We start from the raw sequence: 144,179 nt of genomic DNA, 5'->3' as shown, positions 1-144,179 counted from the left end.
TAGTGTCTGAAGTCTCATCTGAATCAAATTTTGTGTAGTGCCAGCTTTGGTTTCATTTCATTTGGAATCTGGCAGAAAAGATGTAACAGAGGGGAAAACAACAAAACCCCACATTCCCTCTTTATGTCCTTTCCCCCAGCCACGGTTGAGGCAGACTATGAATTAATTATGAGTCCATATGAAGCCAGTACCTTGGTGACTGAGGTTTTTATGTGTGTTTGATGTTTTATTACAATATTATACTCAGTGATTGTATTTCTCTTGTTTTTGCTTACATTCAGAGTTGCAAAGATCTATGTGCATGTGTTTCTCAGGGTTTTTTTTAAGCAGATGAGTTATCTGAATGTTGTTAATTTCAGTGTTAAATATGTTCATTTGGTACACATTCAAGAAGTTGCTCTGAAAACAATAACAAAAAAAAAAGATATTACCAAAAGGGAATGTTGAATAGCTTATTTAGGTCTAAGAATTGCTATTTCCCTGCAGGTCCAAATGAGCTATGGGAATTAATACTTCCTTTATCTCTGGAAATAAATACAGACCTGTGACATTAATTATGGATGTGTCTTTATGGAAAGTATGGATCAAAAGAGAGTATATACAAATAATTATACAGCAAATGTATTCAGCACTGTCCCAGAAACAGATGCAAATCACATTGTAGCTTCACAAAAGAGCAGTAAATAATTAGAAAGTTACTGTTAAGGAGCAACATGAATCACTGAATAAATGATCGCAGTGCTACTATGTTTGTTACAGTACAGTCAAATATCAGAGACCTGTGTCCAAGAACTCAGACGCAGATTACATCCTTAGGATACAAGTCTGTTGATTCAGAAGGGTTTCAACAATCTTGTAAGCAATTGTCTCATGACTCTTCAAAACATCTTCTAAAAGAGGCAACAATAACCTTAAAAGGTCTAAACAAGGAATACTGAGTTTACTTTGGAAATGAAGTCATGTCTCTGCAACACCAGACACGGCTTGGATTGTCCACGATGTCTCACATAATCAGTTCCTCCTATGCAGAGGATACTCCAGCTCTCTGCACAGGGGTTCACCTGATACAGCACAGCTACGTGGCCAAGGCTTAGATCTTCAAAGAACATTGTTGCCAAGCTGAAAGAAAGTTAGTATGCTAAAGCCACTCCAGATAATAAAAGTAAAACCAGAGTGTAGTTGTTGAGATAGTATGCGGCTCAAGGATACAGGAGGAAAAATACTGACATGAAAGGACATAAAGCTTTTAAGCTGTGTATATCCTGTTTTCATTGTGCATATTAAAAGACCTCAAACAAAAGTGACCTAGTGAGCTGGATTACAAATAACATCCTACCACAAGCAGTGTAGGACTTCAAGCCTTTACAAGTCTTTGGGTTTGATGTAAGCCAGAAGTGTAAAATTTGATAGCCTGACATACTAAGGAGGTAAGATGACATGATTTAGACAACCTTTTTGAGCTTAGCTTCATGAACTTAAGTGTCTCTCTAGGAAAGGATAGCTTTGATTTTTAAAGAGAAACACTAATAACATTAGGATGCCTGTATGCTAACAGCAGCATCTTGCCCAGGCTGGCAAGGACTTTGTAAGGAAAGGACCCAGAATATCTGTGTGAATAGCTGCCATGATAATACAGGTTTGTGTTTGACAGTGGTCTGAGAAAATTATGCTGTAGAATGCCATAACAGTCTGAAATCAAGAGGATCTTTTGAGCCCTGTTTAAAATATGCCCGTATATTTTTTTCCAAAAGAAGAAAGAGCATGCCAAAAGATTCAGCCCAAAAAGATAACAGCCTAGCCAATGCTTAGTCAGCCTCCATATGGTAGGATCAAATAGGGCAAAATATTTCATATTTTGGAAAAAAAATCCTTCCTTGTTGAAATATTTGATTACATCAAGAAGCTTTGAAATTGCAAATGAGGCACCTACAAATCACAAGTATCAAACCTTTGAGTTCAAAAAGTGACTTAGAAGTGAACTAGACAAAGTATGATATGAAGGCCTTTTCAGAAGTGCAGATATTGTTGAGATGGAACAGTAAGTAGCTCAGTGATAGAAGAGTAAAAATACTAACACAAAAATATAAAAAGCTTCAAGAGGAAAAAAAAGAAAGGCAGTGAATAAGACAGCAACTCAACAGCATAAAGGATTAGCCTATACCAAAGAGTAACAGAGGCTAAAACCTCCCCACTTGACAGGCAACTGTTTCATTGGCAGATGCTCCCTTCATTGGACCTGGTGAGAATATCAGTACTTAGCCTCCTAGCTAGTTAATCTTAGCTACCTGGTGTGCGGTCACCAATAAGCAATTGCTACAGAGCCTCTCTGTGACTGGCAAAAGATCCCAAAGCGGCCCAAAGTGGGTGGAAAAAGAGCTCTCAGCAGAGTGTGCTGGTGTCTTGGCTATATCTTATTTTTTCTCCAGCTAAGTTAACCCTGAATTACTTAAAAGAAGATGAGATAGCAAAGCCATATTTTCCACATCCTATTATTTTAACTGTCAGGAAATCACCTAAGAAGAAGGCAGCACCACACTATCACTACCTTCTCCTTGTACAGCAGTCATGGTTTGAAAATTCAGTGATTAATTCTTATCCGTCCTTTCAGAGAGTGCTGAAAAGAATTAGAGGACTACTCTCAGGATAAGATTCTGCTTTCTGAATTTCAAGGAGAATCATGTCTTTTGCCAAATCATGGTCTGACTTCAGCACCAAAACTCCACAGAGGAAAGAGAGATTAAATGTTGTACTTACTGTTTCCCATCAAGTCTAGGTGGCATTCAACCAAGCTTGGGATGTTTTTTAATTCACTTTCTGAAGTTCTAGTTCTCCAAACACAGTGTATAAAGATCCTTATCGGCCTTCATAATCCTCTCTGAGACCAATCACCTGCAGTTTAGGATCTGAGTGTGTGAAAGTACAGACACGTGCAAGCAGTTGCTGGATTGGAGCCTGGCCTAATACATATTTTCAGTGATAGAACAACTGTTTTGTTTTGTTAATTTCAAGGACAAGCCATCAACACTAGGGCAAACACATATATAATACACATTAAAATTCATACAGATAAAAACACACTGAGTCATTAAAAACCCTCTTGCTTCAAACAAAAAACCATGAAGGCAATAGTAAAAAAATCAAACAAACAAAAAAAACCCAACAAAAAACAAGCAACAAACCAACCCTCTTTATTCCATGGAAATCTTAAATATTTATTACAAATTGGTAGGATTAAATCACTTGGGGAATCAATAATTAATTAGAGGAAATGGTTCAGGTCTCTTATAAATATCAAAGGCTTTTAATGATTACTTTACAAATCCAGATCAGCACAAGCCATGAAGGCTTTAAACATTGTGGGAGGTGGAAACAAGCTAAGAAGTTGAGAACTATAAAATTTATAAAAAATGAATCAAATATGTTTTGATCTCATACTGCCTTGTTATGAAGGAGATTAAGACTGTAAGTATGATGTAGCATGGATATTCTGATGCTCACTGGAGTTAACAGCAAAGCTTTTCACAGCTTTAATGATCTAGAACCAGGCCTATAGAAAGGTCACAATATTGATAATACACAGTTCAGCATTAATAGCACTTCAGAGCAAGTGAGCTAGCAGTTACCATTGGAAAGTAAACTTTTCAGTCTTACTAAAAACACATTAAAGGTTTCTGAAGTACCGTTTTGTGTGAGCAAATGAGTAAAACTCTACAGAACTAAGTTAAAATGTAAAAATACTTCTTCCCGCTCTGCTCCAGGAGACTGAAAAAACCCCAACAATAAACACCTTACCATGTATTCTTAAAGAAAAGCATATGGTTTCAACCGGACTGTCAATGCTGACCATTTGTAATTATGAAAGAAAGGTGTAAGAAAGGCATTTAAATCAGACAATATTACTTAAACCCTATATCTGACAGTTGTTCTGCAAGGGCAGAATATCCATGAAGAGTCATTTTAACTGTATGCAAAAAGCAGGAAATGTTCCTCTTAATTCATTAGATTGCTGTATAAATGCTGTGAAATTTTCCATTACAGTTCTCGAAACTGTTGTTTTCGTAAAGAAAAACACAACAAAAAATATTAGAGTAGAAAAATGTTGTCCAAGTGTCAATGGTTTTATTAAAGGTAAGCACATGTAAGTCTCATTACTCTTCTGCTGGCAGCAGACAGGGAACAAATTGCAAATGACTAAAGTTCATTGTCAAGTATACTATTTCTTGTATAACATAGGTATGAAAAAAAAAAATCCTGTGAAGCTGTACGAGCAGGAATCTATAATATACATTGCTTTGCACCAAAACTAGAGGACTAAGAGATGCTGAAGAGCTAAGGGAAGACTGAGATGCTGAGAGAGAGTGAAGAATTCCTTGAAGGAGACACTTCATGACAAATCTAGCACCCTTCTACTTCATTCTACAAAAAATAGTGTCAGTAGAATAACCACAGCAAATGTCAGCATAGTTTGATTAAACAATCACTCTCCATTTTTGTGTTGGCCTTTCGTTTTTTGGTTTTTGGTTTTTGGTTGGTTTTTTTTTTTTTTTAATTAGGAGATCACCGGGTTTTATTCAATGGAATTTAATAGTTACATAATCCCAGTGTCTTTATGCTTACAGACTGTGCTTGAACATGCATTCATGTATTTCTATCATCTTAAACCACTGCATCTGAAATTTCCTCCTCTTTCCATTTACTACTCTGCAGTGTTTGTCAGTAACATGAACACAGTTAATTCCAACTCTTGGAACCCAAGCGTGACTACAGAGGGTCATGCTATTAGCCAAGCTAAACACAGAGCTGAACTGAAAAAGTACTTGACACCATTTATGTGGTTATCAATTAAAGACCTTTTAAAGCATGAATATTCTATCTTAACATGAAAGAACAGATTGCACTAAAATAGTTGCAGTATTTCTTGGGAAACAGATGTTATTAATATCTTTACGAATAGAAGTGTTTAAGTAGGGCTGGCAAGCTAGGACTGTTTAAAAGGTGAAGAAAGAAAAGGGAGTTCTGAAGAATATATGGGGGAGAAACAAATCTGCTGTGCATTCGCCTTCTTAAATAAATACCTTATCTACTTCACCATATCCATGCTATCTAACATCATAAGTCCTGCATCACTTTCAGCAGCCTTATAATTATTTAAAAAGGGATCTGCTCAGCTCATCTCTAAAACCTGCTAATCCCCCAGAAACTAATAGTTTATTCATTAATTAATCCATCCTCACTGGCAATATGATACTCAGTATTCACCTTCACCCCTCTTAAAACTCCATTTATTTATGTGCTTGTATCCTTTTGTATCAAGACTACTCATACTAAGCATATTCTTTTTTAAAAAAAGTATATACTCCTGGCTGAGGAGGAAAAAGCTACTTTTGGAATTCAAATGTTTTTATGTTTGTGTGTGTGTTGATCTAACTGGAATATATCCATATACCATTAACTATGATTTGTGTATGTTACACATTCTGCTCACAAGTATTACAATGCAAACAAACTATAGGACTAAGAGGATTTATTTCTAGAGTAGAAAGTACCCAAAACACAGATCCTTTTGCAAGCCTTACAACTGAGACTTCTGCAGCACCAGATTGCAGAACCTAGGCAGTGTTACAAACAACACACATTATTTCCTCTCCTAAATTTATGCACTATATTCCTTCTAAGATTAATGTGAATAACTTCAAAACTCCTCTCTTCTATCATGCACACTCATTCAATCGCTGGCACTTTTACATTTTAATCATCCCTTTTACTGGCCTTCGGTGAAGTTACACAGATTTTTCTCTAATCTTTGTAAATAACAGCCTAGCTGCTACTGTAAAAGCACACATCACTAAGTCAACTGCCAAAGGAATTTGCCAGGCAGGGCAAGAGAGTGTTTTCAAAAGGATTTCTCTAAGTTCCAATCCCAAAACAAAGATATTTAAATACAGCTATTGAGATAAATAGTATGCTACAATGACTTTAATTTGAAAGCTGTATCTGTCACTTTCTCCTTCCATTCTTCTTCCAGTTTAGGAAACAAAACCATGTTTCCATTATAACGTATTTGAAAAGGCCCCCTTTGTCTCTGGTTTTGTTCTCCCTCCTCTCTTTCCCAAAGCCCATCAGCCAAAGGGATTATCAACAGCTATCCCCAGAAGACACCAAAATCCTATGTTCCATCTCAAATAAAAAAAACCCTCAAGGATCTAACTTTCCTTGTGTTTTCAAGATACTTGCATTGTTTTCCAGACATCCAAGAGCACAAGCCACCAGACTTATGAAAAGGCAAGTACTCCTCAGATAAATCATATATGGTAGTAAGTTCAGTGTTAAGTATACCTTTGATCTGTGTATACTAAGCAAACCTGACACATCAGACATACTCAGTACACAATAAAGAATCTCTCAGAAACTATGTAGTATATCTATCCCATCTTATGAACACCTCCAACCAGTTCCACAGGCTGAGGGAACAGAAAGGGGCTAGTAACAAGTGAGGTACACTGATACAGTTCATGCAGTGAGGTGCAAAGATACAGAAGTCTGGGCATTTATTTTAATCTGAACAGTTGAGTGTATGTATTACTTTATTCAGTTGCCAAAACATACCTCATTACAAAAGTATGCAATTATGTGTCACTTCTTTGCTTGCAAGAGGAGAAGGCAAAAACATTTATCTCTCCAACATTCCATTACTCCTCAGTAGTTTGAATGTGCACCTAATATTTGGAATTTGTCGACATTCTGTCATGACATAAATAACAAGTTGTTAGTAAATAGGCATGTATAATGTAGGTGAATGCAATTAGCTGCAGTACTTGGCAGAGATTAATTCTGGATATTTATTAGGTGGAAGGAAGAAAGAAGAAGAAGGTAGAAGAAGAAGAAAGAAGAAGAAAGATCATTGACACCAATGAAGGAGAAAAAAGCAGACTAGAAAGTCCACTGCATCAATGCACTTAAGGGGCAGTATTTGCCAGTAGTGTTTCTGGTGGAGCTCACACAAATCTACTATTTCTTGACAGAAAAAGATCACTCTGTTATAGTTACTTCCTGGTTTACAGGAATATGTGGGTTGTGCCTACCTAGTATAACATGAACTAAACCCTATGCTGTATCTGTGTGTGTTTCACCAAAGAGGCTGCATTGTGTGGATTACCTCTTCACTAAACAGTTTTTGTTTTCTTCACTCTGACAGATTTACACTTCTGTTTTCTCTCAATCTGTATTTTACAACAGCTCAAATACAAGCATCTTACTTTTTTCTTTCCCCATAATTCACCAGTGCTAACACTTCCTTTTCCAGCACATCCTTTTGCTCACAGCAGATATCATACAATGAAAGTTAAAGTCAATCTTCTCAAAATCTGAAGTTGAGATTACATAACAGCATTCAGCTTATGACTGATTCATTTGCAGAGCAATGGTTGAAAGCAATATAAGCACAATGACTGCCTGTGAGACCTCAAGAAGCAGAAACTTGCAAGGCCTGAGAGTGTAACCTCATAAATGAGACATCAGAGTCTCACAGGAGAAGATCAGGCAAGACCAGAGAAGACTGGCCACTGAAGTGTCTTTATTGCTGTTGAACTGTTTTCTTTTGGCAAAATGAAAATGGTTTCTTATTTAACCATTGTCACAATGGTGGCAGCAGACGTTTGTGAAAAGTCGAGTAAAGTACAAAAGCACTTTTTTCTCTAGTTCAGTGCAGAGTATTAAGGGCAAAGGATAGTGAGAAAGAATAAGACTTTGATCACTACTTAGCAGCTCAGATGAAGCAATTACAATAGCAGGATTTATTTTAATTCAAAGACATAGAAGTGTAAATAAACAGTTACCTTCTGTTTTATTTTATAGTTACAGTCTATGATAATTTGTTCTAGTTTCTAATCTTTCAGAAAGAAACCAGCTCCCAAAAGAAACAGCAACATAAGCTTCATATTTTTATATTTTTCTTCCATTTTATGCAAAATAATGTTTTGACTTCCAAGAAACTTGTAGAACAAAGGAAGAACAAGAGTATAACAAAATATCAAAGTTCCCATAATTACTATGAAAAAGTATGCGGCCAACTACATGGGGAGAACAAAAAACCTCAAACCTCCTTTGCATAATTCTGCTCCTTCTTCCCAAGTTACAATAAAGTACTGTTATTATTAAGTATCAAGAACCCACAGAAGTCCTCAATCTCAGGGTGCGTTTAGAGAAAAAGCTCTTTAAAAACCTCAGGTTGTTCATCCTTTTCTTTTGCTAACTTTTAACTTTCTAACATATAAAAGGCACTTGTAGGCTAGAAGCTATAGTTGTAACAAACTAGTCCAAACTCTACAGACATAAAATAACACTTATTTGCATCAAATTCACAACACTGTTTTTCTTCCTCCCCTTGACTTGTTCTCCTACAGCTCCTTCACCTGTTAGTACTTGTCTTGTATATCTCAGTCACGCACATACTTTCATTTATTTCTTTCTTCATCTTATTTTAGACTTTTTCTTCTTTTAATTTTCAGGGTTTTTCTCCCTCTTTATTTAACTTACAGTGTGATAAACTCTAGCAGAGCAGCAAGGCTCAAATAGCATTCTAACAAAAGTAGCAGGAACAAAACCTAAATGGGTTATTAAACCCCTGAGTGCAAAGAGGTGATACACACTAGGTAGATGGGAGTGGATTGGGGTTGATAATCACAGAGGTCACCATTAGAATGAGCACCTGCAATGTAGTATGCAATAAGGATGAAGAGAGAAGGATGCTGTCATATTTTACAGACAGAAAGCTAAATGCATAAGGCAATCCATAGTACTAAGAGGAGATACCTGCAGCTTCTGCAATAGGTACAGAAGCTCTGCTGTTTTTCTCACATTTCATGTCTGACTAACCTGATGCATTTTCTCTGTATCTACCTGGCAGCCCAGGTTTCTATGCATACTTGAGGACTGTCTAAAGTAGAAGTTGCCAAAGGGTCAAATACTACATAATTTGAGTTATCCAGTGGAGTTTTTCCCCCAAGATGAGTCTTCCTCAACTATTTTGCCTCCAACTTCTGCGATTCATGCTTTGTTTTTCCCTGGCCCACACCTAGCACTATAGTTACCTTGGTTACACTTTGATTAACATGGTTACATGTTTTTTTCCAGTTGTTTTTTTTCCCCCCCCAGAAATCAATCTAAATCTTCATAACTTCTTACTCCTTACAGTTTGCGGGAGGTTACACTGAAACCCCACTTTTTTCTTATCAGCCTAAACAATACTGTAGGGTACATCAACACCACAGTCCCCGGATCCTGCCTCAGGGAGTGACTCTAAACAGCTGCAGCCTTTTACCTTACCTAGTTTTCTCTTTGTCTAATTTACAGCTCACACTGGAAGGAGAACTCTCCTCTTAAGACCTGGACCAAATCAACCATCCTCCCCAATGCCCCCAGGAATGGTGTAGCTGTTCTACTTTTGTAAGTAAAAATTCTGGGGGCAGCTGAAAGGGGAGAAACTGGGGAGCAGAAAAGCTCACCTAATGAGAACAGAAGTGTCAGCTTACAAGACATAATTTACCCAATTGCTCTCAAACTTCTGCAATTAAATTCCATTCAGCTACAAAAAAACCCCACCAAACTATACAACATAAGCAATGTTTATGCACTCCCCACCCCTGACAGAAAGATGCTGCCAGTTCTCATGCTTCATTAACAAGCTTATCTGCAAAATATTGCTAAGCTATATTGCCTCAGCAATCCTTGGCTCTGCATTTGCCAAGATGCTGTTAATAAATTAATCACTAGAGTGGAATTGGTACAGGAGTCATAAATTTGATCTGATTCCTCCTCATTTTCAATATTGATTTTTCCCTGGGAAACAAAAATAAAAACTAAAAAATTTGATATTTCTGGAGGTCTGGTGGAGTTTTTAGCGTTAGCAGCTCACGACACTGGGCAAGTTGGGTGGGGTTTTTTAGTGGGTTGACCATTAATATTAGGAGATTTTTCAGAGGTAACACTCAGTTATAGCGTATTTATGTCCCTTTGCAAGACCAATATCCAATAGGATGTGTAGTGTCCCTCCTTTAGGAGAAAGAGTTTCTTCTGACACTTGCTCTTAGCCATACTTCCAGGGCATGACTAAGCAAGCAACGATCAGCAGGCTCTCTCCGTGACAATACTCCTCCAGGAAGTAATTGAAAGGTAAATTGGAAATATAACTTGTGTTGCTACTGAGCTATAAATGCATGCAAAGAATCATTCTTACTTCAATGCTTTAGTAGCTGACAAATTTCTTTTATGAGCAAGCACTGGCAAGAAGGATTGAGCAAGGAATCTGACAAAAGACAGCTGCTTAATCTGCCAGAAAAATGAATCTAGTTTAATCCACGTTATTTGTTTTACAAGCAGCAAACTGTTACGCTGCAAAAGCCCAAGAGGCTAAACTGATCTCTCAGCAGTTGCCTACTACTAGATATAGAAAATCTTCATCCATGAAATCTAGATAATTTGTCAATTTAAATGTTTTCCATGCTGACCACTGTAATATTAAACTTTAAATATTTTTTTGGAAAAAATTATTTTTAAAATGTCCATGTTACAATATATGTTGCATTCCCTGCCCCTGCTGCCCCCCCCCCCCCCCTCGCAATTTGCTCTTTGAATTTGCCTGTGGGAGACAGTCTGTGTTGTTTGGTTGATGTGCTCAACTCACAGCATAGTTTGCATACAGGTGGTACAAAGGCCAATTAAAAGCACCTAATAAAAAAATAAGAAAAGCCCAAAATATTAAGCATGTCCACAGCAGCTGAGAGGTTAGTTTTTCAGGAAGCTTTCAGGACCCTGAAAAATAGGACATTTAAGGAAAGGCCACAGGCAGTTTTATACGACTGGGATTAGCAAATTAAATGAAGGAAGTTATCTTGTGATTTCTCGCTCTATTCCATAGCGCTGACCAGTTATGTATCAGATGATTTTTAGGGTGATACTAAGAAACGATTTCTTCATATATCATACAGTCTGCAGTAAACCCTAGGCTTCTGAGGCACAATTCTTTGAGAAAATGAAGGACATGTTGCCTTCCCCTTAATATTTGCTTCTCTTGTAACTTGCAGCTGGAGTGTGTAATTGTGAGAGCAAGGAGAGTCACACTGATGGCAAAGAGGACAGGTCTCTGTGAGGAAGACATTACTTCTGTGCCACTCCCAGATGGCTGCTGGTGCAGTGTGCTTACAGAGTCCCAGACCAAATTTCAAGCCCTGCTCCTCTGGGAGAAACCTGATTGCAGTACTACTGCCTGCCTGCTTTGCAGGGCTCAGAAAAAGAAGATAATGATTGACATTAGGAAGAATAAGCTGACCTACTAATGCACCTTACAGGGCTCTAAATTACCTGGAACCACAGAGGGGAAAAAAGGACTTGGATACTTTTGTGAACAACTCAATAACAGTCTCTGCTCAATACACAGCATCGATCAAAAGAGCAAACAGAATGTTAGGATGCAAACGGAGCGATGTTGAAAACAATATTGAAAGTGAACACCATCATATAAATCAATGAGAGAGCTTCCTCTGAACCACTGTTCTGCACTGATCACTTCATCAAAAAAGGATGTGGCAGGAGGTTTACAGACAGACAACAAAAATGAAGACAGGCTTGGGAAAACATCGATTATGTGGAGAATGAAATGATTGGGACAGCTCAGCTTTGAGAGGCACTGTTTAGGGTGCCATGAATAATACATTAACTAAACCGAAATTTGGGAGAGCTGGGACTTTTCTGCCTAGTTCCAGTAGAAAATATGAATTTGTCAAAACAGAAGTATTTTGCAGGGATGTCCAATTTTAAAAAAAAATATTTCAAAGGAATCACAGCCAAGTTTTCTACCTGTCAAGGACTTTTCTCCCATCAGAAATATGCATTATTTCCTCCAAGAAGGCTATCTGGGACCCCAAGCTTTCTGTGTCAGATCTGTCATGAGCCTCCTCAGAAACAGGACAACCAATTATTTAGGTTCAAAACTCCAGGGCAAAGCCACCTGAGGGATAACCAGGAATTTGAACCTCAAATTTCCAGTGCTCTGGGAGCTTTGGATACAATAGCACTGTGCTTGTAGAAAGGCAGGAAATCTTAAATCCTCCCAAGCTGAGTCTCTCAGGTTTGCAGAAGTATGGCTTAAGCACATACCATCCTTTGTTGTTCATTTAGCATACCTCTTTTAATAAAGGAAATTGGTAGGCACACAGAGACTGGAATCCAAGGTGAACCAAAGCACGTAGGCACTGCATCTTTCCCAGGAAGCCTTATAAAATAGCAGTGAATCTACACCAATAGTCCTCCAAAGCCCAAAGAGCAACTTAGTGGTAGACCTCTCAGTTTAGGTCTGCTCCTCTGACTTAGATGCTGGACTGGAAGTGCATGACATTTGTAGACTCCAAATAGTTCAGGCATTCCCAGTGAGAAAAGGCTTGGATGATCTCATTCACGTTTCCCATTAACACTATCCATAAGAACAGATAGTTGGAGAATATTGTTGGAGAACGGCTACAGATACCTTGATGATAGCTTTTTCTGCATTCATTTGCATTTACCTTCCTCAAAATGGTCAGTTGCTGAGTAGCAAGGTTGGATGTTTAATGTTATGCAGAGTGATAGCCACCATCTTGAACTGTCGTTTCTGAAATGCTGTTGAGCAATGACAAAGTCATGGTGCTAGTTTTTGGCAGAAGGCCTCCACTTTGCCCCTCCACATTCAAAGGTCTTCCTGCTGGTCATCTCCTGCCTGGAGGGACAATGTTGCCCCACAAGCTGGACATTGCCTCACCCTCTAGACACAATCACTGATAAAAAAGGAGGACAGCAACTGCACAGACTTGGGGGATATTAACGCATCTTCCTGATCTGTGAGGGCTGGGAGCAGGCCATCAAGGTGTCTGTCCTCTCAGACGTACGCTGCAGCTGTGTGAGTAAGCCTGTCATTCTCTCACCCTTCCCTGGGCCTTTGCTGTGGCCAGCAGACACTGCAACGTTGTCTGTAAGAAACCTGAAAATGGATGGGCAGGAACAGAATTCACACTTCACTGAGGGTGATGGTTATAGGGCCACTGCTGTGCAATCATCATCTATGTGGGGCAGGTGAAAGGACACAGCAGTATACCCATATGAGGTCCACTGTCCTGATGGCAAAGGTTTGTAGGAAAAAACTTCCTTTGAGAATGCTTGGGAACACACCTTTTCCCCAGAGCACTCTAATATGCACAATTAAAGCTTTCTGCCCCTAATCTGGGGAACTCTCTACTTTATCCTTAAATCCAAGAAATGTTTACAATTTCCCAGTTCTCTGACAACAGCCCGTGGAAAGTTGCCCTTGCAGGATTCGTGGGAACACAGGAATAGTGGCATCATAAAATTCCTAAGAACTGAGATAGAAAACTGCTCTGATTTCAGAAATGACAAGGGGGCAGGGGAGGACATGACTTCCACAAAATGAAATATTGAATTATAACTTTTTTTGATATGACAGAATTTTTAACACATATGTATAAATATAAATAAAAATACCAATTGTCTATCTTCAATGTAGTTACTTGTTATAGAAAAAGGGAACATCATTTACTGTACAGCAAAGTCAAGAAGTTGAAACTTGATATTAAAAAAGAATACATTTAGTAAGTCACAAAAATAGCTGTGGAACTCACTGTTTCAATTATATCAGGCAGGAGGAAAATATGTTTGGAAAGAAAATAAAAAAAACTCACTTCAAGCTGTAAGATTGCTACTAAACAAAGAAACTTTCCAATGCATGTACTGCTCATTATTCCCATGCTTCAGAAATGCCTGCAGTTTCCCTGAAGCACCCTCTCTTAGTCATTCATCGAAATGGGTTCTTGAGATAGCTGGATTGGTAATCTGCCTGAAGAAATCAGAGTTTATTATCCTGTAGAGTTTCAGTCAGCACAGATATCCCATGCATGCAGGGACTACAAATTGCAGGCAACTTGTGGATTCTAAGAAAAAGGAGGGACAGGTTATGAATTTACATTACAAGGACGTTACTAAACCAAGCCATGTAACATGGGAAATAGTAGTTTTAGCAACAGTAAAATAATGTACAGTAAAAAAAAAAAAATAAAAAAAATCCAAAAAACTTATTTTCATTACATTAGCTCTTCACTACTGTTTGCCTGGAGTTTACATGGGTATTAAGAGATCCGTTTTCTCTAGAGCAGCTCTGATAAGAGTCATATATCAAATTGTTGAGAGATTAATTATATGATTTTATAACCAAAAATCTATTTCCATTATGTATCCTAATAAAAAGTGGTTGCTAGTCTATTAGAGTAGATCTTACGAACTGTTGTTCCTTGCCTTTTAAGTAAAGTTTGTGTGTTCCATCCTAGGGATTTTAAAATAATGGCTTTTAAAACAGCTTTTTCCAGCAAACCAAATGTTGGATCAGTCACGCTGAAATAAGGGGAGGAGAGTCTGCTGTGAATCTCTGAGGTGTGTCACTTTAAAATAGTGCAGTGCACTCTAGGGCAAATAAAATAATACTAAATCAGGAGAGTTCAACTGTTGTGGCTATTTATTCTCCAGCAACCTCAGTTCAAGCCATGCTGATAGTTTTTCTAATGCCTTAAATCAAACAGCAGGTATCTGTGGCCTCAAGGTAAGAAATGCTAAACGTCTGCTGGTTTCCAGACTTGAAACATTGCAGCTGCCTTAACTGAAGGAAATGTTACCGTTAGTGTACCAGGAATCTCAGTGCTACTGTCATGTGGCATTTTCATTAAGGAATACATGATTGTCACTTCACAAAATATTGAACAACTCCCTCTCCCAAAAATCCAATTTGCAAATTTATCATATTTTTCCATTCCTTACACTGGCCACAGAAATACAGCCACAAACTATTCACTTTTATTCCTTAACAGCCTCAAGACTTCCCTTGACAGCTGGCAGTGACATGAGAAGTCATATCAGTGTCTACTTCAGCAGTTCATTCATCCAAGCTATACTGGCACTATTCCTGCTGACATGCGCTTTGGCCTATGAGAAAACCTACAGATGTAAACATAATGGAATAAACCATATAATCCCACAAAACAAATATTTATTTTCTGAATGTTAATGGTTTGGTACTTCAGAGCATAAGCTATTCAAGACTTCTGTCTTCCCTTCACCATCAGGTGCTTCTTACGCCAATACAACAACAGTTTCAGCTGGCACCGGCCAACTGAAAGAGCTTGAACGAGGCATGTTTTATCTAATTTGCAAGTGATTGTCACATTTCCACAATTTATTGTTCCTCCCACAATTCTGTACTATATTTGTCCAGTTTGCAAATTTCACTTCAAAAGTCTTGCTGTATTTTGCATCCTCATTCATCTCCAAGAGCAATATCAATTTAGCAGGCTGCAATGCATACTGCAACAAAAAAACTTGGAAGCCACTTTGCTGTGATCAGTCAAAATACACTGTCAAAAAAAATTTAGAATATGAATAATTGTGTTGAAGTCAATAGAATTACCATGGGTCATGTCAGAGTATGTTGTGCTTGGTGCATACTCCTGTAAGGCAGCATAATCTTCCAAGTCTGCTCTGCAGATTCTCCAGGGGGTGGTGGGGGAGAAGGAGTTGTGAAGGTGTAAGAAGCACATTCTATCCTTACAGTGGAAATTCTTTAATAAGCTTTCATCATGCATGAATGACAACAAGGATACCAACCTTTGAAAACATTGCTTTTGTCCAGAGGGAGCAAAACATGTTATAACGCCCCCAAAAGTGTCTTTTGTATATGTGTTCTCAAACCAAGGGTCTTGGATGTTCACCTCTGCTTCTCAAATGGTTCTGTAAATTTTAATATATAGTTCTGCCTAACTGCCTTTTTCTTAGGAAATGAAAAGAAGAAAGAAGCAGCAGGACTTCCCTTGTATTTTAAGCATAATAGTTGTACTCTCAGGCACCTGAAATAACACACACCACACTAGTATGTTTCTACCATCATTTTCACCTGTAAAAAAACTCAGAATTGAAAAGTAAAGACGTTTGAAGTTATCTAAAAGGTTCTGGAAAGGTTAAAGGAGACTCTCAATTTGGGAACACCTCTTTTCAAAGGCTTTCCCTGGGAAGATATGGTGAGGACTATCCAGATCAGGTGGTAACAGAAAATGCCTTCTGGAAAGCCTGTAGCGTAAGAGAGAAATAACGTTACATCATCACTATGTTTTAAGACAAAGAAATACCTATTCAGCGACTTTTAATATAGGTTGTTGTACCTCTCCCCTGAGCTGGCGGTTAGGAAGCATAACAAGCCTGTTGAGCCCCTTGCTCTTAATTCGAAGCCGCCGCAGAGCACTGCAGAGAGGCTTTGGCTCTGGAGAGCTGGAATCGAGCTCATGCCAATGAAGGTTGGCTCCTGGGCGTCGTTGGAGCCCATTCCTGTGAGTGCACTGACCCCTAGTGCCCGCACAGCGAGCTCCGTTAGCCACACGCTAATTTTAAAAAGATCTGTATACATATACACACACACACATACATATATACTTGAAGTATTGCTATACAAGGGAGATGTTATCAAAAATGTCTTCATTAGGAGGAAACTGTCAAAATCCTTCTTTTTTCCCAAGCAATCTCTACAATTCCCATGGAAGTTTTGTTCAGTATTTATTTTAAAACAACCAATTTTTTTCTCATTTGGGTGTTGACTTGAGATGGAATTTGTTACCTTAATTAATAAAACGGCTTATTTAAAATATAAGTGCTACTAAGATTCTGGGAGTTATTAATTTAAATTTAGCCATATAAATTGGTTCAGTAGGATCTCATGTTGGAAGCTTTGCAAACTTTTAGTAAAATACAGGTGGTACCACTGTTAATTAGTTTACTATCTAATATGATTCAAGTACACTAGATGTCTGATGTGCTTTCAGAAGCACCATCTGGAAAAGCATTAGCATATTTTAACATGTATAAGGTGAAAGCAACACATTATTTCTTTCCCCTGCAGCTTTCAATTCAGCAGCAGACTGTGTACACGCATACATAATACCACGGCAAGTTCAACTTTTGATCAGTAGCCCCCTGCCTCTGATCTTTGGCTCATTATCTTAGGACTTATTTGCAAGTACTGTTAGTTTAAACAAGTGTGGGAAATCTGTCATGCACTGAGTATGTGAAAACACAGAAATGCAGTCTTTAGGGCCTCACTGCATGAAATGTTGAATTCAAAATGTTGAATTTCCTTTGATTCCTCTTTGGGGCCCCAGTGACAGAGGCAGTGACAGGAAGAAGGGAACTAAGTAGTGTAATAGGGGATGCATCTGTGATCTGGAAAAGATGCACATATTTTTATTATTTTAGTGGATCTTAGTGCCTTTGAAGCTGTGAAAGGGAAATCTTAAATAAGGATTTGATCACACAGAGCACCAACCCCTTTCCGTTCCTCTGATTTCTGTCAAGAGTAGTCAGAACCTCACAGGAACTATTAATATCTTGTCGAGCCATGGATTTATTGTACAACGATGAGGTATTCCTTAGTATCTGTGACTTGCTGAGTTGAGCAGGTGATGACTAATGGAACAATATTTGTAACTTCTCTACAGGAAACTCCAGTGAAGAGGGAAGAGATAATGTCCTGAGGCTGTGCTTCCCCAGCAATCCAGGATCAGCCAAGTATTGCCGTCCTGGCCATGTTCTTCTCCTGCATTTCTTTGTCTTTCCCTTGAGCTGGGCCTGACACTTTAGCCTGGTCCTCTGCTGGGAGCATTGGCATGTTAAGGTGCTAGAAAATGTTTTTTCTTTTGGCTTTGGCTTGTGGGTTGGCTTTTCAGGGTGGGGAGGTGGATTAAATTGCACCAGGAGGTGCTAGTCCTTTATGACCCCAGCTGGAAAGGTCAGATTCTATAAAGCACCTCATAAGATGCTGTTTTCTTGAGATCACACTAAAAAGAAAAGGAGGGTGGTACAGCTAACCGTACAATATGTCAGATGCTGGGAGCCACAGCTTGTACAGGACCAAATGGGCCTCTGACCACAGCCCAGCACACCCTGCAGATCCCATTCATGGAAAAGTTGCCCCATTTTGGTCATTTGAGCTCTTACAGGATTTTTCCCAAAGCAGCCCACTCTATTCCTCATTTATACTCTCCAACAAAAAGGATGTTCACCTGAGAACTTCTTCTTGCTGCAACGTTACATAAAGGCTTGGCCAGGCAGAAGGCAGTATATAACTGGACACAGTATCCCTCTGAATTCAGATTTTAAATTGACTCAGGCAGACCACACATAAAATGTTGCTGCAAGTCATCCCATGCTACAATTTGAAACTCCAATATCTAATTAGAGGGGGGTTGAACATTTTCAATACTTGTAGTCCTTGATTTTGAAAAGTTGTTTCTTGTCTGATTTTTTACATTTTAGAACTCTCAGCTACACCAGATACTCTAGGTTCTTCTATTCATCTCTCAGTGAAGGAAAGAGATGCCTGAATGCATATGTGTTTATAATCACTACAACATTTTTAAGTTTAAATTATAAAAACTAAATTTCAAAACAGAATTAAAAATACACCATTACCACCCAAGGTTTATGTAAGAAATTATGAAGGAGGATAGAGAAACGTGTGACAATTTCTCATAGAATGATAAAACCCATTTCAGCTAGAAGGCACCATGGATGGTCTCTCATCTATCCTCATCTTCTAAACAGTCACAGTGAAGGCAATGCTCCCAGGAAGCAAAACACTTTTCTATTCAGTTACGGGTGCCACCATGGTAATTCCTGGATCCCAGTGTTACAGAAAGAAGTTTGAATGGCTGCCCTCCAAAACTGATTCTGTTCTAAGAACAGCCAAAGGTCAGGTAAATGCAAAAATGGAAAAACATCTGAGACAAAGACATATATTCATGTATATGTAACAAATTAGTAAGAGGTTTGTTCCTTCAGGAAGCAATATTAAAGTGTCCTTCTCATCAGCCTTCCTCTCAGCCTTTATCCAATCTTTCATACTGTAGTTTCAAATGTGTGTAAAGATATATTTCAGTTAATTCTGAGAGATTCATTATCCAGTTAATTTCGTTCATAACACAGTCCTGCTGCCCTGCTAAAATGGCAAAATCTCAAGATCAAACTCAGACTGAGGCCCCAAACATCTGGCAAACAGCTAAACCATCTAAGAACTGGGCTTTCTCACCAAAACAGCTACTTTCTAGAATGCATTACTATTGCTGTTTACGTTGAAAATCCTTTGAAACTGCTAAGTACAACTAACAGTATTTATTCATATCAGGAATTGTGCCTTAAAACATCTGTCAAATAAAATAGGGGAAGATTCTGCTTAGTGATTTTTTTCCTCTCTATGGACATCTATTACTATCAGTCTTGGGGTGTACAGCCATAGTCTATAACAATCATGTCAACAGCCAAATTTTTGTAACAGATTAAACTTAATGAATATATTGAAGACCTGAATACGTGACCACACAGAGCGTACTTTTGGATTTTTTAATTAGTTTTAAAATGGTAGAGTCTACTTCTTACATCTTATATTTCAAATTTGCAATTTTATCATCTTTGGCTCTTCCAACTGATAATTTCCTTGTTTCAATTTAGACTTTTCTTGTAAATTGAAGTACTCAGTTAATCTCTTTTTCTCTAAGCATGGTTCTCCTAGTCACTTCCATGTCTTCTTGATTCTTTTGACAAAAGATATACAAAATATTTTGTGCAAAATTTATTAGAGTAAAACTATATGGTCTTTCAAAAACATTTTATGTAGTAAACTTTCAACATGAGACACGAGTTAGAAGTTCTAATCCCTGCTTTCAAGACAGCTGTAAAATGCATTGATGGTCCTTAGGGTACCTTGTGACTGTTTTGTAGCCTTTATGACCTCAGCTGATCAGCATTCGGCTGGCGCAGATGCCTCACCAGCAGTCCAACAGAGACAGATGACAGTCATATAGTCTCTACTGTGCTTTGTCCAGTGCTACAAGTCAAAACCCACCTCTTGTAGCCACTCACTTTAAAGGCAGTGACATATTTTTCTTTCTTATCAGTACTGTTTTAAAAAATGAGAAATCAGGGGTTATTTAAACAGGCAAAATTTCGTGTCTGCAAACAAACTATTAATGGCTCTTTCAAACTACACAGCATAGCTCAAGAGTCTTGCTGGTTTTGGCTGAGGAAGTTTTAAAAGCACTTTTACATTTTCTCAGCGGGGAGAGATGTCACTGTTTCTAAAAAGACTGAACTGTAAAATTTTCTGTCAAACAATTACCTGAATGGTTGCTTTAAAGTTACAGAATGTTCTTGAACATGTATTTCTTCTCCTCCAAGTTGCTGCATTATAAGATATGGAAGTATATTTGCTTGTAGGAAAAAATATATCCATTGTTTCTCAATTTCAGATACAATTTAGCACAATTTCCTTTAACCTCTTGGTTTATATTCTTTTCTAGTTTTTGTTAGTGATTTGGACCCTGTCTAGTGGAACTTAAGCACCTGATGTCTAAGTACCTAAAGCCTCAGAACTCAGCTGAAGAAACACTTTGGGGAAACATCTCTATCCTGTTCTCTGAATGTATCTAATTATAAATAAAGACCTATCTTAAAAGATATATTCATGTATTTGTTACTGCTTTCCTTGTCTATGGTCTAAATATATCTAAAAGCTTGCCAGAAAGGGCTTATCAAAACTATTTTAATACCAACATTTTAAATGTAGAAAGAAGAAAAAAATGTGGTCCAATTCTGTTGAACAATTTAGGCTGGTAGCAGCAATCAGCCAAAAATGCATGGCTTCACATGTTTGTATGATTTGAAATAGAGATAATTTTTCCATTCCCATTCTTTATGAGCACATCATCGTACTTAAATCCGTCTTACATAAAAACATGAAATTTACATAAAATAAACAATAATAATCATTTTTATTACAAGAAGCAGGTCATATTTTTGCCCAGCAATTCTTAATGTCTGATGTACTGATTACTCTGGTGTCTTGTTATACTAAGAAGATAACTCTTACTCCTAAAGTGGAATTATATTGTTACTTACTCAGTAAAAAACTAACACAGATTTATTTCAGTCATGCCACTTGGTCAGGAATGAAAGAGAAACATAATAAAGGAGGTAAATATTTATTACTTTGTATTTATTTGAACTTAATTATGTTGGATAAAGCTCAACATTCAAAACAAAAAAAAATCTTTTTAAACTCTCTTTTCTAGGACACTTAAGGAGGGGTTACTTATTCTAAAATTAGTTGTAGAAAAGTTTGATGTATGACCACATTTTGTCATCTAGACACCTAAGACAGCCAGTGGAGAGCGTGAAGCAGCTCTGAGAAAGTGACTCATCTCACCTTTCTTTGCCATTATCTTATGATGCAGTAAATAGCCCATAAGAGTGACAGTCTCTCTCCATTTACAACAGAGAGCCTAGATGAGAAATTTAAACTATGTTCCTAAACTTAGGATGGTTACACTTAGACTCCATAAATCTTGATCATGAAGAAGAATTCTATGAAAGACCTAAGTTGTGTATCTCAGGAAAGTACACACAGAGTTAATAGACCATTTTGACCTTTGCCATCTATAACTGATGCAGGCAGTCACCGCAGGTGTGACACTATATATGTATAATTCCGGGGGAAAACAGCAACATATTTTTATGCTCTTTGTAATATGCTATCTTTTATTGTCACTACATTAAAAAAGCAGGGAGGAGGGACAAACTATTTAATAGTTTCTCCCTGTAACAGTAATTTTAAAAGTGGTAAACATTGTGCAAGAAGATGAAAAGTACTCACTTTTCTGCAGGTCTTGCTTGGCAGCTTCCAAGGATTTTAGCTGCTTTTCTTGAGGTGAAGACACAGTTCTTGTTGACTGGTGTTTGTGAGGGCACTGACTCCTGTAATAATCTCCTAAACACACCCCAAGAGGGGAAAAAAACCCCAATGATTAACGGCAGCACTGAAGTTTAGGAAAGAATGACTAATCTCGTATTTACCAGATCTATAGCATATTTCCTTTATTGCCCTTTCCTCTTCAATATCTGCAGCAGTCTTAGGCATCCCATCAGAAACATCTGTGGGAAATATTTTTAAATTATTACCAGAAAACTAAACAAAGACTTGCAACAATTCTTAATAATCAAATACTATAATTAGGTTCATATTGGTTCACCATTTGTCTTTTTTTTGACTGCAACCTCTGCTTCCGGACAGAAGGAGGATTCCTTAATATTGTAGTCTTATCCTGAAAGTAGCTTTCTTTGAAAAGCTGGACCTTTAGAACCTTAGCTCTGCTTCTTCTTTGAAACAAAACTCCAACAGTGACATACGTGGGAACGAAGGAGGTGGTGCCTTCTCCCTGCTTGTTGAACTGACAAAGGCAGTTGCAAGCCAGTATAGAATGTTACATTTCAATGGTTGCCAACCGTTCCTCCAGCTGGTGACATCAGGTGCTATGTGACCTGTCCAGCTTGAATACCTTTCTTTATCTCCACTGCTTCAGTGTAAAGTATGGAAAATTGGACTGTTTCAAAGTCTCCCACCCTAGCGTTTCTTTAGCATAAAATGGAACAAACCATTTGGCTGGGCATAAATAATACCCATATTCTTGCCATAGAAACTGTGCTATTGGAAAAACATCTTTGATACCACAAAGAGAAATCGTACTCTTTGCCTACTTTCTAATCAAAATCCTTGCGCCCAGTTGTTGCATGCTGGTCCAAGATTGGAGCGAGGTTCTGCTTGTATTCTCGGGAACAGAACTAAGATTCAAAATGGATTCAAGAGCCAAGGATCTTTACTTGCCAGACAACAAGTCTGCAAATGCAAAGGAGAAAGAGTAAGAGATAGAGAGAAAGGAAGGATGGAAGGACGGAAGGATGGCTGGACAGAAAGAAAGAAAGAAAAAAAAAAAAAAGAAAGAATGAATGAATACAATAGTTCACAGCAATAGCTACCACCCCAGAGCTGTGGCATCCTGATGGTCCAATTTGTTTCCAAGTCTGGTGGGGGAACGGTCTGTCCGATGTTGGTTGGTTTCATTCTTTTATAGGGTTGTCACAAGCTGTTCTGCTTAACCACACCTTCTACCTGGCGATGGTGTGCGTGCCCAATACTGTCAGGTGGTCCTCAGAGGTCTCCAGGCCCCTCGATCCCCCTGACCCTGGGTCTGGGCACCTGCACAGGGGTTTGGGTAAATTTCTCAGGATTAGCTCCCCCTGTTGCTCCGTGGTGCCAGTCAGTAGGTTTCCTGCCTTAACAACGTTGAGATAAACATTTGCTGTGGTGATGGTGTGAGTATCCTGCCATAGCAATGAGACAAACACCTGCCATGGCGATGGTGGTTCTCACCAATGCAGTCTCTTACACCTTTGTGTTTCTCATGGTACTGCTTTCTTTGGATTGAGACATTTGCCGCTTTCTGTTAGTAAAATGTTAGCTGTTAACTGCTTATACTGTTGATGTTCATAGCTTTTTCTCACTTCCCTGCAATCCACTGCCACAGCTAAAGCAGAAAGAAGAGTGTACACTTGTGCCCCAAATTAACACCTCTGTACCCATTCAGGTCCCAGGACACCTCTTATGAAAAAATAGCTAGGGGGGGAAATGAAATTTCAGTCCTGGAAAATGGTAAGATATACTGACATCCCCAGGACATGGGGTCAAATTTACAACACTGAGTAACATCAGTGACTTGGAGATGAACACGTCAGAGACCTGCAACCTCATAAGAGCAGGATGCCATCACTTAAAGAGTAATAAGGTTACAGATGAAGCCAAAGAGAAGGGAGGAAGGTAGAAGGAATAATTCAAGAAAGAGGACTACTGGTCCATTGCACACCAGAAGTGCATGTGACTGGTGGTTCCTTAGGGAAAAAAACCAAAACCAAAAAAAGCGTCACCACCACTGGACTGGATGGAGTAATCACCAGAGTACACTTATACTGTACACTATTAGTCTGCCAGTGTGAAAACTGACAGATGTGTACATGAAAAGCAGGTGCCATTTACTCCATGGGCACAAATGGTGCGAGGCTGGCTCAGCTGTGGTTACATACAAGCTGGGTAAGAAGTACAAAGAGATTGAAACAACTGGAAGTCTTCTAGTTTCTCTAGGAGTCTCTGAATATGTTTGTAACTCAAATATCAGTGGATGACTCAAATGGATTGCAAGGACTAATTGCAAAGGAAAACAACCCATGCCTGATCACTAGTACCTTGGCACTGGAATAAAGTGATTTCTATAGGAATGACTTCGCCTAAGTATACCCTGAAACTGCTCACTGGGATCAAGATGGGGAGTACTGGCAAGAGCTGTGAACTGAAAGGAGAATTCAGGAAAGCAGATGATGACCATAAATAATGAACTGTCTATGGGCAGGAGCAGCCATAGGAAGAAACTGTTAACACTGCCAAGATCTGTCCAAACAGGATCTCTTTATAGTGTTCTGGCTAGTGCATAAATGAGGCACAGGAGAAGGTACCATCAGGAAGAACTCATTTTGCATGAAGAGGAAAGAATGGTAGAGACAACCTGTGATGAACTGATCACAGCCCCCATTCCCTGTCTCCCTGCACCACTGAGGGGGAGGAGATAAGAGGAAAATCAGGAGTGAAGTTGAACCCAGCAAGAAGGGAGGGATGGGGAAAGGTGTTTTAAATGGTTAGGGTTTATTTCCCATCACCCTACCTGGATTTGGCTTGTTATCATTTAAGTTAATTTCCCCGAGTCAGGTCTGTTTTGCCAGTGACATTAATGGGTGAGTGATCTCTCCCTGTCTGTCTCTTGACCCACCAGCCTTTTGTTGCCTTTCTCTCCCCTGCACAGCTGAAGAGGGAAGTGATAAGAGTGTAAATAAGATAAGATAAGGGAAGTGATAAGATAAGAAGTGATAAAAGTGAAAATAGCTTTGGTGGGCACCTGGTGTCCAACCAGGGTGAAGCCACCACCGATTCAAAGCCTGTAGAATGAGGCAGAGAGGCTTGGTAAAAACATGATGCTGCTGTCCTGGACCCTGGGGACAGGATATCCACACCCCAAGCTTGAGCGTGTGGCACCTCCAAAGCAGAGCAGGCAGCCTGAGGAAAGCCTGCCAGGCCAGGGGAATGGCATTGCCAATGGATAACTTTATTGACAATGTGGATGAGGGGATCGAGTGCACCCCCAGTAAGTTTGCAGATGACACTAAGTTGGTGGGAAGAGCTGATCTGCTCGAGGGTAAGAAGGCTCTGCAGAGGGGTTCGGACAGGCTGGACTGATGGGCTGAGGCCGAGTGTATGAGGTTCGACAAGGAGAAGTGCCAGGTCCCACACGCTGGTCACACCAACCCCACGCAATGCTACAGGCTTGGGGCAGACTGGCTGGAAAGCTGACTGATGGACAAGGACCTGGGGGTGCTGGCTGGCAGCTGGGTGAACGTGAGCCAGCAGTGTGCCCAGGTGGCCAAGAAGGCCAACAGCATCCCGGCTTGTATCAGACAGAGTGTGGCCAGCAGGACCAGGGAAGTGATTGTCCCCCCTGTACAGGGCACTGGTGAGGCCACACCTCGAATACTGTGTTCAGGTTTTGGGCCTCTCACTACCAGAAAGACATAGATGTGCTGGAGCGTGTCCAAAGACTGGCCATTAAGCTGGTGGAGGGTCTAGAGCGTAAGTCTGATGAGGAGTGGCTGAGGGAACTGGGGTTGTTTCGCCTGGAGGCTGAGGGGGACCTTCTCACTCTCTACAACTACCTGAAAGGAAGTTGTAGTGAGGTGGGAGAAGGTCTTTTCTTCCAGGTAACAAGGGACAGGACAAGAGGGAATGACTTGTGCCAGGGGACGTTTAGATTGGGTATCAGGAAAAATTTCTTCACTGAAAGGATGGTTAAGCATTGGAGCAGGCTCCCCAGGGAGGTGGTGGAATCACCATCTCTGCAGGTGTTTAAAAACCGCGTAGATGCAGTGCCGAGGGATGCAGTTTAGCAGTGGACTTGGCAGTCCTGGGTTAATGGTTGGACCTGATAATCTCAAAGGGCTTTTCCAACCCAAACGAGTCTATGGTTCCATGATTACGGCTAAGGGCCGCCGACGCGGCCGGGTCACCACGCACTGGCCTCAGCCCGGGGTGAGGCGGCCCTGCCACGGCGGGAGCCACCCCTCTGGAAAGCTGAGCTGCCCCCGGCGCGGCCGGGCTGGGCGTTGGAGCGCGGCAGCACCCCCGCCTCGCTGGCGGCTGATGACGAGATTCTTCGGCCGCGGCGCACCGCCTCCCTGCCGCCCCCCCCGGCGCACGGGTGCGCCGCAGGCCTCCCGCCAGGCGGGCGGCGATGACTCCATTTCCCGTCGCGCCCCGCGGTGGCCGGGCGGCGCAGGCGCAGTTCCGGCGGGGCGCGGGGCGCTGAGCCGGCGGCGGGAGCGCGGCCGGGGCCATGAGCCGCCGAGGCGCGGTGCAGCGCAAGGTGCCGTGTCTGTTCGTGACCGAAGTGAAGGAGGAGCCGTCGGCCAAGCGGGAACGCCAGGTTGCAGGGCAGCAGGGAGCCGCCGGGAGACAGACGGGGCCGTGGGGCCGGGCTCAGGCCTAGGCCCGGGATGATGGCGGGGCCCGGGGTAGAGCTGCCGCACAGTGGGACGGAGGGGAGCGAGGGGGACAGGCAGCAGCACCGAACGTATCGTACCTGCCCGGCCCGGCATGGCGGCGGGGCGGGGGACACCCCAGTGGCGAGAGGTTTCGCCTCAGGCCTTGAGTGAAATGCGCAGTAGAGATTTCCCTAGGACTGTCCTCGCCCCGTCTTAAATGCAGGAAAGAAAGGTAGTCTGGGTGCCGTTCCGGTTCTGTCCCGCTCTTTTCCTGCCATCTGCATCCAGGGGTTCACTCAGGTGTTTACTTTTCCTAAGCGTTGGGAAGAGGCCAAGAGGTCATGGCGAGGAGTGAGGCTGATCCAACATGACCGCACTGGGAACTTGTGTAAAACCATCCAGCTGTCCCCCTCTGTGAGCCTTGTGGGGAAAAAAGAAGCTTCTCTTTTTTTCTTCTACTTTTTTCTTTCTGTGATCAAAGAAGTGTTAGGCCTATGACAGAAGAATTCATTTGCAGCTGTAAGACCTGGACTACGTAGTAAGGTGAAAGAGAGCTCAATCAAAGTTATTTCTTCTGAAGATATAAAAGGCAGTGTTATGACAGATTGAGGTGGCATTTTCCTGTCTAGCTCTAGACCTCTAGCTAGATGAATTTCTGTTGCCATTGTAATACAGGAAGGCACAACTCCAAATATTGCAGTGTTGGACTGGAATGCATCTAGTTTATATGCTCTTTTTAAAGGAGAAGGCAAAGTAATTCCTAAACACTAATTAAGAATGGAAGAGAGGGAGGGAATTAGCAAGCAGGTTGCCTTAGTTCTTTTGTTGTAGAGCATTTTCCAAACTGTCATGTATTGAAGAAACAAGGGTGTATTTGGATTGGATTAGAAATCAGCACTATAATGTGTAGTACTTGACAAGAATCCATATGAGAACAAGGCAGTAACATTGCCACGATGAGGGTTTAAAATACCTGTCTTCTTTTCAGCCATTTAAAGTTTTGGCAACTGAAACTCTAACTGGAAAGGCGTTAGAGGCAGATATATACAATGCAATTCCTACTGAAAAGGTGGACGGAACCTGCTGTTATGTAACTACCTATAAAGGTAATAAGGAAGATCCATATGCAGATTTCTCATGCTGCCTAGAAGCCTTGTTTTACTTAGTTTTCACTTTTATTGTATGATCTATTGGATTAAAGCCGTTGTGAATTGAACGGTTACTAAACATCTCTACCACAAAGTGATAGTAACTGTAAACATAGGAGGTGTTTGTAAAGTAGTTAATAGAGTTTACTCTCTGAAATACCTGAAGTATGGTTTAAGTGAACATGCCAGTCAAGGAACTATTCCAGTTTTTAAGATTTTTTTTATTAGTAAATTTTCCTTCTACATTAGAATTTGTATGATAAAAGGTGTCTAATCTCCTGGGGAAGAATTAAAAGAAGTGTGGAGGTTGGGAGGAAGTGGGAAGATTGTGGTTCATTGGATTGCTGGGCTTCTTGCCTTTACCTGAAATTGGAAGGAATCTCTGTATTACACTAGGCGTGAATCTAGATACGGATTTTTAGATTCCTATCTAGTAATTAATGTATGAATTTTATATAGTGTCTTTGGATCTAAAATTTCTCCCGTGGCAAATGGGAACCCATCTCTTGCCTTTTGTGTTGTTGATTTCAGTACTCTGCAGGGTGTGTTTATCTCAGTAAACTTTTTATCCTTCTGGAAACTCTAGGGCAACCATATCTATGGGCGAGGCTGGATCGAAAACCCAACAAACAAGCTGAAAAAAGATTTAAACGATTCTTGTATTCATTGGAAGATTGCAAAGGTTAGTGAAATTTCTTTCCTTTTTTTTTTGGCAACATGTTATCCAGTTGGAAAAACGGCTCTAGTCTAACAGAGGAAATGTCAGTGATCCTGCTCCAGTTTTTTAATGTCACTCTTAATTTTACTGCAAGAGATTTTTTGAACTTAAATTGATGTGGGAAGGGGATACTAAAAGGATTACAGTTGGTAAGACAGGGGTTGGCATGGCATTTCTGGAGGGTGGCAGTACTAATGAGAACATTTACACTGCGCCTGGGAGCACAGGGGGTTCAGGAGTATATTTGAAATGCTTGTACACCAACACATGCAGTATGAGAAGCAAACTGGAACTGGAAGCGTTGGTCAGTTCCCAGAGCTATGATCTCATTGGTGTTAGTGACATTTGGGGAAATGAGTCCAGTGACTGGATGGAAGGCTACAGGCTGTTCAGGAGGGATAGGTGGGGCAGCAAGGTGGAGGTGTCACGCTCTACATAAGGGAGAGGTTTGATTGTACAGCCCTTACAGTTAGCGATGATGTGGTTGAGGATTAGGCAGATGGAAAACAAAGGAGGTGTTGTAGTGGGTGTCTACTACTGATTACCCAGCCAGGATGTAAGCACTGATGAGTTAGTGTATAGGCAATTAGGATAAATTTCTGCATCAGCAGCCATTGTCTTCATGGGAGATTTGAACTTCCCAGGCATCAACTGGGAATATAATATTGCTGTGATGAGCAGGTCTTGAAAATTCAAGTTTGTAGGAGGTAATTTTGTCACAGGTACTCAGTAAGCCAACTAGGAAAGATGCCTTTCTACACTTCCTATTTGTGAATAGAGAAGGGCTTCTGGGGAATGTGATGATAGGTAGCCACATTGGCCACAGAGATTGTGAAATGGTTGAGTTTTAGATTTTTGGTGTAGTAGAAACAAGGACAGCAGAGCTGCTACCCTGGACTTAAGAGAGTGAACTTTAAGCTATTTAGGGAGCTATTTAGCAGAGTACCCTGGGGATCTGCTTTTGAGGGCTTAGGAGTCCATAAGTGCTGGTCAGTCTTTAAGCACCGCCTTTTAGAAGCACAGGAGCAAGCGGTTCCACTGTGTTGTTAAGTCAGGCAAGCAGGGCAGAAGACCAGCTTGGCTGAACTCCTTGTGGAGCTCTAGGAAAAAAGAATTTATTTGTTCTCTGGAAGCGAGGTCAGGCTTTACAGGAAGATTAAAGCGGCATGGTTCATATATGCAGGGAGAAAACATGAAAGGCCAAAGCTCAATTAGACTTGAAAGTGGCCAGTGTTGTTTCAAATCACAAGGGCTTTTTAAAGTCTGTTAATAGCAGGAAGCAGTCTAAAGAAAACATTGGACTGGTACTTGTTGAAGATGATCATTTAATGAAGATGAAGAAAAAGTGGAGGCATGTTTTGCCTCAGTCTTTAATAATGCTGATAGACCTTGGGCTGCCCAGTCCCATGAATTGGAGGCCCATGGGTGTGGGAACAGGGACTTTCCATTTGTGGACATAGAAATTGTAAAGGACCAGCTGTACCAGCTGAATGTTCACACGTCCATGGGGCCTGATGGGATTCATCCTGGAGTACTTAAAGAGCTAGCGGATGTTATGACAGGACCCCTCTCAATCATCTGCCAAAGGTTTTGGGATTTGGGAGTTCCCTGCAGTGTGGAAGCTAGCCACTGTTACTTCAATCTACAAAAAGGGCATGAAGGTAGACCCAGGGAACTACAGATCTGCTAGTCTTACCACAGTTCCTGGAAAAATTATGGAGAAGATGATACTGTTTACTATTCAATAGTGTTTGAAGAATAGTGCAGCCATCAGGCACAGTCATTGTGGGTTCACAAAGGGAAAATCCTGTTTAACTAGTTTAGTATCCTTCTACGATAAGGTCACTGGCTGGGTGGATGTAGATTTTCTGGACTTGAGTAAGGCTTTTGATACTGTCCTTCACAGCATACTTCTGCACAAGTGTTCCCGCTGTGAGATGAGCATGTTCACAGTGCACTGGATGAAGAGCTGGCCGAAGGGCAGAGTTCAGAGGATTATAGTGAATGGTGCTACATCTGGCGGGTGGCCGGTCACCAGCAGTGTTCCTCAGGGTTCAATTCTAGGGCCAGTTCTGTTCAACAATCTGGATGCAGAGGAGTTGAATGCATCATCAGCAAGCACTAAACTGGGAGGTGCTGTTGACTGTCTTGAGGGACAAGATGCCTTGCAGAGGGATCTAGATAGATTGGAGCATTGGGCTATGATTGATGGGATGAAATTTAACAAGTCCCAGTGTTGGATTCTGCACCTGGGCAGAGTAATGCCAGGTGCTAATACAAGTTGGGAGAGGAGAGGCTGGAGAGCAGCCCTGCAGAAAGGGTTCTGGGGGTGCTGGTTGACAGCACACTCAGCATGAGCCACCAGCGTGCCCTGGCAGCCCACAGCGCAAACCGCATCGTGGGGTGCATCAACCACAGCGTGACCAGCCGGCCAAAAGGGGTGATTGTCCCACTGTGCCCAGCACTGGTGTGACCTCACCTGCAGTACCGTGTGCACTTCTGGGGGCACAGTTTCAGAGGAACGTGAAAGTCCTTGAATGTGTTCAGAGGAGGGCAACAAAGCTGGGGAAAGGGCTGGAGCAGCTAATAAGGACTTCGGGCTTGTCTAGCTTGGGGGAAAAGGAGGCAGAGGGGTGACCTCACTGCTCTCTGCAGCTTCCTGAGGAGGGGAGGTGGAGAGGGATTGCTGATCTGTTCGCCCTGGTATCCAGTGATAGGACTTGCGGAAATTATTCAAGTCTATGCCACGGAGGTTCAGACTGGATATTAGGAAGTATTTCTTTACAGAAGGGGTAGTGAAAGGATGGAACAGGCTTCCTAGAGAGATGTTTGATGCCCCAAGCCTGTCAGTGTTTAAGAGACATTTGGACAATGCCCTTAACAACAGGCTTTAACTTGGTCAGCTCTGAACTAGTCAGGCAGTTAGACTAGGTGATCATTGCAGGTCACTACCAGTTGAAATAGTCTAGTCTATTCTACTTCTCTTGCTCTATTTAAATATAATGTTGGCTATTTAGGTAGCTATTTTTTTAAATCTTAGTTTTTGAACTTTTAAACTACTTAAAGGCTACCGTGCTTCTTTAAACCTTCGTAATTGTAGACTGCCTGACTGTGCCAGATATTGGTGCTTGTACAAACTAGGACTGCTGTCTGTAAACCAAGGTTTAGATTAGTGGCGTTTTAATACTTGCATTGAAAGATGATCAAAATTGGCTAACAGTTTACTAAAACTTAAATGTCATGTTTATATGTCTAGAATTTGTTTGGAATGTTGAAGAGGATTTCAAGCCTGTTCCAGATACTTGGATTCCAGCAAAGGACATAGAGTTCTCTAATGGCAGTCCTTTGCCCGATGAAAATGGACATATGCCAGGTACCTATGATGCAGCACAGGTAAAATGGGTGTGTGTGTGTGAAGTCCATTTTTCAAGTGAATTAGATTTAGTTCCAGAGATGAAAGTAGTAGTTAACATATTCAGAAAACAATTGGGATGTTATTCATTCACTATACAGAAAGGCTTTGTTTTCTGACACATTAAAAATAATTAGTTTACTGTACAGACTCACAGGGCTTCAGTGGAAGGCACAGTTGCCACGTTACATTCCTCTGCCATTTCTCTGAGATATGACACAGTTTTTTCATGTTACTCGTCTTTGTAATTGACTGTGGGGTTTTTTTCTTAATGCATGTACAGTTCTAGTACACATTTGATAATTTCAGATGTTTACTTCAGCAAAATGCTATGTTTTCCCATAGGTTGGGTACCTGTGGAGAAGAATAGTAAGCAGTATTGCTGGCACTCATCTGTTGTAAATTATGATGCTGAAATAGCGCTGGTATTGAAACACCATGCTGACCCAGGCCTTCTGGAAATCAGTCCGGTGCCATTATCAGAAATTTCAGAACAAACATTGGAGCTTATTGGCACTAATATTAATGCAAATCCATATGGTAAGTTTGTATGGTATGTTTTTAAATACTGTTTTATTTAGTGATATTTTTTACTGAAAATTACGCATTTTATTTGTATAAGTTTTTAAAAAAGTTCTAAGGTAGCAATGTAACCTTTTTAGAACAGACAGCAAGGGCTAGCTCAAGGAAAACTCACACAAAAATACCTCAGAAAATTGAGTTGTCATGAGAGTATTTATGTCTATTAAACCTCTTTCCACTTGTGTATTCTTTAGGACTTACTATAAAACCACTTTGCTTTAGTATTTCAAAAAAATATTCTGACCGGAAAAGTTTTCTTAAATATTACTATTAAAATGCTTTTTTAATTGTTGGTGCCTTTTCTGATTTTCTTTGATTGCTCTTCTAATACTGTTTAGTCCATTAAAGGGGAATTTTATTTTTTTTTTTTAGTCCCTAGAGTTAGTAATGAGTTGCAATTTTTAAATTACGAAATACTAATATTTTTTAAGGAAATGTAATTTAAGCTAAATTTTGGTTGTGAGTTCTCTCTTTAAAAGCCTTATAACAGAACCCAATTAGGTACGAGCACAAGAGAGTTCTAATTTCTGAGGTTTGCTGTTAGGATAACTTGCAAGGATGGATAGGAAAAATACTATGTGGTCTAAGCATTTTCTCAGAATGTAAAGGAACTGCAACAGAAAATTTTAATAGATGTATTCTTAGATGAAGATTTATGTTGAACGGTCAGTGAAGAGGTAATGCATTTGTTAACAGCCTGGTTTAAGTATTCATCTGTATTCATAAGAAAATATGCCAGATTTTCATGAACTAAGATGTTTGTGCCATTGATTGTGATCTGAAGCATGAAGAATGTAGCTAGTAGCTTTATGGTCACTGAAGAGACAAAGGACCACACAAGGACCTTGTCACCACAAGGACAAAGCAGGGAGCTGTACAAATCTCTTATCATACATGAGGTGGAGACAGCTACATTTGATACTTAAAAGTATATTTAACTGTTCTCTTAAAAGGGAGGACAATGTTACAGTATCTAAGTTACCTTTACAGAGGGCTTTTAGGATAGGTGTAGTAACAGAAGTGAGGAAAATCTTTATCACATGGAACTAGCAGGAAGATTTTTGTTTCTTTTAATATAGGATTAGGAAGCAAGAAGCAACCTATACATCTTCTTGTACCCCATGGAGCATTTGAAATAAAGAACCCACCTACTTTGAAACAAAATGACATACTGTCTTGGTTTGAAGGCTGCAGCGAGGGTAAAGTTGAAGGAATTGTGTGGCACTGCCATGATGGGTGTTTAATCAAGGTAAATATGTAGATGGACCTGTGGAGAGCACTATAATAATTTATAATATGTGAAGTCTTGTGAGGTATTCACTTTTTGTCTTGTTTGTCAAATTCCTTAGTAGTAAATGTTCTAGCAAATCAGGTGACAGTAGAATTCGTCAAGCCAGTGAGTTGCATCAATGACAACATATTAAAACTTTTTCATTATCTGCATTATGCTAATAACAGAATAATTGAGAACATAATATTTTCTTGCTTCTCTGTATAGGAATCATTCAACATTTTAAAGCCTAATTCTTGTATTTAGAAAAGTAATTTCCTGTAATGTTGACTTACAAAACAAGTATTTTTAGTAAGAATGATTTTTCATGAATTAGCAAGTTCATGTTACTTCTGAAGCTGTGGAGGACACCGTGGTTCTGGTTTGCCTTTTGTGCTTTGTTGTAACTCATATTATTCAGATAACCAATTACTTGTTGTAAGTGCCCTAATGCAGAGGATCCTAGAATTAAAGCACATCCCCCTACGTCCCTCAGGCTGGGAACCGTTGGGCTACTATCTCAAAATCTCTAAACTGATCTTACTTCTTTTTATTTTAGCTCCATCGTCATCATCTTGGTTTACGCTGGCCGCTTGCAGAGACATACCTGAATTCTCAGCCTGTTGTAATTTCTTTTAATACAACTAAGTATGACTCTGACTTTGAACCTAAGAGTTTGTTTCACCATTTCTCAAACTTGGATGGTCAAAGATTTGACAGACTGAAAGATATCAAGTTTGATGCTTGAAATGATTTTTCTCTTTTAATTGTTGTATGTGCTGCATTCCTCTTGTGTCTACCACAGAACTCTTTACAACTAATCTTCTATCTTGGGCAACAGCCTAGGTACTGTACAACTTTACATTTTTCCAATGACTTACTTTACATAACAAGAGATCTGACTTCCAGAGTAGAGATCTAGCTTTCCACATGTTTCAGTTATGAAAAATCCGTAACTTTTGAACTCATTTCTGGAAACTGTTATAATTAAGTGTAAGAAGTATGTTGTCTAACACTGGCTGGTCCTTAGCTGATGAATGCAATCAACTGTTAAAAGTTCCACAGGTTGCCCTCTATAGTTAATACAACACTGTAATATATATGATTCAGATTTAAGATCTAGTTGGTAACAGTAAAGGACATACTGAAGGTGGGACCAGATTAGTCCTGAACTTTTATGATTTTTAAGTTGTAACAATTTCTTTTTGGGGAAAACTTCACTGTATTGTTTGACTGATAAGCTATGGCATTATGCTATTACTTGAAAACCCAATTAAGCTATATCCTGCAGGTACTTCCCCTATTTTGGGACAAAAAGAGTAAATAATAGAAAAGTATACTAGTTCTATTTTGGAGATCCTTCGTAATTAGAGAGAGACATGACTTGGGTTAATAATACCCATTTTCAGACTGCAGCTCAATTAGGAAACTTCATTGGGGCATATTAAGTAAGATGCCATATAAATAATAAAGGTGAGAGTGCATGATTGTTTTGAGTTGGCTTTATTTTATGTGGACTACAAAAGTATACATCCAGCAATACAAAATATACAAAATGAAAAATCACTTATCTACAAAAACACCATTAGTTTGGCTGAAACGCTGTAACTTTATTTTCAATTATTTATTCTTGGATTTTCTAAACGTGAGGTAAGAATAAACAGGCATGTAAGAACAGACATCCAGCATACTGACCCTGAGTCCACAGTTAAGAAGTATGATGGCACAAGGCAGCAAGAACAAATTACATACTCTTATTGATCTGGAACTTAGCACGTTCTAAGAGTTTCTCAGCTTTTACGGTAAGGCCAAGGCTTTAACTCCACCTGACACCTGCGTATTGCCAAAATTACTGTTCTGAATCAAAATGTAATATTGCAAATAAGTTGGGAGAGGTAAAACTCGTATTTTGACTGATGTATATGAATACTGACCATAATCTGTTGACTAATCCAGTGCTGCATTCTTAGGTATGTGCCCAACTATTGTAACTTTAATAGACTTTTGTTTGTCTGTTTTTATCTTGGAACAATATATCAGTACTATGAAACTGCCCTGGAATTTTATTTTCTGTGTCAATAATGAGGATACTAAACACTGGTCTAATCAACAGAAACTTTGCCTGGACTGTCCACTTGAATGCCAAACTCTTCAGAAAGCTGCTTTAATCTCTCTTCTAAGATAATATTTTTTTTTACTTCTTCATTGTAGTTATATTTCAGATCCTCTATTTCTTCAAAAAAGGAAGGGTCACAGTTTTCTAGTTCTCTTCTCAGCTTTTTTGTTTCTTCCTATTAAAAAGAATGAAGGAGTACCATCTTTATCCATAATTTAGGAAATACACGTCAACGGCTTTTTTTGCCTTTTTCCTAAGAGAATAAGCTGTACCTACAAACAGCACATTTACTAACAACAAAATTGGCGTCATAAACATCATGTGTAGAAATTGACTTTGTCATTAAATGTTAGTTTAAATATTAAACAGCCTTTTAGCTAGCCATAATTTTGCTCATTATCTTGCCAAGAATGATCCTTGAAACTCACCTTTAATTGTTGTTTTTCCAGCTCTGAGGCTTTCAGCTGTGTCTGGAGGTCAGCTACTTCTGTCCTTAACTTGCCAATTTTATCCTTCTCTACAATTTCGTTATGTCCTGCAAAAATAATGATAACTTATTAAAAAATTGAAGGTAATGAAAATCAATTACATGAATAAACTGTTTCAGCTTTCAGGAGATGCAGAATTACTGTAACAGGGTTAAGTATTGGGATGAACAACCATCAAAAATTCAAGTCATCTGGGCTTTTCTTTAGTTTTTGTACAAATTAGGTGGTGGTGTCTAGTTCCTGTGACAGAATGCAATACTTCACTAGCCAGTCTGTTAGCACACTTCTGAGAAATACACGTACAGTTTCTCGGAATTAAATACAGGCAAACTGGAAATAATGTAGTATTAAGGATCTTGTTAGTTTTATTCATAATTTCAAGAGGGTTAATTCCCCCCGCCCAAGTCATATGGCAGTGTGCTGCTCTGCTTTTCCTATGGGACAGATGCCTGTTAGGTCTTAAATCATTCACAGAGCTGGTATCTGGAAATAGATGCTCATTCTCTGGCAGCTTGGAACCCAAGGCAACAGGGGTAGGCAAGAGGTTCTCAAGGAATGACTGACATCTTACAAACAGTCTTTTGAGGTTTATAATGCAAATGGTGGCATGAACTACATTATCCTCTCAGAATGGGAAAACTGTTACAAAGATTACACTGTCTTGTTCAAGGTAATTATGGAGATTTTTAGTAACACTTCTCTATGAAAAGCTTGTGTAAGTACTCAAAAATCCAAGACCTGAGTCTGCTCCAGTTTACTCTACTCTGGTATTAATACAGTTCAAATAACTAGATTTATTATTGTTTTGCACATACATGTTAAATAAAAATAGGGCCAAAATACAGGAAGGTCTTTATTTTAGGTATTGAAAATGATTACCGGCTGCAGGACTTTCACTTGTATATGTGTGTAGGAGGTGCTTATAATCTTCCACCTGGTGAGCTAGTTCTGCTTTCTCTTTCTCTAACTGACTAGTAGTTAGTCTGTAAAAATAAAAGTTTTAGAACAATTTTTAGAAAATATTAAAAAAATACTAGAAAATAAAATTTCCTGATCATTCTTGTTTCATGTATACTGGCTAAGGTTATTTATTTAGCTGTTTAAAAGTACGTTACCTTAAAAGTTGAAGCTCCCTGACGAAGCTTTGCTCTGTCCTTTCACCTTCAGGAAGGTGTTTGAGAAGCTCAATCTTGAAAGAAAAATCAAGAAAGTTTTACTATTGAAAACAGTATCCATGGATAATGCAGTTATGATGGAGTTCTCTCTGATACTGGATTAAAAAGATGAATGAAAATAATATTAAGGATGTAACCAAGTACTAGGTTATCACAGAAAAAAAAAACCCGAAGTGTTCCATCTACTGACAGTTTCCACAGAGCTAATTATCCACAGCCTTTTAAAAGTTAGCATAGATCATTGCTACATATTTTATGAAGGGTGAAGAAAAAACGTATTCAAAAGATTTAGAAAGAAAGTTAAGACACATAGCTACATTAGCATAATTTATACATCTGCTTAAGGACATGATATGCGTAAGTCCTTCAGAGTGCTTTAAAAAAGTACTACTGATGTGTTTATTTGCATATCTAGCCGTCCAGGTTCCTTTTTAAACATAATACAAAAAGCCTGTGATTTTGCAATGAAAACCCAAGTGAGTGTATGTTGACAAGAAAATGACCTGCAGTTGTAAGTTAGAATAGGTCCCTGACCAGAGAGGGAGTTAGCTTCTAGAAGTGCCCTTCAGTAGAAGATGCAGGAGCAAAAAATCAGTTTTTTAAATATGAGGCTATATACAGTTTTTTAATGCAGTGACAATTCATGAATTCTCGTAAGGCTACTCTTGGTGATAGGCTTTATTACTATCTAAAATGCTAGGGATTTGGGGTTTTTTCCACAATCAATCTGTGTTTCTTTGAAACATAGTTAACCTTGACAACGTTTTTTCATCACTATTTGAGACATTAAAGAAACTGGGAACTGTGTCACTCCAGAGTAATATCACATAATGAAAGAATTTTATCTGTGTGTTAATTTTTCTCCTAGTATACATTTTACGTTAATAATGCTGACTTTAGAAAGGGGAAAACAGAAAAAAATAACAAAATAGTCATCTATAGGACTCAATTCCAAGTTTATTTATTGAACATATTTGCTTGCTTACATAATACATATGACTTGCTGTGTTGAAAGTTGTGTATTTGATACCTCACACTGAGAAAAGCTGGTACAAGATGCCTGGGGAAGAAAAGCATGCACTTACTAATAAATGAGAAGATGTAAGATAAGCTAGGTGGATAGTCCCAGGGCTACACCTCTGGAGTACTTAAAGGCCAAAATTTGATACATCTTTTCAGAGGTACCCGAGTTTAAAATTCATCAGCTCCTCCATGTGTGAAATAATTTTGTAAGACTTACTAGGGACTGCATGTAAGAGGACATACTGGAAACAGGCATGAAGATGTCCTTTAGGATGGCAAAGTCAATTGCCCCAAAAGATGTGGAAAGAAGATAGAAGTCCCAGTAGCAAACTCACTCTGGAACAAGCTGGAAAGACTTTAAGACCATTTGAAGCATCTGTACCTACAGGCTTTCATGTGATCAATGAAACTATAATTAAAAAACCCTACAGAAAATACAGTAGAAAAAAATTAATTTTCCCCTAAGACTGCAAGTCAAGAATATATATTGATAATAAGTGGCAAACCTCATTAACTGGCCAAAATATGTAAATGTACAGTTATGGTGACTCAGACTGAAAAAAACAACTGTAAAAGCATGTCTTCGAGAAAAAAATGGACTTTCCCAACACAGACATTAGAAATAATATTAAGCAATATATTCTCAGAGTCATCTGGCTATATTTTACTTACCTGTTCTTTTACATCTTCCAAGTTTTTATCAGCATCGTGTTCATGTTCTGTTGCTTCCTGAAGCAGCTGTTTAAGGTCAGGAATGCTTTGGGGTTTTTTACCAATCTCCATTTCCATTTCCTTCACCTTAGTTTCATGCATCCTGGTAGTATTTTTATTCAGAAAAAGACAAGAGCAAAAGCTAATACTTTTGCAGAAAGAGAGACTAAAATATCTTTAGGAGATTAAATGCTATAAAATACACCCTAAAATATGTTTGGGGCATTGGCCTTGAAATAATCACTGGTCTTATTTATAAGTGAACTGAAAGAAGCATAATGAAAAATACATTTTTAATCTTGGAATAAAGGCTTATCCAAATGTTAAAGTTTTGTGGATCTTTGTGCCTACACTTTGTTGAAGGGGGACTGGATTCTTTTTATGTAGTTAGACTAGTAGTTAATCTGTAAAAATAAAAGTTTTAGAACAATTTTTAGGAAATATTAAAAAAAAGTCTGAGGTTTTATTTAAAAATCTAGAAACGGTGATTCCCACACTTCATTTTATATATTGGGAAAGATAATTATGCTGGTCTCCAAGTTTTTCTCCCTTCTTCTACAGATAACAGAATCAACTGGCTGACTGCAACTAACCTTCAGAACACACATGAAGGATCTTTAGCTACACCTACATGTCCTAAGGAGTACAGAAATCCCAGTGGGTCTTCTAACACAACCTTTGCACATTTACATAGTTAAACGTAGATTCAAATGCATCCAAGCTGGAAAATGCAAGTTGCTGGCTTCCAGTCTTTTGTTTCAGATTGTCATCCATGTGGTAAGATACTAAAATACTTTCTGTGTTCAGGAAAAATGCCAACATTCTACAGAGCACAAATCCAATACATTTAAGCAGCAAGGCACACAAAATACTTCCTTTACCAGAATTACCCAGAAGTCTACAGCAGATCTGAAGAAGGGAGATAAGTAACTAGCTACTGTATAGAAGTGGCTAACAAGCCCAGTACTTAGGGACACTAGATCTCTGCTGGATTCATTTCAGAGACCTGTATACTGATTCTACATACTAATACAGAATAAGAAAATACAATATGGATAATATAAAACTATCTTCAAAAGAGGAAAGAAAAATTACAAAAAAGAAAGTAAAATTTGATTGCTAATATTTAAAGAGGAATTAACACTTGTGTTTATCTTCCTTACTTTGCTCACAATTCCTACCTTGTTACAACGGATTTCCAGCTTTTGCTATCAGCTCTGCCAAACTGGCTCTCAGCCAAATTTAACCTCTTAATGGTTTCCTCCAGCTGTATAGTTAACTTCTCATTTAATATCTCCAAGTTATTCTTCGCTATTCGTAGCTTCTCTCCACTGTCAGCTTCCTATTGTTCAATAAAAACACAGGTTTATGGAATACTTAACCTCATGTGCAGCACAGGATTATCCATCATGACGGTGACGGGTCAGCACTGATTTAGAGGAAAATGGTGCATCCAAGATCACTAGCACTACAACTTCCAAGTTCTTTCTTGGGCTGATTCTTGGAGGTCTCTTCTCCACATAAAACTAAAAATTCTATCACAGCAGTATCAGTACTTAGAAAAGTGTCCATTCCACATCAACCATTCAGAAATAAAAACAAACAAGCCAGTAACTAATGGAAATAAAGGGATGCATTACAATAATCATACCTTTTTCAGTTCTTTACGCAGCCTCTCGTTTTCAGTAATGACTTTTTCCATTCCTTTGGCTTTAGATTCATAATGCATACTCAGCTCGCCCCTCAAATGAAGCTTCATTTTTTCCATTTCAGACTAAATATCAAACAGTTTGTTAAAACACATGTACATTGCTTAGTTGAAAATTTCAGATTTCCATTTTTAAAGCACAGCCTAGTTACAGCTACCCAGCACAATGAACATAATGTTTCATCACATATTTAAGGATATCCTTAAGGACAGAATACCTTTACATAAATCATGCATTATGTTATACCAAAATGAAGTTTTGCTTTTCTGTTCTACAGGTTTTGTATTTGGTATTTTTAAAACACTGTTGTGCCAATCAATGTTTCCAACAGGCTTGCTGCTCCATTTCCCTACTAACTTGCATATAAACTGCTATCTAAATATAGGTACTGGAGACAAATCAGTACCTTTAGCCTCTCATTTTCCTGTTCAAGATCAAGTAATTTCTCATTAGAAACCACAGCAGGAGCTTTTTTCAAATCTTCATTTTCTCTTTGGACTCTCTCTACAACCTTTTTCATCAAACCAATTGTTTTTTCCAATTCTGGAACTGTCTTTCCACTTCTACCAGCCTATACAGAGGGAAGAAAAAAAAGCAGAAAGTAGTACACAGTTCATCTTGACACTCTGAGATACTCCAAGTCTTACTTTAATGCTCATTTTCCCACTGCAATTTATATTTATAAAAAAAGAAAGCTGCAGTTAGTCTCAAAATCTGCTCTACTTTACGAACTAAACAGAAACATTAAGGAAATAAATCAAACTACAACAACTTCTAAAGCAATTTGGTTAGCCAACAGACTGTAGAATTGCTTGAATGGTAATACTGTCTGAGTGGGAAAAAAAAATAGCTGGGAGCTTGAGGGAGGAAAAGAAGGCCCATTTTTAGCAATCATATTTCTACTGGATTGAAGTGACAGTAGAACTGCATCTTAAAGCATGATTAAATCTTCTCCCTTTCCCAAGGCATATATTCTCCTTGCAGATTGATAAATAAATAAATATGGGAAAAAACCCTCATCATTTCTCCATTTTTCTTCTTTCACCATGTTTGTGGTGAGGTAGAGAAGCTGTTAAAGGGTCTTTAAAAGCATTATTTTCTCATATATTTGTAGCGATGGTTTTCCTCATCAATAATAATTTAAAGATGCTGTTTCTAGCTCTGGGCCCATGAAGTACCTCCTTTTCTTTCCACAGAGGTAAGAGGCACAGTACAGTGGAAAATGGGGAAGATTTTACTCCCTGGAGCCCTACATAAACCTATATAGCAACCAAGTTTTGGAAGTTAAAACTGACTTAATTCCTTCTTCTCTAAAGTAACTGGAGGGATTAGGACATTCGTGTTGGTACACAGCAGAGTTAAAGAAAAACCTCTGTCAGATCTTGGTACCTGAGAAGGGAGGGAGATTCTGAATTTGCTGTCGCCTCAGAACACTTGCATGAAACAGTTTTATAAACTGAATTTCCTTATCCAAAACTACCACTACATAATAGATAGGTAGAAACACAAGCAGTCCATGCAAGGTACAAGTAAAAGAGTGGGAAATAGACAATCTTTTCCAGGCACCCAGCCACAGAACTCATTCTCCTTGTATGCTGAAACAGCTATGAAGGCACTGAGGAGATTTTATTAGATCAGCTTCCTTTAAAAGGTCACACAAATAGTTTGACAGGTTAGTGTCAAGGGAGATAGTGGGCACTGCTGAAGCCTTTTTTCCCCTGTAACTTCAGATATATTGTTCTATTAAAATAGCTGACAGCAGCTAGGGTAAAATTTAACTGTGATATCTTGCACAGTACAACAAAAAACTTCACTAACAGAAACTTACACTACCACCTGCATCAAATCAATATTCTATCTTTTAAATCATAAAGCTGTAATTGTATAGTGCATTTATGTAAATACATGAATATAATTGTCAACAGTAGGGCTGTAACTCCTATTGTTTTGTACAAATATGTTTCTGAAGATAATTTTAATCCAAATGACAAAAAAAGACCATGACAGCACACATCTTAATAATGTAGCTCTAGTCTTTCTAGTGGTCCTATTAATTGAATCTCACTAATTTATTATAGCACTTTGGCAACACAATAAACAAGTAAGAACAATTCCTGTTTGCCTTTGGTTGACTAAAAATAATTTAGCTTTACTAAAACATTGCTTTTTATTGGTATTGTGTTTTCATGTAGTTATGATGAAAACTGCTGTTAACAATACTCACCCCTCTTACACTGCCCAGCTTTTGTTCAACAGCTTCTTTCTCTTTTTTGAGAAGTTCACACATTTCTTTTAGGTCACCTACTTGGTCCTATAAAAACAAAGTAATTAGCAACTTATTTAAATTTGAAATTGAGGTGAACAGTAACAAAATTACAGTTGGTTTACTTTGAAAAATGTAAACAGAAAGCAATTTTCCATCATTTCTACCAGCCATTCAACCTTCTCATCTTCCATAAAACCATGAAAAACTGACAGTATGTACAGAAAAGATCTCCCATTTCTTTTTAAGCAATCCCCTAACCTGTGTCAGGGTAAAGAAGACTAAAGGTAAAAAGGTGTTACCTTTAGTCTTGGCAAATCTTTATTGGCCTGCTCTAGCTGGAATCTTAGCTCAATGTTTTCAGATGACAGTCTTAAGTTTTCCTTGAAAACTTCTTGTTCTCTTCGATATTGATCATCTGATCCTATTCCTGATGTCTTAAGAAAATGGAGGGGGAAAAAATTATTATTAAGTCGAAATGCACTGATCATTGTACCAGTGATAAACTGATAAAGAGCAACAGAGAATTAGTATTTTTCACAGATATAAAACAGATGACAGTTATATCAACAGTTTTGATCTAATCTGTTCTGATTTTAATTCCTTCTCCTACATTTTCTAAACTTGCTTAAACTGTAGGGGAAGTTTAAAAATCGGTATAAATCAGTAAAAATTCTGTCAAACCAAAATTAACTTTCAAACTACTGGGTAGAAATAAATTCTAAAGTCTAAAAGACAAAAAAGCTGCTGAGTGTAGTAAGCTGTGACATTCTACCTGGGAACACCATCTAATTGTAATAAAGACATTAGAATATATCCTTAAATAGTACATATAGCATAAGGAATTTCACTTAAGGCAAACAGATCACAGAGCAAGTCAGAAAGAGTAGTATATAACTCTAATTCTTAAGTCTGTCTGTTAGTTCCTACAATCTTAAGTCTCCATCCGTGGAGGCTATTAATTTCTGCTACATAAAGACTGCTTTGCATGCCTTATATAGCCAGTTTGAATCATAAGTATATGGTAAATTACTGTGCCTGACTAGTAAACAGTAAAACCTTTTGATAATATAATAAGCAGCAGTTTTGACTTAGATAATTATGGAATTAACTGTATGATCCATTAATTAATCACTAATAATGATAGGAATAAAGTATTTGCTTCAATAAAGTGTATTTTTTTCCTACTGTAAGTAATAACACATCATAAGTCTCTTAACTAATGCATGTATCAATGGGATTATTTGTAAACTTTTTGGATCAAAACTTTAGAGTCAATAGCAGCTTACTTCTGAGCTGACATGTATGCCTATCATGAAAGTATAAGGTTTGCTTTATGGACCACTTGGGAACTACTTCAATATCCCTCCAGACCACGCATAGGAAAGCACTACATTATCAAAATCAAACTATTCTATTTCTACATCGTGTATACAGAAGAAACGTTAAAGGACTGCTACAGTATCAAACCTCAGGCATTTCACAAAATTCTGGGGTTGTTTCAACCCCCTCTGTACAACTTCGGTAAGTTTCATATTTATCTTCTGCAGTGGGTTGATTCATTTCATTATTCACATTTATTTTTTCTGTTTCATAGCCATTAGCTTGATTAGAAGGTTGCCCTGAATCAGACTGATTGCAGCTCATTCTGTCAGTGTCATGCTCTTCTACACCTTCTTCTTCATCAACATTTGATTGCTTGAGTATTTCTTGCTTCCTCTCCTCTTCTTCAAACTCCTCATTAAGTTTTCCATTTTCAGTTTGGGTTGTATTTTCTTCTTTTTCACTGCAGTTCTCTTCATCAGCTTCAGCTATACTTTTGTTCTTCAGTCCTTCCCTAGAAATATCTGTATCTTTGCATTTCTCACTATCTTCAGGATGCTGCTCAGGAGACACTTCTGTGCTTGCATCCGCAGTAGCATCATGGCCTTCTTTATGCATGATGGATGTTTGCACGTCTGCTTCCTCATCTATGCCACTGCCATCAGTAATGCTATGATTAGTCTGATGTTTGATTTCATCCCTATTTGAAATAAATTTCTTTTGAAGGGAATTCAAAAATTTTTGTTTACCGATACTGATAGGAACAGACTTGGTCAGTTCAGTTTGGTCACATGTACTCTGATTCAAGTTGAAGACAGAATCAAGCATGAAAGAAAAGCAGAAGACAGTAAAACAGAACAGGAAATAAAGAAACCTGGAATGTACTGTTAAATGTATTTCTTGAATGATCAAGATAACCTAATAATGCAATATAATGAACCTTGTAAAAATCAAAACACAACAAAACCACCTAATGTAACTGAAACGCAGCTCAGTATTTTCCCAAACACTCTGTATCTCAAATTTTGAATCAATAGGGAATACAGAAGTAGTCTCTCAGCTGCAGACTTACATATTTAAAAATACATATCCCTTATTTCTCCACATATGCTTGGATGATGAATATTTCAGCTTCTACCTGTAGAACACAGAAACTACGTTTTGGATTTGTTGTGTTTTTTAAAAAACAGTAAAAACTGAGCATTTCATATATTTTTATAGAAAACTAAAATTTGAAATAAAACCACTAAATGACACAGAATACCAAATGGCTAATAAATATTTTTGTTCAGTAGGTAGAATTCCTCTAGGTAATAAGGTCACATTATTAACTTACCAATGGTCTAGAATATGTGTGTCTCGAACATTGTTTCTGCAATGCATGAAGCTTTTCCTGGAGGTACTGATTTTTGAAATGTAATTCTTCTACAGCATAATCTCGTGGCATTGCTTGCTGTGTTCTACATCAAAAATTTAATCGAGCCAAAACAAACAAATGGCTATTAATGCAGAAAAACATCCCTTAAGGTAAAAAAATCCATGAACACCTGGATTACTAGACTGGGTTTTCTAGGATTACTGGGCTAGTTATTCTAAATCAGTGTTAGCCATATACACTTCCAACTAATCCCTGTGAACTGAAAGCACTTACTTTGGCAAAAGGAATGTTCTTTTGAGACATGTACAGCTTCTATTTTCAGGTACACTACGCACTGTGTTAGTGGATACACTGATTAAGAATACAATCTCTAACTGCAACTTCGCAGTTCCAGTAACTTTCACCAACTCTAACCTGTAATTATAATTTTACATAATAGAAGCCAGATGTTTTTCGTATTATTTAGCTTTTTAGAACCATGAACCAATGCTGAACATTCTCTGAACATACACAATTGCTCCCAAGTAACTAAGTTTTCTCATCAGAGACTCGAAGGTTTTTTGAAATTCCCCTGTTTTTTTCCTTATTGAACCAATTGGTCTGACAGACACTATCTACCTCTTTCCACAATTTTTTTCTCATTTAGATATTTTATTTTTTACAGATTCTTTCAAAATGCCTCTCACCTCATGTAAGCAACTTCATTTTCTAATTCTAGATTCCGTTTTCTTAGTTCTTCCAGTTCCTTTTCAGTCTCTGAGGCTCTTACACCAACAACACGGTCAACAGTGACACCAGTAGTTTTCAGTTTCTTCTGTAGAACAATTTTCTCTTTTTCAGTCCTGCAACATTCAGTAAATTTACATTTAAAGCTTTATTGGCTAACTTGCTTTCTTTAGGAGAAAATATTTCTTGCTGTAAAGAATCTACATTTGCAATTTATTTGCTCACTGAACCACACCCCCTTTTCTGCTTCATAAGGTTACCTTATAGACAGTACAGCTTTACCTAAAAGAACTCAAACCCCAAACCTGGGGGGGGGGGGGGGGGGGGGGGCGGGGCGGGGCAGAACAATATCAGTATTATGCATGTTATGCATGTCATAAACCACTTGCTGGTCTTGCCTGTGTTTTATGTGAAATTCATGCAAGACTTGCTAAGAATAAATGCCATTTTGAAGCAGTTTCAAACCACAATTTAACAACAGCTACAATCACTGTAATAGTTCCCTCTCTTTCTGCATCAGTAAAACCCTGCCATTACTGTACTGAAGCCAACATAACACTTGCAGAGGTTTTGCACGTTTTTTTTTTAAAAAGGCTTCCATCTCACAATCCTAGTACCATCAGTACTGCAGTAGCACTATGTATAACAGTAGCACAGTGTCCAATCCTAGCAATCTGATTAAAATAAAGTGGTGAGAAACAGCCTGTCTTCAGAAAACTTTTTTGTTTCATGGGAATAACAGAACGCTGTATCCAACTATTATAATAAAGGACTTAAAATTATTTTTATTCAGAGGCAGTTTCTTGTAATAAAGGTTGTTGGCTTCTATAAGGGAAATGACACTAGAGGAGTAGCCTGTTGCTTGAAAATTAACTAATCCTGTTAAATGTCAATAGCAATGTAAAATTCTAGGTATCAGTCTTATAAACATAACAAACTTATAACTATTATGTGGCAAACATATTTGGATTTCCCTTATGTCATTATTTTGTAGCTAAATCTATTAAAACCAACTCACTTGGTATAAATTTCCTTCAGTGTGTTCAACTGTTTGGCTAAAGCATCTGCTTCTTTTTCCTTTTCCCTTAGTTTGTTCCGCAATCCTTCCATTCTGATTTGCCATTTTTTACCTTCTTCCCATCTAATTATTTCCTCTTTGGAGGTCTGTGAAACAGATAAAAGAAATTATGTGTTTATTTTGAATTTTTTTCTTAAGCAAAATAAGAAAACACATTAGAAAACCAAGAATGACATATTCTTCATTTATCAATTTAAAACATGAAGCCATAGCTGGCATATATTATTTACCATAAGGTAAACAGCTGGCCCAGCTGGATAGGTTAAGTACGCTGTACTGACTGGTGTATAAAACTGATGCAGTTTAATGCTATTACCAAATTCTTCCTTAGCATTTAATATCCATTTTACAAAAAAGGAGGGAAACATTTTATGAAAATAGAGGTGCTAGTACATTGTATCCTTTTACTGTGAATTACACATTAGTAAAGAACAGAGATTAAAGAAAAAAAAGTTATTTTCTATGCCAATTTAAAGCAGATCTTTCTTCTGCAGCTCACCAGGTGTTTATTAGCCCCTGCTGCACAGATGCACAATTGGTCATTTTAGTTTATTTTTTCCTATGATAAAGAGAAGTTACAATTCAGTAACTGTATATTATACAGCAGTTAAAACCATACCTATATGACCACAAATGGTTACTGAAAAATCACAGTCAATAATTCCTGTAAGCAATTTTGTTGTTTTTTTTTTTTTTAAAAAAGAACTTTTTCCTTCTCCAGTTAGCCCATGTACTTTCTTTTCTGTCTTCATTCTAAACAGTTACTGCAATTAAGGGACAGACACAAAGCAAGATCTTGGAAAAAACAAGTCAAGTTTGAGAAAAAGGTCTAGACACTATGCAACAGGCATTTAAAAAGTCTCAAATTAACTGGAAGTATAAATGCAGTCCTAGAATAATATTTAGAATCACAAATAACTTGAATGACATTTTACAAGCATGATATAATATTCCAGTATACCTTATGATTACCGTGACAAACCACTGATTAGTTACTGAAGTAGTAAAGTAACAAGCAAAAACCCAAATGAAACAACTGGTGAAATGAACACACTTCCAATTACTCAGAATGTCTTGCATGTGAAGAACAATCATTTGCACAGACATCATGCTTTTTATAATTCACACTTCTGCTCCCAAGTACTTCGTGGTTTTATCATTGCATTGATTTTGCAAATGCACATTTGACAGTCCTTATGTAATCAATTTCACTGCTACCTATAACATCTTAGTTTTCTAAGATTTGTAATGAACCTTTAACTCTACAAAAGGGGCAGGAAAACATTACTGTACCAGTACTAAGCAACACAAGCAGTAACAAAGAGCATGGGAAATATCAAGAAGTTACAGTCATGAAAGTGCTTTTCTTCTGATCAAGTTTGGTTGGTTGGTGGGGTGTTTTTTTCAGAAGCAATAGGGAGCATTAAACTGCCTAGACCTAGACTGATGATGTCTTTCAAAGCTATGATCTATATATCACATACCTTGTCTTCTCTTACACTTTTTTTTTCTGTTTCTTCACACTTCTCAAGTTCATTTTCCAACTTTTTATTTTTTTTCTGAAGTGCATCTATCAGATTCTCTTCATCAGCTTTGCTCTGAAAAATTACAAACTTTTACAAATTTAAAGTTCACCATTACCTGAATATTTTTCTCCACTCAAAATATAAGGACTCTAATTCCAGTTGCTAGAATTAGTTTACAACCTAAATGATCTTTTAAAAATTATCTTTCAATTATTAAAAGTTTTGGAATGTAACTTTGCATTCTAAACTGAATGATCAGCAGGTAGCCGAATTAAAAAAAAATATATTAACCAATTCACTGTAAATCCTCTAATTTTCTTCTTAAAGGGGAAATGAGGACAGCCAGGAAGATCACAAAATTCCATTTTTCAAAGAAGCCTTGAAAATGGTAATTCAACTCCTCATATTCTTTCAAACATATTTCAAGGAGTAAGTTACTCTCAGTTTCTTCCTTTTATTTGAAGCATGCTTCCAACGGTAAAATTTCATAGCTCTGATGTAACGCACCTGATGAGCAAACCCAAATTTTTTAAAAAAGTTTAAGTCCCAATACCTGCCAAAAGTACTTAATCTTTCCCCCAAAACCAGCACATCTATGCAGAAACTTGACCAAGATTGAACATTTTGAAAAATCACTTTTACCTGAATGATACTGCTTAGCTTCCTAATCCGTTTCTTCAGTTCTTCATTTTCTTTTTCCATTTCATTTTTTTCTCTCAACATTTTAGCAAAAGCTTTTTTTTTCCCCTGAAGTTCTTGGTTCAACTCATCTCTTTCCTGAGACACAGAACTTTCCCTGGTTTTACTTATTTTAAGGTTATCTGTAAGTTTTGTAATCTGATTATTTAATTCCTCTATCTGTGTCTAAAAGAAAACAAACAAAACAGCAAACCTCATCAGGATTATCAACAATACAACACTGCAGTACAATGATATTACCTAGTACTCACTGTAAGCTCCTTGGTTTGTCTGTCAACAATCTCCTGGACATTCATATCTGCTTCTCTTTGTGATGCAGCAGAAATAATTTGCTGTTCAGCATGAGCAGTCATTTCTGCTCGGAGTTCCAGAAGTGCTTTACTCAAAGCCTAAAAATAATAAATTCAAGTTATTTTAAGTGAAGAAGCTGCAAACAGGAACATTACAAACCAAGAAAAAGGCAACTGTACTATATTATATTATGCAATTATATTCTACCTCCTGCTGTACTATACATAGAATTCTTAAGCATTAAGCAACATTAAACATTTATGTGACATAGGGATTAATTTTTGTTGACTAACTTTCTGCTGCTTCTCTTTTATGGCTAATTGGCTCTTCAGCTGTTCCAACAGGTTTTTCATTGTTGCTGTGGGTGCTCTACAATTTGCTTCTTTTTGGACTTCTAGTTCAGCTTTTACATTTGCTAATGCCTTTTCCTTCCGAGATAACATGTTCCTTAACTCGTTTACTTCATCTTTTAGTTGATCCACATCAACTGTGTGCTTTTCCTGAAGCCTAATGAAAAAATAAGCATTAATAGGGTGTACTGCAATAATTAAGTTAGCAAACTCCAAATAAATAACAAAGGGCATGGTGTTATATTTTTTATTATTGTTAAAGCAAATGACACACGGATTTGGAAACGGCAAAAGACTGACTCAACAAAGGCAGCCTCCATTTAGTAAGAAAATTCCTCAAAATCATCAGCAAAATGAGGTTAGAGCATTGTTCATTCTAATTCCTGGCCTTTAAAGAAAACATCATACTTTTTCTCCTTTTAAACAGGGGTTAAATTTTCATGAGTTTAAACTTGTTAAGGCAGAAAGTCCAAAGAGATGTACTGGGGGGAAAAAAAATCCAAACACAAACCAGCACATATCACAGTAGCTTAAAGATAACTCTCATACCAAGACTCCCTGAATACTTTCTTTTTCACTGAATGGCACAAAGCTAACAACTGAAAGGTGTCTTTCCAATCCACAGTTTTTTCAATATTATCCCTGATGAAGAGCTACAAATTAAAAATAATTTACAATTACCAACCATAGTAACTTTGAGTTAGTTTTTTTCAGCCAAATCTTAAATTCAGTAAAAACATGTTCAATTTGATAGACTAGTCCTGTAGCAACAATACACCATCGATTTGATCCAATCCAAGTGTCTTATGTGCGACTTATGTTAACAGTCTAAAAACTTACTGGGCTCTGATAGTCTCAAACTCCTTGATTTTCATTAAAGTAATTTGTTTTTGTTTCTCCAAATCAGATGATGTTTTCTTTAATTTTCCAACAAGTGAAGCAAGAGAATTATCCTGTTCTGCTACAGTTTGCTCCATTTCAGCTAAGCAGAGAAAACGTTTGCTGTCTGAAACTGATGAAGAAGTCTTTTTCCCTAACTCCTGTAAAACAGAAAAAAAAGCATGTGATAAAACATTTTAAGCTTTAAATCAAAGGTAAACATTACCGATGCATTTTAAACTCAGTCCTGAATATAACCAAACATTAATATCCAACACATTTATTTACTGAGATATGATCTTAGTCCACAGAGAAAGAGATCACCCTGGTTTGAAAAGAGCTTTGTGCATCTAATGATTCACAGAATAATCAGTTACATACAGGTTCCACCTTATCATAAAGTATCAAGAGAAAATTTGTACTGAAATGGGTTAGTTTAACGTAACCACAGACTGAATGGAAAGAACAGAAAACAAAATATATTTCTCTCTCCTAAAAGTCTCCATAAATTAGGATGATGATCTGAAAAATACTTATATATACTGAAGTGGTGACTTTGGTTTTTTACGCTTAACTTTTAAACCATCTCTTGCAAATTCTCTCAATAGTAATACAACAATAACTGTATCAACTAGCCATTTATTTTTCCTGTCATCATTTATCACATACTTTTGACTGCAAAAGTGTTCTTTCGAGCAACAATTTTTATAATTTGGGAACAACTTCACTAACCCCACAAATACACATAACTCACCAAAGCAGTCTGTCTGAATTTATTAAGGGAATTGTCCGTATGCACATTTAACTTCTGGTGTAGAACTCTAAGGTCTTCCTCGTGCTTCTTTGCTGTTTCCTCCTGTTCCTGTTAGTTCAAAATAAAAATATAACTCTACTGATGCACACTATTCCAGAAAGTCATGAAACTACAGTACCTTCATGTTGATTGCTCACTCACTGCCTAAGTATTGCTCCACAAACTTTCTTCTAATTCTGGCAGTTTGTAAAATTATTTTCTTCTTGCAATGATCAGTGATTATTTTTTTCCATTTTAACACCACAGGGAAAAAAATCTACTATTGCAGTTTTAAGTTATGTAGGAAGTAGTACAGTGCAACAGGACAAGAGCTGGAAAGCATAACAGTTGTGTTGGTCCCCACCACCTATGACTATCAATACAACAGCGATATCCGTGCTATGTACTTTTCACATCTCTTTACTTCAGACTACAGTGTGATCCTGTGGACTGAATGTCTACTAACAGACAGAGCACAGTACGCTCATTTTTAGACTGCATCTTCTGGTTTAGTTCAAACCAAAAAGACTTAAGATTTCTCCCAGAAGAAATAGCTACACCTATTAACCAAAGCACACCGAGTGAAGACGACAGGAAGTCTCCTTTGGAAATGTGCTCCTGATCCAAACACACTAAAACTGATGCATCTTTAGTCTTGAGTACCTCTTAGACACAAGGCTTAAAACATGCTTTAAGAGCATAAAGAATAAAGGATATAAATTATGCTTAAATAATATAAAGTACGCTTACATACACTGTTTATGCTTTAAAATATGCTTTAAGCAGCATATTTTCCATAAATGCATGCCCTTATTGTACCTTCCAAATTCATTGCAAGATGTAGTCCAGAGTTCATTGTTGCAAGTACTGGAAAATCTTATATAAAACACACTGAGACCACTTCGCACAGCAAAATTTTAACTTTCTTCCTGTCACAATATTTTAATTCCTAGACAGACATGATGTACGTTAACTTGAATGAGTGAGCCTCAGATTTTAAGAAGTTAAAAAATTCTACATTAATTTCTACATAAAAAATTACTAATTATCTCTGTTCCCTTAGGTAAGAAACTTTTTAATATTTAACTAGCAATAAGATAAGGAATCAACTAATACAACTTAAAAATGGAAGAATTTTTGTGCATAAAGTTTAACTACCTCTCTTGCTTTAGCAAGCAAATGTTGGTACTTTTTTAACACTTCCTCCTTTTGATTTAATCTTGCTTGCATATTTGCAATGGTTTGATGAGCAATTTTTATGGCATGATGGTACTCTGGATCATCTTCTTGTTTGCCTATTTTAGCCATTATCTTCTCTGTTTCTGATGCTGTAGGTAATCGAAGTCTTAGTTCATTTATAACTTTTTCTCTTGATAAAACGTTTTGTTCAGCTTTCCACACAGCAGTTTCCTTTTCTTTTAATTTCTACAACAAAAGGCAAATGTTGCATTTCCAGAAAGATTTGTCTAAATGGACTTATAAACACAAAACATTTTGCACTCGGTTCTGGCTGTATGGGATTACTATTAGATTTAAAAAGTCCCAGAATATTATTACTGAGTCTTTATGTATTATTTGCTTGGAACAAGACACTTGAGCAATTCATTTTGTGCTACCGAATTAGGAAGCTGGCAATTTTCAAATTTCTTAAGAACCAGAAAGTATTTTCTGTAACAGCATTTCCATTTAGCAAACCAAAATAAAAGGATTTTGCTAGGCTAATTGTTAAATTTAATGTAAAACTTGCTGAATTTAACTAGCTATAGTCAATTTAATTTTATATAGCAAGGGCATCTTACCCTACTAAATGAACAATCTAAAATACTCAAAAATCTTCCCCAATAATTTGTTCCAATGGAAAAAACCAGTTCATTTTAGTCATGCTGTGATTATATTATTTACATTTTCTCCATGTTAAATACTTCTAAGGGTTTAGACACATCTGAGTGACATTTATTAAAAGGCATTTATTCTATTGAAAAAACACTAAAGGGCTAAAAATTAAAATTTTGCCCCTTTATATGATAATTTATTCATTTAATTACCTCTTCCAGTGATTTGCAGGTTGCCCTAGTTTCCAGGATTGTTCGAATATGCTCCTGAATCTTTCTCAAAGCCAACTCAAGTTGTTGTGGTAGTGGCAAAGTAGGATCTGGAACTGACCCTGTAGCCTCTTCTAACTGCACAGAAAGATTTGTATTCATGTAATCTGACAGCTCTGAAAAACAGGGTTATGAGTCTATTTTTAATTAATGCAGTGCATGTACCTTTACAGCTGTACCAAGTATTTCATTTTGTTGATGGTCATACAGGTCTAATTGGCGCTGCAGTTCTACTTCCCTCTGATCCCAAGCCATCTGCCTTTCTTCATGAAACTGTAACAAAGGTTTGATAAAGATTTATTGAAGGCAATGGGAATTTTATAACCAACTTAAACAGAAAAAAAAAAAAGAGATACCAAACTGTAAAATACTCAAATGTGTTATAAAAAAGAATTATGTAACCAAGATACAAACACCTATATTAAAAATTTTCTAGGAAGAATATTCTTTTTTAAAAATCACTTAATGACATAAGGAATAGGCTGTTTTTCTAATAGCACGCAGAAGTACATACCTTGTTTTGCTGTACAATTTCTTCTTCTAGATTACTGATTGTATGTTCATATTCAGAAATTACATTACGCAAATACTTCACCTCTTCCTTATGTTTGACTAACTCTCGATTAAGTTTAAGTTCCTGCAGACGGAGTTCCTCCATCTTCATATGCCTTTCAATTACCTAATAATGAGTGACACACAGTATTACAATTTATGAAGCCCACAGGCCGCCTACATGCAGCTACACTCTGAGGCAGTGTGGCACTTAACAAACCAACAGGAAGAAAAACATTCCACCTTTTTAAGCTTCTTCCGTTCTCTTGAGTGAGGAGGCATGGCGAGAGTATGAAACTGCAAGAGGAATGACTGAGAAGTGCAGCAGACAACTGGAGAGGCTCCCCCTACACTGACTGAAGTGCACTGCAAACCATTTTCAAGTGCCCTACCTAAGCTATACCCTATATATCTGTCCAGACAAACAAAAAAAGCATGCATGAAGTGTTCATATTTTTAAAACAGCCTAAGATTTTCTAAACCATTAAAAATTTATGTCTTCAAAAATGCATATGTAGTAAGAATAACAGAAATATTTATGACAAAATGCTCTAAAAAAAAATTGAAAATTGGTTTAAAACAAAAACATGCCCAGAGCGCTACAACCATTGCTTACAGGCAGACATCTTTAGTTATGACAGATATAACCATATTAGATAATACACAGTAATCTGGAAGAGAAGTGAGAAAGCCATATTCAAATTTCAAGGGAACATTGTTTACAATAGCAAAATATGACTGAGTAGAGTTACATGAGTATAATAACATTTCTGACCATGCTACCTAAATTGTTGCCCCTGCATTTACTTAAAAAAGACAGGGATTTGTAGTGAAGATTTCAATGCAAGCTCATGGAGCTTCAGAATGCTACTCTCTTTGTTTAGTTTAATTTCATTCATAATAAATTCATAATTTATTTCAATTTAATATAACTGAATTCATAGTTAACCTCTTCTTCCTATGCCACTTAATTGGGCACAAAAGCAAATTAGAAAATCTGACTAAGCTGATTTACAGTGCAAATAGCTAATGATGTATTACTTTTCTTAAACAGAAACCCACAAAATGACAGCTGTCTGTTGTGGTTTAACCCCAGCCAGCAACCAAGTACCACGCAGCTGTTTGCTCACTCCCCTGGTGGTATGGGAAGGAGAATCAGAAAAAGTTAAACCCCGTGGACTGAAGTAAGAACAGCTCAATAATTGAAATAATAACAATATAAATGACAACAATGACAATAACAACAATAACTGTAATGAAGAGAACAGTTTGAGAGATGAGTAAAACCCAAGGGAAAAAAAAACCCCAAGTGATGCACAATACAGTTGCTCACCACTGGCTGACTGATGCCCATCCAGTCCCCAGGCAGCAATCAGCAGCACCCAGCCAACTCCCCCCCAGTATATGTACACAGCATGACATTCCATGGTATGGAATATCCCTTTGGCTAGTTTGGGTCAGCTGTCCTGGCTATGCTCCCTCACAGCTTCTTGTAGGAAGCAGCCTGGGAGAGCATGTGAAACTTGAAAAGTCCTTGACTTAGCACTACTTAGCAACAGCTAAAACGTCAGTGTGTTATCAACATTATTCTCCTACTAAATCCAAAGCACAGCACTGCACCAGCTACTAAGGAAGAAATTAACTCTATCCCAGCTGAAACCAGGACACTATCATATTCAAACAAAGTGTATTTTGAAATCAGTAAGTTCTACATTAAAACAGACATTTAGGGAACAGGCTGAACTGAAATGTAATTTAAATGTGTATCAGATGAACAAAGTTATTCAAAGTTGTGAAACAGCAAACCTTTTGAGCTCCTCTTGTATCCTTCAATGCATGCAATAATTCTTCTAAACTTTTCAGTTTTAACTCCACCTCTAATGCTCTGTTTTCTGCATTTCGACGCTCCTGCTGGGCATGCTGAACTTCTTCCAGAATCTTCAGTTTGTCGTTCTGTAGCTGAATCATTGTTTTAGAGAATTTTTCTTGCTGTGCTAAAGGCAGAGCACCGCTAAACTGTCGCCGCAAAGACTGAACTGTCTGTTGCAGATGTTTGGCTCGATTTCTTCCTTCCAGTCGGGCAAAATATAAGGCTTGCTCTCTGTCATCAAGTTTCTGGTCTAAACGTAGATTATGGATCTCCACCTTCTGTAGTTTCAATTTAAGCGTTTCCAATTTGCCTAAAGCAACAGATTCGCTACCTTGAAGGGCTATGATCTGTTGATGTAGTTTTGCAATAACTACTTTTTCATCTGACTGTGCCTAAGAACAAAATTTAGAGAACAAATTTATTTTTCATCTTGAATATGTTAGTGGAGTGTATATGTAAATATGAACATTTTATTTTATTCCATAGATAAGAGCAACAATTAGCCTCTAAGAGCTTTTAATTTTTCCACTATTATTTCTATAGCCACATTTTAGAATTACACTTTTTCAGATACGGATCTTAAAAATTGTATCTTACTAAAATACCAAGAAATGAAGAAATGTACACCTAAACTTAGAAAATATAGTAACATAAAACCCGACAGAAGTGTTGTATTTAGGGTCTCAAACTACTCAACAACATGAAAAAAATCCAAATAAATTATTTCAGCTAATAACAAAGAAATATATTAAATCTACCAAAAATCTTCAAGATTACAAATTATCGCTTGTCTTGTAAAAAACGACCAAACTTTCCTGATAATATATTTAAATATTGACCGTGAGCTATTAATCATTTAGGAATAAATATTACCTAAGTATCAGGACCTGTAATAGCTGTACAGCTAGAAATGGAAAAAAATTAAGAAGGGAATAATTAATGGAATACAGAACTCCTGAAAGAATATGTATGTTACATAGACCAGCTTGTTAAGAACCTTCTGAAATGCTTTTCCAGTTTCCTAATTCACTGCAAAATTACTTCATTTCCTTTCACTTCAAGGAAAAAAAAAAAATCCAAATTGCAGTGTTAATAAAGGTTTAATTTTACCTGATAGTCTAAAATTTGCATTCTAAGAAATTCTACTTCTTGATCTCTATATTGCTGGCGTGCCTCCAGAGCTTCAACTTGCATCTTTGCCACGTCAGACAGTTCTCTTAACCTTGCAGAGAAAACAAAAACAGTATTGCGTCACTTGAAACCACTGAATAAGCTATTAAGTTTTTCTACACAGAAGATGCTAAGAAATGATGCTTAGTATGTTTCTCCATATCAAAACATTTGAAGACTTTGTTCTTTACAGCATACTCTTCAGAGTCCTTGATATAAAAATTCTTCTGTACTGCCTCTCAGCTTTTTCACAGGACATTTTCCTGTAAATCATACACAAGTTTGTTAGCAGTAACCTACTCCAGGAAAACAATGCCATGGTTTTTACCTCAACTGCACACCTTTGCCCTCTATTTTTCTGCCACTTCAGGACATAAAAAGTTTCATTTTCAATTCCCATCTCTGCATCCCCAAGCCTAATCACCAATTTTCAGTATCAAAAATCCCTGCAAATATGCCCACAGAATTAATACTTCATGATACATTACTAGTGTATTACATAAGCCTATATAGCCTAAATTTTTGCATGCTTCTGAACATACTGCATTCAAAATTTGTTACTTCACTACTTACTTTGATACTTCAGTCTTGAGCTCCATCTCACGCTTCTCTAGGTCCATGATTTGTCGTCTATCTGCATCACTTACTGCCTTACTTACACTCTTTGACAGTTCATCTCTTAATTCCTGTTCCACTTTCTGTGCCTCAAGGTTGATTTTGGTAAGCTTAAAAAAAAAAGCAAACCCAGAAACAAACAAAATGGTATCCTAAGCACACAACTGCTCCCAACCCTGCAAATAAAAAGAAGTGCCAAAAGTATCTTTTCTTTTCTAGTCATTAAAAAACCACTACTCAGCTGTGTTCAGAAAACATTTTTTTTCCTCTCTGCTTAAACATCTTTTTGTTTGCAGCATTGCATACACAAAGGAACAGATACGCAGGTCAGCACATAACACAATTCTTAATTATACGCGATTTTTAAGTGTATTTTCTTAAAACCATTACTGCAATAAATTGTTCAAACCAAGAAAATAAAAAAGAGTAAGATTGTAAACTCTTCAGGAAATAAACAGTCTTACTGATATATTTATATACTGGATAGTATCGCAGGATTGGTAACACAAATAGAGGTTATAACCGTCAAGACTCAGGACAGCATAGTTCTTTAAGTGATACCATTTCAAGCAGCCTGATCTTTCAAGTTGATTATTAAATACCATGTAGCCAATGTTTCAATTCAAACCAAAGAGCATTAAAAAAAGATCGATATCTGGAAAACATTAGGCAACACAGAGAAGACTCAGGAATTAATTTAGTAAATACAGTTGTGGCAAATTAATCTGATAGCACTCCTAATAAAACAACTGACTTCCTAAAGAAAAAAAAAAAGTATGGTGTATGTTGTTATCTGCACTTCACGTATTTGAGACAGTACTATCTGGAAAACTAAGTCATGTTGAAGTAGATTTGTAAGTTTAGAAGATGTCTAGTAGACTTCTTCTAGTTACTAGTTCTTAAACAGGTATCACTTACAACTTTCATTAATTACCTTAGCAAGGCAACAAATGTGTACAACTGCCTATAAATAGATTTGGGCTGCAATTTATAATAAAGTCTCCTACTATTAAATCATTAATTTATATAAAAAACTACAAATATGAATACTGGGGTCAAAAAATCTAAAAAGATTAAGATTGATATGACAGGAATACTAAGCATAATCAGCTTCAATAGCACGTGACTTCTATCCCTTCATTATAGATAACGTTTGGCATGTATGAATAGCCAGCCAGTAACAGTCATGACACAATTGTTTGCAAAAGGGATGCAAAGGTCTAACATTTGTTGAATCATTGGTAAATTAAGGAAAAATTACCATAAAAGGGATCATATGAATTAGATACATGAAATAACAGGTCAAGAACAGACTTTTTTCTAGCAGTCTGCTGAAAAAACAGCAAACTATTTGTCAAGATGCTCATCGTGTATTTTACAGAGATTAACTAATGTTTGAAATGAACTACTGACAAATTACATTTTTTACAAATGTCCTGTGCATGCAAAATTGCAGCTCTTAAAGAACAGTATTTTGTATATAAGCTTATTTGCCAGTTGTGATACAAAATAATTAATACTTTTTGAAAAGCTCAAAAATATGCTTTTAAGATGTATCAAATTATGTTAAATCTCAACAGACTTACCTCAGCAAATTTTGTTTCTAATTCAAAATTACGTTCTTCTATTTGCTTTACGGTATTCCTTAAATGTTCATACATTCGTTGCAAATGTTCTCCTCTCTGTCTTTCATTTAGTTCCTTCATTTCCAACATTGTTATTTTCTTAGAAATGGACAAAATCTCATTGTTGGTTATTGCTTTTGTGGCCTTGTCCATGGCATTATCATCCTCTACATTAAAAAATATTTGGATTAGGGAATACACAACCTGATTCAACTACGAAAATTATTTGCACCATGAAAGAGAACACAAATTTTGCTTTATCTCTGTTCAGGTAAATTTATCAAAACACCTGTATTACTTTTTTAAACTGGAGGCATGGTTATCTTGCCTTATTACATGTTTGAAAAGTATCTGATTTTGATAAAATATTATCATCAGTTCTGAATGGGTATATCTGCAACCATGATTATTGAGACTGATACTATTTTCAATGTAGTCTTTCACTTTATCCTTAATTTAGATGGTAAATAAATTTTCAGGAAATTTAATTTAAAATCTGTAAAAGAAACAGATGTGGATGTGTTCTTCTTGAATAACAGGAATGTAAACTGTACACGAAACCCCAACTTCAAGAAAAAATACTTTTGTTACAGAGCATGAAACCAGGAAAAAAAAATAATTTTCCTGACAACCTAAGTAGTACTTTGACTGACTGACACTCGAGTTAGAACATACTGTACCTTATTAAAAATAAATAAATAAATAAATAAATAAAAATAATAATAATAAGGTAATGTTCCTTTACAAGTTCCAGCTTTTAAACCCTTGACCCAGTAACCCAAGAAAAGTCAATGTGGCACAGTTTCCAGAGGGAATGACCAAACTTTGTTTTGGTCAAGCAGATAAGTAAAATGAAACAAACAAAAAAAACACTCAAAAAACCCCAACCCAACCAAAAAACACCAAACAAAAAAACACCCCACTCCAAACCAAAACCCCTCAAAAAATTAAGATCACTTACGAAAAATACAAAATAGTTTTGACCTTTTTTGTTGCTGTTTTAAGATACATCAATTTTAAAATGTTTTAAAATATTACTTTTACACAGGACATACCATTTGATTTTTAATGTTGCAATATAACTTTCATACTTGCCTAGTTTAGTCATCTGTTCCCAAGCCTGTTCTACAGTGTGAAGTTTCTCTTTTGTGATCTCCAGTTCCTTGTTCAATAAATTTATCTGTGCTTTCAAGGATTCATTCTCATGCTGTATGACAAAAAAGTTGCAACATAACAGCAAAATATTTATCTGTAGCAGATGTTTAATATATATAAAATATTTTAAATTAACAGATTTTACCTATGCACAATCCATAATCTACATATATGGTAACAGAAGAGCATTAAAGTTCTCACCCAGGTGTAAAAATGCTAGGTCTTTGCTCTCTATGTTGTATCTTACTGTCAGCTAGTATTACTGTGACTATTTATTACCATTGACTGTCATTCCTAAAGTGTGTAGAATTAGATGAAGAAGTTTATGTTTGTCATATTAAACACTTTATTAACAGTAGGAAAGAAAGAAGTACTCTTGGAGGATATTTCATCCCGTACAGGATACTTCATCTTGCACATAAATATACATGCTGCTTCTAGTTCTTTCAGGCATCTAATATGATGCCTAAACATTTTATAAATCTTCCTTCACTCCTCTAAATAGAAACACAAATTTCCACATTAATCAGTAAAATAAATTGAATACTTAATATTAATTTTCAATTTCTAGTTTTGTAAACACACTTTTAGTTAGCTATTGATAAATGATTCTCTAGCTCTATGAAATTGCTGAAATAGGCAATGCAAGTTTTCATACACACATTTCACAAACAGAGAAGGAATCATTCATTCTTCAGCTAACACAAATGCACCTACCTGTTCCATGCAGACAAATTTAATACTTAGTAAGTTTACCCACCACATGTATTTAATCCTTCTCAACCACAGAAACCCAAGAGATAAGAACATGACATAAACTTTGACTACTCATTAAACTACTACTTTCTTGGACTGTTATTTCTGACATGAATGAGAAGTGGGAGGTAGTAACATATATTTGAAGCCAGCTTCACAGTTCTTGAAAAGAAACTCCTTTCTACTTGAGAATAAAGTATTCAAAAATTTCTACTTGAGAATAAAGTATTCAAAGGAATAGTTACATATTTGCAGTCCCTATGACGTTTTGCAAACACACTGTGAACTATCTTTGGCTATTTACTTCTTTATGGAAGTACAATGTCAAAGGTTTACTGCCTTTTGGAACTGAATATCTAGTTCTTGTAAATCTGGAATTAGTAAGAGCACTTACACTGAGAGAAAGCTTTGAAAGTGTTTACACTCATTCTACTTTCCTTATGACCTCCAAAACTGAAGATGATAGTAAATATTCCTTCTGCAAGCCATGTTTTGGAAATCAAAGAATTAAAAGTACTTTGTGCGGGAACCAATGAAAAAAATTAACAACCCAAACCACCAAAACAATTAAACAAAATGCTTTTAGGTATGCCCATTGAAATAGCATCAGTAAGACTGGCTCCAGCATCTCATACCCACTATGGAAACTGTTATAAACAGCAGTTCTAGTGCTGGGACTTCTGTTCTATTAAGTGAGAACAACCCCCAATCTAGACGAATGTATAATGAGGGTTTTTTTTGCTTTAGGGTTCAAACATAATGCAAACATTACCTCCATGTGTTCCATGTTTGTTGTCCGTTGGACGAGCAAGTTATCTTTTTGTAACACATCTCTGTATTTAGCAGTTAATGCATTATACTGTTTATTAGCCAGTTCTAGTTCAGACAATGGCACACTACTATCCAACACTTTTTGCAGAGCTGCAATCTTAAAGCTTGCCGTTTCCTATGAAAATAATCAACACAATGGGTTACTAAGATCTGCTACATCTTTAAGTAGAAAAATTAAAATTACTCCATGGAAAACCAATACCACTTAATATAATGCTTTAGAACGCGATACTGGTTTATTTTAGTAAATTACTGTCCATCTTTACAAAATGCTTGCAATAAAATTTCAATTTCTCTGGTATTTCAACTCTCTGGGTAATTTTATAAATAGCTACCGCTTAATCGTAAGATGCTGTCAAAAAAATATTTTATAAGGATGAGTTAATACAGGCCCTAGCAACCTGCACAGCCAAAAAGTAAGATTTGGTTTCATATAATATTGTCAACAAAGAAAAAACTTGCTGAAGCAACTTCAGAAGGGGAAAACTGACCGGTTTCATATTATGACGCTTATTTAAATACAAAGAATGTTTTTGACAAAATTTATAACAGCATTTAACAAGCATTGGGATAATACATTCAAGAAACCAGTACTGCTTCCATTTAAGAAAAGTATACTCACTGCCAAATTGTAAAAATAAAAATGCGTACTATTACTACTATAAACTTTACCTTGAATCGTTGCAAGTTTCCAATCTTCCCTATAACTGCAGTCTCCATATGTGTTATTTCATCCTTTAATTTCTCATTTTCTTTCCTAAGATGCCGTTCCATTTCAAGTAAAGTGGTATACTGCCTTGTTAGTGACCTTTCATTAACACGTAAAACAGTTATTTTCCTACTATTTTCTGCAAGTACTTTTTTTGTTTCATCAGGATCCAGCTGAAGTGCACTGAGTAAATTCTGTAAAATAATTTAACAAGAACCTTGTACAGAAATAAGGTAAAATTCAACTACACAGACAAGTTTTCTTGTACATTTTTTAATCTAGGTGTAAAAATTCCATTAAACTGTCCAAAATATTTTTTTGTAATAAAAAATACACACACACTCAACATATGCATAAGAATACAATATTCTATTATAAGAAAAGAACAAAGTTAAATCTTCAAAATCATTAGTTTCTGAGGAATAGAAGCTAAATACAGCTGACTGACATTTTCAAAATTTAGAACAAAAATAATTCTTTGCATTCACTGGCACCAGTCTTCCTCCCTTTTACTAGAATCAAAACAAATGTATTGGAACAATTTTCAAAACCAAACAGAATCCCTCTGGTTCCTAACAAACACTAATGATGTCCTACTTTGAGGACCAAAACAGTATTTGTGAAGTAACCATAGGACCCCTCCTACAGAAACATGTGATTGTGTATATGTGTGCACACACATGTCTGCATGGCATGTGTAAAACTGAGAAGGGGCAGGGTAGGGAGAGGTGGGGAGGGAAATACAGCAACTCAGGTCACAGAAAGCATGTGAGCTTTAACTTCGCTGTTGCACGCACCAGCCTGCCAAAGAGAAAGAGAGTAGAAATTGGAGCTGTAAATCCCCACGTTCCCATGAACATAATGAAGAAAAGTGAGCAGGTAGCTATCAAAATATCCAGAGTCCTGGAGACCTGAAGCCATGAAAAAGATCTGCTTCTGTGGCAACTAGCAAAGATTTGGTTTTTCTGATCGACAAGTCTATTTTTCTTAAGGTTTTAAGAGCAAGCAACACGTTTTAATTGAAAATCCACAGTGAATTAATTTCAGAGAAAAGTTTAATCTAAAACTGTTCACTTAATTCTTACTGAAATTACATACTAACAAAAAATAATATTAAATAATAGTACATATTTCTTATTTTTGGATAGGATATGTTTCTGGAAACAAAAGCTATTGGTAAACAGTAATTTCTTACAAGATCTCAACAATACTTTGATAGCACCACTAATATCATATAACCCTTATCATATTTTAAATATATTTAAAAAACAAATCCCAGAAATATCTTAATCCTGCTACATACACCTAGTGCCCTGGCATGTACAGGACAACCAGATGATCAGGCCCAGTCAGCATGGGTTTATGAAAAGCAGGTCCTGCTTGACTAACCTGATCTTCTATGACAGGGTGATCCACTTAGTGGATGAGTGAAAGCCTATGGATATTGTCTACCTAGACAATAAAAATAAATAAGAATAAATAAATTAAGCCTTTGACACAGTTTCCCACAGATTTCTCCTGGAGAAACTGGCAGCTCCTGGCTTGGACAGAGGTACTGAATAAAAAGCTGGCTGGATGGCCAAGCTCAAAGAGTTGTGGTGAATGGAGTTAAATCCAGTTGACAGTCGGTCACAAGTGGTGTTCCCCGGGGTTCAGTATTGAGGCCAGTTCTGCTTTACGTCTTTATCAATGATCTGGATGAGGGGATTGAGTGCATCCTCAGTAAGTCTGCAGAAGCCACCACGCTGGGCAGGAGTGCTGATCTACTTGAGGGCAGGAAGGCTCTGCAGAGGGATGTGGACGAGCTGGACTGATGGGCGAGGTCAACTGTATGCAGTTTACCAGGGAGAAGTGCTGGGTCCTGCATTTGGGTCACACCAACGCCACACAATGCTACATGCTTGGGGCAGACTGGCTGGAAAGCTGCCTGGGGGAAAGGACCTGGGGGTGCTGGCTGACAGCTGGGTGAACGTGAGCCAGCAGTGTGCCCAGGTGGCCAAGAAGGCCAACAGCATCCCGGCTTGTATCAGAAACAGTGTGGCCAGCAGGACCAGGGAAGTGATTGCCTGCCTGTGCCTGAGCACACTGGTGAGGCCACATCTCCAGTACTGCGTTTGGTTTTGTGTCCCTCACTAAAAGAAAGACATAGATGTGCTGGAGCGTGTCCAAAGACTGGCCACTAAGTTGGTGGAGGGTCTAGAGCACAAGTCTCATCACGAGTAGCTGAAGGAACTGGCATTGTTTAGCCTGGAGAAAAGAAGGTTTAGGGGAGACCATGCCGCCCTCAACAACTACCTGAAAGAATGTAGTGAGGTGAGTATTGGTCTCCTCCCAAGTAACAAGTGACCAGACAAGAGAAAATGGCCTCAAGTTGTGCCAGGGGAGGTTTAGATTGGAGATTAGGAAAAATTTCTTCACTGAAAGGGTTGTCAAGCATTGGAACAGGCCAGCCAGAGACATGGTTGAGTCACCATCCCTAGAGATATTTAAAAGACATGTAGACATGGCATTTAGGGACATGGTTTAGTAGTGGACTTGGCAGTGCTAGATTAACGGTTGGACTAGATAATCTTAAGGGTCTTTTCCAACCTAAATGATTCCATGCTACAATCTACTCCTGTGACTTGAAATGAAGAATAAGACACTGAACAAATTAAGTAAGATATCTCTCTCTCTCATACAGTAGAAACACCTGAAAAACAATTTCAGTTTCACTTTTCTGGAAATATATCTAGACTTAATTGCCTCAGGATACAATTATTTTGCAAATCAATCACAGTTATGAATAAGATTATAAGCAGGACTACGTACCACTACAGTTACCCCTCAGCAGAAGTAAAGGGTTATAAGTCAACTGTCTAAACTTAGGCATGCAGTGTCATTTTCAGCACCTTGTGATATCCTTACCCTGCGTCTGCTTCTCTAAAATGACACATGTCCCATAAACCTTCTGTCATATTTGGCAGCTTTTGGTACCAGCCCAAAGACACCTGAAGCCATCTGAAATCGCGCTATGTCTGTGATCAGACACCTGCATCAATTCCAGGAACGTTTAAGTATCACCTTCTTAAGAAGTTATTTTTCACTTTTCTTAATAGAATATTGAATTCAAGTCTTGGTGGAAGTAAATCAAAATAGAAAGATGAATTCTGTTTCCTGTTTTTGCGAAACACTGATACATATACATGAACAGGTATATATAAATAAGATGTCATTCCAAGTAATAACCTTAATTTTTAGTATAAATTAATGTGTTTTCCATGGGTGTGCCTGCATAGCTCCTCCTCCCAAACAGCCTGAATAACAACTGCTGTTGAGACCATATGAGTGTAAATAGTGGGTGTAAACAGAATACCTGTGACTGATTGAGAGGGCATTTGCTCAAAACTGATAATCTTGAAGAGGAAGATGACCATCACACAGATTGAATAGTAACCATAAAATTAGAGACTTAAAGAAGTACTCAGCTTGAAAATTAGTATAAAGGAAGCATGAAAACATCCAGCAGCAGGGGCAGAGAGAGTTACAATGTAGCACTTTTAATCTAGTTCAGGTTCAGACGTTTCCCCACTGTCTGTGCACATGTGAGCGTTTCCTCCCTGCTGGACACCTCGAGCCTGCGCGCTCCAGGTAAGGGACTGGCAGTACCAAGTGCAACAAGTAGGGACCCACAAGCTGGGTGTGTGTATGTGACCTCCTGGGGTGGTTTCTCACCAGTGCATGGATTAGCAGACTGCAGGGAGGCACACAGGTATGCGTAACACCAGAGCAGCCCCACATCTACACAGCACCCTGAAGCACGCTCAAGAGGTGTGTGCTGTTAACCTGAAGGGGCCAGGGAATAAATATAACCGTGTGAATGTGGATGTGTGGAATGAGAAAATTCCTGAATACTGTTTAGAGATTTTTTAGGTCTACAGTTACATTTTGTGTGTGCCTTAATATTGTGATTTACCTTTTTTGTTGTTGATACTGATTCTGAATGTATAGTTCACTGATTGCTAGTTATTTACATTCCATTAATAAATCAATAAACTACTTCCCTTCTGCTTTGATTTCTTTGAGCATTCTTCCCAGCAACACTTTCCCCATCTAAGACATTACAGTATTGTATTAAAAACTCTGTCCTATGTACTAAAACCTTTTTGAAAAATGAGAGAAACAAAATTACTTACAGAATATGCCTTTACTTTTGTAGCATCCTGTTCTTTTTGCTCTTCTAGCTTCTTCATTTCCTCTTTCATATCTTCTGATTCTTTCTGCCATCTTTCCTTTTGACTAAAATGGTAATTAAATACTTTCATTAAGAACCATGAAAGATGATGATTTTTAAAACTGTAACTGAAACAGCAACCCTGAAATACTACAAACCAAGATACTTCTGTTTCGCAGTAACGTAATCTGAAAAATACATTAGAATTTGTAGGTGGATTACTGAAAAACTATCCCCTGTTCAGGCTACAGCTGGTTTAATGATTAAAGTAATTCCTACATTAAAGTGTCATATCTCTTCTTCACATGTTACTGAAGTGCAGAGATACTCCCCAAAAATATACACAAATGGGATTTAATCTGGTTTAAACTAAACACCTGTATTTCAAATTAATTAATTACTTGCACATGTCTTTGTAAAAATCTGCGAAACTTAAAACTTTGCAAATAAAAATGTTTCCACTTTTAAGTACCTCTCTGGAAGCTCCAGTTCTCCCTTTTATAGGGAGACAAAAATCATACTACTGGCATTTACCATGCTATGAGCCTGGAAATGGGCCTTTTCATTTTGAAGCACACTCAGCCCAGCAGATTTCAGCAGGTATTCACAATTGTGCCCAGTAATTTGGCTGGTAACATTTACAGCTAGATAAAATGGTTTGGCAAATAATCAATGACTCCTCCTATAACTGTTTCCTTTGCATGAAGTACATGCACATTCATTAGCTAAGAAAGACAACCTGCAAGAGGAACAAGGTTTCTACAGTTCCTGACAGAATATAAATCAATATTGATGTATTTTTAATGAATCATACAGAACGGCACAGTATCATAAGGAAAATATTACTCGCTCATCCTCTGCGAATTCCCCACAGCACAGTAGCTGGCTTTTAGTTTAAAAGATGCCGGTTCAAATTTCCCTCAGAAAGTGGACAGAATTAAACTTAGGTTTCCCATATCCAAATTCTGCCTTAGAGGTCAAATTTCTAAACAAAAGTGCAGTCAACAGCTGTAATATGAATTCAATTTTTTCAATGGTTTTGGAACTCCTTTTCTTCTATTACATTCATTACATTTTATTTCAGATGTGTAAAGGACACTATTTCCCACCCTAGTTTTTCTATAACAGAACAATAAAAACATTTAAAAACCCCCACCAAACAAAAACATCAAAAGATTCTGCTTTGTTTTGGCTCAAACTACCCTCTTCTAACCACTTTTATCTACTTATTTGAAAACAAAAAAGCCCTATGAACTGTTTATACATGCCTAATAAGGAACTTCCTATAGACTGTACAGGATATTTTAGGCTAATTTTAAACAATCAAGGGGTTTTCAGAAGTATTTTCTCTTGAAAGTGGATATCTTAATTTCTTCCATAATGGAAGAACAGGGAGGAAAAGGAAAGAAAATACTTTGAAAGTGAGTCTTTATGGGATGCCAAGTCAAAGAATCTCCTTCCCCAACTTCAATCTGTAACAGGTTTGGAGAAGAAGCCTTGAATCACCTCATCATTGGAGATAACTAATCTGGTAGTAAATGAGGCAGTACATTACAGCCTTTAGTATTTTCAAAAAGCTAACCTTTAATGCCTGATACAGAGATAATGTTATCTGGGAAGCCTTAACAGATTCTAAGAACAAACAGAAAGTCATAAAAGATAAAAAACCCTTACTCTGCAACCAATCCAGTGACTGTTCATTCCAATTCAAAGACAGAGAGGATACAACTAAGAATCTGTTAATTGAAGAACCCAAATCACCATATTCATCTCTATGCTCCTAACAGATGAAAATCCTTTTTTGAGCATAATAATAATTTTATAGAAATTAGATTCAATCAAGCACATAAAGGAACTAAGATTCTGAAAGAAAACCAACTACAAAGTCCCGCCAATCTGAAATTTTGAAACAGAGATCTCTGACTGTATTTGGGTAACAGTTTTCTTTTATTTCCCCTCAGAAGAACTGTTGGGACCCATACCTGAAAGCAAAAGAAAATGTGACTGAAAAGTCCATAATACCAGGTTCTAATAAAATACCAGATATCAAATGCAGAAAGCACAATGCAATCCTCAATATAAAGTCTGCAATATGAAGAGTCCAGCAGAAAAATTTTTTGCAAGTTTTCTGAATTTTTACAGGACTAAAGAAAATATATGGAGTCCATATCCAAGAGCAGTGGCATTTAAGATGCTTGACCAAAAAACTACTTCAACACAGCAGCAAATCTTGTATTTGAAAACTGTTAACCATTTAGATAGCTGAACTTTCATAAATCAGAAAACAGAACAGTACCTCTGATATTCTTTATACAGCAAGCCTTGTTGATGACGAACTACTGCAAATTTTCGTTTGTAGTCCTCTACTGCATCTTCTAATTGTTTAAGCAATTGTTCTTTATTTTCCAGTTCCTAATGATTATTTTCCAAACAAAAATATTGAAGTGATTAATACAGGTTTTAAACATGAAAGGATTAATCAAAATCCCAGTTCTCCCTTGTGTTTTTCATGATGGATGCTTCTGTCATGAACTGTGTGAACTGCAGATATGAAATGTGTATTTTCTTTAGAAGCATCAGATAAAAATAGGTCCAATAATCTTTGGCATTCATACAAATAGGTGTGAAATAGTGCATAATTACGCTGTGGATTACAGCCCTCAAAGTTCAAAAACACCACAACACACTGCTAATCCACAAAGAATACTAATTGACTGTCTAACTGGAAAGCGGTATTTCTTTTCATGTTCCCAAATACTCACTACTTTATAATCATATACAGTTGAAAAATATTCTCTAATCAACAGAAGTGATCAAAGACAAAGACAGAATAAAGTAATTTAGTAATAATAAAAAGCTAAGTTCTTTTTACTCCAGTTCTCAAACAGTCAGCTATTCTTTACTGTGTGCTTGTCTGCTATGCTTCTTATAGGAGCCACTGGCTTTGTTTTCAATGTATTTATGTCTCTTTTTACAAATGGTGATGTATTTTTGACAAATAATGGAAATCAAATTCATACGGTAAATAGAGACCTTTGCTGTATAGAGAAAAAAACGTTCAGAATAGGATCTGCACATGCAGACTCAGGTGTGGAATCCAGACAGGACTGAGAGAGAATTTCTCATAAAAAGAGTGCAAATGCAGAAGTAGAAGGAAGAGTGGGCAAATATTTAGATGAAAATTCAAATTTAAAACAAAAAACCCTGAATTGTTGTCAAAAATATTAATTAAGTATTACCTTCCAGGTCTACAACACAGCAAAATACTTACAGCTTTAAAAAGCCAGAATAGCCCAAAGAGTTTACTGAATGTCAGAACTTCAAAGTAATTTTGTTGAGTTTGCCTATGTCCATACATGGCATGGTAAAACATTTTGGAGGAATTAGCTACATGTTACAAATATTCTTGATATCAAGGAGTAAATAAGCTACCTGTATAAGATGTATTAAATATTCATTCAGAGAATTAATCACATTAACACTTGAAGGAACCATTCCTTCTGGAAGATTCACTGCTTGGAAGACAATATTGGCACCTTCTGACTGACGTAATAAGCAAATTTCATTTTTCAGCTGTGCAATCTGAAGACACAAAAGCATAAATAAGTAGCTCTTGCTGTTTAATTAAAAAAAATGATAGTAAATATGTTGTTTTCCTCTATGACATCAGTTATTAACAACCTAATTCATTTCCGTTTATATTCTAAAGCATTCAAACACTCTTTAAAGTAATCTTTTTAAAGTACTGTGATTCCATAAATCATCAAATACATAACAGCAATATGAGATATATAAATATATCTCAAATGACTCCAGCAGTCAGAGCATATTCACTTATCTGAAAATTCACCAGTTTTATTCCAAGTTGTTTAGAACACAGAGCATTTCTGTTCCTTTTTAAAAGATGAAGTTTTGGAAAGAATTATTGCAGTTGTTATTTGATGGGTTTATTCTAAACGAATCTTCGCCTTTTCATTTAACTTCTTAAAAGCTCTATGGTTCTCAACTCTAACAGTACATAAAACATTATTCTAGAACATTAGTTACTCGCAAGTCTTTTTGCATCACCAAAACTGTTCTAAAAGGCAAATTTAAATGTGGCTTCTTGTAAGACAAAATTCCATTCCTCATTCCACAGAATCAATTGTACAAGTCAGAACAAGATACAGGATTTTAGAGAACAATTAATCATTCTAGAACACTTCATCTCTGTTACTTATTTATAAATAACAAATGCAAGACTACTGGCTTTTTGAAGAAATGTGAGCTTTTTTGGGCACAGCTGTCCTGAAAAGACGGGCACAACCGGTGTTTAACATTACAGGATACTCCAATGATAAAGTACCATTAAGAGGAGTAAGATTTGAACTTCATGTGGATCGATTGATAGATCTGATACATAAATTTAATTAAGATTTGTATAATTACACTGTTCACATAAGCTAAATCAAATATCTTATAGATTGTGTGGTTTTGTTCTAAATTATCAGAGCAGACACTTCTCAAGTACAAAATAAATTATATAAAATAAACTGTATACCTTTTCATTTGCATTTGTCAGCTGATTAGAGAAATCTGTTGCCTCCTTCTGAGTCTGTTTAAGTACCTGTCTTAATTCTTCATTTCGTCCTGTAAGCTGGTCAACCTGAGCTTTCAAGTGCACACTAGCATCAAAGGTTCCCTCTGAATTCTTTAACTCCATTGCCTATTGCAGTAAACGTTTAATTAGCAAAACAGGGACAAGGTACAGAAAAGCTTTTTTTTTTTTTTATAATAAACTGAAGCACTCAAGTTTAGACTACATGAAATTAGCAAAAAGCATGAAATTATAATGTTGTAAAATCTACTTATCAGTTTCCTGATGGTGTATTTGACATAGACTGTGATTTAAATGGTTAAATTTTCCTCTAAACCCACTAATTTTTTTGTAAGATGTTTGAATAATGAATTTTTCTTAAACATTTTACGCAGGTTTCATAGAGATAAAAGACACGCAAACAAACTTTTACCTTAAGCTTTATGACTGGGACAATAAACTTGCCAAAGACAGTTTTATACTATCCAGCTGAAGGTTGTGGTTTGGTTTTGTTGAATTTTTATTGGAATTCTCCTAATGCTGTATAGTTTTAGTTTGCATTTTTAAACAAGTATCACACTAGGTACTCCTATTGTAACTAAGGAAGTATATGTATAAGGAAGCTACTATTTAACTATACAAACCCAACGACTGAGGAGGGGAAAAAAAGGCTGTAAAACCTAGAATGCCAAATAATAGTTCAGAAAGCAAGCTTACATTAACTAAACGATCCAGGCTAGGGATTATTAAGGCTGTTTCTCCTGCCTTCACATTAGGATCCTTCTGCATTTCCTTGACAGCTTGCAGTATTTCTTTCATTCCTTGTTCAAGTTGTTTATTTTCTTTTGATAATTCTTTTACTGTAATAAAATTTTTAAATGTGTCTAAAAGCATTGAAAAAAACTAGTTACAGTTTCCTAGGAAATTTCATAATAATACTTGTTGATTTGATATATAAAAAGAATGTTCATGTTATAGATAGACATAACAAATTACGAAGGTAAAAGTAGAGCTGCTAGTAACATCTGCAGTGTATTTCACTGGAGAAATACCAACAAAAAAAAAATTAAATACTTCATGGGAATACATCTGACTTGTTTGAACCTTCCAAGCTCAAATGTTTCCTGCCACTTTTTTCACTTCTTTAGTAGCCTGACTGGCTTTCACAAATCCAGAAACATGGCTATCTTGGAAATGTTTGGGTAGAACAATGAAGTATATGGGAATTGCCTGGAACTCCTGCTGCAGACTGGGAAAAAAGAGCACATTTAAATTATGTAGCTGTAATTAAGACTCCCAAAATACCCAATTTTCCTGCCACCAATAGTTTCTTAGTGGAACGCCAGAGTTTCCAGCACAGAACAAGTCTGGAAACTTACAAAACCCAAAACAACAAACCTGTAAGGATGTTCTCTGCACCTTACAATCTGGCTAACTGTCCTGAACGCTCAAGACTGAAACAAAATTTGAAGCAGTTTGAGCAGTTTCAACAAATATATCTTAAAAACTCAAAAAAAAAAATGTTTAGAACTCACATTCTCTGGGAAAAAAAGATGCTTCTCTAGAGAAATTATATTATTTTTATTTCAGCTAACATACATATATATGTAAGCAGCAAATGGGTTTAATTCCACAGTACCTCCTTGGAAGCAGAAAAATACTACAATTACACAAGTAGATTGTATAATTGTTATAACTGGGATTGCTCACAGACTTCAAGCCCTTATTAGGTCTGATTCAGGAAGGAAAAATATGAGAGATCCTAGTTTAATGTACTTAGAATTAATAAATTCTGTTTCATGTACTATCCCTAATTTAAGTTTAAAATTAGCAACATAATATATGTATTAATACATACATACACAAAGATACACATAATAAAAACACAAAGTAAAAAAATAAAAGTCATTAGCGAGAATTCAAAGAAATTCCAATTTGATAAATGCCATTTACATTCATTGTTTTGTAATCATTGTGTTAACACCTGGACCAATTCACAACCATAATTTCCGCAGTTTGGAAGTATATTAGAATGACTGTATAATAACCTTCTACATACACAGAAAATTCAATTATTGTGAAAGATAACAAAGTAAACTGCCTTTAAAACAGAAACTGTCAGGTGTTTGTGGTCACAATCACAGAAACAGAATAACTAAGTAAGCTATCTGCAGGTACCTGATAATATTCCCTGGTTTTAAAACAGGTTGCAACTTACATTTAGATTGAAATTTGGCTATTACAGTCCTGTTGTTCTCCAGATCTCTCTCTCTCACACTTAATTCATTTTCAAGATACTCATTCTAAAAAAAAGAACAAAGACAACTGAAAAATTGTAATTAGGAATTTTAGTATTAGAATTTTTATTACGTCTCAGTGTTTAAGTTGAGGATCAACGCTTGAAAAGATTGCTAATCCATATATATTCAACAGTGAAATCACACAGTATGTAAACCACAATGAGGTGTTATATAGAAGGCAACAATCAAAGAAATAGCTTCATCTTCACAGCAATAAAATTATCAGGAAAATATTATTTAAATCATGAATAAACTTTATATAAATACTTATCCTGTTTTGTTTTTTAAAAAACCTTGTATTACCTGCACAGCCTGGCTTCTGCATTTTTTAGGATTTAATTCTGTATAACTATTTAGCATACTCTTGATCAGCAATTATCTGCTCATTCTCAAAAAAACCCCAACAGTAAGTAATTAGTATAGGATTTTATCTCCATTTTTATATATAAAAAATATTTCAAAGACTTATGTTCCAAAATATAAAAACTCCCACTTCTTTTCTACCAAAAATGCAATTAGTAAGCATTATTAATTCCACAGCTTGGCTAACACAGTATTTTAAGAGAAATCACAACAGCAAAGCATACTCCTGTAGAATGGAAAAACTGCTGTATGATTGAAAAAAGCCTCATGTGTATAAATTTATACTTTCCATTGATCACTGACATAGCTCAAAAGGCTCGACAGAAATGCCGTGAGTTCCAAAACTTTTCAGTTAAAGAGAGGAAAGATCTATTTGTTTATCTATATAGTTTTGTAACCATGGTGTTTCCTTATCACATTCTTAGATGTTTCTCCCAGACAAAAAATACAGATCTGAATTTTAGCAATCTAATGTTCTAGTCCCAGCCTTTTTTCAAATTTGTAGTATGTCTTCATGAAAATTTCCTCGTCCACCTATGAATCTCGTGCCTGAAATGCAGCAGCAACAGAGACGGATTCACTACAAGAATTACACAAGGTGTATCCCATATAATACTGTCTAGGGAAACGTATTCTTGGGCCATGCAGCAGTTGTAACAACACTCTGGTAAAGACCTAAGGTCTGCAAGACTTTGAAGGACTGGTTTGATCCATGCCCTAAATGCCCTCTGCTATACAGAAAACTAACATAGCATTTTGGGGTCCAAATTTAGGAGGCTACCAGTGAATAGTTTTTTATATGATTTATCATGTGAATAAAAGAAACCACAGCAAGTATTCTGAAATCAACCTGTTCTTTCACTGATTATAAGTTCTCAAAAACCCTCTGGAGAACCTAAAAATTTTATCATTAGAGATAATTTTTAATAAATAATAGATTTTTTCACCAGAAATATTTTTTCTGTAAACAGATACAGATTATCTTTGTTAGTTGGCAGGGAAACGGATAAAAGGATAGAAGAACCAACTCAGGAACTTTTTAGATGTTTCCCAGAAGGAAAGGCTTTTCTCACTCCAAAAGTCTAACTTTATACCATCTGATCTCTCCAGAGGTAGGAAACATCCTCTAGTCAAATAACATCTGCATCTTTTAACAGAAATGTCATCTTCTATCATTCATACCAACGGATTGTTTCAGTCCCTACTTCATTCAACTAACACTTGGAAATCATCACCTGTATTTCTCTGTATTTATTTAAAATAATTTAAAAAAATAAACCTTGAACTATGTCATTTAAAATACAGTTGCAACAATTTGTATGAGATGCAAGGCAGTTGCACTAATAAGAAAAGTGGTAAGAACTTTGTTTACACAGACATATCTAAGGTCTTAGAATAAACTGTTCTCTCTTTGTACCTATCCATGTGTGTGTGGAAAAGCATTGTGCAAACTTCTTCCACCGACAGAATGAAAATATATGCCTAGATTTTTCAATACTGTGTCAACAAATAAACTGAAAATTAATGACCTGGCACTTTTTTATTAGAAGAAAAAATGCCCAATTCTATTAGAACTATCCTATAGCTTTAATTAATAAACATGAAAGTAAACTAACAGATTTTTATTGTTTGAATTTATTTTCTAAACAACTGCAATAGATGTAAACACACACATACCATAAAAGTGTATCACTTGTGACCTAAGAAGGTCTAATTCTCTCCTCAACTGCTCTATGCAATTTTCAACAGGATCTACCTGACCTGAGTGTTCTAGTTGTTCCTTTCAAGTCCACTTTTCAAAGGTTTTACTTGCAACAATTCTGTTAGGCATTTCTTCCCTTCTCTGTCTTCTTGAAAGGTAGTTAAATCAGAAAACTCTACTTGCAAATACTCCTGTTATCCTTCAATGTCATTATTTGCATTTTGTGTGTTACTGGCTTTCAAAAAGCAGATGCGCAAGGAATCTAGAGTTTTTGCTAAGAGAGAGTCCTGGGCAAAAATTTTCCTGACCTGTCTGGTCTGAATTAAAAGTTATGGACACTTGATTCTGAAAAGATGGTTTGCTTCTATACTTTTGATTATTTGCCTCTGAGGTCTGACACACTGATAAGGAGAAAACAAACCTGTATAGTCTGATTTTAAGTCTTTTGACATCTCTCTATTGTCAGTATAATCTGTTATCCTTGATGTCTGTGTAAATTAGAACTCTGGTGACATAAAAATCTCTTTTATACTAAGAGTTTCAGAATTACAGTTGTCATTAACTAGTTGCCACTTTGTCACAGGTTTTGAACCTAAATGAACCCAAGTATTTCTATTTGTTTCCAAGTGATCTAAATTCTTAAGTATGCCAGAAGTTATTCTAGGTAGATTTCCCACAGCTATATCTTTCTCTGACTTTGAAGTCTAATGGGTGTTTCTCTATCTGCAAGTGTGTTTCTCCCTTCCGCATTACATAAGTTGCTACCCTATATTCACAAAAAATACATAAAATTCAACTAATCTTCTAAAAAAAGACATTTTTTTACTTTTAAAAGCAGTTAATAAAATCACCTAGAAAAATATTTGTACAGATACTTGCAAAGTAACTTTATCTTTATTTTGAAAGAGAAATACAAGAAACGTTTATGAACTTGCTTTAAGAACCGACCTTTGCTTTTACTTCAGCAATATCATGTCTGTTCAAGAAACTCAACTTCCTCTTATTCATTCCCTTCTCTTCAGTAAAGCCATCAGTTATCTGCACATCACCAGCATCCAAACCTAATTACAAGTAAGCGTACAAGTAATATATTATGTTTTTTTTAAAAGGTCACCAAGCAAGGTTACATATTCCTTCTAGTATACCCAAGTTCTAGTTTTCTACCTGCAAAGTAAGAAGTAAACCTTCCCATCTGAGCACATTATGCTTCCCTGGGTGGCACAGAATTGAAATTTTAAAATTTTTGAAACACATACATCGTATAGATGTACTGGAAATCTTGGTGAGATTGTCCTGCATCTAAGAACTGCAAGCCAATGACACAACTCTTAGTGATACAAGCCATAACAGTCAAAAAGCTACTGGAGTGTGAGACTACGGAAATGTAAACCCACTCACCTGCTCCTATTGATTCAGAGAAATGTATGTAGCCTTATGACTTAAACAATTGAGTAAATATAACACAGCTTTATTTGTAAGTATAGACAGCATGTTTTTGAAAGGACAGTTTGTAAAAAAAATAATCCTACCTATCATTGCAACTCTTCTTCCTTTCTCCTGAGCCAACTTACGGACCTGTTTTTTCAGTTCAAGTCTTTCCTCTTCCAGTCTTTCAATCTGCATATTATTATTCACTGATCAGTATTTTGTTTTGTTGAAATACATTTTTATTATGTGGATCTTATACAAAAATGGAATGTATCACTTGCCTCTTGCAAAAGAATCTGGTTTTCAACTCTGTATTGCTGCTGCTTCAGTGCTTTGCTGTTTCTGAATTCATTTAAATCAATCATTGTCTTTGGCTCAAGACCTAAAACACAGTATATGCTGTATAAATATTCAATACAGAGGAACATTAACATTATTTATCATTAGGATGCAATTAATTTAAATAAGAAAGTAACTAATCAGGCAGAATTAAAAAATGTTGATAGTTGAATATATATTTCTCTATATACGTACAAATATCTTATACTGCATATAATAAGACTAGAAGAAAGCATAATTTTACTTCAGTAAAATCAAAACCCAAAATGCAATAAAATGCCACCTAAAAACTTAACTACATTTATGTTTAGATTCTTCTATCTAAAAAAAGCCTGCCCAAAGTTTTCTTTGTTTTTCAAGGTAGCAATACAACTTCAGTATGTTGTGGTTTCCAAATACCATATTATTAAATTAATTAAGCAGTGTACAGTCAAAAAGGAATAAAAACCAAAAAAAGCACTACAAAGCCTATTCTAATTTCTTCAGTCAAAGCAACCTGTAACCCAAGTTCAGTCATGTACATTCAAGTACATATGTACAAGCATGTACATACATGCAGTCTGTCCTAACTAACCAAAACTACTTACTAATACTAGAATATACAAAATTATTTCCAAGTAGTTCCTTGGTATAGTAAAAGATTTCCCTGATATGTTATTTCAATTCTTACACAATAAATAAATAAAAACATAACTGATATAGCGTACCTAAGCGCTCTCTGAGTTCTTCATTTTCATCAAGAAAATCACTTATTTTAAGTTCAAGTTTATTGACTTCCTGAATTAATGTTTCAATCTCATGATCTCTTATTTTGATTTGCTTTTTTAAATCTTTTATTTCAGCAACAGCCTCTTCTAAACCATATATTCCCTGTAAATACCCAAATGGAAAGTAAAAACAAAAGAACCAACACAAGATGTAAGAAAGTAAATTGTAATTCTATCTTTCATCATTACACAGACATGAAAAAATGTTTTTCAACCTGTATCACTCTTCTCTACTATGCTCAATGGTAAAAGTTATTGAATAAAAAGCAGATCCCACAAGTCTGTTTTTTGACTGCAGAGGAGTCAATATTTCAAAATTCACTCCTTTTACTACATGCCCCGCACCCTGAGTGTTCAATTACGTTTCAATGGACTTCAGAAGCGTCTATGAATATGTTAAAACTGTTTTAACAACTTTTAAAAATTGTCAAATATGGCTAACAAATAGCATGCAGTCAGTGACCACTGTATGTTATTCTGAAAGATCAGAGAGCAAAAAAACCCACCCCTAGCACCAGAAGTTATTAATTTAATTTCTAATTAGAACACAGTCAAAAAAAATTGAAGGACAAAATGATCTTCTAAAAACATCATGAGATACCCTGCCAACTCTGACAAATTGTTTACCAGTTCATAGTCTCTCATTCGTTTCAGAGTCTCAACAAGCTCTTTGTCCTTTTCTCTAGCATCTGCTTCTGCTAATTCTGCAGATTTCTCAGCTTCCTTAGTTCTCTCTTCTAGCATTTTTAACTTTTCTTGCATATCCCCAATATGATTCTGCTGAGCAAGAGATGAGTGACCTGGAAAGAAATATCTTGATCTATTTACAATTCAGTTAGGAACTCTTGCTATCAGCCATTAAGCAAGAAAAAAAAACACTCCAGGTGATGTTATAAAGGAGATCTTAATTTTCTGCGCTTTTTCATTAAGTAATTACCGAAGTCTACATATAAGAGCTTTTTTTTCACCCCCAATTGCTCATTCAAACAACATTTAGAATAAACGCACGTAAGAGACATAAGAATTTCTTTTGAATTGCATGCTACTACTCATTTGCAATTCTTGATAGAGCTGAGACCATAACGCTCTAACCTTTACAGACCAGATAGTTTTAACAGGCATTGTATTACCCATAAAACCCACTGACATACTGTGAATAAATTTAAACTCTTCACAAATGTTTAAAAAATGGAAATGAACAAAAAAATTAGAGACTAATATTACTCAAATACTGCGATCTTTTTTTACTAGAGAATAAAGAATGCACAGTAAATTTGTGGTTTCTTATTTTCCGTTCCATAGACATTAAAATAAAATGGTCATTACCTTTATCTTTTTGGAGATCATTTTTTAATTCCTCAATAACAAATGCATTTTGTTCCATTTCTTTGGTATACTGTTCGACTTGCTCAGTAAGCAATTTTATCTGAGCATCTCGCTCTTGCACACCCTGCACGCAAACAAAAAGAAACTCCATTAAAGAATTCTTTATTCACATGCAAAGTACCAATATAGAACACCATACAGTAAATGAAGAAATTGAAGGTAGCTAATACAAAACAATCTATAGAACATTAAATATATTGTACTTAAAACATAGAGTTCAGATATTATCTAGAAGTTGGGTAAATAAACGCAAAGCAAGAAAAATAAAAGAAAGAGTAAAAATACAGCATTAAAGCACAAACAAGCACTATTGTAGTACATCAGTTTTAAATGGAACAGTTCTCTAAGAGTCAGCCAATGTATGATGAGAAGTCTTAGATGATCGCAGTTTCTTATGTCTGTCTCATAAACAATTGCCAGTGGGAACTGAGAGATACAATTTCAAGACTGGGAGGACTAACAATCCTTCATACGTGACAGCTGTGCTATGGACCACCTTTCATCAAGTCATCCAACTTTTAAAAATTCATATCACACCTTGTTTTGCATGCATATGCATCTAGCAGTACACACAGACTGTGAAAGTGACTTCTCTTTCTATTATAATATTTCTGCACTTATACATGAACTCTAGAAATATCACAGAGCGCTTAATGTTATTTTTTCTGTGATAAACGAACACAGAGGAAAAAGATAAAAAAGAGACTTGGGGAAAAGTTTCAGAAAGTAATTATAATGTAAAAATCTCAAGAGTTGCTGACCTTACTTTACACCAATGTTATGAAAAACCATAGCTCAGGCTTTCTTACAGGACAAATATAACCACATTTCAAATCTAAAGGTAAAAAGCTTGGCAAGTTGAAAGGAACTAAACAAAACCCTTTAGAATGTAAACATACACTGAAATATAACAAGCTCTGCATTTTGCCTTAAAACACAGTGCAGTAGCTTGATTTAAGTGCCTGCTGTAAAAATATGTTCATTTCCACAAAACTGTTTAAGATGTTATGCTAATGACAGTCATCCAAAAAAGCAACCTCTACAGCCATTTAGTCAGCTACAACCTTTACAACTGCTTATCAAACTTACTTTCAGCTGCCACTGCCTTCTGCTCATCAGAGGCTGATTTGTACTTAGGTTTATTTTTCTGTGAGAAGCTTTTTGTTCCTAAGTTTTGGAAGACTGCATGAACAGATCTCATACTGCTCAATCTACAAGGGCTCAACATGTAACAAATGTCATGGCACATTTGTTTAAAAAACTTGAAGCAAGGCAAGAAAACATTCTAGTATCATACAATGTGCTTTCCATAATATATATTTCAGGGTTCCTAATGGGCCACATTATTTATTTATTCTTTTTATATTTTTCAAGAAAGTCTGGGAATTCAAAATCATAAAGAACTACGTAATTTTGCATTAACATGAGCAATACTTAAATTCAGCTAGCTCTATCATGGGCTGTACCACAGACTTAATACTATGGCACCAGGTAAGGCAAAGTAACACAGAAAATTAAACACTAGGTAAGGCTCTTCCTCGACTAACAAATCTAGAGGACAGAAAGTAAGCTATATTTTTAAAACATTAAATTATGGATGCCTAGCTGGTAAAGCAACCACTCTACTAATAGTTAGAAAAGATAAATATGAAAGTAACAGAACCAACCACCAAGAGCGCTGATCATACACAAAGCAAGAGATGTTTCCTTTGTGCATTGTCTATTAAGCTAGCTTTGTAGGGGAATAAATCAACCTTTCTCATAATTCTCAAACTGAAGTAATACATATTCTGTCACTAGCATGTTCAGTGAATGGTAATTTATACATGTGTGATTTCTCACATAGACTGTACCTGCTGAAGGGCCAGTATACTGTTTCTGTCTACATCAAGTTGAGCCATTTTCATTTTCTCTTTCAAGTTAAACAATGTTTGCTGATACTCCAGGAGTTCATCATCTTTTGAAGCTAAGATTTTCTGAGAAGAAGATAAAATACCATCAGAACACATGAAATAATCCCTAAAAATAATTAAAAAGTATTAAAAAGTACCTTCCATTCTTCAACTTTTGCATTTACAGCTGCCATGAGTGGATCGTCCTCCTCATTCTTTGCTTTCAGTTGGTCTGAAAGCTCCTGAATCTAGAAATGCCATTTAGATGAACATCATATCACAGAAATGTTTTGCTTAACCAATGTATATGTACAAACACACCACATAAAGCACATGCAACCTAACAGATTAGCATTACAGCAGCAAGGGAAGATCATGACTCTTAAGAACAGAGTATGACTAACTTTTTGTACAAAAAAAATTATGATCTGCAGTCAGATTTTAAAATTTGCAGCAGCTATAAAGATCACACTACTTTTAGAGTGTGCTGTTTCAGCAGAGCATGTGTTTTTAACTGGGTGTGTTGAATGTTTTTTGATTTAAGCTAAAATATATAATACACTATAAATAAAAAAAAATACTTCCAAGAATATGAATCAGTTCTTACTTGAAATTTGTACTGTTCTTTCTCTTTTCTTAACTGATCCATAACAATATCAGATTGCTGCACTATTAGTTTCATTTTGTTATATTCATCAGTCATCTTCTCCATTTCTTGCACTGATTCCTCAAGATTCTTCCTCATTTCTTGGTTTTGAATGTCTAACTCCTCATTAGCTTCAGTCAAATTCTGCAAAATAGAAGAAAAAGCTGCTTTTAAAAAGTGCACATCTTAACACCTGAATAAGCACTAATTGATAGTTACCTTAAATTTAAGACTTGAAAAGTCCTACATGAAATTAGCACAGAAGAGAGTATTTTGTGTCTAATCATCAATTTCAACAAAACCTAACAGCAAATAAAAGACACATCTCCCATTGCCAGTAACTTCATTACCTTTGCCAAATTCACAAATGTGAAGTATATGTATCACAGAACCCAACTGCATTATGAATTCCCTGACTCCACATGACTCAATCTGTAAATTGACATAGGTTTTTGAAAAACAGTATTGTTAATAACAGTCTAATAAATGCCAATAGCATACATAGATTTTACCTGAATTTCATCCAAATACTGGACAAGCTCAAAGTTCTTTTTGGACAACTGTGATCTGTAATCAGAATCCTCTTCTCTTCGTAATAGAATTGTTTCTTTTTGAGAATCTATTTGTCTCTGATAGTCAACTAGATCCTGACGCAATTGTTCATTCTGCACAGAAAGCAATCCAAACTTAAGTCTGTTTTGAAGAGCTGAAGACAAAGTTGTTGCTCTTCTAGCAAGCTAACACAAAGAGCTAAGACAGTCAAAACCCATCCAAACTCCTATAGTCTGCTTTTAAAAAAACTTAAAGCCTCACCTTTTTCTTTATGCTTTTTTTCTTCAGATTAAAAAGGAGAGAACAAAGCATGAAAAGTATTAGAAATTATCTTTGCTTCAGGAAGACTAAATAGGAATCAACATAGAGAGGAAATAAACCAGTTTTCTTTATACCTGTGCACGCACATACATACATACACATACACAAAAAGGCATTTTGAGGAATGATTCTCGAGGTTTCCCCCCCAGGACACGTATTTAACTTTTGCTGTCTATTTTATTCTCTTCAGACGCCAAGAATACAGATATTAAATGCCCCAAAACATGCATTTTCTTCCAAAAACAGTTAGAAAAAAGTGTTTCAAGAGAATGATTAAAAAAGTCTAGCAATAAAGAATGTTAACTCTACCTCTGCAGTTATTGTTACATTAACTTTTGACTTTTTATAATTTTAATCAATCGGGCAACCTTTGCAAAAGCAGCAAGCATAATCTGAATCCCATCTAATATCCACCAGATCTTTTGTCAATAGTATTTAAGAAAAAAACCAAAAAATTCAAACACAAAATCCAGATAAAATTAATGCACTGTAGGACTATGTAAATTCAAAAGTAGACATCTCCTGACGTCAATTAACTAAGTTTCTTTGGAGCAGATGTACTATATATTTGCTAAATGTGATTAAAATTCCATATTCTTTTTGTAGTAGTAACCAGGAAATGTTCCAAAATAGAATTAAACGTTATGCCACACCAAATATAAATACAGAAAGCTAATAATATATTTATAAATAAAGTAAACAATACAGGAAAACAGCAATAATTCTTTACTAACCTCTCTCCTTAATTTGATGTTTTCGTTTTCGGCATCTTCATTTCGAAGAGCAAGCTAAAACAACATGGAAAACCTTTATATGTATCCTAACATCACATACTATGAAAACGAAGAACTCCAGAAACAAAACAGAAAATGAATGCACAGCAGTCCTATTTCAATTGTGTGTTTTTTAACTGCAGAGGATCTTTTCAGAACGTCAACTTCTCAAAAGATGTGCCAGAACAGCTTTTAGAGATGCCAAGCTGAAGTTCTTCTTACCTGTTCATTCACTTTCTTCTCTTTTTCTAATTCTTTTTCTGTATCTGTTAACTGTCTCTCTTTTTGTTCTAATTGTTTTTCCAGTTGGCAGATCTCATCACGCAAAAAACGAGTGTCACGACCACCAGCAGATCTTTGTGCCATCTTAAAAATGTTAAAATAACATAAATATAGTACAGTTCTTCAAAACAGAAAGAACTAAAAAAGCAAAGCAGATGCTAAGACTAATGTTTCTAACATTCAGGAAAAGCAATAGGAAAGGCTCACTAGCTTCTTTCAACATAACCCAGATACGTCTAAAAATAAATGGGATTTATTCAAGTATAAAAAAAAAATCATTGTATATACAGCTTTTTTGCAAACCTGAGGCTGATGAATATTCAAAAGCAAAAAAAAATATTAGCTAAAATGTAGGGCTGTTACATCTCTTTACTAGCTTAAAACACTAGTCTAAAAAAAAATTAAAACCCCACCACCAAATAGCACTCTATAAACTAGCAAAATTTTAAAACATACCTCCAATTCATTCTGAAGTTTCATCACCTTTGTTTTAAATTGATTTTCTGTTAAAATAGAACTGATATAGTGAATTACCCAATAACATAAAAAGTACATCAAACAACAGTGGTTAACCTTAGTCTTTAAATATTTGGCTTCATTGAAGCAACTGACTTCACAACAGTTGGTATTTTGTTCAGTTTCTTAAACTTCAAAAAACCAATTAAAAACACATTTAACAAATAATTTAGGAACAGCATAGAAAGGCTTGCCTACCACATTTGGCTTGCTCTTCCCCTGCTTTTTCAACTTCTTCTAGTGCCAGCTCTACCTCCTGAGCTTTCATCTGGGAAAAAAAGTATAGTAAACAAAGAAAAAATATTTACTACTAATGTAAATTAAGAGAATGTTCCATAGACCTCATGTTTAAAATGACAAAAATAATTTAGAAAAGAACATCAATCTTCTTTCTTTAAACAAATGAAACTACTCCCATTTTTCCTCATGTTGACAGTTAAGTTCAGATTGTTGAAATATCTTTTTTATTAATTTGTTCTCCAAGGCTACCTTAACATTCAAAAGCATACTGCTGAAAATTAAAAACAGTAAAAAAGCCTCTCTAAAACCAATGTGCTAACCTATGCTGCTGTTATTTCTCACTTTCAGTACAGTTATGAGTACATACAAGAAAGTGTGACAGATTGATCAGATTAATTTTAGGACGGTGGTGTTTCTTCATTCATGGTGACATTTTAATTTACTCTAAAACATCAGCCTACCACAAAAACTTCTATTAAAGTTAAAATAATTACCAGGAACTTACAATATCTAACCAATGTTTGAAATACTTGGTCACATTTTCTATCTATAAAATTAAGGTTCCTCAACTATGTAACTATGTTAGTCCTATTCACTTGACTTCCCGCTGCTACATGGCATAATCCCAACAGCTACAGATAATTAGGTGCAAGCACACACTTGGCATAGAAATGCTTCTACAAGTAACCACCGTGCAGGAAAAGAGGAAAAAAAAAGACTAATGATACTTTCATTTAAACAAAAAAAACCCAAACAAATGGATCTGCAGAATTGTAGAAAGTGAGGATTAATACAAACCTTCAATAGCGACTGAGTAATTTTAAAAAGGTGTATCAGGTGTTCCAAAGTTTCAGTTTTTAAGTCTTTCCCATCAACCTAAGGAAAAAGACAACAGTGGGTTTATACAAGTATCAATGACATCCACAAAATAATTCATTTTGTATGTGAAGGACCAGAGACAGTTTAGGGAAGAAGGTGTAACAAAACCCTTATCTTCTGTTTTCTCCCTGAGTACCTTGGACACAGTCTCCAGCAATCTATCTGCTCGTTCCTCTTGATGAGGCAAAGCATCTGGATCAACTTTCATAAGCTTCTTCCAATCTAAAATGGGTGCCATACTGATTTTATTTTCCCCTGGAAAGAAAATTAAAATAACAATTATCAGACATTATCACTGCCAATCAATTTTACATCAAATGATTTAAGGGAGACTGGCTACTGAACCACACAAGATAATTCTAATAACTATCAATTTTCTAACACTGATTAACACTGTGTTCATATTTTACTCTACTGCAAACAAGGAGACTACAGTAAAACCATTTTTTCTTCAAGTTAAAAATTACATCATACATACTCCACGAATATAGGACACTAACAGTGAAGATTAGGACGCATGTAAAACATCTATTTTAACTTTTAATAGCCTTTTTTTTCCTCCCTACCTCTCAATGCAGTATTTTTATGTTAATGAACAAACAAACCAGGTGCTCTCTGGACCAGCCCTTGTAGGATAAACATCTCCTTGTAGTCAGAAAATCATTTCTAGTATTTAAAATACAATCAACATCTGCATTAGTTTCATACTATGAACATCCATTTCTTGACATTAATTTCTAAAATAAACTCTTGTATTAAATAACCTTTCCTTTTGTTTACAATACTTGAACTGATAAAGGATAGTAAACAACCTCAAAACTGACAAAAAACTGATCAGAAAGCCGTGCAAAGTTTTGTTCTACTGCTTACCTGTAAGTAATAGGTTGCTGTGGACCACGGTGGCTTCTCATATACCTGGAAGTCAATGCAGTACCTGAAAAAAACAGAAGGGACTGGAAGTCTTGGATCATTCTGTTCTCTGGAGCTGTCTCTAGCCTTTATTATCATTATTTCAGAAATTAGATTCTACCAAGTTTAAAATATAACATTTTTAATCTACTTATTGACCTAAATTATAAATATGGCATAAATAGTTAAGAAAATTAAGAAAGAAAGAAAACGAACTAGAATATTAAAATCATCGTTATTCAAAAAACTAATGACACAGCTGGGATATGTATTTTATAGAAAAAAAATCAAGCTCAGTCAATAACTGTAACAATGCTCTATGTGGAAAATGATATTTTGAGATCTGTTCCATTGTCCACCTTGCTTATCCACCAGCTATTTAAAGACTCAACAACTGAAACTTCCTTTCTTAATGAAAGGCTGAACTGGTATTACAAAAAATACACCTATCAGTCTGAGAGAAGAGCTGTAAAACTCTGAAATCCTTCTGTAGCTTAAGGGAGGATAAAAATCAACATTTACTCATCTTTTCTGAACATGTAACCTGTTTGAGAGCTCCCCTGTAGTTACCATTCCTTCAGTGTTGGCTAAATATTTTAGAAAACATGCGTTCCATATAAGCCATGACTTTGTAAAGTTGACATCACATATACATTTTTGCTTTTCTGCGCTTTGTTGTAGATGGCAAAGGAAAATATGAGAAAATAACATACAGGTGCATACTGATCTTGGCAGTTCTTCAGTTAATTGAATACTACTTGGTTTCATTAACATATTTAAGGATTGTTTTTTAAAAAACACTATTATTTCTTACAGTAATTATTTCTTAAACAACGTGATGTAGAAATTATGGGTATGAAATGCTCAACAATGAAAAATATTCTGAAAGCAAATGCACAACCTTACTACTGTCAATCTTTTCCTACCTTCCATCTTCCAAATCCTTCTCTTAACTTATAATGTCTTAAGAAAGTATTAATCCTAAATTTTTATCCAAAATTAGAGATATTTGTACATAGAATAATCCAACTTGTTGGGAGACCAGCTATAGTAAGGTGTAAGGGGGACAACCTAAGCATACAGTATGTTCCACAGTATGTGCATACTTGAGGACAATAAGAACTTATTTAATCGAAGAGTTTTCCATCATAAAATTAGCTGATCCCTTGCCCTCAGCTAGAATCTGTGCTTTTGGTTGACTGATGATCTGTGTGCTGAAATAGATGGGCATTTGATGATAGTTATCACAAGATTTTCTTGACTTAGTCAAAGGAGCAAACATACATAAAATGGCCAGATCTTACAAAGATCGACGAGGGCGGACAGAAAAGGTGGTCCGGTGGGCATGGTCAAGCACTATCAGAACAATAACATCCTTTGCTGTCGACAGGGAACCATGTAACGAGGCAGCTATGCTACAACGATGATACCTTACCACCACAGCGAAATTCAGCACCAGTAGGAATAGCTGTTCTTTTCCCATAAAGGTGTGTATAACGTGTAGCACAGAATCACATATATTTAAACAAGGCTTAGTCATGCGGGAGATGTGATTTGCTAACTCCACATTAGTTTACCAGGACTAACCCAGTTTAAGCTACTTCTGATTTTAAACTGACGTGACCCAGACCAGCTTTCATCTACTGGCTCGACAGAGCACTAGAGCTTAACTACAAAGCCCCAGTCAAAGCGGCATCTTTCGCAGGGGCCCTACTTCCTTCCCTTTGCATATTCCAGCCCCGGGAAGGACGTAGTGACACTCCGCAGCCCCTCCGGGGTGCTGCCGAGAGACAATTTTGCCTCTGTTTCGCCTGACTCCGCTGAATTCACAAACCAGAATGTTTTGCGTCCGCCTCGCAGCGGGGCACCGCTGAGGCAGCACTCCAGAGCGGGCACCGCTGCAACGGCCTCCACCGGACGCTTCTGCCCGGGGCCCGCCGGCCCGACTGCCCGCTCTCCACGGCGCTCCCCGGGGAACTCGGGCCGCCCCTCCTCCGACAGCCGTCGCAGTCTCCTTCCCCAGCGCACCGCCCGCCCCTCGACCTCACCGCTCCCCGAGGGCGGCGGCAGCGGCCGCTGCTGGGCAACGCCACCAAACTCTCCCGCCGGCTCCGCTCCAGGACCCGGGTACTTGCCCCGCGCGGGGAAAGTCAACGCTCCCGGGCACAACCACCCCCGCGGCGCCAGCCGGGCGCTGCCCACCTCAAGGCACTGCCCGGCCACGCAGGGCAGGGACGGGCGGGGCGCAGCGTGACCCCGCGACCGGAACAGCCCCGGGCCGCAGCCCCGCGCCGCTGCGGGCGGACTGCGTGTCCCAGCGTGCCACGCGGCTCCTCCGGGACCATAGCTCCCGGCATGCCTCGGGGCCCGATGACCCGGCGGGACGGTTCCCGACAGCCTTTGCTGGCCGCGGGGCGGGGGTGCGGGGCGCTGTGCGCATGCGCCGTGCCTGGCGGCGGCCCGAACGGTGGGCGATAGCGGCGAAGCTGCTTCTTCCGCAGTCTCAGGTAGGGCGAGCAGTGGCGGGTTGGGGGCTCGTCCGTCACAGACGGGATCTGGGGGACTGGGAGGCTTGGGTCTGGCGTAGCCCGCTTAGTTTTCCGCTGCGGCGGGTGGTTCTTTCTGCCGTGGCTGGGCCTGCCGGGCCTCACCCGCGGGCCCTCCGCGCCTGCTGAGCGCCGGGTCGCGCTGCGGCCTCGGTCCCTGGCCGTGCTTCCGCGCCGCTGGAGCGGTTACGGACCCGCACGCCGGCTCGCCCCGCTCCCATCCTTGGGCTTCCTGATGGCTGCCGCTTCCCTGGCCCCCTCCGCCCCCACCCTGGCTTGGCCTTTCCAGACTCCCCCGGCGGTGGGCAGCGTGCTCTTCCCCCTCTGACCGGCCGACGGGAGGATTGCGACACTGCTCAGATAGGCGTGTGCTTTATAGGTAAATGTGTAATAGTCGAGGCCCAGGAGGTAGCATGCAGAGCAATATAGGAAAAGATCACATCTATAAGTTACTGGGATCTCTTGAGTACTGGTGGCCAGCGAGTAAGTCTGGGCGTTTGTAGTGGTTTGATGGCCCCAAAAGTTTAGGATCTTACGTTTTAGCTAAATGGATGTGAACACATCACTTTAAATAAAAAAGGAAAACCAGCAACCGTTCAAGGCATGTCTTTGAATACATTCAGTAGCTCTGGAGAGCTGAAAAAGATTTGTTTTTTTCTTTCATAATGGAAAGGCAATGGTGATTATATTGTCATCTTTGGACTTTTGCCTTTTCCTGGATTATTCATCGTTTTGTGGTTGTTTTTTTTTTATCTTTTGATTAGTGTTGATATTTAATGAAGGCTGACAAGATGCAAGCTGCTTGGCAGTCCTTACAGTTATGCAACTTGTTCCAGTCTTGACATAACTCTTCATTCTTGAACTGAAAGTAAAGACTTTTGTACCTTCAGCCAGAGACTGGTTAATTGCAGCTCTATCAGGTAAGAAAAGCGAACTGTGTAGTTAGGGAAGGGAAAGAGACTGGCTTATATTTAATGAATGGGAAATGTTGCTAAAAACAAAAAACGCTAAGGTTAAGTGTAAAACAGTGTTTCTTAGCAGGAGGCACTTTTATAGGTGGAATGGGTGATCCATAGAGAGTAATGCTGCCCTGCTGCAAGATTTCAGGAAATGGGTACACCTTTGAAATGGAAAATAAAACAATCCATTGATTTTAGGATGTTTCTGAATAGGAACTTTTTTTAAAAAAAATCTTCTTCCATCAGGTCAACAAGCTGTTAAGGCCAGTATAGCTATTTAATGTGCTTCGGCATTTTTTTGACTGTTCTGTTACAGAATCAACAGAAAAGACACCATTGTATATACTGGTAGTGAAGCCAAATGTAGGTTATAATTGTGTCGAGCAGCTTGTAAAGAAGATTGATGCAGAACTAAAAGTGATTTTGAGGTGGGCATGAAAATTTCCAAAGTGAAAAGAAGTATTAACACTACACAAAATGAGAAAAGGTTTAAAATACAGAATGCCTTTGAGTAAGTGAACTAGTTTTTCCTTTATTCTGCATCACATCTAATGGCATGACAAACTGTTTAAGTGGATTTTCTTTTAGCAGGAATACATGCTTGTAGTTCTGAGGCCAAAGAACATTGTAGCTCCGTAGTACATAGCTTGACCTACCCTGTTAGACATCCACGTTAAATGGCAGCTTTGATAACTGTGCCAGAAGTATGCCATTTCAAAGACCTAATATGAAAACTGCAATAGGAAAGACTTAATGGAATGTTATTAAAAATACCACAAGAAGTCGCATACAAACAAAGCATACTAATAAGGACATGCATAGCAGAGTCTAAAGGCTGCCTTTTCAGCTTATGCCACCCATGTAGCTTTTGGTCATTTATTCTTTGGAGTTAACAAACACGCAGTTTTTGCTGTTGTATTTCTAGGTTGATCAGCATTATTTTAGACACTATTTTTGCATCAGTGTCCTATGCAGACACTAATCATGTTTTATGTAGTTATTCTAAAGATAAAAGGTATTATTTGTTACTGTTTGAATGTAGCAAAAAAAAAAAAAAGCCCAAAACCCAACAAAAAAAACCCCTAAAGGTTTGGCTTTGAAGTGTGACATCCTGTTAATCATTTTAAGCTATAAAATACAAACCATACCTATGTGGCTTGTTTTTCAACTGACTGTTGCACCAGTTGTATTGAACAAATTGAAGCTAAACGATCAGCTAAACCAGTATTTTCTCTTGCCCATTTGTAAATTGGTTTATGTTTTGGTCCTTCTTTGTACCAGAGTACTCTAAAATGTCCGGAGTGTTAGTTCAGCTGCTTGGTTGCCAGCAAGCTCATCACAGTCTTGCCCCTGGGTAATCTTTCCTCTGGCCTGCAACGAGTGCTCTTGACTCTATGTCAGAGCTGCCATTCCTCATCTAGTTGATCTTTCAGAACTGTATGAAGAGAAAGCTGGTAGCCATTTCTTTGCTGGGGAATGAAGAGTACTTCAGTTTAATCCCATTCCTCTTTATCCTGTAGTATTTGCCGGGGACGATTGCCACAATAAAATTTTCTTGTTACATTCTGCTCTAGGATCTTGGCAAGATGAAAGGAGAATCCAGGCATGTTTCGCATTCTTCCTCCTCTCATTTTCCTAAATAGTGCTTGCCTTCTCCTATATGAGATTCAAGCCAAATCATTTAAATCTCAGCTGTGCATCTAAGTGGTTTCATACTGGAGTTGTGCTTTGGAGTGACATTTTTAAGAGACGATTAAATTTAAAGTCTGTGTTGGAGAGGGACAACAAACAAAATTATGATCTCTTTCTGTCATTAAACACTCATATCAAGTCAGGAGAAAGTGTGTTCCATTTAGCCAAAAATAAAAATACTCTTTCTAAGGGTAGAAAGTAGGTAAGACAAATTAGGATATTAGCAGAGCTTCAGAAGCTGTATTAAAGTGCCATTTTTAAGTGACTACTACTGGGTTTGGTAACACGTGGTGTGTATCTCTGCTGATATTCATAAACTCAGCCACCAGCTCTTGGATGAACTTGTTGCTCACCTCTGTAAAAATAAAAATAAATCTAGGAGGGTTTTAACAGTTCTTTGTTTTATTCCACCTTGGATAATGTGAAGGTTTTCTGTGTGAACTATAAATACATTTTAAACAGTTAAGGACCTTCAGTGGTTATCAAAGTACATGTCTCCAGAGTAAATGAGATGCACGACTATTTTTTGGCAGCTCCTTTGTGTGTGTCTGTCTCTTCACTGGCTTTAGAACTCCAAACAGGAGAGTGGGAAGCCCACATTTTATGATTAGGTATGAGCATAAATGCTCATTAGTTGGTTTTCAAAGCTTTTCAAGGAGCTGCCTGATCCATATGCAAATTGCCTGTGTTTTCTTACCAGCAGCCTAATTAATCTAACACAAAATTGAGTGAGTTCCTTGAGATTTACATAATGATTTTGCTTCACATTGCACAGGCAAAGTGCTGTTTATTAAAGTGACGCTGTGGAGTTACAGACTGTTGCCTCACTGATTCTTGTTACATCGTAATCTCTAGAGAGCAATTGCAGTTAGATTATGGTTGAAAATGCTAGTATCTTGGTATGACTGAAAAGTGTCAGGTGTATTTTTAATATCTATGAATATTTAATGAAGTGTGAATGAAAATATATTAAAAATATGAGATTAAAAAATTAATCTTTAGATCGTCGTAACTAATGTTCTGTTATGGACAGTGAATAAGGTGAATATTTTAAAAGGTTTTCTGACAGCTTGAACTGACTTTTAAAATACTGACTTGTATCAAAAGCTGTAAGTATCAATAATATGTCAGTTAGGCTGGATATTTTTGGGAGTAGTAAGAGCTTTCATACAAAAGCTGGAACAGGTTGAAACATTGCAATTGTGACATCTGTTTGAGACTAATTTTAATGATCACATTTGTTCCTGTCAGTTTCTTGCAATCCTGAGCAGGATTAGGTGGATTGTGCAAGCTTTTTCCCATACAAAAGTGCCATGGTTCTCAAATTCTCTATTACTACTACTCCTCCTCCTCATGTCTTTTTTCTAAAGAAGAAAGAAATGACTTGCATAGAACATTTTCTTTGAAGTGGGGCTGATTGGAACAGAAGTTGTTATTAATGCCTTTCAGAGTGTAAAAATGCCATTACCCAGTAGAAGAAAAAAATTAAATGTCTGTTTATGTTTCTAAAATTAGATAGTAAGATGTTCTAATCAACCCAAGAATATGTTCTCCTGCAGTGGTCTGTTGTTGATGTAAGGTGGTAGCATGCTTTTTTTAGTTGATAGCTAATTATGAAGTGCTAAATAGCTGTTGCATGTTTAGGGGTTGCAGCTGTATTCTTACCTATATATATACCCTAATTTTTCATAAATTCATATAGTAAGAAAATGTCTTCCACGCTCCCAAATATCCCAGATGAGGATACTCTTAGAACATCATTATGTAATTTTTGTGTGGAATTTTTTTGTGCAGACTACTGTATTTTGCAATATGTGGTGCTAAACCTTCTCTAGTGTCATGGATATGGTAATGATTGTAGAGAAATAGTTTTCTGGGTTTGGGTGTTGGGGGTTTTTTTTGTAATTTTTTTTGTTGTTATATCTTATATATAATTCTTGAAGGAGAAGACTGGATGAACTGGTAGAGGGCTCTCGATAATTTTGAAGAGGAAAACTACATGCCTTACAAGCCAAGCCTACTTGAGAGCTGTGGTTCTTGTCTGTCGTTTCCACTTAATGTCTCTGTATACGTACAAAAACAGTACAGTGCAAAACGCAGATTTATGTGCCAAACAGCTTGAGAAAATTAGACTAACAATTGGGTGTTTTGCAGAGCTTGGGCATTCCGTTTTTCCACAATCGGCTCTCAAGGTTGTGCAGTTTCTGTCTCACAGGGCTTATCTTGTTGTTTATTGTTTTCAGCTACATATTCTTCACAACATGGTCAGATATTGTTGTAAATTAAAACATCCAACAGAAATCTTGGTAATGAAGTACGTGTCTCTCCTGATTTTATCCAGTCAAATAGGGGCTCTGTGGCTGTTCCATAGACCACAGACTGGCAGTCATACAACCTGAGGGATGGTTAAATTATTTGATGAGCAGTCTTACAAGCTGTGAAAGTAGAAGGTAGATGAGATAAAAAAAATGACTTGAGGGACAGTCAATCTGTTTACATGTGTTAGAGCAACCAGTGATGTGGTTCTTCATCACAGCAAGCCTGTGTTCACAAACAAGTTGTTCAGCAGTGTTTTACAGGTATTTATCAATACATCCATCGCTAGGAGTGGTGAAGTACTGGCACTTGCAAGACCGTACTTGGCATTAATAGCAAATTTCAACATGTCTATTGGGCAAGAAGGGGAGGGAGTATGAACACTCGCTTGAGGTGCCCTGTCATACCAATGCTTCAGCAGCCTCTTGGGCATCTTTGATCTGTGAGATTCTCAGTCTTGCGTAGTCTTCCTTACTTTCCCACATGGAACTGATAACAGATTAGTTGGCATGAAAAGTGAGTTGGCTGCCAAATAGTAATTGCTGTATTCCACTGAGGTTAATGGCAGACATACTTTTTACTGGCTTACCAACTACAGATGAACTTTTTATAAGCCTCCCTCTGTTTTAGTCTTGCATTCTCAACGTGCTGATCAGTCATTCAAGGTTTGAAGCCTGGAGTTTGGTGGTGGACCCAGCTATAGTGGCAGATAGGAAGTAGTAGTTGTGATGGTGAGCCTTCCTCAAAATCTGCCTTGTTATGCTAACATAAAGGACTGTAAAATCATCTTTTCCATATTTATGCTTCAATTCAGCAAGAACGTTAAACTACCCTGTAATCAGGCCAGGTGAAAGAAGTAATTTTCCTAACTTTATGTATCTTTACAGTATATTTAAGGAAAGTAAGACTTTAGAATGGCAGTATGCAAGTCCGAAGTAATAAAGTATCTGTGATACAGTTTTGTGCGATCTACAGATTGTGCATGGCCTTGCATTTCCAGTTTTTCTCTTTGTGTTTGCCTTGGAAGCAGTTTGCTGGAAAATGAGGGCTGTTCCAGATTTCCATTGTGCCTGTCTGTTGCCTGTCTGTTGCCAAGACCTCCTAGTACTTCTGCACAACACAATAATTTGAGAGGGATGTGGTCTGATGCACTTGAGATTACCAAGCTTGGCATGGTTCAAGCAGTGTGTTGTGTGACTTGCTGCTACAACCAGAACAATGCATTTTGTTGCATGTGTTCATTCCTTATAGTAAATTTAGGAAGCTCTTCAGAATTGCCTAGTGTGTCTGTGGCTCAAATACTTGTCCTGAAAGACCAAATTACAGCCATGTATTTGCCAAGATTTGCAGTCCTATCTGTGATTGAAATGTGCGTGTAAAGGAGTGATGTGATGGTAAAGGTGAATTTCTTCTGGTGTTCCGAACAGATTTCTCTGATGGTGGGCTAGCCACTTGACTTAGGATGTAGCTAAAATCTTGATTTCTTTATGCCTAACAGTTTTCTCATTCAAATGAAAACAGTGCTTTGCCTACAGTGGTATGTAGGGAAAAGTAGTTCTGTCAAGGAACAGCATGGTCAGCAGTGGTGTAAAATTAGACTTCTGGGTAGAAGAAATACTAGTAATTCAGAAAGGAAAAAAAAGGCTTGTGAAAGCATCAAGATTGCTTAGGATAAAGGGATAAGTAACTGTCTTGACATATATTCTGTGTAAAGTAAAAACCTACAAAAAGTAGTTGAGGAGCTAGCAATTAAAGTTAGGAATTCCCTTTTGATAGGAGGCTAAGCTTAGGAATCTCTTTTTTGTCCCTAGTTGCGTAGCAGCAATGTTTCTGAAATAGAGGTGTTAAAGAATTACCTCAGTGTTACTTTTTGATACCTAAAGCAGTATCTGCAAGGGCTTGTAGCTTCAACCAATACAGTAAATTCGTTGAAAACCTACTCACCCTGTGATGCTTTTTCTTACGGTTGGTTCTGTCTGGCAATATTGTCTTGCCCTATTAGCTTTTGGAACACAGTATTTAGAAAGTGTAGGCTTCTATTTTGGAAAAACATTACATGTTTATCATATGTCCTTTTTGGATACCACTGCTTTTCAGTAGAACTGGTGAACTTCAAGAAGTAGGAAGCACACTGTTCAGAAGCTGTTGCAAACAAGGAATTTCAAACTGTTTCTAGCAGGGTGAGAAACAGCAGTTTCTTCTCTTCCACATTCTTGGTGGAGCCTGGGGGAACTAAAAAACTTCGGTGAGCTGAAGTTCAAAAGTCTGCTGTCTTTTCATGTATTCCTGCAGTACACTTTGTTTTCTTAATAAGATTTTGTTGGCTGCCAAGAAGACCATAAATATGTTCAGACTTAATCTTGGCTTAATCTTAGTTTTAAAGTACTCTGATTCTGATTTAGCTTGGCAAAAAGATGTAGCAACATCATTTAACATTTACCTTTGTGGGTTTTTCTCCTTTTCTTTGTAGTTGCAAAGGTGGTGACAGCTCTGAAAAAGTTCCCAAGTACTATTAAGAGAAAAAGAAAAAGCCCTTTGCTACCGTTATGTGAGTAACACTGAATGGATTGGTTTGATTCCTTTTAAATGATCTTTGTCCTGGTTTTTGGTTTTAACTGTACCTGCATCTTGTTACAGTGGTATTTCTTCCTGTACTACTGCTCCTTTACCACTAGTTGTGATAGGTGATTGTTACGCTCTCAGGCCCAGGCTACAAACCACAACTCAGGTTACCTATCTGGATGAAGTATCTCTATGGCCGATTTGTAAAGGGTAGTATACTTAAATCTGAACACAGTTTAAAAAAACCCAACAAACTGAAGCAAAAAAAAAAAAAAATCACCAGCCTTTCAGTGTTTAGGGCAATAAACCAGACTATAGCTTCCAAATAACTCATCAGCTTTGATATGTGAATCCTGATAGACATAAGGCTGGTGTTTTTACATATTTATGGATCCACATTATCTGGCTATTATTAGTTGTTCTGTGTCCCTATAGATGTTACCCCTCTTTAGTTTTGGGGAAAATATTATATATTTTTGTTCAATCATCTCTCCTTCTTACAACTAAGTCAGTGTTCAGCTGGCTGTAGTTTTTCAGTATCTTTGGCCCCAACAACTGGCAGTAATCCATGCTGTGACAATCAGTGGTCAAAAAGAATGGCTTTGACCTGTAATTACCTTCTTATCTTCCAAGGTGTAACAGGGTTTTCGAACAACCCAATATATAGTAATTGCACCTTTTGATCAGGTCACCTATATAGTATTTTTAAATAATCATAAAACTTCTGTGTAATAATTTGTAGGGCTTAGGCAGTTTTTGCAAGGTGAGAGAAAATAAGATAGAGTTCATTTGTAGGGTCTTTTTTGCATGCTACTTTTCTTTAGACGGGACTCTCATGAACATTTAGTGACAGAGCAGTTGGCAGAATTGAAAAAAAAGAAGACCTTTTAATGAACTTCTGTGAAGAGTGCAAATGAGCAAAGTGTGAGCTTCGATGGTAAGTTTAACTCTTTATTGTTACTAATGTCCTTCTTTACCTGTTCTTGAACACCTCTATTTATGAAGTTCTTAAAGTTTCCTGCTTTTTCTTCAAAATGTTTGAAATTTGGGTTTTTAATTGTTTTTGAAATTTGTTGAGAAACACCTTTAAAATTAAAAATAATGAATAATTAACACATGGCCTGCCATTTTGATAACTTAATGTTCTGTGTCAGTATGTTAAATTACTCTGGGTTCTAGAGAACTTAATTTTCATGGTTTTCCAGTTTTTGCAGCATTCACTTGAACCACATAGCTGTCTGCTAAAAACTATATCACAATTTATCATCTGGGTTTTTTAGTAAAACATGCAATGTAGCAGTGTATCCAGCTTGTGTGAAGGCTTTTCAGGGGTGAGACTTTTTAATAGGAGTATTTCTTTTAAACACAAAGTTGTGTAAGATGGATAAGACCTGAGGAAAGTTTCCCATCTTACTGATTTTTAGATATGTGGCGTCATTAGCTTCTAAAATATTAGATGTCTTAAATTGACTTTATTTATCAAGTTTAATCATTAAAACTACTCAAGTTTCTGTCCATATTTCAGCTTTTGTCCATAAAAACTCCTCGAGAAGATGGCTGATGTAAGCCTGAAAGAAGCAGCACTAATAGTTGGTGTGGTGTCAGCCTGCTACTGGAACAGTCTCTTTTGTGGCTTTGTTTTTGATGATGTTTCAGCAATTTTGGATAATAAAGATTTGCATCCTTCTACTCCATTAAGAAATCTGTTTCAAAATGACTTCTGGGGCACTCCAATGTCTGAGGTAAACTGCTTGCAAAACACTTTGAGGCATTTCGGAACTCAGGGGGTTTTAACACTTCTTTTCCCTAATGTGGTTTTAACAGGATAGTTTGTTTCTGATGGAATTTGGTGTTAGTGTTTTGTACTGTAAGCTCAGGAACAGATGTCATTTATATTCTTTCCCTTTGTTCAATAGAAAAACTTGTAAGAAAATGAAGTCATCTATCACGCTGCAAGATGTGTTAACTAATTCCAAGATTGAAATTGTACAACTCTGTCCATTTTCCCTTCTCCTGTAAAAGCTAGACAATGACATACAAGGGTATTTATTTCTAATTGCATTCTGGAAGGAAGGATAACAGTCTTAGACAGCTAAGGTAGGAGCTAAAGAATCAGTATTGAGCCCAATAAATTTGAGTAGGTTGGCTTCTGTGAATTCAGAGTTTTTGGTTTGTAGCCCGTGTAGGGTGATTGTTTTTATCTGGAAAGCTCTATTGGCATTAAAGACATTGATAAACATCATTAAATGGCAACGGCTTAAGGATTTACATATAGTTCAGAAAGTTACACGTGGTGCCATTGCTGAACAAATAAATAAAAATTCTCTAACAGTCACAGGGTTTTTGCCTATCAAGGCATTCGACCTTGCACTCGTCTTCTGTCTGTAATATACAGAGTTAATTCCTTGTGAGATACTAATTGCTAGCTCTACAAATAGACTTCGATACATAATTTTTTGTATAACCCTGTAATGAAAGCTTCCAGAAGTTTTTTTCAGATGTCATAGAGTCCTGTAGTTACTGAGAGTAAGTGGGTTCCTAAATTCCTCCCAGTAAAATTTCAACAGAAATGCTCTAACCATTTGGAGTGGGAGAAGGCAATCTCATTCAGTGTGGATTTTGCATTTAAAACCAGCTGAATGTCAGGTTAATTTTAACTAAATTAAGTCGGATTAATTTGATTGTTCATGCCTTTTAAAATATTTTTTTTCCTATATTGTGCTGTTGTTTGTCTGTATGTGCAGTTTGGTTCCCTGTGTCGTCGTCCCCCTCTCCTGCCTCCCATTTTTTTCTCTTAATTTTCTTCCTCTGTTTTATGGATGTATTCAGCAAAATATCAACAGACTGTGGGTTGCCAAATGCATTTTGGAACAGGAAGATGGGTTTAAGTGTATTTTTTAAAAGGGTTTGTGGATGGAGTAACTGGCAACATAGATATATTGACTGGTAGACATACTGAAAATATGTAGATAATACATTTCGCTGAGTGCACTGGATTTTTATTTTATAAAATACTGAGCTAAAACATGAAATGGCAGAGTAATCAAAATACTTGAACAATACATTAAAACAATGTGGAAGTAGGAAAAGTAGTCATAATTAACTTCTCTGTTTAATATTTTATTTTTAAGTCAAGTTTTCTTTTAATTTGCTAGATTAGGTTTTTTTAGTAGTGATTTTCAGTTTATTTGAAAGGTAGATGCCTCAAAGTAGAGTGGGGAATCTTGTGTACATAGATTTTTAGAAAGATATTTTGAAGTAAAAGTCCCTTTGTAAGTTGGTAATGACTGATTGATTTATTTATTTTCTTTTAGGAGAGGAGTCATAAATCTTATCGTCCCCTTACAGTTCTTACGTTTCGCTTAAACTACTTGTTCAGCGAGTTAAATGCTGTTTCTTACCATTTCCTAAATCTGGTCTTTCATGTGGTGGTTTGTGTAGTCTTCCTCAAGGTCTGTAAGCTTTTTCTGGACAACAGGAGCAGCGTAGTTGCATCCTTGCTCTTTGCAGTGCACCCTATACATACTGAAGCGGTAGGTATAGTTGTGATGTGCTTAATTTGATCAAGCTGTATTAACCTTGTTTCGTGGGTTTTGTACATGTTGATATATCGTAACTCCAAAAAGTGTGTGATTTTACTTGTACTTACTCTGCCCTTTGCAATGATAGGTGGAGATGGCAAATTTTAGTGCTTGGGAGGTTTGGTATTCCATGCAGCTATTGAAAAATAATCAAAGAAACATTAATTTAGTTATTTAGTAACTTAGGTCTCTGCTATGAACATGGGCTTTTATGGTGGTAGCTACGTTAGCTTATATAGATACTTGTGTTCTGTGATGATCATATTTTGCAAATACTATAAATGCCTCTTAAAATTCATTTTCAGAATCGCTAAGCACAGCCCTTTAGCTAATCACCAGGTCTGTTCTGTCCACTATGTCAACATAGCTACCTCAGCAGGACTTCTTCTAGGATTGTTGCTATGCTACATCCAGCTTAGGGCCGTTCTGTTTCATCCTTCCCTTTTTGAACATATCCAATGTCAGAAAAAGGAAGTACATTTCTCCCCTCTCATATTCACCTTCCCTTTGATTCTGAAGTTTTTCGCTTCTATGAAAAGCATTCTTTCTGCAAGCTGCCTGTCTGATTATATACTTTTAATGGTCAACCAGGCTTGCAGTGTTGTGGAGTAAATGGAGTCTTGTGATCGCTATTAATTAAATTTGTTTCCGTCAGAAACACTGATAAAGCAGATCTGTGGAATTCTCTGCTGTTACTTCTATGCCACTTAGATTGGCTTTTGTAGATTGTAGTTCACAGGTGTTAAAAAGCCCATTTTCAGTCTCTCTTTTGTTTTTTTTCTTAGTGTTAGCTGATTTTCAGAAAACTGAAAATATTTAAACATTCTGCTGCTTTGGAGGTGTCCCATTTCTTTTTTTTATTTTTAAATGTGTTTTTTGGGGAGGGAATATCCCATTTTATTATTTTTTTAAAACAATATGTTTTTGGGGGGAGGGAGGCGGGGATGTCTTCTGATTCTAAGAAAATGAGACGGATTTGCTCTTATTTTTTGCCATACTTTTGCGGGGGGCTGATTTGTTTGTGTAGAGAGTTCACATCTCTCTCTCCTCTAAAGACACAAATCCCTGTCAGTAGCAATCCACTCGCCTGCATCTGTGTACTTCGAGCAAATCTTTGTAGGAATTAAGTTCATGGGGTTTATAATTGGCTGCTATTTGAGCTACTAATAAGTCCTTGCTAGAAGAAGTTAGTGGCACTTTTAAAAATACAGAAGCTAAACCCCTAAGAATGTTTGCTTGCTGTTCTGCTTGAAAGCACAAACCTCCATAGGATCTTGGGTAAAATATGGGTTAAAAAATATAATGTCTTAATTTAACCTGGTTTTCAGTTTCTTTGAAAAACACATGTTTTAAATTTCAAAGTCTGGCTTTTTCCTCTTGTAGTAAACGTGGTAGTATCTTTACAGGAGCATTAGCAAGTTGCTCGTGACTTATTAGTGGTTCGTGGCTTAGATCACACTTTGTAATTTTATCACTTTCATTCCAAATATGATGATTCTTTATCATGCTTGAACTGTTAGATTCCATATCAGATAACAGTAACACAGTTTCTTTAGTACTATGCAACACAGTTAGCAAAAATTATCACACAAATTCTACAAAACAAAAGCATATTGTGTAAGGCATTGTATTACAAATTTACCAAGTACAGTTATGAAGCAATTTGGTAGTAAGTGCGTAATTCTTGATATTAGCCACATGAGGGCACTTTAAGACTACTCCAGTGGTGGAACTCGGTGCTGTATTTAAAACACTTGGAGACTCTGAGATTTAAATGCAATTGTAATTGAATACCCCTGCTGTTGTACTTAGGTGCTCAGTGAAGAATCGGTTAAGGGGTTTTCTTCCTCATTGCCCCACCTTTTCAATTTAATCTTTCTGCTTTTGAGAAATAGTGCATTTTATCCTTGCAAGTTTGCATTGAGAATTCTGCCTAACATGCAACCAAGAAAGAATTGTTATGAGTTGGCAGTTGACACTTATGCACATGTATAAAAGGCAAAATAACTGAAAGTTTCTGTACATGGAAAAGAGGAGGTAAGAATGAGCTATATTTTAGACCTGGGTACTTGGGTGCCGGCTAAAACTCCAAAACAGATCTCATTCCCAGCTTTTATATGATTTGATGGTATCTTTTGTGTCTTTAATGAAGTTTATCTAATATGCATTCCTCCTAAATAGTCTCCTACTTATTACTCCACTACACAAGAGTTTGGAAGAGCAGATGCAATACATAAACATTTCAAACCGTACCTGTCTTTTTCTGAGAAATGGGTTTTTCCTAGAAAACGAAGCAGAGCAGGATAAATAGAAAATAATTTTCTGCCTGACTTCAGAGAGAAGCTGGGCTCTTGCAGTGGTAATACATCATTTTCCGAGGAAGAATTTTGGAGGAAATGGGTTGAATAATGTCATCATAGTTTCATTTGTCCTTGTCTTTAGAATTACAGTTCAGTCTTTGTACCTACTTTGCTACTGTTCTGGCCAGAGGCGTGCTGACCATCTTTACAGTTACAGGATATCACCTAACCTGGTGAATGCTGGGATTTTCTCTCATAAGTCACCTTTGTATCCAGAAATAGTATCTTTATTTTGGTGGCAGGGGACTGTGGAGGCGTATCAGCACACTTGCTTTGCTAATGATCTCTTTCAGTTGATCTACAAAGTTATCTTTAATTTCTGCCTTAATGCTGGACAATTTTGAGATCCACACCAGGAATCCTTGAAACATCTTAAGACATTTTTGAAACAAACATCTGTATACTGTCCAAAATGTTAACACAAACTCTGATGTCCTATCAGTTGTGAAACATGCTTTGTCTGCGCATTCTTCAGGGAGTGCTTCAGTACAGGTATGCTACTCCCAACGGAAGCACCAGAGCACGAAATCAAATTCAGATTTGAATACTTTCCTTTCCTTTACACTGTGACCTTGGATATTGAGTTACTTTCTCTTTTTGTGCTGTGCTGGATCAATTATGCTTGACCAGGAATGTACCTAGCAATAAAAACTTCTTGCTGGCTCCAGATGACTGAAAAGACAGTTTTCAGCATCTTCATAATCAAATGGTGAGCTATGAGGTTTCCTTAGCTAAATATGACTGTCTGCCTTGGTATAGCATGCCATTTTTCAGCCAGCTTACTTGCAAAAATTTGGATACAATCAGGTGTTACAGAGGAGGACAAATGAGGAAGAAAGGCAGTCCTAAATGGTACTGTGGTCAGCACAGTGGCTACTATAGTAACCGTTAACTTTTGTTACGTTTGTTACATAGTAACAATTATTTAGGTTGGAAAAGACTTTCAAAATCATGTAGTCCAACCGTTAACCTAGCACTGCCAAGTCCACCACTAAACCATGTCCCTAAGTGCCACGTCTATACATCTTTTAAATACCTCCAGAGACAGTGACTCAACCACTTCCCTGGGCAGCCTGTGCCAATGCTTGAGAACACTTTCAATGAAGATTTTTTTCCTAATATCCAATCTAAACCTCCCCTGGTGCAACTTGAGGACATTTTCTCTTGTTCTTTCGCTTGTTACTTAGAAGAAGAGACCAATGCCACCAATGCCCACCTGGCTGCAAGCTTCTTTCAGGAAATACCTATTTACATCAGCATATTAACCAGTGGCATATACAGAGTTAATTTTTTTGGGGGTGCATTTTCCTGTGAATTATACCAGGGTGAGGATTTATTCTCTTAATATATATATATATATATATACACACATATAATTCTCTTTGCCATAGGCTCTGTAACTTCTGTAGCACAGTAAATATAATGACTTATTCTGCAACTGGTTTACACAGGTGTTTCTGGTAGTGGTCAGTGTCTTACAAAAAACCTAGTGATATGTCTTCCATTTCTGGTTATTTGTTGTAATTCAGTGTTTTTTGAAAACAGCTCCTGAAGTGGAAATTAATCTGTATGTCATTGGGGATTCCAAAACGGCCTTCTACCCTGTGGATTTTAGCACTTCTCCAAATTTTCATAAAATCCATTCCTCTCTGTCTTGTTACCAGAGAGGGTGCTACCTGCGATTTTACTATTGCCAGCCAAATTGTCATTCAGAAAATTGGTAGTCCTATAGTAAAGCCAGAGTCATTCTTTAACTCCACTACACAGAGTCTGCCATTCAATTTATTTGTAACTGTTGACTGTTCACCTAAGAGCTGCCACAGCACCAGTCAAGGGAATGCTTCTTTCAGATTCAGATCTGTTCAGTCCGTCAGAAAACTTACGAACAAAAATAACAATCACAGTTTTTGTATGCCACTGTGTGCAGGATGTATATGTACAAAAGTCCTTGTCAGGCTTCACTTAGAGCCCCTATTGATGAAAGCTGTTTTCTTCCAAGTATGATGAAGAAAGCAGCTATCGTGCCCAAATTCTGCCTCAAATGCTGTTTGTGCCTATTGTTACTAAAGATAAAAGAACGTACTGCATTTCTCAGTTGTCTCATTAATGGTGATACTTAGGGGCACATCAGCCACAGCTGGCCACCAGCCACCTGTATTATTCCATTCTTGAATTCAGTACTGATTGAACTGAAAGCAGCCTTATTCTTAGCCTTTTTTGCTCAGTTTACAGGTCTTGTTTATGCATATCCTGACAGTATATCAGTCAAGCTATTCTAGTACTGGAATAGTCACTAGAAGAATAATCTAGATTTCCCTTCTTTTTCAGGTAACTGGAGTTGTGGGCAGAGCAGAGCTTTTATCATCTATCTTTTTCCTAGCTGCTTTTTTGTCATATACAAAATCTAAAGGGCCAGATAATACCATAGGTAAATATTTGACAAATATATACATAATAATTTCTGTATTGCTGATAAAAGAGCTCTTAAAATGGTAATATGGATGTGTACAAAAAAACCCTTCAGCTGCAAGATACCCATGTAATAGTACTTTCCATTGTAAATAGTTTTTTTTATTTTTCCTTCTTTAAGACATAAGGACTTTCAGTTGTTTTGAAACACCTAGAGCATGGTACTCTTGCACTGACTTATATTAATGCATGTATATGGAAGTATGCTGAGATGCCTCAGATGGTTACAAGTAAGCTTTAATGTTTCAGCAGAGGCTTGCCTCTTTTCCAAAGTCAAATTGACTTTGTGAAAATTCATGGCTCCCCATAAAATATTCCATTTGAAGAAGTGTTCTGGTGAATTAGGAAAGATTGGGGTTTTTGTTTCCCTATCATAGATTAGGTTTTTGCCTTTCATTTAGTTCTTCCAATTTAAGGGAGGCAATTTTAGAACTGATACATGTAATTATTTTCTGTGGAGTAAAACTGGTAGTCTTGCCTTTAATAATGAGTGGCATACTGACTAAGTTTATAAAAGATAGCATGCTCAAATGTGAAGAGCCAAAGTATTCACTTTGTAGGCTAATTTATTTTATTAAATGCTTGGGTTTTTTGTGAGATAGAACATTTCAATAATGTCTTCTTTATTTGCAGTGTGGACTCCAATTGCAGTGACTGTGTTTCTAGTAGCTGTTGCAACACTGTGTAAAGAACAAGGAATAACAGTGGTGGGGATATGCTGTGTGTATGAAGTATTTATTGCTCAAGGGGTAAGCTGTTGAAAAATAAATTGGATTTCTTCTCAGGAATTCTGTAATGAGACATTAACTACTTTGAAGCATCATATTTCAGTACTGCTTTTTGTCAGTTCAAGTTAATGTAGTTCTGTTAGATTTTTTTGGATTTTTTTCTTTTTTTTTCTGATTCAACTAACGCTTAACGTATGTGGTTCATGGTGAGGGATTCCAATGTCCTTTACATGCCATGCAGAGATACTACCAAATATACTCGATAAAGAATTGACATGTCTTAATGCAAACCTAAGGTTTTAGTTGACTGATTTCTGAAGACTGGCATGTAACAGCCTTGATTAAAGTCAGAAGTGCATAAACATGGGGGATTATGTGTTTTTGAATTCGTGTAGTAAAAATAGAGAACGTTGTATACAAATGCATTTCATTACATTCTACTGAATAACTGAATAATTTTGGAGTAGTCTTATTTGAATCAGTAATAGCCTTATGACTTTTTTTGTACTAAGAATACCTTTAAATTTAATTTCAGATCTGATAGATTTTGCCTTAAGCATTGATTATTCTTTAAGTTAATAGTAACTTTTGTTCAGAGAAACAAGATGTTCCTGCAATGAAATAATTTTTGGCTTTTAAGCAGTCAAACTATATGCCATTTAAAAATTTATGCCTAAGCAAATTTTCTAGTTCACTATTCCTTAATTACTTGAATGAATGTTTTGCAAAAACTGTACCAGTAAAAGCCAAAGGGCTGTCTGTCTGGGGGATACATATTCAAGGCCAAAATACCAAAATCACATTTTTCTTTTGCTTATAGAAATATGTGTTTGTAATAATTTCCTTTGCAAGTGTAGTGAATAAACATATAATTTTCAAACTGGATTTCTAAGGAAATCACCAGCATGTGACTGTGCTTTTCAGTCCACTCTTCCTTTTTTTTTAGTAACTCTTGATCTTATCCTCAATTTCATGAAACTTTAATACGTTTGTGTTAGTCAACTGAGTAGAAAACATAAAATCCAAACTTAGACTTCTTCTGAGGGCACAAGTGTAGCATGAGTTAGGAGTGTGACCAGTTCTCAAAAGCCAATCGGTATCTGTAGTTTAGCCAACCATATATGTGAAGCAATAAATAATCTCCAGCACAAGATACAGGCAAAGAGGTACATGGGGAAGAAATCAGGGTTTGTAATGGGGACTTGTGCAAGATCGTCGTGTTTGTGAGGCAGGGAGAGATGGATTACTGCAGTAGAGGCATAAAATAGAAAACCAGTGTTAATCAGAAAGTGAACAGTATTTCTGCTGTTTGTAAGGAATTTTGTTTATTGAACAGGTTTTCAGAGGCGCTGATAATTCTAAAAGTAGTGATTTCCCATCTTCAAATTGTATTTTGTGGCATACTTGATTTGTGGAAGTCTCTGAAGATGATACAGATTTTTTTAATCTGTCAGTGCAAAATACAGAATTACAGGCATACAAGTTCAGCTATGATAGTGTTAGCAAGAATACTTGAATAGAGTTATTTTTGTTAGAATTATGGGTTTTTTTGGGGGGGATTGTCATGAAAGCCCTGAGAAGCTGAGTTAAGTAGCTATTGGGAGCAGGCATTTAGAGTAAACCAAGGGAAAAAATAAGAAAGGGTAACTAATATTTATCTAAGGGATTAATAAGTACACTGTCTGATTATAAACACTTCTTTCCTTTGCAGTACACCTTGCCAGTGTTGTTGGACACAGCTGTACAGATTCTTCAAGGGAAGGGCAGTATTCCTTTCTCTATGCTGCAAACACTGTTGAAGCTCATAGTCCTAATGTTCAGTACACTGCTGCTTGTAGTTGTTAGAGTCCAGGTTATCCAGTCTCAACTTCCAGTGTTTACAAGGTAATAATAAAGTGTCTTTTATTAACAGACACTGATAAATAAGATGTGACTTAATATCTGAGGTCTGAATGAAATGGCCAAAAATACATACTATGTTTATGACCTTATTTTCATATTGGTAAGCAAAGACTGTACAATATTGCATTTTTTGTGAAATTGATAAATGGTGTGTTTCGGTACCCATTGACAAGAATGTCCTAAATATTGAAGCATCTGGGCAGGTACTCAGCTTTACAAACTTACAGTTGTTAGTTCATCTTACTAGTTCAGAAATTGAATGTCTTATTACCAAAATATTTTTTATTTGCTGTGTGTTTGAACCTTGCCTGAATACTCCAAACCTCTTAGTAAATTCTTCCTCTTTTACATACAAAATATTTTTTTGGTTTTATGTATGTACCATGCAGAAAGCATGGTTGTCTTCAGATACAGCAGTTGAAGATAAGTGTATATGATTAATATTACACCTCAAAAATTACAAATTATCATAAAAATGTGTGAGCAATATAGAAATACAAGAATCTAATATTTTCCCTGAAAAATGAGTCAAACTATTAAAAACATGACCAAGGACCACTGAACCCAACTTTTAAGTGTAAATCGTTCTGTTTCTTCAAACTTCTGTTGATTATATCCCAAACCAGTTTCTTAAACTTGGAGGAGGCTCCATCCTGCGCTGAGATGAAGCATCATACGTGGTTCCCAAGTTAGATGCCTGACAAATGCAGGGGGATTAGGATATTGAACATGTCTGTAACAGCTAGGTCTAGCTATGAATCCAAGTTGTCTGGTTGCTGAGCACAAAGTGGATCAAGACCATATCTTTTTCCATTAAAAGCTCTTTTTTCTCCTTTCTTTTGCTTTAGGTTTGATAACCCAGCTGCTGTTAGTCCATCTCCAGCAAGACAGCTGACTTTCAACTATCTCCTTCCTGTAAATGCTTGGCTTCTTCTCAACCCCTCAGAATTATGCTGTGACTGGACAATGGGAACTATTCCTCTTGTGGAGTCTTTGTTAGATGTTAGAAATGTTGCCACCCTTACATTCTTCTGCTTTCTGGGATCTTTGATTGTCTTCAGTCTCAGATATCCTGGGGATTCCTCCAAGACTGTATTGATGGTATGAATGATGCATTGTTTTTGGCCTTGTTTTTTTAAGAGTGTGTGTGGCTCAGGTTGGTCACATGTCCAATCTGCTGTGACCTGGAGATACTACATGCATCTCCTTTTGGGCTAGAATGAGCACATAAGAAAGAGGAAAGTTGTAGCAACAAAACGGTGAAATTGCAATTAAGCATATGATTCTGTCAAGGTTGAGATGGAGAAGAATAGACAAGAGATGAGAATAAATATGCCCCTTGTTCGTATTTGCAAACTGTATTGCAGCCTTTCTCGGGTATTCAGAACTGAACTAGCAATAGGGATTTTTCAGTACAACTTAAATGTATTTTAAGGATCAGAATGCATTTCTGTCCTGCAAACTCTCTGCCTTTATTAAATGTCAGTAGTCATGCTGCGTATTTAGCAAGTGACTAGATTTTCTTTCTCATAGGTATAAAAGAAAAGGCCACATTTTGGCATTAAGGAGTGTAAGTTTTCCTCTGTTGTTCTAGTAAAGGCGCTTTTCTCTAAGGTCTATCTGTAAAGAATATTTTGGAGGAAATGAAAAGGAGCAAATGAGCTAGTATTTTTCATCCAAACCCAGTCATATTTTTGATTGCTTCCATTGCCAATTTTCACAAGATGAATCATTAGCTGAGACCATGATTTTTGTTAAGTCAGTGGTGCAATTATGTGTACAACAAACCTGCATGCATAGATCTTCGTCTGCTTCAGAAATAATGTACTTTTTTAATATGTAACTCAGCCAACAAAAGTTTCAGATGGGTGGGAATACTTACACACAACTTAATATTAAGGACTTCTTTGCTAATCAGCTGACAAACTTCGATTCACTTCAAAGAGACCAAACATCATAGTTCTGACATGTTTTTTCTTGATGTGTCACTGGAGCGAGGCAATTTGTTTCACTAGAAAATCTGTGAAAATTATCTTTAGTATTGCTGACAAAGCCTCTTGTCCTGAATTTGGAAATTGTGTATGAAGAAATTCAGGTAGCTTATTGGTGTAATAAATGTGCAAGGTGACATACCTAGAAAAAAATGTTATATTTTTACAGCACTTTAAAAATGTGAAGGAGTAGTTTAATTTTCCTTCTTACATAAGCTGAAACAATTTTTCTCCAATGTACTGATAGCAGTAGAGGTGTGTGTGGGGAGTGGTTCACTTTTTTCCATAGGACAGCTCTTGAACTTTAAGGCTCTTTATTTCCCTACATTTCTGTTTACTCCTTACCCAGTAAAGCTCAGAAGAGGAGAGAATTAATGGGATTGTCAACATACATTGTTATAAGTCAGTGTTTGAGGGTGGTATTTTTATGTTTGTTTTTATTATTGCAAGTGGTTTTTTGTAGAAAGGGTCTTCTGAGATAGTTTACTCAAGTGTGTGAGCCTCAGTGTCACTTAACACAGTATAATCCTTGTTCAATGAAAGTTGTTTCCTTTAATATATACCCATGTTGTGTGTATAACCTTCAGTACGATGCTGATTTTTTTTATAGGCATAGTATCTTAAGTGCCTGGAAGCTAATTTCTTAGGAAATGAGAATGCAATATTTTATATTAAAAATTGTGAAGTACTATAACATGCAATAATACTGTAGGCCAAAGCCTATTTCTGCCTTCCAGTAAGCCATTAATGTCCTGTGTAGACTGGATAGTCTGCTGAGGGGGTGAGAATAATTTCTTTCTTACAGTTTCTCAGTCTGACTTACTAGAGAAATCACAGCACGGTCTTTAAAGTGAAAAAACTTTTTTCCACACTTGGTTCTAGTTCTGCCAATAAAAGCCTAAATTTATGCTAGTCAAAATAAACTACTACCCTGGCTGGTATGAATTCTGTGTCCTATCCATATTGCTGGTACATGGTGTTAGTACAATGGTGGCTGCATCACAGGTGTTACCATGATTTTCTGCACTGTTTGATGTTTCACACTCTAATGAATGTCACTCTAAAGATGTCAAAAAAGGCTTTGGAAGGAGCTTCTGCCATTAGAAATCTCTAGCATGTTTTGGCTTTTCCTCTAGCTCAAGGAGATCCTGAGATGTCATGCTGAAGCCTGATCTAGGGGCAAAGTCTCAAGTTATGAGATCAGAAAAGGTACAACTTTAGACCTGCTGCAGAATTAAAGATGTTTATTTGGACTTTGCAAAAAAAATGCAGAAGAGGGGTTTCCAAAATGCAAAAGGGAAGGGAGGTTGCAAGTATGTCTGAATATGTCTATCTGTATTTGCTGATGTGGATATCAATTTGGTGCTGTCTGCTTGAGGGACAAGACAGAGGGGAGGGGATTCCTTCTCTCACTTCTTCAAGGGCCATTGAACATTCCACAGTTCTCCCCAAGTACAGTCTCGCAGGATTAACTCATTACTGGGGATGCAAGAGTTGAAGGACTCATTTTCTGTCAGTTTTCATCTGTTTGATGCCAGTCATCTCCAGGAAAAATAGCTCGGTAAGTGGGTACATTGTGTTTCATTTTGTCTTATTTAATTTTTGCCATAGGTTCTAAAATTGTCTTTTCAAAATAACAGAACTAGGAAAGGACAAAAGAGATAATTGTTCTTTTTTATCAACTGACAATATTAAATAACAAAAAACGGGATTGTATATTGTGAATCATGCTTTGGCAAGTTGATGTCGTGTTGCTGCTTGAAGTAATTCAATTATTCTTAGATTAGTAAAGGACATGCCCTGGAAATAACGTATGAGCAGTTAAATTTACTTTATCCCTGTGAACGGTCAGATAACTTGACTGTCAAAGTAAGTGACCTTTATAAATAGGTTACACTATTCATATTAAAAACGTTGAGTACTAAGAATAGTACTGATCTGGAATTACTTTGGTGGGTTTTCAGTAGGTTTCAGAATCAAGCTGTGGTCATGGCCTTTGTTTGCTCACGGAATTCCTTGGGTATAGACATTCCTTTGTTGGTTGGTAAAATTTAGCAAAAGCTTCTTAGTATCTTGGTATTTGCTAAAGTGTCCCAAACAAGGGTGCTTTACGCCCCTTTTGATAAGACAGCACTTGGTGCTGCTCAGCTGCAAACTTTGCTGGCTTGTTACTGTGCAAATGTCAGGAACAGACAGGTGTTCTTAGGCTTCTCTGACAAGTTTTTAACTCTTAAGTGTTGTGCCAAGACATCAATACTTCTAAATTTAACATTTCTCTACTCTCTATGCTTACACCTCACTCAGGCTTAGAAGTGTTTCCTTGTGAACTTTTGACTGCTAACTTAGCAGTTCACGTACTCTTCATAGTTTATAGTTGTATTTAGTTTTATTGTATGCTTTTTTCTTCGTGTGCACTTTAATGATTTTTGTCTTTTGTTCTTTTTCAGTTGCCATGACCAGGATGTTTTTTGAATACAGCCTTGTTTTTTGAATGCAGCCTCTGCATCTTCTGAAAGACTATGATAAAAGAAAAAATAAACAAACAGAAGAAAATTCTTTTTTATCTGTACTAGGACTTCAACTTTATTGCCCAAGAAATGGTATCTGAAGGACAGTACTAAGGGGAGACAAAAGGATCTAAAGAGAAGTTCTGCAAAACGTTGTGTAACATTTGTCATGAGGAGTTGCACAGACCAGAATGTGCAAAAACATTTTTATTAAATGTCTAGATCATAAGCACTTAATGGAGACCAAACACGTGCTGTATCAGCTGCAAATCCTTTCCACTCAAACCTACTGGAAGGAATTGGCTTTCGCTATACATACGTTTACCACATGGGGCTGTGGGACCGATGTCCTTACTGTATTAAAAAAACCCAAACAAAACTAAACCAGAAAAACCCTGAATTTTTTTAACAATAATATAACCCAGATTTTTTTAAAATCTTAAGAGATAACTTCTTCAAATCAGTTTATTAAAAGATTTCATAAGTTAATTCATTTAAGCCTATGTCCAAGCCTTATATACATTATAAAGCTAAATACACTTTATTCACATTGCAATAAAACCATTTGCAAAATAGCACCTTGTTTGCTAAAGCACACTTTGAATGTGCTTATGTACATTTGCTTTTGTACTCTCAAATGCATTTGGCTACTCGAACCAGAATGAAATACAGAATGATACCCTCACTTCTGATAATCCACCCCTGAAAGTGGAAGGAAAGGGAAGACATTTGCTATAACTAAATTAAAAACTGGCTTGGGGATAGCATGAGGAATCCTGCACTTCAAAGTAGATTCCAGAAATTTATTGAGAGATCTATGTTGAGACTTTTGCAGATTGATAGGTGCTCTAGAAGGAGCATATACTATAAAAATGTGAAGGAGGAAGTGCTTGTGCTTTCTTCAAGGCTCAATTATGTATTTGTTTTTGTATAGCTTAATGAATTGTCGTGAGTCAGCTGAGCCGTGTTAATATTCTTGGCCCCTTGAAATATGAGCCAACTCCTTACTTGAATTTTTAAATCATTGTTATATTTACATATATATATGAAATCCTAGATTGACTTTCAAACTGGCTAATTAACTATTTTAGCTTGGGAAAGGCAGTTAAAGTTATGCTTAAATCTAGACAGAATGTGAAAGCCAGTTATATTGACAATTTCTAGAAAATTCCTCTTTTTTTATTCAAAAGAAACAATCCATTTCTGTAGGGGTTTTGTTTTATGTAAGTTGGAGGCCAGATATCTTGAAGTCATTTAAGTCTTTTCTGGTACTAGAGATTGTAAAGCTGCTATTTAACATTCACCCAGGAGTTAAAGGAAATGGTTATGTCCGCTTCCTTTGCAGCGGATAGATTTCTGTCTTAATAAAAACACACATTTGTTTAAGGTGTCTTGTCACCAACCTACGAGCTGCAATTATGCAGTTCTTAAGTTCTTTGTCATTTAAAATATTTCAGGGTACCCTTAGTGCACTGTCTAAAAGACTGATGTTTATTCGGTGGCTGATTCTGTTTTTTATGTTTGTTGTTCGCGTTTTCTACAGAAACTAAAAATGGACTTTATTGTATTGTAAAAATAACTTTTATACATCATATAAGCTGGTATAATTTTTTAATTGTTACAAAAGATAATACCCAAGGTTCTTAGACTGTCATAGTTTTGTATGTGGAACTTTATTAAAATATTGTTTTGAATTTGATTCTTCAATCCTAGTGTTTCGTCATACAGCTGCTCTTTTCTGTAGTATAGAAAAGCAAATACATTTGTAGGCTCTTATGGAACAGTGTCATTTGCAGGTTAAAACTTGTCGTGTTTGGAGTGGTCTCAATGTAAAACAACTTAATTTTTAAAAGAAAAAAACCAAAACCCCAAAGATCTACTATGTATGTCTCTCTTCGATATTTTGTAATTGCTTCATAATGTATTTCTTGGGTATGGTTTGTCACTGCCTAATCTTGATTACTGAATCATTTGCGTTTCTTTTCTAGGCACTCTGCTTAATAGTGCTACCATTCATTCCTGCATCAAACCTCTTTTTTCCTGTTGGATTCGTAGTAGCAGAACGAGTGTTGTACGTTCCTAGCATGGGATTCTGCATTTTAGTAGCACACGGATGGAAGAAATTATCGAATAAAAGGTAAGGTGGTGTTACCTACAACTGGTTTAACTCATATCTCATGATTTCATAAAAGATAACTATATAACTGCAAGCTTTTCCAGTAGAGCTTTTACTAGTATGAATTTATTGCTTAATAGCCCTTGATCTGTTTCAAGTTCTTAATGAGCACAGAGTAATGACCAAGAAACCATTTGGTAGTCATGTGAACAAATGACAAGAAGGAGGTTCTTAGGATACCAGTGGATTATTCTGAGAGTTTTATAACATTTATTTTATATATATATATACATACACGTATACAGATATATTTTAGGTATATTTTATTTTAGACATATGTATATAAGCATATATATATAAAGTCAGACTGCACCAAACCTTTTTAGAATGTGGTATAATTTACATTATACGTAGCTACAAAATAGACTTTACCTGTGCGCCTAGTAGTATAACCCATCTTTTTTCTGTAAAGAAACACAAATATTTTCTGTATTAATTTTAGACATTTTCAAGGATTAGGCAAAAAAATTTCTTGGCCAGATTTGATTTGTAATTTATTCAAAGGTGATTACTGACTGAAATTTACATAATGTGTGTATATCAGTCTGCAGCATATTAAAATCTCTTACTAATTACATTTTTAGGTGCCACGCTAGGAGTGGACGTCAGAGCCATTCAGTATTTGTTAAACTAAATAATTTTTTGGTTAATAGTTTCTCCATAGGAAATTCTGCTCTAAAAGCATGTTTTGCACCCACCTTTGTTTTTTCTGTTATTTTCTACATTGATCTGCACATACGTCCCTCTGACCTGGATGCATTTGGTCTGCAACTTCATCCAGAAGTGATGTGAAAGAAAGCTAGGAACCAGGAGAGGATGGCTGGGGAGAAAAATCAGGCAGCAGAATCATTTACTACAAAAATATTGGGAATCCATACTCTAAAAAGTCTTATGAGAGAGAGAGGGCTTCTTGCTTTAGAAGTATGTGGAAAGAAAAAATTCTCATAGGGCTGGAGGGAATGTAATTACTGTATATGCCAGTTCTTTCTGACTGCTTTGCTAATATTTTAGAATTTCTGTCTTATTCTGCTGTTCTACTTTTTATTTTTTAATATTTTTTTTTAAACTAAACATGGTAGTCTTAAGTCTGTGCAGCATTTTGTATATCTTAAAAATGGAGGCGGGGGGAACAGGAATTTCAGGTTTTATCAAACCCCTGTGAAGTACATAGTGGTGTGAACAGCTGTTGCATAAGTCAGGTATAAGAAATAGCTGGCAATGGTGAACAGCTGTATGCTCAAGGACAAGATTTAAAAAAAATATATATTCAGTCTTGTAGGAAGGCTACTGGTTGTTTAACATGTTTTTTCATAATTAGATTTCAGAGACCAAATGACCAGCGTGTTAGAGAGTATGGGATTTTTTTTGTATCTGTGGTGGTTAAAGTCAGTCATGTTTAAACTTGAGAAAAATAAACTGCACAAAATCTAGAAGATTGTTCCTGACAATATTGCAGAGAGCGACTTCTGCCCCAACTAGCAGCTTTAAAAATAAAATGGCTACAAAGACAGTAAACACTTCTCCTATGTAGATATTACAGTAGCACTAAGATTTTATTTGCTTATGGAAGATTGGGTAGTCTCCACAGCAGACTTGTGTTAAGATGTGTTCTGCAGTGTGGGAAAGATTTGTGGCCTGTGCAGTAAAGAATTTATGTGGAATTGTCTGATATGAGATGAAAGAACGGGATGATACTTTAGTTACCTTTTCCATTTTTCTAACATTCTGTACAGTGTTTTGAAGAACCTCACTGTTTGTGAGGTTCATAATCATGTTCATTGCCTTAAATTACAGATAAGCTGTAACAGAAGTATAATTTTTGTACGTTTTTTGTTTATATTATGTGGATTGCATTTGTTTTTAAGTGAATTATATAATGATAATAGAAAAACAGGTAAGTAACAAAATTAACTTGAAATTGAACATTATTTCCTTCCAGATGTAGGAGTGCACCATTCACAAATACGGTCCTCAGTTTATTTTCCTCCTAGCATATAAGATATTCTAGTATAAATTGAAATTGTTTGTATGCTTCTAGTAAATCTTTGTTTGTTTTATTTTGTAGCGTGCTAAGGAAAATTTCTTGGGTTTGTTTGGCTGTGGTACTATTCACTCATGCCTTAAAAACACTGCACAGAAACTGGGATTGGGAGTCAGAGTACACATTGTTTATGTCAGCTTTAAAGGTAACTGTATTCTATTTAAAAAGAATAATGAAAAATTTGTGCTGATGTTCTCAAAAAGCTGCAGTAGAGCATGATAAAAATGGAGAGAAACAATGCTTTTTTGCCACTTATTTCTACATTGACAGTTTTAACATCTAATTAGTTGCTTTTGGGAATGCTTTAAAAGCAATGTGATGCATGCATGGGAATTCATCTGCAAGGAATAGTAATTTTTTATTGCATTAAAGCTTTTGAATGTATTGTCTTATATGGATGAAAGCATGATGTGCTTCAGTACAAAAATCTACAAAAAGTTTGATGCATAGAATAATTTCTTCAATGTGCATATGACATGATAGAATAGTTTGTACAACATCCCATAACAATTATAATGAATTTTAAAATATTTGGTATTTCTAGGAGCAAATAACCGAAATAAATGCATGTTGAGCAACAAGTTCAGTGTACTGATTCTGTATACATATAGCAGCTTGATGAAATCTGACACTTGCTGTGCATTTTTACATCTTTAAGACAGTTAAAAGGAAATCAGTTGTTAGGTAATTTCAACTTAATACCTTATGCATTGGTATCTTTCCGGTTTTAGGTAAATAAGAATAATGCAAAACTATGGAACAATGTGGGACATGCGTTAGAAAATGAAAAGAATTTTGAAAGAGCTCTGCAGTTCTTCATACAAGCCACACAAGTGCAACCAGGTAAAAGCTTTGACTAGCTGCCATTAAGTGGTGTCACTGCACTCCTGGTATTGCAGTACGCTTAGCTTACTTAAAAAAATTTTATCAATGACCTGTTTTTCTGCAACTGAACATCAAACAGTGTCGTACACTAAATTAATTGATCCATAGTTTTTGGAAATAAACTCAAAAAAAGTCCTCCAGAAAAGTTTCTGTCTATTAAAAGATGCAAAGGCTTTCAATTTAAAACTATTGTTTGGAACACATTCTTTCTGAACTAACTTGAACTGTAATTTTTTATGAAACATAATTATTACTTAGTTTTCTTATTTAAAAACTAAGGAGGTGATTTTAAAAAATAAAAGAATCTAGATAGTATCAAAGTGCACATTTACTCCTGTTGTACATTATGTGGCAAAATAAGTTCTACATTGTGCTGGACAATCCTTCCTTTTTCCTTTTAGAAGCCTAATAAATAATCTTCAATTTATGTGCCTCTACTATAGTAAGAGGTTAAAGATAGATACACAGAAATGACCTCCAGTTTTTTACCATTTCCCAAGTAACTTTATAATCCGTCTTTGATTCGTGGTTAAATTATTAGCTTCATAATTAAGATGAAAATTAATATAGAATTGGGTTTTGTTGTTGTTGGTCTTTATGCAGTACCTGTACTTCAGGCTAATCTGAAGGCATAGGTATTTATCTTCATGATACTCAGTGCATTGAAGTACTTGAAATTTCATTGTTTTCTTTATTAAGATGACATTGGTGCCCACATGAATGTAGGAAGAACTTACAAAAACTTAAACAAAACTAAAGAAGCCGAAGAATCATATATGATTGCTAAATCATTGATGCCACAGGTAATTAGTAACTTTATTTTATCTACCACCACAGGAGGGAACTCTTTCCTGTTGCTGTATACTTTAAAGATTTTAGAGTTATTTTAAAACATACCTATTAGAAGAGTAGGTCGTATACAGTCGTGGCTGTTGAAAATATGCTAACTGGGAAGTTCTTCGATTTAAATTACTTCTTATCCTGCTGTGCAATTATTATTAATTTTTTTGCCTGTTTACATTGAGTTTTTTTCTGAAATTGAGGATATAAAAGAAAGATGACTGAGTTTCTGATCCCTCAAGAGAAAGATTAAATACAGCATTGGAGGTGGGATAAGGTAGCTGCAGCAGCAACAAAAATGTCTTTGCCTGAACATACTTGTAGAAACATTTGCCTTGTTACCTTCACCATTTGTTAAGTTACATTTGTACCTAACAAATACTACTTATTCTAGCTCTTTAGGAGAAAAAGAGTGAAATATTAGAGATATTATGAAGAACATATGAAGGTAACAAAAGCCATGGGTAAAATGAGACTGACAACAAAAATCAGCACCCCTGTGAGCAGGAATACCATATTAAAAAGTTTGTGTTGTGAAACAGTTTGAAGATTCTAGTTGGATAAAGTACAAACAGTACGGTGGTTGCAATGTCATAGTATTTTTGTCATTCATGACTACTTTTCATCTGCTGTATCAGTGGCTGGTAAAGTCTTTTTTTAGGCTGGAGGGTTAAAAGCAGGAATGAAAATGTCAGAATGTCAGTTAGGCTTTAGGAAGTACTCTTAGTCTGAATGGGGAAAGTTTTGCAAGGTCTGTTTTGGTTTCTAATGGCTATCAGCATGAGCCCTGTAACATAGTAGCAGAGCTTAATTAACTGATATCTTAAAGGTGGTATCAAAGTCATCTATGCGGTCATAGAATTAAAAACATTCTGTGTATATTTTGGTATGATTTTCTGTGAAAGAAGAATTGCTATTTGTAACCATTAAGAGCCTGCACACTAATGTCAAATGATACCCTAGAACAAATGTGGCAGAGTGAAGAGGAGATCTATGCTGTTTTTCATATTTTCATTCATCTGTTTGGTACATATATTCATTTTGACAGATTATTCCAGGTAAAAAGTATGCAGCAAGAGTTGCTCCTAACCATCTGAATGTTTATATCAATCTTGCAAATTTAATTCGAGCAAATGAATCTCGCCTTGAAGAAGCAGATCAATTATATCGACAAGCAATTAGTATGAGGCCGGATTTCAAGCAGGCTTACATCAGCAGGTATCTTTTCTAATTTTAGAGATACATAATTTTGAATAAACATTCATGTGTTTGCAGCGCTATGAACAGTATTTAGTTCATACAGTTGAATTAGCTGCTGGAATTGATTCATTTCCAAATGAGAACATGAAGATTTGGGGCAATAATCACTTATTCATTACATGCACTGTTGTTTTAAATTCCTACTTCAAATGATGTTTCCACATAGCCTGTCTATTCAAACACGGTATATCAAAACACTTTCATTAGGTTTCTCTATGAATCTCAAACTCAAATTTCTAAGCTCCTACTTCAATTCTGAACTAAAAAGCTTTTGGTTAGTCTGAATCATGGCACTGTCTTTATCCTTCTTTGTTAAAAGGTGGTCCAGAAAATGTAGGACTTAACTAAAAAGCACATAATAAAGCTAAATAGATTGAGAGTAATGTGGCTGTGGGCACTGAGGCTTCTATTCAGTATTTTGTTAGTTGTGATTCCAGGGAGGTGCAAAGATGCCTAAACTGAGACAGTATCAGGAACCCTGTATCACTTCTGTTTTATCTTTTGTCCTGCATATGCATTTGTATACAGACGTTTTGAGAGCAGAAAGCTTTGGGAGTGGTATGTAAAGAAGGTCCTATATTGTTTTGTGTTTAAAATAAACAAGAAAAAATGCTGTTATTTTACATCTACTACTACAAGAAGGCAAACTTCTAAAAAAGCAGTCAATTACTTTCATATTAGTATGAATAAAAGTTGAATGTTAAATCTGATTCTTCAACAGGGGAGAATTACTTTTAAAAATGAACAAACCTCTGAAAGCTAAGGAAGCTTATCTTAGAGCTCTAGAACTAGATAGAACCAATGCAGACCTGTGGTACAACTTGGCGATTGTTTACATTGAACTGAAAGATCCAACAGAAGCCCTGAAGAATTTCAACCGAGCACTAGAACTCAACCCAATGCATAAACTGGCATTATTCAACTCAGCGTTGCTAATGCAGGAATCTGGTATGTTAGTCATCCCTTAAAAATGTTGAGTATTCGTATTTATAGGATGCATACTATTTACATTTTTTTAATGAACTGTTCTAGTTTTGGAAAGCAGAAGTTCGTAGCATCATCAAAGAAAAAACTATTTATTGTAATTTATTAGTGGTGTATGGAATTTGTGTAAAGCATACATATACCTTAGCTGATCAGCATCTTTAATACAAGTGCTATTTTACAATATAACATCTTAGACATATAAAGGATAATGTTACACAAACATCTTCAAACTTGTGCCTATATAATTTAAAAATGTTTCGTATTTAGTAAAATGTGTGTAGTATCTATGTTTTGCTTTTATATTGATACATTTCATTCTTGTCTAAAAAAATATAGCTGACTTCTGTGGGCCTTAAATGCAGTCCGAGGAAATGCTATTGTTTTCATAGGTTCTTCTGTAATACTGCTAATTAGGGTGAATGAAGTTGGATTTTCGTCATGAGTTTATTTTTTCCTGTGTGTAGCTTCTAGCTGTATGGGTAAGTGTGAGCCTTGTTTGAATTCAGGCTGTTGCAGAGAATTTGGCAAGTGACTAAGGAAGGTTTGTTTCCTTTTTGTTGGGATAGTAAACTGCCCTTAAGAAAGTGATAGTATGAAGTGTGATTTGAGCTTATGCAAATGGATTGTTCTCCATCTCTTCTCACATTATAAGTTAGGTAGTACAAGAAATGCCTTGTTTCTTGTCTGTAGAAGCGCAAAGGGCTTCAAACAAGCAGAAGCATTAGCTATCTAGTATTCAGTTAATCATACTGGAAGGTGCAGCACTGTTTCAGGAGGTGAAAGCAGATGCTAAAATTAGCTCCCTGCTTCCCTATCCCTTAGTAAGTCTGTGCTTGGAATTCCTTACTAAAATATGTTTGCTGGAGTATTCAGAAAAATAACACAGACTACCAGCTAGTCTAGCTAATCCTGGTATTATCAGATAAGATTTTACTACATCTTTTTCAAACTTTGATGCAAATTAAATGTGGGAGTTACATATTTTATTGTTTTGGTGTTAAAAGGTATTTTAGTCTGGCTACATCTGAAGTTACCCTATGTGATCTGTCTTTTAAACTGTCTAACAGAATGAGATTTTCCACTCCTAAGTTTGCCTCTGTGAGAGCTGGTTTGTCAGAACTGACATCTTTTTCTGCATTCCATTTGCTCAACCATGCATGAAAATAATTTCTCTTAAACTTGTAGAGACACCTTTTGCATCTGTTATTCTAAAGCTAAATATAATTCAACAGATTAATAGAATAATGATGCTGACTTTGGCTACAAGTCAACTGTAAGTGGTTTCATTCTGTAAAGAAGGTAATGTCATTTACTTTTCCTGTTACACAGCAATGAAAAAATGTAGCATTTTAAACTCTTCACTTTTACAGTTGCGTAAAAGATGTTACATTTCAATTTGTATAAAAATTAGCCTTTTACAGGCCTGGTCTAAAAATTATTCAGAGTAAATCTAGAATCAAATGTGTTTTCTGTCATTTAGGTGATGCTCGGCTTAGACCTGAAGCTAAGCAACGACTGTTACATTATGTGAAAGAAGAACCACAGGATGCAAATGGCTACTTCAACTTGGGTATGCTGGCAATGGATGACAAAAAAGATATGGAAGCAGAGGCATGGATGAAGAAAGCCATAAGGTTGCAGCCAAACTTCCGAAGTGCTTTGTTCAATTTGGCGCTGCTTTATTCTCAGACAGCAAAAGAATTAATGGCTTTGCCTGTCCTGGAAGAGCTACTGAGATACTACCCTGATCATACCAAAGGTCTGATTTTGAAAGGAGATATCCTTATGAACCAAAAGAAGGATATCACTGGAGCAAAAACATGTTTTGAAAAAATTTTGGAACTGGATCCCAACAATGTACAAGGAAAACATAATCTTTGTGTTGTTTACTTTGAAGAACGAGACTTAATAAAAGCAGAAAAATGTTTGGTTGAAACTCTAGCACTGGCACCTCATGAAGAGTATATTCAGCGTCATCTAAACATAGTTAGAAGTAAAATTGCATCACTCAGTGCTACGGAACAGTCATCACTTCCACCAGATGTGACTGCAACAGCAGGTGCAGAAGAAAAACAAAAATCATTTCAGAATTTGAAAGAAGGAAAAAATGGGCAGAAAACCACCCAAACAACAGTAGATAACAATAAAGGGCACTCAAAAAATAAGAAACGAACAGAGAAAACCAATATGGACAAAGAAACTCCCAAAAAATCTACAAAAGAAATCAAAGACATTGAGAAAAAGAGAGTTGCTGCCTTGAAGAGACTAGAAGAGATTGAACGTATATTAAATGGTGAATAGTCTTTATCATGTCACAATAGAAAAAGGGGAGAATACTATTTTTAATTATTGTTTAATATGTGATCCAATTGGAAGCTGTTCTCAGTACTTTGAAAACAGAAATAATGTTGACTGCATATCACTTAGCAAGCAGCAAAAGGCATTACAATGCTTTATGTGAGAAAACTGCAATTTTGAAATGTGGGGGATGGATGGGAATCAAAGGGTAAAGGGTTGAGAATAATCTTAAATGCAGAATCCCGATTGTTAGAAAGCAGCACTCATAAAAATCATTGATAGTCAGGGATATTCAGTAATGCTACTTGCGAAGAATCAGTGTAAGAACTGAATGGAGAATTAATGGAATAAGCCAGACACTACTGCTTTCACCCGTATAAATCTGTTTGTAATAACATACTCTACATTTCAGTTGACACATTGTCGGTTTAAATCTTTATAGAGCTCATAATATGAAAAAGAATATTTCTTTCCATTATTTGTTTCTGGAACGTAGCAGAAAGTCATCAAAATGCCACTGGTTGTAGTATAGCAGGATGCAACAACACACTAAAATTTTCAGTTGCATTCTCAATATGGAATGATACAACTACTTTTTAGCTGTTCTTTACTTACAATACTAATGGTTTGTACTGTTTTACCTGATAGAAATTTCATGGTGCTCTTAAGATCTTTAGACTATGCTTTTACTTTTGAAGGAAATGTGTGTTTTTAATTCAACTGTCGATCATCTGGTTGTTTTTAAAAATTATATAAAAAAGGGTGGTTTTCTGACTTTTTCCCCAGTTCATTGGATGCTGATAAATGCACTTTTGGTACAGTAACCAGTATGCTATGCAGTAGTCCTTGTTGACTTTGTATCAATGGCTGTGGATTGACTCCTTGGTGTAGTAAATTCTTATTTGTTTATAGCAAACTGGCTTTACTGTTTCTGTCTTTGGAACAGTATTTCTATTCTCATGACTTCTTACAACACTAATATAAGTAATGATTGCTGAAGGCAGTGTGATAATAAGTAAACCACTGAAATCAGCAGTGTTTAACACAAGGAAGTGTAGATAGTATCCTTCCAAATACTAAGTTCTATTGTTTTGATCCTTTGTCATGGGTGTGTGGTTTTTATTAAATATTTATTTTAACAACTAAAATATTTCCATTTACACTTTTCCGCTAATGCATTGTTGTTTTAATTTCTTATATTAAATGAAAAATCCTTGCAATTTCCGTGTTGCTTTTGTCCTTGTGCAATGCATATATTTTTGTTTAAATACACTATGGATTACCTAAACCCAGTGTTTTCCTTAATTGTGAGAAAGAAAAGAAGTGTAAGAGCTGGGTTCAGTCATTAATTAATTAATCATTAAATCTAACTCTTAGTCTTCATGTTTTGTCTTATTTTGTGATGTAGAAGTATTCCTTAGCAACTCTACTGTTTAAACTTAATCCTTTCCATAACTGCCCAACTTTCTGCCTCAGGCAGTAATCCAGCTGCAAGATGTAATTTATCCCTGTGGGAGGGATTTTACAGGGCTGAAGGCCTTGCACGGACCTTTTCTTTGTTATCTATCAGTTGTAATGTTACCACATTTGCTTGCATGGTAGTAACTGGGGAGGGGAAAGGGAAGTGGGTTTTTAGAAACATGATTTAAAGCTGCAGACAGGAACAGGTACGTGGTGTGCAGCTGCTCTTTGGGCAAAAGTTTTAAGTGCTGCTTGTAATGAAAGTGCTCCCGGGAATCTGTTGACCACACCTTGAAAAACACTGTTTTATCTTGTCTGTGAATAACTGGGATACTTGTAGCTAAAATAGCTGGTATGTTGTAGAAGCTTTAACTTGCATGTTAAATCTTCCCTCCAAACCTTTGTTTTGTGAAAGAGTTAGTCTTTGTTCTGGGCAATACAAAGGAACGTTCATTTGAAAGTGAAAGGAACTAAGTAGTAAGAAAAATTACTTTCTGATGGAGCAGGCCAGAATTCTCCTCTCTTTTATATCAAGAGCTCCCAGAAACTCATTGCCACAGCACTTTCATTCAGTCTGTAAATTGAAGAGGGGAGGAAAGGCACATTCTCTGCAGTTGAGCCTCTGTCATGCTGCTCTCATCTTGACGATCCAAGTATTTTTCCTTATGGACTAGGAAAAATTGTTAACATTAATTGATGCTGAGGGGGAGGATGCCATCACGCTTAATTAACTGAAATCATCAGACTGGTGTAAACTGAAGGATTCTGGAGGTAACTCAGTTATTAGGCATTATGCCCCTTTTGTCTCCTTTAAAGAAATTTTAGTGAAAACAAGTATTTTGACTAATGCCAGTGTGCTGTGTTTGGTCTGTTAAGATGGGTCAACCGTTTTAGAATTATACTCATGGGAAAAATGGTTCAGTATGTTGAAGTGGCATAACTTCTGAAAAGTTATCAGAATAGTATTTGCTCATAGGAAGGCTGTCAGAGGAAATAATTTTAACTCTCTTCTATCTGCAAACAGACAAAGCCATTGGCAGGTGGTTTTCCCCTTTCAATTCAGCCCGTCTTTTCTCCTCTCCCGGCCATCCTCATGTGCAAGAATACCATATATGCCGTCCCTCTTCAGAACTCCCGATTTCACTGATGTGCACGAACTGGGAATTTCTAAGGATGGGACCAGCATACTGAAATAATTTGTAGCCCTATTCTCATACGATGCAATTGCTGAAAAAAACCTGAAGAGATGTCTTGTATCATCTTTGCATGCATACACAAACTGTTCAAATTTACATATACAGCTGTAATAAGCATTTTGAAGCATTATACACATTTGTGCATATAATTCTAGTGCAGACTCATGCATTTTTCAGATTAATTTTTGGATCTTTTGCAGGTGAATATGGTCATAAAAGAGAGGTAAATGTGTAAATAAAGATTAGTTGGGTATGTATGCGTGTAGTTGGAACAACTGCATGCTTATGGGTAGTGCAGTTGCAGAAGGACAATGTGTGCAATTGTAGATTAGAGTATGGAATTTTTTTGGTTTTACACATGAAACATAAGACTTGGTTTTCTAAGTATTGCAAGTATTCTGTATTTTCTGAGTATTCTTTGCATTGCAACCATACATGCAGGATATATGTCTCTCTTGCCGATGGCCAGAAGAAACTATATACCCATCAACAAACAAAAAGCAATGATGACAAAACAGAAACAAAACAAAATGCAAAAAAAAACCCAAACCAAACCAAAAACAAAAAAAATCACAGAACTTTCTGCATAATTACCCTGAAATGGGAACAACATAATAAGCTATACAACTTCCTTGGGCTAGGAAGCAGTTCCAGAAAAACATCTATAGTCTTCCCTGGCACAGTGTCATACTTTCAAAGATTGCTATAAGGAAAATTCAACATTTTAGATACCATGTACTCTGAACTAAGGAATTCTTTTTAAAATAATATAATGTTACTATTCCAGCATAATGCAAACTGCTAGCTGGTACATCTTCACCAGTGTAAGAAATACCATATAAGGAAAAAAAAAAGTGAGTAAAAAGTCCTGTTCAGCTGGTGTCTTCCCAGTGCTTATAGAACTGAGAACTCTTGATAAATGTCCATACAGAAGCACTAATTTTCATTACAGTGAGTTTAGAGGTTACATGCTTAGTTGGGTGAGTTCAGCCTTTTTCAGATTGGACAGAAACAGAGAAAGAAATTAAATGTTTGTGAGGCTTTGCATGCCAGACGACAGCCTGGTATTGTGGAAAAATGTATACATACTTGCCAAAATTGTAGTTACTCTTAAGTCAACGTAGCAGACATAGGTGTATTTGATATAGTTTTGTAGGGTGATACAGCTTACAAGATCTATATGAGGTAATGAATTCTCTGTCTTTTCTACGCTGTAACTGTAACAAATATGAAACCTTGAAGGATTCCAAGTAGAAGTGAGCATTAAAATAAAGCATGTCGTTCAGATTCCCTACACCTATTCAGTATATATGTTTGTTCCTTACATTTAATTATCAGGGTATTGTCTTTTAAAATACGCATAGCAAGGTATTTTTAATTATGTGTGTATTCATCTACGCACAATGAGAGTAGGTGGAGGAGGAAAATACAACAATTACAGGATGTCTTGCAAACAGTAGAAGTCATAAATCTTGATTTTTAAAATACCATCTTGAACATACGCTCACATTTATTTCATCTGCAATTGTTAACCCAGTCCTGCACTTGTGTTGTATGTGCTCAGCAATGCTGTAGCGCTGACTGCCCAGTACAGGGGGCTCAAATGAGACTTGACAACTGGTACTTAAAGAATGGGGGATTAGTTCCTCTCTCTCCTCAGGCTCAAGCTGAATAATTGAGGCTGGCTTGCTTGTTTGTGCGCGCTGCTCATTTCATCTACAGGGATTTCAGACACTAGGGATGACTATCTCAGTTTGCAAGATACAGTAATTTCTTTGTCTAATGTGTGCTTTCTCATTAACAGAAAAAGATAGCATGATGGTATTGGGCATACCTGAAAGCTGTAGAGGAATTATAGGAAATGTTAAGTGTTAGTGAAATCTAGTAAGATAGGTATGTAATAACTGCTGTGGTCTGAAGTTATGCAAAAATATGGTAAGTCTTATTCAGTTAAAAAAAACAAAGAGAGCAAATGATAAAAGAAGTTTAAAAGGAGCTTGCAAAACAGCCTTTCTACCCTTTTGAACAAGTTTCAGACAGGTCTGGAATGCTGGGTTTTCTTCAGCCTCTATATGTAAACATTTATCACCAGTATAAATAGCTACAAACAAATAAATAGAGACAAAGGTATGTGAAAGCTGAAAATTCATCAAATTCAAATACTGTGCAGGAACATAAAAGATGATGAATGGGTAGTATTGCTTTAGATGTATTTATATGAGAGGGTTTGCATGAAGTTAAAAGTATGAGCTGTAATGAGTGTTTGTTATTTGGAAGTCATACAACATTTCTGCCTCTTACTTCAGCAAATATAGTCAAGGTCTTAGTGCAAATATTTAGGTTTAAATTTACCTTTCCAGGCATATTCCTTCAGCTGTTTTTATAGATACTGCAGAAGAACTAATTTGCTAGAATGTTAATGAAAAGCAAAAATAAGGAGCACAAATAAATTTTGAGAATAATTTCCTTCTGATCAACGTACATGAAAAAGTATATATTTGAACAAAAATATGTCTTGCACAAGGATAAAAGCTACACTGAAATGGCAAAGATTAAGAAATTAAAATGATGCATAAGAATTTTCCAAGGATTTTCCAATTATTTGCACTGGTTTATCTTGTGATAAAAATAACAAATGGAACCCTCTTTCCATTGACTTTACCTTTTGATTATCTTGCTGTCTGTAAGAATGAAAAAACCATAAACCAGAAAGCAACTGAAATGCAAGAAGACAACTAGGGTTTTTTGTTTTAAAGGTAAATACCAAACACTGTATCTTAGGCTTTCTAGTGTCCGGGTGTCCTAAGAGACTTCTGACTAATGAGGAAATACAGCAAACTTAACTCATCAATTATTGACCCTCTTGACTTCAGAGTTTAAACACCATTTCATAAGGTTGTTTTTACTAGTATAGTGTTCCTTCTTCATCTCTAGACAAAATGTTATAAAGGGATTGAAGGTGAGACTGAATTTCAGTAGCACAGTTTCTGCATTTCTTAAATACATTTAGGTTTTCTTTCTTTTATTCTCTTGTGTTGTTTTTTTTTGTTTCTGTGGCAGTGGTACTTTCTCACACTGGCAGTGTTCCAGGACAAAAGGCTTTAAAGAGGAAAAAGGAGAGAAGCTAACTGAAGGGATTTAGGTCTTTGTATATACATTACTAATAAGCCTCTTCAGTGTTCTGTTTTTTACTTTTGACTTAAATATATATTTATAAAATATGTATGTATTTAAATTGCATAAGCAAGTCTTTGCTAAAGAACTGGAACACAATTATTTCAAAATTCACTAGGAAAAGTGTTCATTTCGCTTTATTATTGAAAACTATTATTATTGCTACTTGGAACAACTATGCAGAAAAATACCTACAGGCAGTAATGACCCGAGTTACTGCTTCAGATTATTACCTGGTATGAAGCAATTGCATAAATCACACAAATGATCAGCTAAGTGCAGAGGCCTACATAAATAAATCTATAGAGTTGTATAATATGTAGAACATAATGCCACATAACTGAATTTTGCTGTTTTATCTTTAAATGATTGGGTTTATTTATTGCTCAAGATCTGGCAGGGTTTTGAGAACGTAGTAGTTTCTGCTTCCAGGGGCAGCAACTCTGCAGACTGTTGTTCATCTGCTGTCCATTAGCACTTCAGAGGTGAAGGCTGTTATCTTTGTACTTGACCTCTTGGTAAATGTCTTGTTAAAAGGAGGAGCAGAGGGTGGAGTCAACAAGCTAAACTGGAACAAGATTTCAAGATCCTTTGATTTTGATTGTATCAAAACCAGCTGATCTGTCGGTAAGGATGAAGTTAGCTATCATTGTTCTATATTTCTGTCTTACATTGAGTAATTTAGAGTCAGTCTTCCTTGTAGTCCCAGTAGCAACTTTGGTACAGTTAGGGCTAGTAAAAACAGAAATCTTAAGCAGCAATCCAGCCCAAGTTCTCCATATGACAGGATAAATTACGGTGCTGTGAATAACACTGCTGGAAGATGTGGCCTCTGACCTCAAAATCTTATCATCATAGAAGTATGTGATGATCTAAACTAGGAAATAAATTAAAATGACATTTCCATTATATATTGGGGACTAATAATAAAGTATCTAAGGTCTTAGAAAGCTTTTGAATTCTACTGAAATATGATGATCTTTATAATAACATCCCTCCAGGACTGCAGTTTTCTTCTTAAGAATTTACTGCTTTTCTGCGACTGCATAGTTGGAGGAAAAATGGCAATTTGCTTTTAAATGTTAATGACAAATCCCATACTCACAAATTTTTAATTTTAATTCAGGGTAATTATATGCATACATCCTGAAGAACCAGTATGTAGAATTGCAACGAATACCGAAAGCCCTGCCAAGGCAACATTTGGAATATTGCAGGTACAACATGACCGGGAAAGGTTAAGGTGGGGGGGAATCATCCAAGATTTTTGAACACAAAGATACAACCAGTTTACTGGGTGCTTGAGTACATGCTAGAGAAATATCACCTCCAACTTGGTTTTCACTTGTCTTTTTCTAAGCATCCTCTTTCAGAGACTGGAAGTGGGTTACAGAGTCTAATTCGGTGCAGCTGCTCTTAGAAGGAATTCCACTGTGTGCCGAAGGTGATTGAGGCTGTAGCATATGATGTGTGAAGAGAGGCTGAAGAATTTGATTTTGTTTTGCCTGAAGAGGCATATAGGGACTTCTTACTGGAGTCTTCAACCCTGTAGGTATTTGCACAGCTGGAGCCAGATTCTCCTTGGTGATGCATGGCAAAAGGTGGTGGACACGAGCTCCAGCAGGGGAAATGATAATTCAATGCAAAAAAATAATTCTTCTCAGCATTCCCATTTGCAGATGATCACACTATTCAGAGGTACGTCACCCCTTTGGCATATTGCCTGCTTCAGGCTTTTCAGCAGTCATGTCCCTGTGAGAACAGGACGTTACTGCCCAACCACTTTGGTTGAAGCAAGTCATTTTACTGTGGCAGATACCGTTTGGGCTAACTCCAGGCATACGCAGTAGAATTCGAAAAGGTACAGAGAAGTAGAAGAGCAACTGAATTATTGCAAAGGTATTGCAAAGGTCATGCATTACTTATGCAAGGGTTTTACAGGGTAGAAGAGATCCAGTAAAGAATCATGCAGTTTACAGTAAAGGTGAACAGGAAGTGACTTTTCTTTATTTCTTTTAATACCAGGATGGGGGACTTAAGTGAATGAAGACTTTGTTGGTAAAAAGGATGTCTTCACAAATTGTGTCTTGCAATAAACAATCACATTTAATTACGTTGTGGTTGCTGAGGTATAAAAGATCCCAATAACCAAACAGTTACACTGATGAAATTGAAGATGTATGAAATATCATTAAACACAGATAAATAGATGCAACTTCTGGTTTAGAAAGATCCTTGTGTGCAAACTCCCAAAACCTGGTATGATATACAGAGAGAAAAAACCACCATGTACCTGCACGATTCCTAAACTTTATCCTAAGCTCTTCCCCTAAACATTTGGCAGTAGACCCAGTCAGAGACTCCGTAGCAAGCTAAATGAACTTTGTCATAAGAAATATTATTCTTAACTTCAAAATCATTAGAGGAAAAAGTAGAAAAGTTTTGATTGGAGTAACATAGAATGAACAATTATGTATTGTAACCCCAGGTTTGGATATATAAATATAGATGAAGATCTTATCTGTAATGTTTTTGAACAGATAAATGTTATGGGTTCTTCAGCTTTGCAGATACAGGTAGGGAACAAATGCTAAGAATATGGTAAGGCATGGATATTTGTATGTACGCTGGCCAGCAAACTGTTAGTTGGATAGGCTGTGAACCTGAAAAAGGTGACATTAATTGAAATGAGTTTTGATAAATTGTGGAGTATTTGAGAGGATCTGGGAGTAAAAAAAAAAAAAACCACAAAACAAAAAAACCAGTTTTGAGGAAAAAAGCTTCAGAGTGATTTATCTTAAATTAAATGGAAAAAATAAGTAAGCCTGTTATTCAAGTCTGGTTTTGCAAAGGGCAGATTTTTATACACAAATGTGCTAAGATAATTAAAAGGACAAATTAAATATAGAGAAAGGTAGAAGTAAAATACGATAAAGTTCTCTATGTAGATTGAGGTGCTATTTTATAGTTGAATTTACAGGTGAAGATAGCATTTGATACCATCTTTCTGAAATTCAGCTCTGGAGAAACTAATTTCAACTACAAATTACAAGAATTAATGGAGTTATTGGAGGGTGGATAAAAGCTATCCAAAAGGGAAAGAGCAACAGGCAGCCCTGCAGTATCTGGTAGCACAGTAGTTACTAGTGATGTTCCTAAAAGAACTTGGCACTGAACTTTAATATGGTCAATAATGGCCCTGGTAGAAATACAGTAAAAATGGTGATTGTATCTGTTGACAATATAAATCTGTAAACACTGTAAATGCAGGGTAGGGTATTGAATAAAAATCATTTGTTAGGACTGGATTAGTAGAAATGGGATGAAATTCAGTAATATAAGATGATGCACCCTGGCACGGATATCAAACTTCTGTAGAGAGCTAGAAGTTTGCAAAGAACTAAGGTGGAAATGCAGTTGGCTGTTCTGCATAACAACAAGGTTATAAATTGCTGAAGTCATTTAGCCAAAAAATGAGCTGACTGTTGAAAAGATAACTCCAGTAGAAATAGAGGTATTCTTACTACAAGACACTGGTGATGCTCATCTGGAATACTTACTTTGTTTTTATTACACATGTCCAAGATCAGTAAAATAAAAATCAAACAATTTACACAAAATCTCTCTGGATGGGTAGGAAAAGCAGGGGGTTTATCTTCTGCAAAGAGCTAGAGCTTGTTATCTGAGGCTAAACAAATGTGGTTATCAAAATATTCAGTAGGAGGATAAAAACTGGAAGAAAAATTGCAATTTAGTCTAAAAGCAATGTCTGTATGAGAACAAAAAGGGAGAAAACAATTATCAATAAACTTGGGCTGGAAATGAGGCAAAAGGTCCAGTCTCTACTAGAACAACATGTTTAGGGACTATCTTTAAAGGAGAAGCTGGGGGGTGGGGGTGGCGGGGAGGCAGGGAAAAAGTGTTATTTTAAGCTAAGGCTGTGAAACAGTTTTCAAAAAACCTGTAATAATAAAGAGCTACATTTTGTGACCCAGGATGTTCATTCTAATTTTGTGCTTCCTGAAAACACTCTGAGGTAAGAAATGGTAGGAATTTCCATCCCATTTTCTGTTTATTTTAGAGTGTATGTTTAAATTGGAGATACTCTTGTGAAAGTAACAATGCCTATAGAAGACTGATGGTTTTTGCATATGAAATCTTTCTGCACAGAACAATGCAACATTAGGTTATATGTTTTCAGTGGTTATAATTTTACTGAGATCTTGATGCAGCAGTGAAAATAAGTTGTCTAAACCTGCATGTTTTATTTTCTTCCTGAATTATTTTGCCATCTTACTCCTTTGAATTAAGAAGCTCCCACTGCAGGTTAAACAAAGGAACTTTTAAAGAGCCAGCTGAATGATGTTGAGACAAATCCCTTGATGTATCGTCATGTGTGCTGAATTACTAGTGTAGTACATGGGGGAGGGAGTACATGAAGTGACTGAAAGTTTGCAGTAGAATTCAGTTTTTCTGAAGATGCAAATAGTGCCTTTTTATACATGTATTGGAGATGGTAGTGAAAGCCTTACAAAACATTGGAGTGAATCAGTATTGTGAGTAACATGAAGTTAGGGAAGAATAAGCTATGCAGATCTCTCCCTTTCTTTTCTTGTTTCTATGCCCTCTAGCTTGTAGGCCAGGATAACGCGATTTGCTACATGTCGATAATAACAGTCAAAATTAAAAACTGTTTATAAATAAAAAAGAATGGAAAATGCATTATTTTGTACTATCTATTGTATTATATTATATATGTACCAATTTGTATTACATTCCTGTTTTTTAATGTGATATATAGTTCTGACTTTCAATCTATATGAAAAGTAAATCATAGGCACAGGATTGTCTTCTAAAGGCATTTTAACTGGTTAAGGTAATAAAAAAATACAGAACAAAGGTAGGAACTACTTTATTCGGTTATTCAGGAAATATGGAAAAAGTGGTTGATGAAATAATTTGTTAAATTTAAAGAAATAGAAAAAATATTTCAGATGCATCTTTTACATGTCAAAAAAACCAAACCAAAACAAAAGCAAAACCAAAGCAATGAATCAATTATAAGATCACAATGAAGCAATGACAATACCAAAGAACACAGAGAATGTATGCTTAAAAATAAGATTAGGTCCTTGAGTTTCCAGGGTTTCTTTTTTATAATTATTGAAGAGATTTTTTGGAAAATTTAGTCTGATCCTCATCCAAACTTCTTGTGTGTCTTCCTTTTGTTTCTGAGAGCATGACAATCTAAGGGATATAATTGCATTATGCTAAAATGAATAATAATTGTGTAATTCAGAAAAAAGCCAAATGTAAACCTAATTATCATAATTTGTCATTTTATTTCCCATTGGTTAACAGGTTCTTCCAGCAGAAGTCATATATTTGAAATGCCAGGTGAGGGTCTATCTTGACATTTTCTAAGAGGCATAAACGCATTTTTATATTTATACTGAATCAATGTTATATAGTCTTTATTAAAATTTTAGCCGTGTCAATTTTTATTTAAAAGTGTTTCCTGCTTGTATTGCAGTAAAGGTTTGACGCTGTAATGCTAAAAGCTTTGCTCACCAATGTGCCTTGGCACATGCATGAGAAGATAGGTGCAGGCAGCCCTGACCACCTGCTCTGCTGCTGCTCTGGGGTGGCTGATCTCAAAGCAGGGTAAATCTCTGCAGGGTTGCGCCTAATTTAAGACATTTATTCTGAGCAGCAGAGGTTTAATCCAAAACCTAGGAGCATGTCCTAATCCTCATTCATCAGTGCTTTTTCAATGTTGAAACACTTTTTTTCAGAGTTTACTTCTCGCCCCATGTCTCTACCCACTGTGCTGGTAGCCCAACTAGCATGCTTCTGTCTTTGAAAGAAAGGATACAGACAGTTTATCATCCATCCCTGTTCAAACAACTATGAAAAGTAGATGTAGTGCTTTCTCAGATTTACCTTAAACAAAACCAGTTTACCAGACAGTTAATTTAAAAATCAAAGCAAAACCAAGGCTTTTTCTATTTTCTATGCTGTTATAGCTTTTCCCACATTTTTCCTTCCCTTCCCCACTTAAAGGGCATGAGATTTGTTCTTCTCCCACCTGCAGTCTTTCCAGAAAGACTTGACTGACTTCAAAACTTTCACTTCCAAGAAGATACATGCTTTCACCTATTTCTGAGCAGCATGTGAGGTCCTTAAATGCCTGGCTGCTGCGTGAAGGGTTCAAGGTTGAAATGCAGCTCCTCAGTAACCCTACCACTCTGTCCTCTCATGCTGAGGTTTTCCTCACGTGCACAAGACTCACTTCCACAGCAACCAAAGCTTCTGCTTGTCGAGGTCTCCTGTGGCATAGGTTTCTGTTACTACACACATGCACAGCCCCAAGTCATTAAGGCACTGAAGCGCTCAGTCCTCAGCCTTCAGGCCATGGGCACACTTGAGCTTGTGTTCCTAAGGAGACTTGCTCCCTTTCCCATTTTTAAAATGTATCGGGAATATCCAGCCTTGCACAAAACATAGATCATGAAAAAGAGGTTTAACCTTTTTTTGGTATTTTGCTGTTTTTTGGTATTTACTGTACTGTACAATCTTAGCTCATGCACTTTCAGCACTGAGATCAGTTTTCATCAGCAAGCTATGAGCAGTAGCAAAACAACTGAAAGGAAGAAAGAAGCTGCGATACAATACCAAAATCAACCTTTAGTTTAATGGAGCATCTGGAACATACTGACTTTGTTGATTCTTACTTATTGGTGATACAGAATTCAACTAAGTGCTGTTAAAGGCATATAAATTTTACGTTTTCTATGGATAATTTTTAAACAAGACTACAGTTAGCTTTTAATGCTACAAGCTTTTTAATTGTAGCATTTAGGCAAGACGTGCTATAGTTATGGAGAAGTAAACTTTGGTCATCTCTTTTTTGCAGGAGGTTGGATTAATTCTTTTTCTGACATTATGAAACTAGTCTGTTGGAAGATGTCTGTGAATGGCACATTCATAAAATGTCATAGAAGTAATAACTAAGACTTCAGGGCTGGTTTTGTGTGTGTTCAAATTTATTTGGATATATTTAGACTTTTTCCTTTTCTTAAATAGTAAAGTAGATGTTCTTAAGAGGTGCGTGTAGCTTACTTGTCTTTGTGTTGCATCCCTTAAAGTTGTGTAGGTGAGGAGTGACCGCTCCTGCCCTACTCTCAGTAGTCCCAACTCCCAAACCAGTTTCAGGGAATATTTTTAGCAGACCAGCTGGCACTGATTTTGTTGGCATGGTTTGCCTTTTCCCCCCTCTTTTTTTCTTTAGGCTATGTATTTGTACTCATTTGTGGGACAAAATTACCTAGTGCTTACCATCAAAATGCTTCTTTCTGTGCCACTGTCTGACAACTAATAGTAGACCCTGAGAGCAGGGTGTAGCCAAACCTAGTGCATATAAATGACATTTGTAACAGAGAACCTGGCTCATACTGCACTTTTACAGGAAACACTCGTTGCATGACAGGATTTCTTTTGATTCAGCTCCCAACAGATGTGAAATTCCAAGTTTTGCTGGTGAGGCTCTTTTTTGATAAATATTTATCTTCTGCATCGCTACGGACCGTGTATGTCTACCCTCTTTGAGTAGAAATTCAGAAATGATAGAACATTAGTTTCATTCTTCAAAAGGTTTTGCTATATGAATTTGAAAAATATCTATTTTTTTGGCCTGTTCTCATCCTCTTTCAACTTTTGGATAGAGCAACCTTTTATTTCAACTAACTTTATTACATTTTTTTGTAAGTGGATCCAAATCTTACTTGAGCAAATATAGGACTTTGTTTTCAGATCTTGCTTTTTCTACAGATTCTGTATGTGGTATCCTTCATTTAATTTTGCCTTTGTCTTAAATGCTCTGGTCTGATTTTTCTTCTAGAAGTACTTTTCAAAATTGTTGAACTCTTATTTATTATAATGTATTTTGTTGTTGGGTACTGAAAAAATTAAGTATATCAAACCATCAAAAGCCATCCAGCTGGATTTTTGCTCTCTTCTCTGCATTCTGCAGATTTTGCATCAGGTGTAAAGCCATTGAGAGTTGTTGACTCAAGCTAATGATTTCCACTTAAAATAGACAATGAATTTGGTAGACTTGTGAGATAATGTGAAATGCCTGTACAGGCCATTTAATCAAATAATGTACTTAATATTAATGTTACACAGAATCAGAACTTAGTATTTACATTTTTTATAAAGCATTTTCTAATGTTCTGCTAACAGAATCTGTGCATTGACTGAAATACTGATCAGAAGTTTTAACTGAAAAGCAACACTGAAATTAATACCAGTAGCAGTAAATATGCATTTCATCTGCTCATTTTTTGTGGTATGTGCATATGTCAGGTCTGTCTTACTCATCTAAAAAGTGCAGATAGAGTTTAGGCAACTTTTTCAATACCATCCACTGTACATGTAGTCTTGCCTGATTTTTCCTGGCATTCTTCTGTGGTGCTTTTAAGCATGACAAGTATTCTACACAGGGTTATTTTTTTTAGGGAAACAAAATACATTCTTTATAAAATCTTAATTAATGGCAAGGGGCAAGCAGGCATAATTTTCTGATATCAGAAGATTATGTTCAAAACAAAAAAAAATGTTGAAACACGTTGATGAATTCGGTGTTCCACATTCATCTGGTGTGAGGCATACAAACACAAATCCTCAGTCTGGTATGAAATGATGTTAACTATTGCTCAGATACTAGTTTGAGACACTAGCTTTGAGGTCATGTTCCAAGGATAGTGTCTGTCTACAAGGTATAAAGGGGAGCAGACCTCTAATTTTCCCCAGTCTCAGCTGGGTGCAGAGCTAGGCTCTTCTTATTACTTGCTCTGCTCTAGTGCCATGGCCCACGTGTGGACATCCTCACTCAAGGTATTCTTTAACCTGTCATGGCCTTTTCCCCTTTCACCAACAAACTTACATTTCAGCCCTGCAAGGTTTAAAACGTTAGGACCTGTAAACAGAGGGAATGGAAGGGATAGGAAAAAAATGTCTACCTCTTTTACCAGCATTGTTCTACTTGTCTGGTAAGAAAGTATTAGTTGAATCATGGTGAATTGGTTGGTTAGTACATTCACTTAACACGAAGTAGACCATTGTTTGCTTCCAAGGAATGCTTCAGTATTTCATATTAAGCAATCATTGCATCAGAGATCACAAATCACATTTTGCTCATGCCTCTCGATGAGTAATTCATTGATGCAGTGCATTAATCAGATTGTGTTAACATTGTTAGGATAAATTACTTTCTAAGAAATTTCAAGGGAAAATGGTATTAAAACCACTAACCAGTTTCTCTAAACTTTATATTCTAAAGGATGCAGGAATTTTTCTGGTTTGTAGAAGGGTCACTGGGGAGCGTACATTTTAGTGAATGATGAATTAGGCCCACAATAAACACAAAACCAGTAATCTGCAAATAGTTCTCATGAAAGCTACTTCTTGTAGGCCACAATTTAAAAAGATATGTAGGAACCCTCATGAACTAAGCATGTAAATAGTTATATTAACCTCAGGAAGTTTACAGATATTTTCAATACAGGGAACATACTGAGCTTGGAACATCCGAAAAATACGATGCAGAATTACAGGCAGGCTGAAAATAAAAGTTTTAAGTTCTTGTTTCTAAGATTCCAATTTTCTTTCTATGTTTTTATTGAAATTTTAAAGTGAAACTTTCTGAAATTCCAAAACCTTTACTGAAACTGAAGAAGGAGGTTTCAAATGCCATTCACTTCAGTTTGATAATTTGAATTAAATTTATTTTGGTTTTTGTCAAAAGCTTTTTGATTGTCTCAAAATAATTTCTAGTACTCTGCAAGCATAATCTATAGTTTGCCAACAAAAGAATGTCGGTTCCAATTACATCACTACATCAGTGCTACCTTTTATTTTTTCTGAGCACAGTTGATCATCTCTATAAATTTAATGATTAAAATCACTGAAAAATAAATGTCCACACATATTTTCACATATTTGATTATGTCTTTTTGCATATCTTAGGTATATCTATTTTACAATATGTATGGTATTTAAAAAGAAAACACAAACCACAACAAAAAAGTTTGGTTGGAACTCTATTCAGTGTGACTTCTCAAATGAGCAGGGTTTTTCCAGGAATACTTGAACAGCCACAGTTGAAGCTATTAAGGATATGTGAGTTACACAGAGTCATAGAAAGTAATCTCTAAGGACTCCTGAAACAGTAACTACTGTAGTCTTTTTTCCTAAGGCAGAATCAATAATGTATAAGCTGTTGGTAGCAATTTTTCTAGCCTGTGCTTAAACATGCACAATGGGCACATTATACAACCTCCTTTGGTTATTTGTTGTGGTGCTTAATTGCCTTTACAGACAGGTCAATCGTAATAAAAGCTGTCTGTTGTTCTTGGAGCAGTTTAACTTACTGCTCAACTTCAGGGTAGTCTGGAGTGGACATAAAGAGCAGTTTGCTCTTCTCCACTTCCTTGGTGTCTGAAGGAAAGGAGGAAGGTGCCTCCAGATGGGAAGGGGATGGCTGTCACCAGCACACCTGTGGGAGGCTGGAGGTGACGAACTCCGCACAGCCGAGCGCTGATCCCAGAGGTGTTTGAAAGGGGAGCCAGCGCTGTCTGTGCGGGTGGGCCTCGGCCTCTGGGGATACAGCCACAACTACAGGGTGAGTCATCTAGGCCAGCGGCTGGGGCTGTGTAATGATACCTCAGAATAATAAATTCATTTACTAAGAAAACGTGAGGACTTCACTACTTCCAGTATGTTGAGCCTCTAAATTCTCACAGGAGGCTGTGTTGTGCTTTGCACATAATGACGTTCCAGAGATGAGCAGCCTGACAACAGAGCTGAGACTGTTTTGCATTACATATTAATTATGGGGTAGGTGGGGGTTTCTTTTTATTTTTAGAGAGTGAAAGATAAATTTGGCTTTTCCAAGTTTTGAAATAAAAGTGGTTTTTAAATTATTGGTCTTAAACACTGTACTTTATTAAATACAGTTACAAATATTCTTATTTTGGGGTGTTGGGATTTTATTTTTCCTTTTATTTTCTATGTATTTCACCGTCTTCTCACCTGCTGCTTCTCTCTGTAAATTCTGGTGATTTAATGTATTGGGAAAAGGAGTAATCACATGAAATATGAGGGATTTAATCAGAATTCTATCTGATGATTTTGTTAAAAAAAATCCTATGCTGTAAATTAATAATAATTTTTAAAAGCTGAGAATATGTGTTTTTCTGAACAGTATTTTAATCTGATTTAAAACACTAGAATTTCTTATTTCATGGAATCCATTCTCTTGGACATATAAAAGATATATGGTGTTTATCAGAAGAGCTACGCTCTGACATAACTTTTAGTTAGCAAAATGACAAAAAAGAAATCATAGATACCAGCACAGATGAGAGGAAGAAAAAGACTTTAAATCATCTTTTCACATTCAAATGATGGCTTACCAAATATTACAAGAACAGAATAAAAGAAAGTGGGATGGAAATATGAAGGAAGAGATATGAGGGAAACTTATTTTCAGGATTTTGACTAATTATTACCAAAACCATATGTCTTAAAAATCATTAAAACAACCAAAAGCACTTTACTTATTATTGGTTCATTTTGTAAGAAAGGACACCAGTTATTATTCTTGACATTGCTAAATTCTTTATCTCCTGCACTCAGTGATCTTTATTAAGCTTTTTAGCAAAACATGACTATTTTTACAATAATAAATGTTTCCGAATGAAGAAACATTACAGTTCTTTTGGTTGGATGGTTGGTTGTTCTCCAGGAAAGAAAAATTTAATTAAGATTTTTTCCTTAAAATAAGTACTTAAGGATTTGTGAAGACCAAAAGCAATATGATTATAGGAAACAAAGAATTTATAAGCTTAAAGACTATTCTTTGTTTTTTAATTTAGTTGTTACTGTAAGATATTATACAGAGGAACAGATGGATGAAGTCACCTAGCCAAAGCTCTGTCAAAGGCAGGTTGCAAAGCCATGTTTCTGTGCTGATATATACTTTATCTTTTCTCCTCCAAAAATATTTCATTTCTTAATGACCATTACCTAAGTGTTAAAATTGAGCCTCTTCTTACAAAACTTTAATTAAATTGAGTTAATATTTAATTAAATACTGAACAATTTAATATTTTTTATTAACCTGTAGTTAGTTGCTATACTGCTTTATAATTTCATTATTGGGCCTGGCTGTAAATGAAATAAAGCTCTGTTTCACTCAGAAAAAATTAAAAAACTTAACAGCACAGGAATTTTTTTAGAATAATGGTAGTAGTAGTAAGTAGTAATACTATTATTTCAAATATAATAGTAATTTTCTCTCAGGAAGTTGTCTAGAAGTTGTGTTAGCATGGTCCCATTACTGTCAATGTGAGAGAACGGATATTTTTAGAGAATGGAGAATAAAGTAATTGCAGAAATTGAAGAATGTCTAATGATTTCCCCTTTAAAGCAAAAAATTCTTTATATGGGACAACTGAAATGGAAATATAGATTTAATGTGAAAATTAATCCAAATCATTTAGATGGCATGACTTATATTTTGAAAATAAATACAGTCATGCCACAGCTACATTGCTTATTCACAAGCAGTTACGTAGACAAGTGTATGTATGTACGTGAATGTATTTATTAGGTGTAATAATATGGCAACAGGCAAATCAAAAATGGCTAAATGAAATTCAGGTTTCATTATTTGCAGAAGTTAATTAAAATCTTGGCAAGATTTTTTTCTTTGATGTTCTATACCTAATTGTTTTAAGAATGAATACTTTTGATAAACTTCCTAGAATTGTATTTGATATTTTTAAAGACACAGTTAGTTTAGTTTGTACCTAGTTCTCTGTTCCGAAAGCTAACATTGCCTTTGTTGTTTAAACACAAAGCATGCCCCTGTTGTCACTTCCAATTTCAATTTGAGCTGGTCTTAAAATTAAAACATTTTGAATTCTAGGACAAATAGGGCTTTCATGACTCCATCAGAGCATCATCTTTGCTTTGTATTTTATCCACCTATATGCACCTCTGTTCATATATCATTATTAGATTGCACAAGGATGCTCTTAAAATTTAGGAACTATCAGAAATAAACTTGCCTCTGCAATATTATGTCAACCCACTTGTGTACTTTTCAAGTTTTAATTATATTTTTAACCTTTAATCCAAAGTTGTGCTTACAATCAACTTTACAAATATTTATTTTCACTTTCCATAATCATTCACTCAGACATAAAAAGATGGAGCTGAAACAGAAAGCATAATAGAAGGTGTAACTGGCTGAGTTAAGAATTTGTCTAAGATGTTCAAGTTAACTCACACACTTATTTCATACTTTAACCATGTACTTTAGCTATTCCTCTGGAACATTTTTCCACTTACGGAGATCTTGACACTAAACAAGGACTAATTCAAGAAGGAAAACCTTAGCATATATATTTCTCTTGAGTAAAAACTTTTCTTCTAGTGAAACATAATCCAGTTATATATAAATGTATATGTGTGCATATTCATGTGTGTGTTATGAGTTTGTGAACTGCAAATATAGATATAGAAACATTTTTTAAGAACAAATAAGGGAGTAGTTTATATGAATCATGGCACTAAGACTTAAACATTGGCACTGATTTTATTGGAAGTTGTAAGAGATGGCTAACAGGTCATGACTGGCCAATTGAAAGGGAAGAGGCAGCTTTATTTTTGACTGTCATGTATCTTGGAACACTGACAGGGTTCAAAGTTTTAGTTAACTCGGGCAGAAGGGACTAGTGTGTTTGAATATGATAATTTGGCAAACACAAGAAGTACTGACCAAGGCCTTTGGAAGACAAAATTATGACTTGGATCTGACCAAGTACAGATATTTTCAAGGTAGAACTATCATGCACTAGCTGAAGTCTGAAGTGACTGTCTAGACAGGTAAGTGGTGGATTGTGGCCAAATGTATTTGGTTTCTGTGGCAAGGTATTGGCAGTGGTGGTGGGACTGCAGGGGTGGCATCTGTGAGAAGACACCAGAAGCTGCTCCCATATGGGACAGAGCCGGCTCCAAGACAGACCCACTGCTGGCCAAAGCTGAGCCAGTTGGTGATGTTGTTAACACCTCTGTGATAACGTATTTAAGAAACATTAAAAGCACTGCATAACAGCAGCAGAGAGAAAGGAGTGAGAATACGTGACAGCAGCAACTCTGCAGACACTGAGGTCACTGCAGAAGGAGTGGGAGCAGGTGCTCCAGGTGCCAAAGCAGAGATTCCCCTATAGCCCGTGGTGAAGATCATGGTGAGGCAGGCTGTGCCTCTGCAGCCCATGGAGGTCCATGGTGGAGTAGATATCAACCCACCACACCTTTATTTATACAATCTCTGAGAGGTTTACTTTCCCCCAGTCTTGTTATTCGCAACACCTGACATTGTAGACAATTACAGCAGGATGGATTACTGAAGATTTGGAATTAATCCCTAAAATAAAAACCCCAAATCAGATGTTTTCAGACCATGGAAATCATAATGAATGAAGGAATACAGGAGAGGCAACAATCTTATCT

At 36.5% G+C, this 144,179-nt stretch overlaps 3 protein-coding genes across 17 annotated transcripts; 2 read left to right on the top strand and 1 right to left on the bottom strand.

The window, feature by feature from the left end:
• Window positions 1-26,326: 26,326 nt before the first annotated feature.
• RLIG1 (RNA 5'-phosphate and 3'-OH ligase 1) lies at window positions 26,327-35,156 on the top strand. Of its 2 annotated transcripts, none has more exons than XM_027794188.2 (7): window positions 26,327-26,480; window positions 27,527-27,644; window positions 28,273-28,368; window positions 31,661-31,777; window positions 32,162-32,356; window positions 33,478-33,647; window positions 34,228-35,156. In XM_027794188.2, the coding sequence occupies exons 1-7, from the start codon at window positions 26,391-26,393 to the stop codon at window positions 34,414-34,416; spliced, it is 975 nt and encodes a 324-aa protein (XP_027649989.2). In that variant the 5' UTR covers window positions 26,327-26,390; the 3' UTR covers window positions 34,417-35,156. The 2 variants fall into 2 exon arrangements, with proteins under 2 accessions (XP_027649989.2, XP_055664279.1); XM_055808304.1 differs by having other exon boundaries at window positions 26,339-26,420.
• Window positions 35,156-89,983, bottom strand: CEP290 (centrosomal protein 290). Of its 11 annotated transcripts, none has more exons than XM_055808292.1 (55): window positions 89,868-89,981; window positions 87,627-87,690; window positions 86,893-87,011; window positions 86,676-86,753; window positions 85,836-85,905; window positions 85,578-85,624; window positions 85,062-85,205; window positions 84,801-84,854; window positions 83,706-83,858; window positions 83,155-83,337; window positions 82,706-82,795; window positions 82,509-82,631; window positions 80,596-80,719; window positions 79,897-80,069; window positions 79,210-79,372; window positions 78,445-78,545; window positions 78,265-78,352; window positions 77,684-77,796; window positions 74,589-74,673; window positions 73,088-73,230; window positions 72,335-72,499; window positions 71,227-71,376; window positions 70,091-70,206; window positions 67,757-67,859; window positions 63,545-63,775; window positions 62,814-62,987; window positions 61,226-61,337; window positions 60,092-60,297; window positions 58,464-58,615; window positions 57,831-57,942; window positions 56,657-57,112; window positions 54,813-54,977; window positions 54,464-54,571; window positions 54,242-54,376; window positions 53,355-53,621; window positions 52,158-52,265; window positions 51,365-51,564; window positions 50,468-50,681; window positions 50,135-50,272; window positions 49,827-50,048; window positions 49,143-49,256; window positions 47,599-47,744; window positions 46,541-46,696; window positions 45,813-45,936; window positions 44,624-45,274; window positions 43,456-43,590; window positions 43,115-43,201; window positions 41,297-41,461; window positions 40,833-40,955; window positions 40,363-40,523; window positions 39,143-39,284; window positions 37,388-37,461; window positions 37,152-37,255; window positions 36,213-36,319; window positions 35,156-35,959 (listed from the first exon to the last, which is right to left on the bottom strand). In XM_055808292.1, exons 3-55 carry the CDS (start codon window positions 86,992-86,994, stop codon window positions 35,771-35,773), a joined length of 8,046 nt encoding a protein of 2,681 aa, XP_055664267.1. In that variant the 5' UTR covers window positions 86,995-87,011; window positions 87,627-87,690; window positions 89,868-89,981; the 3' UTR covers window positions 35,156-35,770. The 11 variants fall into 11 exon arrangements, 10 of the variants coding, with proteins under 10 accessions (XP_055664267.1, XP_055664269.1, XP_055664268.1 ...); XM_055808294.1 differs by lacking the exon at window positions 89,868-89,981 and adding an exon at window positions 89,500-89,841; XM_055808293.1 differs by lacking the exon at window positions 87,627-87,690 and having other exon boundaries at window positions 89,868-89,983.
• Window positions 89,984-90,054: 71 nt separating this feature from the next.
• TMTC3 (transmembrane O-mannosyltransferase targeting cadherins 3) lies at window positions 90,055-125,148 on the top strand. 4 transcript variants are annotated; one of them, XM_055808301.1, is made up of 17 exons: window positions 90,055-90,172; window positions 90,976-91,131; window positions 97,649-97,726; window positions 98,565-98,677; window positions 99,266-99,482; window positions 101,055-101,273; window positions 106,010-106,109; window positions 106,784-106,899; window positions 108,590-108,762; window positions 109,629-109,881; window positions 115,267-115,415; window positions 117,520-117,640; window positions 118,227-118,338; window positions 119,080-119,183; window positions 120,269-120,438; window positions 121,202-121,428; window positions 122,948-125,148. In XM_055808301.1, the coding sequence occupies exons 5-17, from the start codon at window positions 99,294-99,296 to the stop codon at window positions 123,766-123,768; spliced, it is 2,754 nt and encodes a 917-aa protein (XP_055664276.1). In that variant the 5' UTR covers window positions 90,055-90,172; window positions 90,976-91,131; window positions 97,649-97,726; window positions 98,565-98,677; window positions 99,266-99,293; the 3' UTR covers window positions 123,769-125,148. The 4 variants fall into 4 exon arrangements, with proteins under 4 accessions (XP_055664276.1, XP_005242702.1, XP_055664277.1 ...); XM_005242645.4 differs by lacking the exon at window positions 90,976-91,131; XM_055808302.1 differs by lacking the exon at window positions 101,055-101,273.
• Window positions 125,149-144,179: the final 19,031 nt, after the last annotated feature.

The sequence above is a fragment of the Falco peregrinus genome, chromosome 6 (genome assembly GCF_023634155.1).
Source record: "Falco peregrinus isolate bFalPer1 chromosome 6, bFalPer1.pri, whole genome shotgun sequence".
Taxonomy (NCBI): domain Eukaryota; kingdom Metazoa; phylum Chordata; class Aves; order Falconiformes; family Falconidae; genus Falco; species Falco peregrinus.
Note: the sequence above shows the minus strand (reverse complement) of the source record. Positions and strands in the feature narration are given on the sequence as shown.

What these genes read in the sequence shown, in the direction of transcription:
- RLIG1 (XM_027794188.2), top strand. Translation starts at nt 26,391, where the DNA reads ATGAGCCGCCGAGGCGCGGTGCAGCGCAAGGTGCCGTGTCTGTTCGTG. An exon ending in TTATGTAACTACCTATAAAG is followed by an intron (nt 27,645 to 28,272) that starts GTAATAAGGAAG and finishes TGGAAACTCTAG; the next exon opens with GGCAACCATATCTATGGGCG. An exon ending in TATTAATGCAAATCCATATG is followed by an intron (nt 32,357 to 33,477) that starts GTAAGTTTGTAT and finishes CTTTTAATATAG; the next exon opens with GATTAGGAAGCAAGAAGCAA.
- CEP290 (XM_055808293.1), bottom strand. Translation starts at nt 86,994, where the DNA reads ATGGCACCCATTTTAGATTGGAAGAAGCTTATGAAAGTTGATCCAGAT. An exon ending in CTGTATAAAGAATATCAGAG is followed by an intron (nt 67,860 to 70,090) that starts GTACTGTTCTGT and finishes TTACCATTTTAG; the next exon opens with TCAAAAGGAAAGATGGCAGA. An exon ending in ACACATATTCTAGACCATTG is followed by an intron (nt 45,275 to 45,812) that starts GTAAGTTAATAA and finishes AACTTGAATCAG; the next exon opens with AGTACATGTGACCAAACTGA.
- TMTC3 (XM_005242645.4), top strand. Translation starts at nt 99,294, where the DNA reads ATGGCTGATGTAAGCCTGAAAGAAGCAGCACTAATAGTTGGTGTGGTG. An exon ending in TGTTTATGTCAGCTTTAAAG is followed by an intron (nt 117,641 to 118,226) that starts GTAACTGTATTC and finishes TTCCGGTTTTAG; the next exon opens with GTAAATAAGAATAATGCAAA. An exon ending in AAGCAGGCTTACATCAGCAG is followed by an intron (nt 120,439 to 121,201) that starts GTATCTTTTCTA and finishes ATTCTTCAACAG; the next exon opens with GGGAGAATTACTTTTAAAAA.